Source organism: Ictidomys tridecemlineatus, chromosome 16, assembly GCF_052094955.1.
Source record: "Ictidomys tridecemlineatus isolate mIctTri1 chromosome 16, mIctTri1.hap1, whole genome shotgun sequence".
NCBI classification, from domain to species: domain Eukaryota; kingdom Metazoa; phylum Chordata; class Mammalia; order Rodentia; family Sciuridae; genus Ictidomys; species Ictidomys tridecemlineatus.
The window spans coordinates 16411384-16555562 of NC_135492.1; the positions used below are offsets into that span (position 1 = coordinate 16411384).

General features: G+C 38.0%; 1 protein-coding gene across 1 annotated transcript; it reads left to right on the forward strand.

Annotated features, from left to right (window-relative positions):
* The first annotated feature begins 34003 nt into the window (after positions 1-34003).
* LOC144371218 (uncharacterized) lies at positions 34004-107083 on the forward strand. Its single transcript, XM_078033639.1, has 3 exons — positions 34004-34866; positions 100711-100718; positions 106411-107083. Exons 1-3 carry the CDS (start codon positions 34004-34006, stop codon positions 106974-106976), a joined length of 1437 nt encoding a protein of 478 aa, XP_077889765.1. The 3' UTR covers positions 106977-107083.
* Positions 107084-144179: the final 37096 nt, after the last annotated feature.

Sequence of the window (144179 nt, forward strand, 5' to 3'; positions counted from 1 at the left end):
TCTCATTATTTTATGTTCTGTCTTTTTTCATTTCCTTTATCTTTGATGGCTCTATTGGCATTTCTGGAAGAGTTGTTTACTCACTGCAAACCTTTCCTTGTACAAATCTCCCCTTATCTTTTGAAGCACAGCTTTGCAAGATATAAAATTATTGATTGCTTATAAAAACAAGTTCCATCATGTCCTCCCACTGCCTTCCAGCTTCTTAGATTCTCTAGGGAAACCTACTAATGCTGTCTTGTACCTGAACAACTGTTTCTCTCTGACCACTCACGAGATTGCCTCTTGGTATTTGTTTTACAGAAATTAGATTATCATAGTTCCTCTTATCCATGGTTTCCCTTTCTGTAAGCTATAGACAATTCCAGAATGAGCAACTCATGAGTTTTAAATTGCAGAGTGTTCTGAGGAGCATGATGCAATCTCACCCCACCCCACCCAAGCCCTCCAGGGGCAGGAGCCTCTACCTTCTCCAGCAGTTTCCCAGTTGATATACTGTTTCTGGATACCTTCCTGTTAGTTTCTAGTTGCTATCTTTGTTGAGAGACTGACTGTCATGATAGTGGTCCACTTGTGTAGAAGAGAACATCTCTCCAATTACTCATGCACCACATTCTGTTTGTGCCTATGTTGTATGTTAGCACTTGGAGCCTAAGAATAGAAGACACACCTTGACCCTCTCCTAATGGAAAACATGATTTCCCATGAGACTCTGACCCAAGAAGTTGAGATGTGTTTAATAAGTTTAGAACGAACCCCTTTCACAAATAACCCCAAGTAAAAGTGCCAGTGACTAGGAAGTCAATTCTACTTCATTGTAATGCTAAAATGTCCACCAGGAAGGAAGTTGAACCTCGTTTCCATAGTATATGGTTGTATGCCAAAGTGTCCTTTAAGAATGGCTCATGTGTCAACAAGGAAGTCCGGTGCATACCTGACTCCCAGGATTGAACCTGATTTCATCTGAAAACGCAAGGTTACCCCCCCTTCACACACACACTGCCACCATGATCTGAGGGATGAGGTATCAGTCCCTGGGCATAATGAGGAGCCAGTGGAGGTCCTTGTTCTCTCAAAAGGAAAATGCTGTAGTCGTCATCCATAGAAGAATTTAAGCCTCATTCTCATACAATATAATGTATGCAGAAGCACATATTTTTCGTGATCCTGGGCTAACATTTTGCAACCTCTACTGAATACTAGGCTGTGGGAATTTGAAAGTTTCTTAGAAGGAATTTCAATGGTCACTTCTGCTCATTATTTATTTAATTATTTTTGGCACCAGGGATTGAACCCAGGGCTGCTTAACCACTGAGCCCCATTCCCAGCCCCCCCTTTTAAAAATATATACTTTATTTAGAGACAGGGTTTCCGTGAGTTGCTTAGTCCTTACTAAGTTCTGAGGCTGACTTTGAACTCATGATACTCCTGCCTCATCCTCCCAAGTTGCTTGGATCACGGGCATGGAATGTTCTGCCTGGCTCAGTTAATTTTCTTTAATGATAAAAATAATGATTGTTTCAATGATTAGGGTTGAAGTCAAGAAGTGAGAGAGAAGTTATTTTTGATTTGTTTTTTTTCCCCACCAGTTTAAGCAAGAGCCAGTAAGGGTCCATGCCAGTGCTGGATGAGAGAGAGTTGCAGAAAAACTTCCATGTGAATGATTGCAAGTAATAGAATAGATAGCTGTCCAAGGACAAGGAGTCAAAGTCACTTCAAAGTTCTTGGTGACAAAATGTGAGAACCCAGATTACAAAAAAAAGTTTGTGGGAGGAGAAAAGTGAAGACTGATTTCAGCAGTGGAGATGTCTTCAGTTTTCATTAATCATAGGTGGGTGACTGGTTCCAGGTCAGCAATCCCCAAAGCATTGCAAAGTGCATCAATTTATGTATACAGTTTGCAGACAGCCTGCTCACCTCCTTCTATAATTTAAATGATTTCTGGGTTACTAGTACAATTTGCTACAGGGCTGGGGCTGGGGATCAGTGGCAGAGTGCTCACCTAGCACTTGTGAGGCACTGGGTTTGATCCTCAGCAACAGCTGGAAATAAATAAATAAAAAAAAGTTATTCTGTCCATATACAACTAAAAATATTTTTTAAAAAAACTGGTACAAAGTAACCACTATGTAAGTAGCCATTATGCCATTGTCGTTACTTGGGAGAAAATCTGTACATTTACTTGGTACATGAGCAGTTCATTTTCAAATCCTTCCCATCCACCAGGGTTTGAGACCTTGGGTGCAGAATCCATGCATATGGCCACAGGTATGGATGGGCAGATTGTCTAAAAAAGGCTTAGAAATATGTTATAACAATTCCAATAACATCTGGACCAGAGAGAGAGGCAAGTAGAGGGTCAGAGATGACACCTGGGAAAGCAGGGGATGACAGGTGGAGCCATGGGTGGCGAGGTGGCAAAGAGGACAGGCAGAACCTCTGGGGACACAGGGGCATGGACAGATGTTGAGACCTGGAAACACTGAATGCTTGGGGAGGCAGACAGAGAAAAAAGATGTCACCGTTAATAAAATAAAAAATGGGGACAGAATAGATTTAGAAGCTCAGAAAGTTTTGACCTTCAAACTCCTCCTCCATTCTAGAAGATTGCATTCCCCTTTATGAGCAGAATGCCCAGTGGGGTTATTTGTTTTGTATTTGTTTTATGTTTGTTTTAGAAAACTGATAAAATTTTCTCTGGTTTTGAAAAATGATTGATGGCCCATGAATGAAAGTTTTCTTGAGTTTCTGGTCACACAATATTGGTCTCTACTTTTTTCCATTTTTGATGAATATCTAACACCTGGCCTACCAGTGGATACTAAATTTATATGCCCATGATTGTATTTTTAAAATGCAAAATTATTAGGGAATTCTATGGGGTGTTACATAATTGGTTCTCAAAGATGCAGCTCATCCCTGCCTTAGTTTATCTATCTATCTATCTATCTATCTATCTATCTATCTATCTATCTATCTATCTATCTATCTATCTATTTTCAGTGCTCGTGGTAGCTCTACCACTCAGCTGCATACTGATAGAGACAGGTAGCATGCAGACGTGATTGATGGGATCATGCAGATCAGGGAGTCATTTTATAAACCTGCCCTCTGTGCAGACCCCCACTTTTCTTTTAGAAATGTAATTTACCTAGAGCCCTGCCTGGGTCATATCGATGTGCTAGATTCCATTCCTCAGCCAACAACCTGTGATTTATGTGAGCAATACAGGTATCTCTACCAGTGAGAACACAAATTATGCTGGTGGGGACAAGTTCTGGGACACTTTCACAGACTAGATTCCAGAACTCAAGAAGTTAGGATGATTGCACCTAACCATCAAATATGTAAGAACCATTCCAGACCAGCGTGGGCCAAAGTGACCTAGAGTTGCCTTGGATCTTTGGCATGTCAACTTCCTGTTCCTGTCACTAGTGTGCATCTGCTAACTACTATTTCAGACACATCCCTCACTCTATCTGGTATTAGTTTATTTAAAGACACAGGGAAGGGAAAGAGGGACACTCTCAAGCTGGAGTGTCCTCTCTGATAGTATGTTGTGCCCTATTTTCGTACTGGTCCCAGAAAAGGTCAAATTAGAACTTGTCAGTGCAGAGCAAGGTGACTTGAGAGTTGCATTTATATATTTAGAATATCATCTTAAACTTTTCATAGTAAGTTTTTTCTATTGATTTTTAAAAACTAAACAACAGCAGCATGCATTACAATTTTTATTACACATATACAGCACAATTATTCATACCTCTGTTTGTATATAAAGTATCTTGACACCAATTCGTGTCTTCATACATGTACATAATGATGTCCATCACATTCCACCATCCTTGCTAATCCCCTGCCCCCTCCCTTTCCCTCCCACCCCTCTGCTCTATCTAGAATTCATCTATTCCTCCCATGTTCCCCTCCATACCTCACTATAGTCAGCCTCCTTATATCAGAGAAAACATTTGGAATTTGGATTTTTGGGATTGGCTAACTTCACTTAGTATTATCTTCTCCAATGCCATCCATTTACCTGCAAATGCCATGATTTTATTCTCTTTTGTTGCTGAGTAAAATTCCATTGTGTATATATAATGCATATTTTTTATCCATGCATCCACTAAAAGGCATCTAGGTTGGCTCCACAGTTTAGCTATTATGAATTGTGCTGCTATAAACATCGATGTGGCTGTGTCCCTGTAGTGTGCTGATTTTAAGTCCTTTGGGGTCAAATGGTGATTTTATTCTCAGATTTCCAAGGAATCTCCATACTGCTTTCCATATTGGCTGCACCAATTTGCAGTCCCACCAGAAATGTATGAGTGTACCTTTTCCCCACATCCTCGCCAACACTTATTGTGTTTGTCTTCGTAATAGTTGCCATAATAAAGTTTTATTAAAGTAAATTCACACACACACACACACACACACACACACACACACTGTTTCCTTTGGTGTCTCTGGACAAGACCATGTGGAGTAGGAACCTACAAATATGATGCAATCATACTGCCAGTTAAGAAGTAGGACTTGGTCCATGGGCAGGCCTCTGGTATCACCCACAGCATCTCCCATAACCTTGAGGAGCCAATCGGGTGTGAGGCCTAGAGATGTCAGAGAAGCCTCACTGTTTCCTCCCTCCCTCTTGCTAGTGATTTCTGGGCCAATAAACTTTTCTCTACTTTGATTATATTTTATGTATTATCTAAAATTATCTCTGGCTTTTTAAAAATTTTTATTTTAAAATCTGATCTTTATTTTTAAAAATAGTTTTTAGCTGGACAGTATACCTCTATTTTATATATTTCTTTCTAATGTGGTGCTGAGGATTGAAACCAGTGCCTCACAGGTGCTAGGCAGGTGCTCTGTCACTGAGCCAGAACCCCAGTTCCTTGTTTTTAATTTCAAAATTTGTGGGCATTCCTGCATTCTGGTGATTTATGAACCTTCTTCTTTGAGGTTCAGTGTAACTTTCTTCTTGGTATCCAGCATTTCTGCCCCAACCAGACATGTTCCTCGGTTCTTTATGACCTCAAGTGTTGCTAGAGGAATTATTAAAAGCAAATAGGGCAGTGTTTTCAGGAAGGAAGTCTTAAGAGAATGCTCGTTATTCGATTTCTATTTTTACTTATGTATTTAGCCATGGACTCATATGGTTTTTGTCGTTATCCTCAAATGTGGTCCACAAACCAGCAGATTTCAGAAACTTTTCATGTTGACAGCTATTTGCAAATGGTTTCATTCTGATTGAGGCACATTCGACTGAGGGTAAACATTAAGATGCTTTTAAAGTGCTTATGAATTTTCCTGGCTAGAATGTTGCAGAGGGTTTTGCCAGTTTTCTCGCCACTCTGCTTATCTCATTGGTGTTTAAAAACCTATCAGATGCAAGGAATGCACCCAGAGGACAGCTCCTGCAGTTGGCCACCCATTCAATTTCCATCCCCCTTTAATTGGGTGTCAGGTGCTGTTGGATTGTTAATTATTGGGTAAAACCCAGGGTTTTGTCCCCAAGAAGCCCAAGGTCTAGCTTGTTGGTTTTGTCTTTTTTTTCATAACAAGATAAAAACGGATGGATTGGTTATTCACTTTTCCTTGCCTCACAAGACAAATCTGAGCTCCATCCAGGGACCTATATCTATTGGCACTGGTAGCTTAGGAAAATTTCTAATTTTCTTTAAGAAAACTAACAGCAAGAATAATTTCCCTCATGGGGGACGGAAGGGTTCTTGCCTCAGGGTGTCCCTGGCTCTTTCCCTCTTCTCAGCCAAATAATCTTCTCCTCATCCTGGGCAAGACAACTGTGTACTGCTCATCCCTGGAATCCGGGCATGTGGCTTGACCTTCTCAGTCTTCCTTCTAGAGAAATGTTTCCGTTTCACAAATGCAGCAAAACTGGTCGCCCAAATACCTGGGCTGCTGTTACTGAGAAGCAAAAGAAAAAAATACTGAAGATAGGGATTGGGGCTGGGGCTCAGCTGTCGAGCACTCCCGTAGCACGTGCAAGGTCCTGGGTTTCATCCTCAGCACCACAGAAAAATAAATGGATAGAATAAAGGTATTGGGTCTGACTCCAACTAGAAAATATATTTAAAAAAATACTGAAAAGGGAATGGATCTAGCACGTTGGGAAATGCAAATTAAAACTGCATTGAGCTTCTCTTTCACTCCAGTCAGAATGGCAATTATCAAGAATACAGTAACAATAAATTGGTGAGGATGTGGGGGACAGGGAATGCTCACACCTTGTTGGAGAAACTGCACATTGGTGCAACCCTTCTGGAAAGCAGGATGGAGATTTTTCAAGAAACTAGGATTCGAAACACCTTCTGACTCAGTTATCCCACTCTTCAGCATAAAGAGGATAAAATCAGCATACTACAGGGACACAGCCACCTCAATATTTATGAGAGAACAACTCACAATAGCTAAGCTGTGGAGCCAGCCTAAATGCCCACCAACAGATGAATAGATAAAGAAATTGTGGTGTTTATACATGGTGGAATATTACTCAGCTTTAAAAAAAGGATGACTTCATAACTTTGGCCAGTAAGTGAATGGATCTGGAGATTATCATGCTAAAGTAAAATAAGGCAATCCCCCAAAACCAAAGGGCACATGTTTTCCATGATGTGCATTATCTATATCACAAGGAAGGTGGGGGGCAAGAAGAGAAGTTCTGTAGATGAGACAAAGGAGAGCAACGGGAAGGGAGGGGGAGTTAAGAACAGGAAAGACAGTAGCATAAAGTGACCATAATGTTCCTATTTAATTGTATGAAAATACCTAAGTGAATCTACCAATCAGGCCCACTCACAAGAAGGGGGTCCTAAAGAGAATAAGGTATATTTTATGTTTGGATAAGTTTACTACAATGGATTCTATGGTCATGTATAACTAAACAATAAAATAGAAAAAGATTTAAAAGTACTGAAAAGGACCATGGGACCAAATTGATAGCATCATAACCAGATATGGAAATGTCTTTAGGTACATTCCAGAATGTTCTAAACCGCTCCCCCATTGGATGCTGCCAAAGGTGTTGGAGCCTGTGGGAAGGTGGAGGTTCAGGGTGCTGCATGGAGTAGAAAGGACTCCCCTCCCCATTCATCTGCTGGTGCAGAGGTCCCAGTGGGCAGGTAACCTCGAGGCCTCCATGGTTAACTAAGGCAGACAGGAGCAGGGTGCATTGGACTCTATGGAGTTATTTACCAAATTAGGAATAGTTGGAATTGGCTTTCCTGGACTCCCGGTCAAACGCAAATTGTTTTTCCTTAAAGAGAGAGACCTTTGAGCCCCTCTTAATGAGAAGTGTTCTCTGTATTATGTGACTTTTTGCACCACTGAATTGGGGGCACAAGACCAGAGCTCTCTTTGGAAACACATCAGCTTTGTTTGCATCAAGACAAGCAGGAAGGGTCTGTCTTTTTTGTTCTTTTTTTTTTCTTGTCAAGTGCAGAGTATTCAGCTGATACTAAGGATGCACACCTGGGCAGGGGGTCTCTGGTTTTTGGAGGAGGCAGGATTCCATTGCCTGGGATCCAGGGGACTGGTGGGAACCAGGAAGAGCACCCAGGGTGGCCTTGATCTGTGCAAGGCTGTTATCCTGTGGCCACCGCAGGTATTTCTCTCAAAAAGAAAGAAAGAAAAAAAAAGTGTCACACGCCTGTCATTGCATTGGCTAGGGAGGCTTAGGCAGGAGGATGGGGAATTCAAAGCCAGCCTCAGCAAAAGCAAGGTGCTAAGCAACTCAGTGAGACCCTGTCTCTAAACTTCAAGCTAGGGCTGGGGAAGGGGCTCAGAGGTCGAGGCCTCTGAATTCAACTCCAAGTGGCCAGAGAGCGAGGGAGCCCTGGTGCAGCTGCGGTTTACCCAGGTCTGCGCTCTGGGGGTCTCTTCTGTGCTGATCTCCTTACTCTGCCTCAAGCTCAATGTGGGCTCCAGATACAGATTCAACTCAGCTGGAGGAACATCAGCTCTCAGGCTGCCAACCCGGTGGGAACGTCCTCCAAGGGGCCTGCCAGCCACCCCTCCCCCCATCCACCCCGCCTCCAGCCTCCCCCAGTGATGGCCGTGATGCACTGGACAATTCCTATGGGGCGAAAGGCCAGTTCTGCTTGGAGAATTTTGCACAGATGAAGGGAGGACAAGTCAGCCTCCCTAGGACGCTCTGGGTGGTCTTATTATAGGAGGAGGCCCAGGTGGTGAAACTATCAAAAAATGACTTCAATTTCCTAACATCAAAACCCAACAGAACTTAGAATTCTGGTCACCCTAACCCTAACCCAATGCCCAGACCCCAAAAGGAAAGGAAAAAAAGCTGCACCCAAACCCTGCCATTCTGGCCTCCTTCTTGCCACTATCACTCAAAAAGAAGGTTCGCTGGGCTCAGGCTGGGGAGCCCAGAGACTGACTGACGCCCTGTCCAATCAGAAGCCCCCGTGCTGAGCGCTGACCAATCCTGAGCGCAGCCAGCGAACAGGGGGCGGGCCTCTGCGCTCGGGAAGGTATTTATTTCTCCCGGGTCTATGCAGTTGGCCTCCAGGCTTAGCGGTGCCGAGGATCCTGTTTGGCCCTGCCATGCAGGGGCTGAAGCTCCCCAGGGCAGGCTTGTCTGCTGGGCACCAGGAAATGGTGAGTTTGCAGTGGCACCTGGTGCCTGGACAGGGAGGCTTGGGAGGGAGGCGGGGCAGGGAGGCCATCAGGTGGGACCCACTGTGGTGGAACCCGAGTTGGCCAACCCCGACTCCGGGGGCTTTCCGCATCCCCAGGCCTGAGCCCATTGTGGACAGGACCCCTCAGTCCCCAAAGCCAGCTGTGTGGAGAGCATGACAGTGGTGGAGACCCCTCCAGCCTCCCCATCCCATGGGACAACCTCAGCTCCTGCTTCAGTCCTAAGTGGCATGTGAGCTTGGCTGCCCAGCGTCTTCCTGGGCTCTGGTGATTTACAGGTGGAATCAGAGAATAATCAATTGCAAGCCAGGGGATGGCGCACACCTGTCATCCCAGTGGCTGCGGGTAGGGGGCTGATGCAGAAGGATTGCAAGGTCAAGGCCAGCCTAGGCAAGTGGGTGAGGCACTTAGAGACTCAGGGAGACGCTGCCTCTAAATAAAATTCAAAATATGGCTGGGGATTGGGCTCAGTGGTTGAGGGCTTCTGAGTTCAATGCCCAGTACCAAAAAAAAAAAAAAAAAAAAAAAAAGATCCAATCTCCAAACACCCTTTTCCTTCAGGAGGGGAGCTATGGTGAACAGGGACCTCACTTATTCCTGAGCTAGTTTTGTGGAGTTTGTTTTTTTGTTTTGTAGTTAACAGAAGGGTGCCTTACCACTCAGCCATGTCCCTGGTAGTTTTTAGTTTTTATTCTGCCCGCGGGTCTAGCTAAGTTGCTGAGGTTGGCCTTGTTAGGGTATGATTGATAATGACTTTTCCGTTACAATTAAGTATAGGATTTTCACATCCACGTGGGTTCATGGGTGGACTTTATTGATGTCGTGATTCCTAGATGATAATTGTAACAGTACAGCACCACAATGTACGTTAGGTAATAACTCTTTTTCTCTTATAATTCAAAAGTTTCTTGGTTAAGTTTACATATATTTAACTTTGTGGATGAATTTTTAGGACTGGATGCTTCCATTAAAAGTAAAGCATTCTGGATTGTTTATTAGTGCATCAGAGTTATACGTAATACCTCGTGAATATGGCACCCGTGTAAAACTTACCCATGGTATTTTATACTATTTTTAAGCTGAATGTACCATGACTAGTAATGTATTATCCTGGTCCTATGAACTGATTTGAGTAAGTGTTCTCCCGTGGGGGATCATCAAGAGTCTTTGATGGCAAAACAGTTTCCACAAATAGTTAAGAAGCACCTAAACTCTTTCAGTTTATTAGAATTATTTTGTTTCCTATCATCATTGATACTATTTAATTTTGTCTCTGATAGGATTTTATTTTACATTTCTTGGGTTTCTAAAGATGTTGAATTCTTTTATTCTCATTATTAAACACATGGGTATCTCCTGTACAAATTGGCATCTCAAGTCTTCTCCCTGAATTTCTTCTGTGGTGGATTTCAGAGTGTTGGGACCGTGAGAATCACCAGTTTTGGGGCCCTTTTCCTACCCAAGGGGGCTGGGATCTGAAGGGGTCTCAGGTTTTTCTCACCCCTGAGGTTTTCATTTTGGGGGGGGGGCATGGGGAGCATTGTGGATTGAATGCAGAGGTCCTTTCCCACAGAGCTACATCCCTCGTACTTTTTATCATTTATCTCCTGACAAATGCTGAGATGCTGAGTCTGGCCTTGAACTTATACCTCAGCTTCCTGAGTGGCTGGGATTACAGGTGTGGCCCTCCTGCCTGGGGCCCCCTGAATGTTCTAAATGTACGAGAAGAAAAATGTCAGATCCACAACCCCATCTCCCAGATGAAACCTGTACATATGTATCAATGAATTTCTCAAATTCAAGTCCCCTGTCCCCATTTCCGGTAAAAATGTGTGTGTGTGTGTGTGTGTGTGTGTGTGTGTGTGTGTGTGTGTGTGTATTTGTGCATGTGTACTCCCTCTTTCTCTCCCAGGCCAGATACCTTATCAGAATGTCTTTGGGCTGAGGGTCCCCCTTTTGGACTGCATTTCCTAAGGGTCTCATGCCCTCTGTGATATTTTCCTGGTCCTGGTTTGGCTCTGTGTGACATGAAGATCCCACACCTGGCTCATCTGAGGTCTCGGGAGCATCTGGTGCATATCAGCCACTTGTGGACCATGAGCAGGTGCATTGAGGGATGTAGTTACTCAGGGGAGCAGGGGATGGCCCTGTGGCTGGGAGGAGTCTCCTTATCCAGAAGCCACTTCAGAAGTTCCCTGTCCTGACTCCTGTGGATCCTGGAACAGTGATGGGCATGCAGCCATTTATGAACACACTGGTTCAAGTTTTTTTGCAAATGCGTCCAGAGTGGTTGTTAGCTTTTAAAGAACTCCATGCTATTTTTAAAAATGGCTGCACTAAACTGATATTCTAGCCCCATGTGAGCGGGTCTCTCTCTCCATACCCACGTCGTTGGAGGACTAGTTCCTTCGCCTATTTTATAGGAGCCATTCCCACAGCTGGACTCAGGCTGCAGAAACTCTCCTACTTGGCTGGTGACTGAATTCCTGTTGGTTAGAACCCAGGCTGCCTGTGCTAACTGCCGGAAGGTGGTGTGAGCCTATTCTAGAAAGAAACAGAGTTTTGACCCCTTTTGCTTCACTCCTGGTGTGGATTGTATCACAGTAAAATACTCAGACATCAATGAGACGCCCCTACTTTGTGATCCAGGGAGATATGCACATGCACAGTTGCCACTGCTCCCAGAGCTTGCTGGGTTAGGATGGAGTCCATGAGATGGGAAAAATGTTGGGACCCTGAGTTCCTGGAGATCTTTCTTCCAGAAAGAACTGGCTAGACCTGGACTTATTACTGAGGTAGATTGGAGAGGGCTCAGGCAGGGCTGCTGGGTGGACTGCATTTGTTTTTTCTACCCTTGGGGACTGTCTAGATAGGAGCTCAGCTGTTAGCAACCACAGTTTGCAGATCATGCTGCAAAACCCTTCTAGGGATAAACTGGGACCCTTGATCTCACTCCCCTTCTGCCATTGTCCAATGGATAAAGCTCATGACCCTCCACAGCCATCGAAAATCACCCCCTTTCTCTCATCCTGATTCTTGTGTATATCCAGCTCTTTCTTCTATGAGCACCAGACAAATTCTGTTTCCAGCTACAAGTCATTTCGTGTCCCATGTGCTCCATTTGTGAAGCCAATCAGTTTTCCTCTACTGTGGGTGCCACTGGATTGGGGTATTCTGTCCCAATTATGTGGCACATTGCTCAAGGCAGGACTAATGCCCACGTGTCCCCAACTTTGCCTGCCCTTTGGATGGTAGAGATTTTCTGAGTGGTCCAATGCATAGGTCTCTCAGTCCATTATAACTTTATTTAAGAGGGACTCAAAACAGAAGTAGGTGTTTATTTGGTGTATCCATGTGTGAAGGGAATCCAGGAGCCTCCTACTCTGGTATAATTTTGAAACATAATCCTACTCAATATGTGCTTCCTTGGGATGCTGAAGTATAATCCAGTACCACGCACATCCTGCACCCAAGCCCTCCAGTGCTCTGCACCTCCAGTTTTCACACCTCCCTTCACTTTGGGTTGCCTTGTTCATTCACATCAAATCCTCTGCTGGAGATGGTGGCATTTATCTAGGCCTTTTCAATGCACTTCATAATAAAAATGACATTTACATACATATGGAGTCATCTATGAAATTTCTGCTTTGTAATTTTTTTGGTCCTCAAATTACTGCAATATGATAATTTTATAACATGCATTAGTGCCTGGTAATGATAGCTCCTGCTTTTGCTTTTAGAGTTCAGAATTCTTGGCTAATTTCATATGGATTTAACCTTCCAGGAGAATTTTCAAACTGTTTGCTTTTGTCGTGTCTTCAATGAAAAGGAAATCATGGTGAAATTTTGATGGGTGTTGTCATAGATGAACCTGAGGGGAGCTGTCCTCTGTATAATGAGGAGTCCTATCATCTATACCCAGGGTGTGTAATTCAGTCTTTTACTTATCTGAATTTGTATTTTTTTCAAAGTCTGCAGATGTACTATTTAAGTATGCTTATATGTAAAATGTGACATTTATGTGACAGCTATATGAAACTGACATCGTGTTTCATAGTATTGGTCAAACTGTATGCAATATGGCAAACAAAATGTGGCTGATTGCCAGAAATGGTTATTTTCCATAGTTTATTATTTATCTATTACCAAATGGACATCCTCTGTCACCAGGCCCTCGGTCTCGGCTCTGGAGGAGCATGATGTGTCCCCATATGGACAGGTGCTGTAGTGTCCACATCTGTTTCTGTGGACCTTCATGATAACCCCACATGTTCTTCAACACTGTCTCAATTTGTGTTCATTGTGACTTTATGGTACAGTCCCTCCTTTCTAAAGACATTGATTGCTTTGTGATGAAGGGACATTTAGATACCTGCTATTTGAAGGAGCTGTTCACGGCTCTTGCCTGTGTTTCTCTCACAGTCTCTGTTCTCCTTTCTTAGAAGAGTTGGGTTAAAGGTGAGGCAATTTGTTTCTTTCATCTGTCCCTTCTCCTTGTTCTTTTTAATGGTGTCATTTGAGGAATACAATTTTTGTTTTCATATATACAATTTATAAATTTAAAAATATTTTTTCTGTCACTTTGAAATTGATCTTTTTTTCATTCTTTTTTTCCTTTTGTGAAACTGGGGATTGGAACCAGGGTGCCCTATTACTGAACACTATCCTCAGTCCTTTTAAAATTTTCATTTAAAAATTTTAATTTTTTCTTAATTTTTTAAAATTACTACTGCCTATTTATTTTTAAATTTAGGCAGGGTTTCACTTGGTTGCTAGTGTAAGCTTCACAATTGTGATCCCCCTGCCTCAGCCTCCAGATCACTGGATATATCAGGTGTGTAGCACCAAGTGCATTGTATCTCAGTTAGTTAGTTAGTTAGTTAGTTAGTTAGTTTTCTTTTTTTCTAGATGTTTTTTAGATCATGATTTTTTATGGTTTTTATTATTTTTTAAATACACGACAACAGTGGAATGCATTATAATCCTTATTTCACATAGAGCACAATTTTTCATATTTCTCTATATAATGTATGTTCACATCAATTTATTCCATTATACATGTACTTTTTAGCATTACAACTCTTAATACACATATATATCACAATTTTTCATCTCTCTTTGTATATAAGGTATATTGACACTCAATTCAAGTCTTCATACATGAACTTTGTATAAAGATGTCCATCACATTCCATCATCCTTGCTAATTCCCTGTGCCCTCCCTTTCCCCTCAGTCCTATTTAGAATTCATCTATTCCTCCCATGCTCCCCCTCCCTAACCCACTATGAGTCAGCCTCCTTATATCAGAGAAAATATTCGGCATTTTTTGTGGGGATGATTGGCTGACTTCACATAGATTTATCTTCTCCAACTCCATCCATTTACGTGCAAGTGCCATGATTTTGTTCTTTTTTTAATCATGAGTAATATTCCATTGTGTATATAAGCCACATTTTTTTAATCCAATATAGTGCTTTTGGTAGTATGGTCATTTTGATAATATTAATCTGCCTATTCAAGATCAAGTTAAATCTTTCCATCTTCTAAGGTCTTTGATTACTCTTTACTATTTCATAGTTTTCATTGTATAGATCCCTTACCTCTTGTTGATTCCCAAGTATTCTTTTTAATTGAGGATATTGTGAATGGGGTAGTTTTTCTCATTTATCTCTCAGAGGATTTGTCACTGATATACAGAAATGCCTTTGATTTATGGGTGTTGATTTTATATCCTGCTACTTTGCTGAATTCTAGTTCTAAAAATTTTCTAGTGGAGTTTTTTGAGTCTTCTAGGTACAGAATTTTTTGAGTCTTCTAGGTACCGAATCATATCATCAGCAAATAGTGCTAGGTTAGGTTCATCTTTTCCTATACTTATTAATTTTTTTCATCTGTCTATTTGCTCTGGCCAGTGTTTCAAGAACTATATTGAATAGAAGGGGTGAGAGAGGGCATCCCTGTCTTGTTTCCAATGTTAGAGGGAATGACTTCTGTTTTTCTCCATTTAGAATGATGTTGGACTAAGGCGTGGCATAAATGGCCTTTAAAATGTTGAGATAAGTTCCTGTTATCCCTAGTTTTTCTAGTGTTTTGAGCATGAAGGGGGTGCTGTATTTTGTCAAATGCTTTTTCTGCATTTGTTGAGATGATCATAAGGTTCTTATCTTTATTTTTTTTAAATTTTTTATTTTTTTATTGGTTGTTCACAACATTACAAAGCTCTTGACATATCATATTTCATACATTAGATTGAAGTGGGTTATGAACTCCCAATTTTACCCCAAATGCAGATTGCAGAATCACGTCGGTTATACATCCACAATTTTACATAATGCCCAATTAGTAATTGTTGTATTCTGCTACCTTTCCTATCCCCTACTATCTCTCCTCCCCTCCCCTCCCTTCTTTTCTCTCTACCCCATCAACTGTAATTCATTACTCTCCTTGTTTATTTTCCCATTCCCCTCACAACCTCTTATATGTAATTTTGTATAGCAATGAGGGTCTCCCTTCATTTCCATGCAATTTCCCTTTTCTCTCCCTTTCCCTCCCATCTCATGACTCTGTTAAATGTTAGTCTTTTCTTCCTGCTCTTCCTCCTTGCTCTGTTCATAGTTGCTCTCATTATATCAAAGAAGACATTTGGTATTTGTTTTTTAGGGATTGACTAGCTTCACTAAGCATAATCTGCTCTAGTGCCATCCATTTCCCTGCAAATTCTATGATTTTGTCATTTTTTATTGCTGCATAGTACTCCATTGTGTATAGATGCCACATTTTTTTTATCCATTCATCTATTGAAGGGCGTCTGGGTTGGTTCCACAATCTAGCTATTGTGAATTGTGCTGCTATGAACATCGATATGGCAGCATCCCTGTAGCATGCTCTTTTAAGGTCTTCAGGGAATAGTCCGAGAAGGGCAATAGCAGGGTCAAATGGTGGTTCCATTCCCAGCTTTCCCAGGAATCTCCAAACTGCTTTCCAAATTGGCCGCACCAATTTGCAGTCCCACCAGCAATGTACAAGTGTACCCTTTTCTCCACATTCTCGCCAGCACTTGTTGTTGTTTGACTTCATAGTGGCTGCCAATCTTACTGGAGTGAGATGGTATCTTAGGGTGGTTTTGATTTGCATTTCTCTGACTGCTAGAGATGGTGAGCATTTTTTCATGTACTTGTTGATTGATTGTATATCCTCCTCTGAGAAGTGTCTGTTCAGATCCTTGGCCCATTTGTTGATTGAGTTATTTGTTATCTTATTGTCTAATTTTTTGAGTTCTTTGTATACTCTGGATATTAGGGCTCTATCTGAAGTGTGAGGAGTAAAAATTTGTTCCCAGGATGTAGGCTCCCTATTTACCTCTCTTATTGTTTCTCTTGCTGAGAAAAAACTTTTTAGTTTAAGTAAGTCCCATTTGTTGATTCTTGTTATTAACTCTTGTGCTATGGGTGTCCTATTAAGGAATTTGGAGCCCGACCCCACAATATGTAGATCAGAGCCAACTTTTTCTTCTATCAGACGCAGAGTCTCTGATTTGATATCAAGCTCCTTGATCCATTTAGAGTTAACTTTTGTGCATGGCGAGAGGAAGGGATTCAGTTTCATTTTTTTGCATATGGATTTCCAGTTTTCCCAACACCATTTGTTGAAGATGCTATCCTTTCTCCATTGCATGCTTTTAGCCCCTTTATCAAATATAAGATAGTTGTAACTTTGTGGATTAGTCTCTGCGTCCTCTATTCTATACCATTGGTCCACTCGCCTGTTTTGGTACCAGTACCATGCTGTTTTTGTCACTATTGCTCTGTAATATAGTTTGAAATCTGGTATCGCTATACCGCCTGATTCACACTTCCTGCTTAAAATTGCTTTTGCTATTCTGGGTCTTTTATTTTTCCATATGAATTTCATGATTGCTTTATCTATTTCTACAAGAAATGCCATTGGGATTTTGATTGGCATTGCATTAAACCTATAGAGAACTTTTGGTAATATCGCCATTTTGATAATGTTAGTTCTGCCTATCCATGAACAGGCTATATTTTTCCATCTTCTAAGATCTTCTTCTACTTCTCTTTTTAGGGTTCTGTAGTTTTCATTGTATAAATCTTTCACCTCTTTTGTTAGGTTGATTCCCAAGTATTTTATTTTTTTGGAGGATATTGTGAATGGAGTGTTTTTCCTCATTTCCGTTTCAGAAGTTTTGTCGCTGATATACAGAAATGCCTTTGATTTATGCGTGTTGATTTTATATCCTGCCACTTTGCTGAATTCATTTATTAGTTCTAGTAGTTTCTTTGTAGACTCTTTTGGGTCTTCTAAGTATAGAATCATGTCATCTGCAAATAGTGATAATTTAAGTTCTTCTTTTCTTATTTTTATGCCTTTAATTTCTTTCGTCTGTCTAATTGCTCTGGCCAGTGTTTCGAGAACTATATTGAATAGAAGTGGTGAGAGAGGGCATCCCTGTCTTGTTCCAGATTTTAGAGGGAATGCCTTCAACTTTTGTCCATTCAGAATGATGCTAGCCTGAGGCTTAGCATAGATAGCTTTTACAATGTCAAGGTACGTTCCTGTTATCCCTAGTTTTTCAAGTGTTTTGAACATAAAGGGATGCTGTACTTTGTCGAATGCTTTCTCTGCGTCTATTGAGATGATCATATGGTTCTTATCTTTAAGTCTATTGATGTGGTGAATAACATTTATTGATTTCCGTATATTGAACCAGCCTTGCATACCAGGGATGAATCCTACTTGATCATGGTGCACAATTTTTTTGATGTGTTTTTGTATTCGATTCGCCAGAATTTTATTGAGGATTTTTGCATCTAGGTTCATTAGAGATATTGGTCTGTATTTTTCTTTCTTTGAGGAGTCTTTGTCTGGTTTCGGAATCAGGGTGATGTTGGCCTCATAGAATGAATTTGGAAGAGCTCCCTCTTTTTCTATTTCCTGAAATAACTTGAAAAGTATTGGTATTAATTCTTCTTTAAAGGTTTTGTAAAACTCTGCTGTATATCCATCCGGTCCTGGGCTTTTCTTGGTTAGTAGTCTTTTGATGGCTTCTTCAATTTCATCCATTGATATTGGTCTGTTCAAATTGTGTGTATCCTCCTGACTCAGTCTGGGCAAATCATATGACTTAAGAAATTTATCGATGTCTTCACTATCTTCTATTTTATTGGAATATAGGTTTTCAAAATAATTTCTAATTCTCTTCTGTATTTCTGTAGCATCTGTTGTGATATTGCCTTTTTCATCCCGTATGTTAGTAATTTGAGTTCTCTCTCTTCTTCTCTTTGTTAGCATGGCTAAAGGTCTGTCGATCTTGTTTATTTTTTCAAAGAACCAACTTTTAGTTTTGTTAATTTTTTCAATAGTTTTTTTTGTTTCAATTTCATTGATTTCTGCTCTGATTTTAATTATTTCTTGCCTTCTGCTACATTTGCTGTTGTTTTGCTCTTCCTTTTCTAGGGCTTTGAGATGAAGTGTGAGCTCATTTATTTGTTGGTTTTTTCTTTTTTTGAGGAATGACCACCAGGCGATGAATTTTCCTCTTAAAACTGCTTTCATTGTGTCCCATAGATTCCAATATGTTGTGTCTGTATTTTCATTTATCTCTAAGAATTTTTTGATTTCCTCCTTTATGTCTTCTGTAACCCATTGATCATTCAGTAACATATTGTTCATTTTCCATGTGATGTAGGATTTTTCCTTCCTTCTTTTATCATTGATTTCCAGTTTCATTCCATTATGATCAGATAAAATGCATGGTATTATCTCCACCCCTTTATATTTACTGAAGTTGCCTTGTGGCATAATATATGGTCTATTTTTGAGAAGGATCCATGTGCTGCTGAGAAAAAAGTATATCCATTTGATGATGGTTGATATATTCTATATATGTCAGTTAAGTCTAAGTTATTGATTGTGGTATTGAGTTCTATAGTTTCCTTATTCAACTTTTGTTTGGAGGATCTGTCCAATGGTGAGAGAGGTGTGTTGAAGTCACCCATAATTATTGTGTTGTGGTCTATTTGATTCTTGAACTTGAAGAGAATTTGTTTTATGAATGTCGCAGCGCCATTATTTGGTGCATAAATATTGATAATTGTTATGTCTTGTTGGTGAATGGTTCCTTTTAACAGTATATAATGTCCTTCTTTATCCCTTTTGATTAACTTAGTCTTGAAGTCGATTATTCGATATGAGGATGGCCACTCCTGCTTGCTTACGAGGACCGTGTGCATGGTATATTTTTTCCTATCCTTTCACCTTCAGCCTGTGTATGTCTTTTCCAATCAGATGTGTCTCCTGGATGCAGCATATTGTTGGATTTGTTTTTTTAATCCATGATATCAGCCTATGTCGCTTTATTGGAAAGTTTAAGCCATTAACATTCAGAGTTACTATTGATATATGGTTTGTACTGCCAGCCATGTTTGATTATTTATCCTTTTTTTTTAAAAAAAAAAATTTAATTTGTTTCTCCATGATTATTTTTCCCCTCGCCCTCTGTCTTTACCAAGGCACTTCCTTCTGATGGTTTTGGTTATTGTTTTTAATTTCTTCCTCGTGTAGTGGTTTGCTCAAAATGCTTTGCAATGCTGGTTTTCTGGCTGCAAATTCTTTTAACTTTTGTTTATCATGAAAGATTTTTATTTCGTTGTCATATATGAAGCTTAATTTTGCTGGATACAGAATTCTTGGTTGGCATCCATTGTCTTTCAGTGTTTGAAATACATTGTTCCATGACCTTCTTGCTTTCAGTGTCTGTGATGAAAAATCCGTTGTTAACCTTATTGGTTTACCCCTGAATGTAATCTGTCTCCTTTCTCTTGTTGCTTTTAATATTTTCTCTTTGTTCTGTATATTGGATATCTTCATAACAATGTGTCTTGACGTTGGTCTACTGTGATTTTGTGTGCTCGGTGTCCTGTATGCATCTTCAATTTGTATATCTGTTTCCTTTTTTATTTCTGGAAAGTTTTCTGTAATTATTTCATTCAGCAGGTTACTCATTCCCTTGGTTTGAATCTCTGTACCTTCCTCTATCCCGATGACTCGTAAGTTTGGTTTTTTTAAGTTATCCCATAACTCTTGGATGTTTTTCTCATGATTTTTTACCAGCCTTTCTGAGTTGGCTAGACTCTTTTCAAGATGAAATATTTTGTCTTCATTATCTGACGTTCTGGCTTCTACTTGCTCCACTCTGTTAGTGATACTCTCAATTGAGTTTTTAATTTGGTTTATAGTTTCCTTCATTTCTAAGATTGTGGTTTGATTCTTTTTTATAATCTCTATCTCCTGATAAAGGTGCTTAACTTCTTCTTTTATCTGTTTGTGTAATACATTCTCAATGTGTTCTTTCGCTGTTTGAATTTGCTGTCTCGTATCCTCTTTAAGGTTCCATTCCATCTGTCTAAGGTGTTCCTTGAGTTCTTTATATGACCATTACTCTGATGACTCTAGGTCCTCCTGAATATTTAGGCTGTCCTGCATTGTTTGTACTCCTTTTCTTCCTTGCTTTTTGAAGCTGCTCATGTTACTTCTTGTTCTGTTTGACTGCTGAGTTACTGTTTACTTCTATAAATTTATTTGATGCTTGGGAGGAAAGGTATTAGAAGGGAAGGGAAAAAGTCACTGTAGCCGCAGGTTTCAATGAAGTTATCTCCTCTGCCGCAGTCTGATGACGTCAGTTGTCTGCCATGGTGGTATCTCTTGCAAATGGCGACAGTTCGTTTCCCTTTGCCGGGTGACCAATGCAACGGGTGGGTCCTTACTGTCTCTCCCAAGCCCCGTTTCAAACCTGTGGCCACTACCTATGAAGGATCGGTTGGCATTTACCTCCGTAGGATCAGAAGGGCTGACCAGTTGTTTCAGCCGGATGGATTATTGCTGAGTCACAGCTGTTTGTCTGCGGGAAGCAGGCGAACGGGAGCTTGAATTCAGCCGATCCGGGTTCAGTGTGTGTTCTGAGAGGCCCAGACTGCTCATCCCAGATCCACGTCAGCTCAGCATTGCCTAGTGATCCTGACCAACCAGAATTAGGCTGTTTACAACTCCCTATGCCTGCACAGCTGAAGAGGTCAGAGACTTGATCTCTCCTCGCCCGCTGCCATGTTGGAATCTCCAGCTTCTTATCTTTAAATCTACTGATGTGATGAATTACATTTTTTGATATCTGTATGTTGAACCAACCTTGCATCCCTGGGATGTATCCCACTTCATCATGATGAACCATCTTTTTGATATGTTTTTGTATTTGATTTGCCACAATTTTATTCAGAATTTTTGCTTCTGCTTTTTAGAGGTATTGGTCTGAAGTACACTTTCTTTTCTGTGTTTGATTTTAGAATGAAGGAGGTATTGGCCTTACAGAGTGAGTTTGGAAGTGCTCCCTCTTTTTATATTTAATAGAATAATTTGAGGAGTGTTGGTGTTAGTTCTTCTTTGAAGGTCTTGTATACAAACTGGGTTTTTTTTTTTTTGGTTGTTAGGCTTTTGATGGTGTCTTCTATTTCATTGCTTGAAAATGATCTGTTTAACTTACTCAGTTTGGGTAAGTCACATGATTCTAGAAATTTGTTGATGACTTCAATATTTTCTGTTTTATTGCAGTACAAATTTTCAAAATAATTTCTAGTTATCTTCTGTATTTCTCTAATGTTCATGTGATATTTCCTTTTTCATCATGGATTTTAGTAATTGGAGTCTTTCTCTCTTTCTCTATAGTAGCATAGATAAGGTTTTATCAAATGTATTTGTTTTTCAAAGAGCCAACTTTTTATTTTAAAAATTTTTTAAAAATGAAAAATATATGGCAGCGGAATATATTACAATTCTTATTACCCATATACAGCACAATTTTCCATATCTCAGTATATAATGTATGTTGACAACAATTCATGTGTTTGTACGTGTACTTTGGATAATGATGTCTATTATATTCCACCATCCTGACTAATCCCTTTCCCCTCCCTTTTCCTCACCACTCTACCCAAAATAGAATTCATCTATTCCTCCCATGCTCCCCCTCCCTATCCCACTATGAGTCAACCTCCTTATATCAGAGAAAACATTTAGCATTTATTATTTTGGGTTTGGCTAACTTAGCATTATCTTCCCCAGTGCCATCCATTTACCTACAAATGCCATGATTTTATTTATTTAATTGCAGAATAATATTCCATTGTGTACAAATGCCATGTTTTCTTTATCCATTCATCCACTGAAGGACATCTATGTTGGCTCCACAGTTTAACTCTTGTGAACTGTGCTGCTAAAAACATTGTGACTGTGTCCCTGTAGTGTGCTGTTTTTAAGTCCTTTAGGTGTAGACTGGGGAGTGGGATAGCTGGGTCAAATGGTGGTACCATTACCAGTCACTTTGTCAATTTTTATTTGCTTCTTTTGTTCCAATTTCATTGATCTCAGCTCTGATTTTAATTCTTTTCTGTCCTTTACTGCTTTTGGTGTTGATTAATTGTTTTTCCTAGGGCTTTGAGATGTAATTTTAGGTCATTTATTTGACTTTTTCTTTTTTTAAGGAATGAACTCCATGCAATGAACTTTCCTCTTAGTAATGCCTTCACAGTGTCCCAGAGATTTTGATATGTTGTATCTGTGTCCTCATTCACGTCTAAGAATTTTTAAAACTCCTCTTTGATGTTTTCTGCAACCCATTTTTCATTCACTAACATATTATTTAGTCTCCAGGTATAGGAGTATCTTCTATTTTTATCATTGATTTCTAATTTTGTTCCATTATGATCTGATAGAATGCACGGTAGTATCTTTACTTTTCTGTATTTGCTTAGAGTTCTTTCTTGGCATGACATATGGTCTATTTTAGAGAAGGATACATTTGCTGCCGAGAATAAAGTGTCTTCTCATGTTGAAGGATGAAATAGTCTATGTATGTCAGTTAAATCTAAGTTGTTGATTGTATTATTGAGTTCTATAGTTTCTGTCTGGATATTGTTTGGAAGATTTTTCCAGTGGTAAAAGAGGTGTGTTAAAGTCACCCAGAATTATTGTCTTGTGGTCTACTTGGTCCTTAAACTTGAGAAGCGTCTGTTTGAACATAGATGCTCCATTGTTTTGGGGGTGTGTGTATTTATAATTTTTCTGTCTTGTTGGTGTATGGTTCCTTTAAGCAGTATGTAGTGTCCTTCTTTATCCCTTTTGATTAACTTTCAGTTGAAGTCCACATTATTTGATATAAGAATGGAAACCCCTGCTTGCCTCCACAGTCCATGTGAGTGGTAGTATGTGATTTAATATTTTTTTTTTTTGTATATGGACACAATACCTTTATCATTTAGTTTTATGTGGTGCTGAGGACCGAATACAGGGCCTCACATGTGCTAGGCCAGTGCTCTACCACTGAGCCCTAACCCTAGCCTGAGTGATATATTTTTTCCAACCTGTAACCTTCAGTGTGTAGGTGTCTTTTTCTATGATATGAGTCTCTTGGAGACAGCATATTGTTGGTGTTTTTTTAATCCTATCTGCCTGTCTTTTTATTGCTGAGTTGGAACTAAACTTTCAGGGTTACTATTGAGACAGCATTTGTATTCCAAGTTATTTTTGTTTATTTTTGGTATTTAACTAAGTCAGTTTCTCTTTGATAGGTTTTTCCTTTAGAGTGAAACTACCCTTTTCTGATTGTTTATTGTTGTTCATTTTCTCCTCGTGGAATATTTTGCCAAGGGTGTTCTATAGTGCAGGTTTCTGGTTGTAAATTCTTTTAATTTTGTGTATGATGGAAGGTTTTTATTTTCTCATAAAATAACATCTGAATCGAAATCTAATTGCTAATCAAAATTTAATTTTGCTGGGTATGATTCTTGGTTGGCATCCATTTTTTTCAGAGCTCTGTTTATATTGTTGCAGGATCTTGTAGATTTCAGGGTCTCAGTTCAGAAATCAGAGATCCTGATTGGTTTTCCCCATATGTAATTTGATTCCTTTCTCTTGTGGCTTTTGAAATGCTCTGCTTCTCCTGTATCCTAGGTGTTTTCATTATCATTTGCGTTTGTGTAGACCTGTAGTGATCTTGTTCATTTGGTGTCCTATATGATCTTTGTATTTGATTTCCCAATTCACTCTACATGTTTGGAAATTTTTCTGGTATTATTTCATTGAATAGATTGTCCATTTCTGTAGTTTAGACCTCTATGCCTTCATCTATCCCAATAGTTGTTAAATTTGGTCTTTTCATATTATCTCACAATTCTTGAATCTTGTGCTCATGATTTCTTACCATCTTCACTGAGGTCAACTTTATTTTTTCAAGATTATATATTTTGCCTTCAATGTCGTACGTTCTGTCTTCCAAGTGATCTATTCTGTTGGAGATGCTTCCTATTGAGTTCTTAATTTGGTTTACTCTTTCCTTCATTTCAAGGATCTCTGTTTTGTGGTGTTTTTTTTTTTTAAACCTCTATCTCTTTATTGAAGGAATCTTTTTCTTTCTGTATTTCCTTATGTAACTATTTATCAAAATGATCCTTTGCTGCCTGTATTTTCTCTCATATCATCCTTTAATTCACAGAAAATTATGTACCTTCTACCATTTATCCTGCTATTCTGACCATGGATTCTAATAATGTAGCATCTTTGTTTGAGGTACATTCTTTCTTAATTCTCATGTTGTTCATGCATCTTCCCTTCCAGCTCTGTGTTTTTAAGATATATAGCCAAGTAGGCTCATCGTTTCCCCAATGGGTTTCAATACCTTTCTTTTTAAAAAATTTATTTTTTTAAATACATGACAACAGTTGAATGCAGTACAATTCTTATTACACACATAGAGCTCAATTTTTTGTATCTCTGTACAGAATGTATATTCATGCTAATTTATGCCATTATATATGTACTCATTTCTTTCTGCAATACAATTCTTAACCCATATATATCACACTTTTTCATATCTCTGGTTTTATATAAGGTATGTTGGCACCAATTTGGGTCTTCATACATGTACTTTGGATAACGGTGTCATTACATTCCACAATCACTGCTATCCCTTGCCTCTTCCCCTCCCCTCCAACCCCTCTGCCCTATGTAGAACTCATTTTTCCTCCTATGCTCCCCCTCCCTACCCCAGTATAGTCCGCCTCCTTAAATCAGAGAAACCATTCAACATTTATTTTTTGGATTGCCTAACTTCACTTCTCCAATACCATCCATTTACTTGCAATTGCCATGATTTTATTATTGCTGAGTAAAATTGCATTGTGTATATATGCCCCATATTTTTATCCATTCATCCAGTGAAGGGCATCTGGATTGGCTCCACAGTTTGCTATTCTGAATTGTGCTGCTATAAACATTGACATGGATGTGACCCTGTAGTATGCTGTTTTCAAGACCTTTGAAAATAGTCCGCGAAGAGGAAGAGCTGGGTGAAATGGTGTTTTCATTCCCAGATTTCCAAGGAATCTCTATATAGTTTTCCATGTTGTTTGCACCAATTTGCAGTCCCACCAGCAGTGTATGAGTATGCCATTTTCCCCACATCCTTGCCAACACTTGTTGTTTGTCTTTATGATAGCTGCCATTCTGACTGGAGTGAGATGATATCTTAGAGTGGTTTTGATTTGCATTTCTCTACTTGCAAGAGATGATGAACATTTTTTAAAATATTTGTTGATTGATTCTACATCCTTTTCTGAGAAATGTGTGTTCAGATCCTTGGCCAATTTGTTGGTTGAATTATTGGGTTTTTTGGTGCTTAGCATTTTGAGTTCTTTATATATTAGATATTAGATATTAGTTCCCTATCTGGTGTGTGAGGGGTAAAAATCTACTCCCAGGATGTAGGCTCTCTGTTCACCTCAGATTTTTTTTCTGAGAAGAAACTTTTTAATTTGAATCCATCCCATTTGTTGATTCTTGGTTTTTATTATTGTGTTATAGGCATCTTATTAAGGATGTTGGGGCAGCCTACCCCATGTCATGAAGATTATGGCCTACTTTTTCATCTATTAGATGCAGAGTGTCTGGTTTAAATTGTAGGTCCTTGATACACTTTGAGTTGAGTTTTGTGCATGGTGAGAGATAGGGTTTTAATTTCATTTTTTTGAAAATGCATTCTCAGTTTTCGCAGCAACATTTGTTGAAGAGGCTATCTTTTCTCCAATGCATGTTCTTGGCACCTTTGTCTAATATAAAATAATTGTAATTTTGTGAGTTAGTCTATGTGTCCTCTATTCTGTACCATTGGTCTACTGGCCCTTTTTAGTGGCAATACCATGCTGTTCTTGTTACTATTGCTGTGTAGTATAGTTTAAGGTCTGGTATAGTCATACCGCCTGCTTTGCTCTTCCTGCTTATAATTGCTTTACATATTCTGGGCTTCTTATTTTTCCAGATGAATTTCATGATTGCTTTTTCTATTTCTATGAGAAATGTCATTGGGATTTTGTTCATAATTGTATTCAATCATTATAGTGCTTTTGGTTGTACGGTCGTTTTGATAATATTTATTCTGCCTATGCAGGAGTAAGGTAGATCTTTCCATCTTCTAAGGTCTACTTTGATTTCTTTCTTTAGGGTTCTGTAAGTTTCCTTGTATAGATCTTTCACCTCTTTCGTTAAGTTGTTTCCCAAGTATCTTATGTTTTCTTTTTTTGAAGTTACTGTAAATGGGGTAGGTTTTTTTATTTCGTTCTTGAGGCTTTGCCACTGATGTACAGAAATGCCTTTTTTAATGTGTGTTAATTTTATATCCTGCTGCTTTGCTGAATTCATTTTTAGTTCTAGAATTTTTCTGGTGGTGCTTTCGGGTTTTCTAGGTATAGAATAGTATTGTCAGCAAATAGTGCTAATTTAAGTTCTTTTCCTGTAGTTATTCCTTTAATTTCCTTCATCTGTCTAATTGCTCTGGCCAGTGTTTCAAGAAATATGTTGAATAGAAATATTGAGAGAGATCACCCCTGTCTTGTCCCAGTTTTTAGAGGGAATGCCTTTAGTTTTTCTTCCTTTAGAATGATGTTGGCCTTAGGCTTAATGTAGAGAGCTAGTATGATGTTGAGGTATTTTCCTGTTATCTCAAGTTTTTCTAATTTTTTGAATATGAAAGGGTGCTGTATTTTGTCAAATAATTTTTCTGTGTCTCTTGAGATGATCATATGATTCTTATTTTTAAGTCTATTTATGTGATGAATTACCTTTATTGATTTCTATATGTTGAACCAACCCTATATTCCTGAACCAACCCCACTTGATCTTGGTGCACGACCTTTTTAATATGTTTTTGTATTTAATTTGGCAGAATTTTATTCAGAATTTTTTCATCTATGTTTATTCGAGATATTGGCCTGAAATTTTTTTTCTTTTATTTGTCCCTGCCTGGGTTGTGGATCAGGGTGATATTGGCCTCATGGAATGAGTTTGGAAGTGCTGTTTCTTTCTGTATTTTCTGAAATAAATTGAAGAATATTGGTACTTTTGAATTTCTTCTTCAAAGGTATTGTTTAACTGGCAGTGTATCCATCTGGGCCTGGGCTTTCTTGGTTGGTAAGCTTCTGATGGCATCTTGTATTTCATCATTTAATATTGGTCTGTTTAAATTGTGTATGTCTTCCTGATTCAATCTGGGCATATCATATGTCTTAAGAAATGTGTTGATGCCTTCAGTGTCTTCTGTTTCATTCGGGTATACATTTTCAAGATAATTTTTAAATATCCTATCTATTTCTCTAGTGTCTGTTGGGATATTGCCTTTTTCATCATGTACGCTGGTAATTTGAATTTTCTCTCTGTCTTCATTAGCATAGGGTCTGTCAGACAACCAACTTTTTGTCAAGGTTTAATTGTTTCCTTTAATTCAATTTCAGTTCTAATTTCAATTATTTCTTGCCATCTAATGCTTTTGCTGTTGATTTGTTCTTCTAGGGCTTTGAGATGAAGTATGAGATCAATTATTGACTTTTTCTTCTTTTAAGGAATGAACTCCATGCAATGAAGTTTACTCTTAGTACTGGTTTCATAGTGTCCAAGACATTTTAATATGTTGTGTCTTTGTTCTTGTTTACCTCTAAGAATTTTTTAATCTCCTCTTTGAAGTCTTTTGTAACCCATTGTTCATTCTATTGTACCAAATTTATTAACTCGTTCAACTGCTTATAGAACTTGAAATAATTCAAGTTTGTCTTTTCACGAGGTAGAAGTGTCACTTTACTTGTCTTCAAATGTTGTTATTTTATGAATATTTTACACATTGGGAATGTGTCATGCATGATACCTGAAACTAATTGTATTGGGGAGTTCAATCTATCTCATGGATAGAAAGCAGAGAGAATAGGAACCAGACTGTTTTCAAAAGCTTTTTTACCAGTCTTTTTGTCTCCCTTGTGCACAATCACCTTATGAGGATATCTTTGACAGGTCTGATTTGCATCTGGAATTTCTGCCAAATTTCACATTCACTGATGGCAGAAAAGTTAGGAGTTGGGCTTTTTTTTAGTGCTTGGATTATGGTATAGATCCTTCACTTCACTCTGATATGGAATATATATACTGTTTTTAGACTTATGTATTTTCCTCTGAATTAGATAATGCACAGTATCTTATTCCATAATTAAATTCACTCTCCTACATGACAGTCAGTTCTACTAACTCTTAATTTATATTAAAAACTGAATAATGGTTTGGTCCATGTTCTATTGATCTAATATTTTTTATTTCAGAAGCCATTGACATTCAGGGATGTGGCTATTGATTTCTCTAAGGAGGAATGGGAATGCCTGGATCCTGCTCAGCAGAATTTATATAGAGAAGTGATGTTGGAGAACTACAGCAACCTAGTGTTTGTGGGTGAGCATAACTTTCCTTCAAAATTCCTAATTATCATTATTTAGTTTTCTTCCCTTGAAGTATATCTTTTGGCAACTTCTCCACAAGAATGTGTCGCAGATTTATGCTTTCAATAAAGAAGATGGGGTAGTTCTTTGTGCTGACAAGACAATGTTAATTATGTTTATTTTCATCCTTAATGTTTTCCTTTGGTGGCATGATATATATCTTTCACTTGACATATGGTGGACTTAGAGGAATGCAGTGATGTCAAATCCTGTGGCCCACATATAGCAGAGGACATAGTTGAGGTAGGGGAGGAAGCCTAAATTCAAAAATGTTCATTGAGACATTATCCAGCAGAAAATATTTTAGAGAAGCTTTTAATTCTTTCTCTTGTTATCATAGAAAATCCTGTCCTGTGTTTTGTGCTTTAAAATTATGTAGTATCCTGCTTTTCCTCCATACATTCAAATTAACAACAAAACACTCCCCTTGCCTTTTGAGTGTCAATATTATCTGACAGCTCTTCCATAATTTTAAAAATATTTATAGTTGTTAATAAATTTCCTATTTATCCATATATGGTGCTGAGAATTGAACCCAGGGCCTCACACATGCTAGGCAAGCTCTCTAACAATACTCTACATCTCCAGTCCTTCTTCCATATTTGCGGGAAAGTTTTGCACATTTGTGAAGACCTCTAGGTCCACCCATTGTAATACATTACTATCACAAGTCAGTGTCTCTAATGTTATTTGTACATTTTTTCACTAAATTTTCTTTATCAGTGGTTTTTTCTGATATGTGTAATGGATTTTCTGTGAAATTATCTGCCATGGAATGAATGTCAAGTTGGACAAAGACTGCTGTTTCGAGAGATGGTGTAAGTGTTATTTGAGTTAGAGGATTTGTAAAATAATACATTGGTAGATATTTACAATTTTATTGTTTTTTTCTTTTTTAATTGTATACAGTAGGTTCCCTTTTAAGGACTGGGTTTCCTAATATCAGTTAATTGCTTCACAAACTGAGATATGTATGATTCTTGTTTGTATTGCCAATAATATTATATGTGCTTTTGCTTTCATAAATATTAAACCTCTTTTGTCGATGACTTTTTAAAAATTTTATGTTGATTGGCTTTTCTTTTTGCCCATATACATAGAAATTGAAGTTTTCTATGTACAAGTGTAATGAAGATTGATGGAAGTGATACTCTCATGCTGAACTACACCCCAAGCTCCTTTTCACTCATATTTGGAGAGAGGTTCTCACTATGTTATTGAGGATGTCTTGAATTTGCAATTCGCCTGCCTCAGACTTTCTAGTAGCTGAGATTACTTGCATGCTCATCATTTGTATATTGATGAGCTTGTTCTTATTTCAAGGATAAAGACCACATTCTTTTAAATATAGCTTTGAGAAATCTTACAATTCTCTTTCTTTTAATTTTCATTGTAATCAAAACCACAAAATAAAACCTTCTGTCTCCAAAATTTTAAATATACAGTTCAGTAACAGTAATTCAAATTGTTATGCAATATATCTCTACAAAGTTTACATCTCAAAAAAAAATGCCTAGGAAGCAAGGGCTTATTTCTGTCTCCTTATCACAAAACTATTCTGTTTTTTCAGAAAGCTTCATTTTTAGTTTAGAGATGTTATGTTCATAGAATTCTGCAGTATTCTTTTTGTGACATTTCAGTTAAGCTAGTGTACATATATTTTGTAAAATATATAATTAGAATAAATTCTTTGACTTCAAAGTTCTATAATTTCTATATTCCAATATGGCTCATCTTTCTTTTCAAGGGATATTTGGTTTGTGTCCCCGATGATGGCTCTGTTGAATAACAATGTAACAACACTGGTGTGCAATGTTTTTAATTTGCTATTGATATGAGGGCTTATTGCCACACTCACCAAGAACTCCGTCTACCTGACTCCATGTTTGCATTTACAATTGAATGCTGTAACATTTAGTATATTTTTTAGCAGGGAAATCTTATTTGTATTTAGAAGATATTCATACAATTTAAAGGATAGATTTCTCTGCAAAATTTTTTTAATAATAGGAGGTTGATGAATACTACATTTAGCCTCTACTTAACTTTAAGTAGTATAAACATCTTTAAATTTAATCTTTCAATTTTGAACAACAGCATGCCCAAGAGTTTTCAATCAAGTGACACATATTTAGGGACTTTTGAAAATCCCTACCACTTTTGATTTCAAATATTTATTCCATGTTGGTTACAAAATAACTATCACTTAAATATTTATTAACCTATGTTTTAATATATAAAATTGATCTAACCAGCATAATATCCCACTTGTGATTAAGAACAGGGATTCTATAAGTCTATAGTAGTTTCAAAATATTTTCAAAGTCTTATGCTTTGCAATTACCATTTTGCTTCACTGTATTTCCCTTTTCAGTTAGTGGGGATTTATGTCTCTTAGTATGACAGTGATTCTTTGTTTTCATTCAACCCTCTCAGTGTTTTCTTTGTGTGTTTGCAAAGTATGAAGTACGTAGCAAATGTATTTACTCTTAATTCAGAACTTTGGGAAAGGGTCCTTTTCTCTCTTTGGCCTCTTTTTAAAGTTTCTTTTTGTAAATTTAAACTGTCTTCTATGTCCTATAACTGTCTTAAAGAATGATTTGTGTACTATAATTTAGACAGCCCAGGTTTTGTTCGATCACTTTTGTGTCATTATTATATCCTTTTGCTTTCAGTATGTGTGTGTTCTTAGATTTAGAGTATCGTATAGACTACCTACAGTTGCAATATTTAGAGTTAATTCAGATATCCAAGTTTTGTTTTGATCAGAATTTTGTAATCTTGTATTTGCCAACAAAATCTCTACAAATGAAGAATCTCCTTCTCATACTTTGTATGAGTATCAACTTGACTTCACTTTATTAAAAAACTGAATATATTTATGTGTCCTTTTAAAATTATATCATTGTTACAGGTATATATGCCTATTAACAGTATTGTTGTTATGCTTTTTTCTTTCAAATTCTATTGCAAAATTACATGTGTTATGACCCATCATTACAATAAAATGGAATGGTTTTTGCCAAGAAATGTTTACAATTTCATATAAATTATGATGCTGTGCACTTACATTTTATTATGAAAGATTACCTTTAGTACTTTTTAGAGAACAGATCCAGTGTTGTTGAATAGTGTGTGTATTTTTATATGTTTAAAGTCTTCATTTTCTTTCTCTTTTGAAAGGTAGTAGCTGTGAATATAATGTCTTGGTTGATAATTTTATACTTTCATCCCTTGAATATAGATAGACTCGAATTCCTTCCTGTGATGTGAAGATTCAACTAAGATTTTCACAATTATATGGTTACACATTTCTAGGTGACCCATCTTTTTCTCTTGGATGCTCTCAATATTCTGAGTTGTTAAACTTGGATTAAAACCTACTTTGAGTCTTTACAACTTGGAGAAAACTGAGCTGCTTGGATGTTTCATATTTTCTATTTTCTGAGATGTGTTTTTTAGTACTGGAAAGAGAAATAAAGGGCGATTTAACACTTTGCATTTTTTACTTTGGCCTTCACATTTTGATCCTCTAGCTTAACCTGCTATGTTGCTATGTACAACCACCCTTGACTCTTTCAGACCTTTTCTAGAGAAATTCTTTCAACATACATTTTCTGATTATTACTATTAACAATTCTTGACGAATTTTTATTCTGTTTTTTGTGTGTTGGTTTAGTTCAGTAAACTTCTTTTAAATGATAATTAACTATTCCCTTTGAGTGATTCATAACTTTGCTTACAGTCAATTTAGCCATGTTTTTTTTTTCTGTTGGTAGGCAGGAACCCCTTTTTGAACAGTCACCAAATATTCACATGTTTCATATTTTTATCTTTAATGAAACAGAAGAAAGTTGGTAGATTTTTAAAATATATTTTAAAGGAGGAAAATCTTTGTGTAACACAATGTATTTTTCTCTACTATATTACTCTCCATAATAATGTACTCATCTTGGATACTGTGAACACAAAGTTGATTAGGAAAATCTTCAAAATAATTTTCTGTGTGTATTTTTATTTGATTTATATATTTCTACAGTACTGATGGACTTGGATTTAATAATCCACTCCCCTGCTGATGGTATTTTTTGCTGTAATTTCTTAGGTTTGCAAAATATACTCAGCCCAGTATAGTAAGTAAACATGTTTGTTATTTTTCTTTATTACAGCCATGACTTCTCATCATCCTCAACAAATTTTACCAGAGCAGGGAGTAAAAAAGAGAGAGGGAAGATATGGAAAGTGTGACTTTGACTATATACAACCAAGAAAACAATGGGAAAATATAGGTGAGAGTAAAGTTCAAAAATTGTATTATAATAGACAAAATCAATCAGTAGTCCCTATTTATGATAAAAATTTTATGGTCAAAAGACACCAGAGAAAATTAATATCTGAAACAAAAATTCAATGTATTCCAATTATTTTGAGGAGATTTATATGTCTTTAAGAATAAATCCACAGTCATTTTTGAACTGAAAGGCAATGTGGAAAATTTGAAATCTAGTCCATTCATCAGTTTTCAACTTGGCCAATTATAAAAGTAGCACTGATTCAAAATTCCACTCAAACATTTGCACAGAAAAGTTGTTTCTAAAAGTGATCCTTTTGGGAGTTTCTTTATAAAATGTACATTTTTCTGAAACAAAAGTTGAATTTCTCCTTGTGCCCAAATGGATAATATTAAGAATTGTAGAAATGTTTCTACTTCCCCACTATTGCTCAATGACAATTCTGATACAGATTTGTGGAAAGTGCACTATATAGATAATGCTATAAGTAACACAAAAAGCCATGTCTCTACCCTGAGTAATGACCAATATATTTATATTGGTGATAAAAATTATGAATATAGAGAAATCCTAGTCCTTGTCTAAAGGAAATTTACCAAGATGAAAAATGTAGGAAAGTCTTGCTTTAGTGATCAAAAGCTATTATTCATTAAAATATTCATAGCCAAGACAAAACCTGCAAGTGTAAGATATGTGAAAGGGCTCTTAACCACAGTGCAGAGCTTGCTTAATACAAGAAAATTTATAGAGAAAATGAGCCCTATAAGTATAGAAGATATTGAGCAGGCAAATTTTTTGATATATTTTTTAAACACAGCAGATACTATGACAGTGATAAATTCTAAAAATTTAAAGAATGTGAAAAAACTTTTAGTGAAAATTTACAACTTGTTAAGTATCAGAGGATTTAGACTGAAGTAGAGACCTGTAAATGTAAAAAGTGTGGGAAAGCCTTAAAAAGTTTTTCAACCCTTATTCAAGAGCAAAAAATTTATTCTGCAGAGAAAACCTACCAATGTGAGGAATGCAATGCACTCAAGAACTTTACTCAACATCACAGTGTTCATACAGAAGATATGCCATGCAAATGCAAAGAATGTGACAAAACTTCTAATAAAAACTCAAATCTTATTTGTCACCAGTGGACAAACCCTGGAATGATGCCCCACATATGTAAATTATTTTGCCAAGGTTTCAGTGAAAACCCAAGCCTTAAAAATTACCAGAGAATTCATACCAGAGAGAAGCCCTACAAATGTAAAGTGTGTGGCATGAGCTTTAATAGAAACTCAAATCTTGATCGCCACAACAGGATTCATACTGGAGAGAAACCCTACAAATGTAACGTGTGTGGCAAGAGTTTTAGTGAAAAGTCATCACTTACTCAGCACCAGCGAATCCACACTGGAGAGAAGCCCTACAAATGTAAAGAGTGTGGCAAAGCTTTTAATAGGATCTCACAGCGTAATTGTCACAAAAGGATTCATACTGGAGAGAAGCCCTACAAATGTAAAGTGTGTGGCAAGAGTTTTAATACACACTCAAATCTTTATTGCCACAACAGGATTCATACTGGAGAGAAGCCCTACAAATGTAAAGAATGTGGCAAAAGTTTTAATCAAAAAATAGATCTTATTCGGCACCTGAGAATGCACACTGGAGAGAAGCCCTACATGTGTACAGTGTGTGGCAAAATTTTCCGTCACAAATCATCACTTAATCAGCACCAGAGAATCCACACTGGAGAAAAGCCCTACAAATGTAAAGAATGTGTAAAAGCTTTTAATAGCATCTCACATCTTAATCGTCACAAAAGGATTCATACTGGAGAGAAGCCCTACAAATGTAAATTGTGTGGCAAGAGTTTCAATCAAAAATCATCATTTACTCAGCACCAGCAAATCCACACTGGAGAGAAGCCCTACAAATGTAAAGAATGTGGCAAAGATTTTAATCAAAAATCATCACTTACTCGACACCAGAGAACCCATACTAGAGAGAAGTCCTATAAATGTGAAGAATGGCAAAGCTTTTAATATTGAAGATCACATCTTACTAAATGTTATAGATTTTATACTGGAGAGACGTTTTACAATGAAAACATTGCATCAGTGTCTTTAAGGATAAATCAACCCTATTTCACAGTAGTTCAACACTATTTAACACCAGAAATATGATAGCACAGAAATCATATAAATGTAAAATAGGTGGCAGAGTCTTTAATAGTTGTTCAAACCCTACTCAGCACCTCAGAATTTATACGAGAGAGAGGATGTACGCAAAAATTTTTGCAAAGCTTTTGGCCATTGATTCATCATTTTTAAAACACTGGAGGATTTATAGCATATAGAAACCCAAAGAATGTGTCCAAGACTGTAGTCAAATTTCCGACATTTTTTAATTACTGACCTCATATCTGTAGCAAATGTGGAGTAGCATCTGTTTAAAGTGTGTACCTTAGATAACAGCAAAATATTTACAAAAACACCTTGACAAATATAAAGATGGTAGTAAGTTTCATATCTATAACCCATCCCTTTAAGTATTTGGGATCTAGGAGGGAAAAAATCATTAAAATGTAGAAAATGGTTAATTGCTTTGGACATTTGCTGAAATTTTTCTTAACATCTTTAGCTGATATTATAGAAATAAGGAAATACAAGTATAGAATTGTGCATCCCTAAAAGGATATAATTTTAGTATAAATCAACAATTACTAAAGAGTCTCATTTTTCACAACTGGAGAAATAATAATACTCAGAGTTGATTATTTCAGAAGTCTCTTAAGATTTATATAAAATTTAAAATTTAAAATTTTCAGAGCCTCTTGAACTTAGAGACACTTAATCAGTAAACCACATCCTAATATTTTTTTCTTTTTTATTTAGAGATAGGGTTTCCTAAGTTGCATAGATCCTCACTAAGTTATGGAGCCTGACTTTGAACTTGCAAAGCTTCTCACATCCCTAGGGTCAAAGCATGGTCCACCATGCAAGTTTTACAGAGCGTTTTTACTTATATTTTATAACATATGTAATTTGTTGCTAAATAAAGTGTGAATTTTTTAATGTTAACCTTGTCATGCATTTAATGATGTTATTAGGTCACACATCTCCCACTATTCACTTTGCTAATGGATCGATGCAATAGTAAAACATTCTGTTGGGTAAATAATGCTATAACCTCTCCATTAATTATTTCATATGTTTAATCAAGTATTATTTGGATAATATTATTTATGTAAATTATATACTCTCTTGTTTGTAATTATGGGAAAATTAAGACACTTATAGAAAGGACCTAGGGATACTAAAATAATGCCCAGATATCCCTAGTTTGAATTATGAGTTTAACATTTCACCTTATAGAGTAGCAGTACTCGCTAAGGGATCTACAACTCCGGAGAGTTATACAAGCTCCCAATCAGGGAGAGGAGAAAGACCCAAGAGACTAGGAGCCAACATGCGTATTCAGGCAATAAAGCAGGGTTGATGAAGGGGGAAATAGTCTTAATGTTTCCTGGGGAATCCACATGGTCCATAGGCCCATTCTGACTCTTGGACTGAAGAAACCATGCAGTTCCTCATGAATTCTATGATGTTCACTACTGAGGTGACTATACTCACCTATAGTGTAGGAAAAATTTCAAAATTTGGGACCACTTCTTTAGTTTTGCATACCCAGTAAAAAAGTGTAGCTAGAAACATGTAACATGATTACTGTAAAAAGAAAAAGACATACTATAGGAGCATTTATGTCCCCACATTTTTTATTTCATATATTTTCATTTTGTAGTCCCTTTGGTTCTACTTAATAATTTAGAATATAATTTTTGTTATACTTATTGAATTATAGGAGAGATAGCATGTGTCATGGTCTCCCAGAACCCTCTGAAATCCAGTAATTATAAGTTACTATAAACTAACCATGTCCCTCCTCAGATCTTACAGTTCCAGGAGCCCATGACACCAAAGAGAGAGAAACACAATTTTGATTGAAATAAAACTCTCATCTACAAGTCATGTTCAAAAAGTAAAAACACAATATTCTCTTCATATGTGAGCCCTTTGGGTCAACAGAACACCACCCACCAACATTTCATTTAACTTTATTTGGGAAAATAAATATGATAATATAATGATAAGTTCTAGGAGAATAATATTCACACCATTTGTTATTCCAAAGGGTAAATCTCTAGGTTTCATGCTTATCTCCACATTATTTTATGCAGAAAAGTAGCTTCATTTTACATATGAGAGTTTAAACTATTTATAAGGCCAGGAGGGAAGATTCAGTTCTAGAGGTCTAAGGAAAATACTAAAGATCTTCCCTTTTCTTGATTGAATGATGTCTGCAATCTTGGATGAAACAGCTAAAGAATGCTGATTTCTCAATGCATCTGGCTCGGTGGCTCACTCATTGGAATCCCAATTTATTTAGTCATCTCAAGGCTATCACTGCCTCCTCTGGGATCTGACCTGTTCTTGGGAGGACGTGGTGTCCTTCAGGGGATCACCATGTCATGCAAGATGTTAGAATGAAGTTTTCTTTGTTCTAACTTGTATTTTTTCGGCCTCACTTTCAATACAAGTTAGAACAAGACTTCAGACTCTCACTTGTGGAGAGGATGCTCTGCCCAGCACTTCCCAGTCAGGACCCTGAAAAGCTCTTTGGGACCCCCCAGTACATAGGTTCAGTGGTTGGATTTTCCTAGTCTGGCAATACAATTATTGGAGGGAACATTTGGCCTTTGTGTTTGTGTGTATGGGGGGCTTATTTCATTTAGGATGATATTCTTAAACTCTATCTTTTTACCACCAAATGGCATTGTTTCATTCATCTTTAAAGCTAAGTAATATTCCATTGGTGGGGAAATTATATATATCACATTTTACTTATCCATTCATCTGTTGAAGGAAACATAGGTTGGTTCTATGGTTTAACTATTGTGAATTGTGCTGCTGTAAACATTGGTGCAGCTGTTTCCCCTCTAGTATGCTGCTTTTAAGTCCTTTGGGTATAGTCCAAAGAGAGGGATAGCTAAGTCAAATGATGTTTTCATTCTGGTTTTTCAAGGCATCTCCATACTGCTTTCCATGGTGGTTGCACCAATTTGGAGTCAATCTCATGAGCAATGTGTGAGTGTTCCTTTTTCCCCACAACCTCACCACCATTTATTGTTGCCTGTATTATTAATGATTGCCATTCTGCCTGAAGTGAGATAAAATCTTAAAGTTATTTTGATTTATATTTTCCTAATTGCTAGATAGGTGGGATGTTTTTTCATATATTTGCTAATGGCTTATATTTCTTCTGTCAAGTTGTCTGTTCAGTTACTGAGTCCATTTGTTAATTGGTTATTGTTGTTGTTGTTTGTGTTAATTTTGAGTTCTTTATATACCCTAGACATTAGTGCTTTTTCTGAATTACATGTGGTAAAGATTTGTATAAAATCTGTAGGTTCTTTCTTCACATTATTGTTTCTTTTGCTGAGAAGCAGCTTTTTAGTTTGAATCTATCACCTTTATTTATTCTTGATTTTTAATATTTGTGCTGTAGGGGTCTTGTTATGGAAGTCAGATTGTGGACCAACATTCACCTCAGATTTTTAAATGGAATCTCAAGTTCATGAATGTTTCAGTTTTATTTATTCTCTTACTATCTTGCCTTATAGATCTACATTTTCTAAAGAGACATGAAATGATCTAGCTTCACATGCATGATTTTCTGATGACTGTTATTTTTCAATATTTAGCTGCAGATGGTTTAAAATATAAATCTATTATTTCAGACTTTAAATAAAGCACATCCATGCCTTGTGTAGGAAATATTCCATCAATAGATCAACATCAAATCTATAATATATATAGATATATATAAAAGCCTGGATTCAAATGCATGCACATCCAACCCAGAGTGTGGCCAATAACACTTATTCTATACTAGTTCTATACTTTTGAACCTCCATGAAAGCTCTTATAAATTCAAAGCATGAGACTCACTCCGCAGACATTCTTCTTTTTTGGGAATGGTACGATGACAAAGGTTGAACTCAGGGGAACTCAACCCCTGAGCCACATCCCTATCCTTACTTTATGTAGAGACAAGATCTCACTGATCTTTTTAGTAAATTTTTTCACTGAGGCTGGCTCTGAACTCATGACCCTTTTTCCTCAGCCTTCCAAGCTGCTGAGATTACAGGCAAATACCACCATGCCCAGCTCCCCAGAGAGCCTTCTTGAACTAGTTGGAACCCACTTGTTCAGTATATTGTGTCCTAATCCTCACAATTAGAGATGAAATTATTTTCCTCTCTATGAAAAATCATGGCTACAAAGAGATTGGACTCTACAACACCTAATTATTCAGCATGTCCACATTACAACAAAGGTGTGGTCTGCAATTCTCCACCTCTCCAATGAGCTCTTCTTGGCTCCACAAAGTTGGGAGTACTGGCCAATCCTCTGCCATGGCTCATTCAGAAGCCTCCAAGGAGGTGAGTGTATATGAGGGACAGTATTCCAGGTGGCACGTTGGTGATTAATGGGCTATGCCAGGGAGTAAGGCAGAGCCCAATTCACCAAAGGCCCAAAACTTTCATGTGGCTGGTCCAGGATGAAGGCTGCATGAGGGAATTCTTTTCCTCTACCCTTGATGTGTCTTTCCTAAGTGTTCATATGCTGAAATACTTGTTCAACGACTTGTGCCCTTTTCCTGTTTTATGTTTCCCTCTTATGTGCCTTAGAAGGACTCATGCTTTGGCAATTATTGTGACTTTCTTAAGTTTCCCAACCTCCCTCATCCTATTCATGTGGAATTGCTGTCTGTGGATATAAGTTTTCATTTTATATATTTCCATTTAGTCCACGTTTCCAGCTGTCTCTAGAAAAAACAAATGTCTCATTCATTATCATGCTTGTACTAACCCTTCACATTTTGATAATGGCAGTGTTCAAGAACTATCTTCTGATTTCTACAACTGGAACATAATTGGGTCTGCTTGAAATGACTGTCCTTTGTTTTGACTCTAGATAATATAGCACTTTAGTGCTTTTATGTATATTTATATAAAGTACCCAGGAGACTGAGCCTGCTTTTTACATGGTATTCTCTCAGAGAAGGTGGAGTTGATCCTGTAGGTTTCTTAGAGTGGACTCAAGCTCTGACTCTGCCTCGACTCTGACTAGATTCCATCTGCCTGTGATTTCTACAACATGTGACCTATAGCTCTTCCTCTTATTTTCTTAATTTTAATATTTCACTTAGAGCTTGAGCCACAGGACTGTCACTTTGGAAAGGATGACTTACCAAACCATCACTACCCCCAAGAATGTGTGCTCCATGTGCAAACTAGGAAAGAGGAGCCCATCACACACTTCAGGGCTTCATGGAAATTATGGGGGTACCAGGAGTCCCTCACATCAAAGTAGAGGCATTATAGGTTGTGGGACAGGGTTTGGACTAATTTGATTTTAGGACCAGAATTAGAGTAATTTAAGTTTCCTTATCAACATGAGAAAATGATCTCAATCAAGATCCTTTTCCAGATGTGTCCAGGAAACTTTAAGAGTTTGAAGCCCAGATCTCTTGTATTGCTGTTATCCATCAGAGAAGACAACAAAATTAAGAGAGATGATATGTCCTACTGGGGAAGCCACAGTTCTTTGTTCTCCAGTGGGAACTTCTTGCCTTTCTACAGACATTAAAATTACAAATCTGCAGAGACAGAACTTAAACACATCTTTTCCATAAAACTTACAAGTGTTTGTGCTCTTCTCAGCTTATTCAGGTGACAAAGTACCTCTGTGTCCTCAGATGCAGAGTTAGTGTGGATTCTAAAAAGGGCATTGGAGGAGTAAATTCCGTCTACTAGTGAGGTTTCCCAGTAGCTTCTTTGCTTCTCAAAGAAGCAAACATCTTTAGAAGACAATATCCTCATTGCACCATACAGAACATGGTCCTCTGAGCTCATTAGGATGGTTGGAGCCCAGAGGACTATGTTCTGTAAGGTGTAATGAGGATATTGTCTTCTAAAGATATTTGCTTCTTTGAGATCCTGCTAAAATGAGTCAATTTTTTCTTACAGGAAATGTCAGTTTTACTTCTTCATTTTTCAATTTAATAACTTAATGGGACATAACATACATATGGTATGTCATGGAGAGATTTTAAACAATACTAATTTGTACACTTATTACCAGGGAATTAATAAGTTTTAATATTTTGATTGATAATCTTGCTTTGGTCATCTTCATAACTCATAAAACAATTAGGTTTGAGTAATTGTACATTTTAAAATCTTTAGAGGGAAATGAAGTTCTACATTCAAAACCTCATTTTATAGAATGGAATCTCACATGGTTAAGAATTTTCAGTTGGTAAGTGTCAAATAAGGGACCGTGATCAGAAGGAAGTACATTAAATATTTTAGAAAATCAAATAACTGTGCTGGTAAGTTCCAATTCATGGTGCCAAATTATAGACTTGTGAATATGATTAACAAGAATATGGAAGAATATTTTTATGTATTAGTCCATTCGGTTTTAATCACTAAAAGTCTTTTTTAATATCTAATAATGGAAGTGTGTAAATCAATTTTGCTTAGGGGAACATTCAGGACACTTGAAATCCATCCTACCCTGGTCACTTTCAGATTTTTTTCCAAAATTCAATTTTTCATGTCATTAGCATGCACAGATAAATGTGACCCTAAGACCCACAGAACAAGATAAAGCAGGAAAGATGAAAGCAGAACTTGACTCTTCCATCGCAATATCAGTCAGGGAAAATGGACCCTCCTGCAGGATCATGTGCGTTTCCCAGTAATGGGAGCTTGGGGTCTGCAGAGAAGTGCTTGGGCTCTCTCATCCCTGAGAAGGTCCACAGAACAGAGTAGAGGAGAGTGTGGCTGTGGAGTCTCTAATCAAGACCTCCAGAGACCAAGAAGGAAGCAGGCCTGATTTTATTGTGCAGTTACCATGTATATGTACTCAGAAAGTACCTATGCAGAATATAGACTGCCACCAATGCAATGTATGCTAACTGTCCTTGAAGTGAACAATTAAAGAGTGGGACTGCAACACATGGCCTCCTGCCCAGAGCTGTGCCGATGGGGTAAGCAGTTTGCCACTCACACGCCTAGCATGGGGAGTGGCCTGCCATACAGACACCCTTAACCTATGCCCTATATGCAGTACTCAATGCACTTGTCCCCACAGAGAAGCACCTCTGGGGCTGCTTCTTTCTTGACTTTAAAGAACAATTCCTCTTCTAGTGGCTTTTCTCAGGAGAAATTTAAAATGATAGTACTATAAATACTATAGATGTAAGTGTGAACCCTGAGCTGTATTTTCACACCCTGACAATTTACAAAAGCAACCCATGGTTCTCACCTCTACTTCTCACAAATAGCTGCCATTCATTCAGTCAAGTATTTCCCAGGGTTTGCTCATGGTGTTACTGGAGGGTGTGTTTTGCAGCAGAGGGGCTGGGTGATGGTGTCACCCTCTCTGAGGTGTCATTCATTTCTTCCTAGTGCTCTTCATAGATTCCCAGCACATAAAGAGCCACCAGTAAGAGGTTTCTGCCAAGGCTGACATCAGTCCACTTGCTTGAAGCAAGACCAGTCTCAATTCTCCATCTCCCTTTTGTCTGTTAGTGAATACCAAGGGGACATGGGAAGTGTTGGCAGTAGTGGTGAAGCTGAGCTGTGAGATGAGAAAAACCTCAAGCTGTAAGTGTGCACATGTGTTGTTAGGGGTGACAGATCGTATTTCCTCATCCCTTATGAACAGAATGGTGCTCACACTGCATATGGGAGAAGAGATGCTTCTTCCTCTCACTTTCACCCTGGAATGTGCCCACCCAGAGGGTCCAAATAACCCTGACTTGCAGTGGGGTGTCCTTCTCCTGTAATTCTTTCTACTTCTGTCCTGACCACCTGCTCATGTCCACTGCCTAAGCAGTCCTCACTAGATGGTTGCAACACAGATGATGGTGCATGTATCACACAGCCTCCCCTGACTTTAGTGACAGCACCATATGTAACATGACACCTTCCTGGATCCAGATACTAGAGAATGTCTTTACTATCAGCTCTAACAAATAAAACTTGTGATTTCTTTTTGAAAATTTCTTTTTCATGTGTGATCTGTTTTTTCTCATCTCCTCACTTGGCCTTTCCTTCTTCTTACCATATATGAATTTTTCAAATGTAACCTATTTCAGAAATCTGTGTTAGATTCCCTGTGATTTACATATCCTTCCACACAGATTGCCCACTCTAGGGGGCAGCTTGATTTCTCCAATGCATAAAGGACATGAGTGCCCAGTACAATAGGGTATCTGTGGACCAATCTGGAAGTATCACTCTGTAGACCCTTGTTTGAGGGGTGTTTCTCAGATTACCTCCTTGATGTCAGAGAGCTTGTGTTATGTCTCATGATCTCCTGGACTATGTTGTGCCAGGCATAATGTACACAGCTGGGAAGGTACATAGCTCAGGATTTCAGTCATCTTTGAATCATTCCCATTCCCCAGGATGCTTCCTAACAACAATGGTACCTTAGCATGGACATTACTATAGATATTTCTTCACAACACTACCATGGTACATTTACACAATTTTAATCATACTTGATGCACATCATTTAGTGGTGATTGTGGTTCAAAACTGGAGCTAGCAGAATGACCAGACTGTGCTTTCTCCTGGCCACTACCTGTATGAAGATTAGTTCTCCTCATTATTGCATGAAATTGTGTCCCTTTCTTTGAAGCATAGTATCAGGAAAGGGTCTAAGTTTTTCCCAATATTAGTATAGAAGTTGATCATCAGAACACAATTTTCCAACAGTTTCAAGGCAATAAACAAACCCATCCATGAGTTCTTGACTATTACTGCAAATTCATGGCACCTGCACACTCCATTTTGTATGACTGCAGATTCCTCAGCTACACAAATCTTAAACTCATCGAATGGCCTGGAGACACACGTGATTAAAACATGTCATTTATTGATATTTAGAAAACTTGGATGGTGTAGGATTCAAATGGTTAAAATGAATTAAAGCAGATTCTGTGTGTCTCAGAAAAGTGGTAGAATGCAGTTTTTGGTTTTAAATTTCACATTTGTTTTTGTTGCTGAGACAAGGCAATTTTAAAACCCTCCTCCTTTCCTTTGTACCCCAGATTGAACCCTGGGCAGTTAGTCATTAAACTATCTCACCAGCCATTTTTTTTTATATTGGGAGAAAATCTTGCTAAGTTACTGAGCTTTGGCCTTGTAATCCTCTGACTCCTGAGCCGATGAGATTGCAGGCATTCAGCCTCACCTAAAAGCATTTTTAAGTTATTTTTAAATGTTAATATAGATCAATTTGAGCTTATAATATAAAAATATTTAATATTTCACTTACATAAAATAAATTCATAAGAATTGGCATATGCCATTTATATATAGATCTCACCCCAAAATAATAAGGCCTAGTGATTAAACGTGAACCCTAATATATTTGGGGGGGTACCAGTGATTAAATTCATGGGCACTCAACCAGTGAGCCACATCTCAACTCCTATTTTGTATTTTATTTAGAGACAGCAAATCACTAAGTTGCTCAGGATCTTGCTGTTGCTGGATTTGAACTCACCATCCTCCTGTCTTAGCCTCCTAAGGCACTGGGATTATAGTCTACAATTTTTAAATTTATATTCTTTTTTTCTGGATTTACCATGGGAGACTGTCTTTATCTATTTATTTTTAATATTTCACAAATCCTGTATGTTTGCACTCATATTTTGAAGCTGAAAAAGTTGATCACAAAGAACCAAAAACTAGAAAAGCTTTTTATATCTGTTTTAAGAGACAGATGGCAAGGAGTGCCAAAAAGCCGTTAAGAGGGAAAAGTAACTCTTAGGGTTTATAGCCCATAGTTTGAATCGTACAAGTAATTATTAGACTGTGGACATTCTAAAAAGAGTTCACAGGTTTCAAACATCAAAATGATATTTTAGAAGGTAGAAATTGCACAGATTTGATCACTACACATGTTCAATTAAAATGCTGGATCGTATATGTAGATACCAATTAAAACTTAAACAATAAATAACACTTCAAGTCAAGTAGAAAAAAATAAACAAGGATGGCTGGAAATACAAACCATGTCTCAATAGTAACCTTAAATGTTACTGGCTTAAACACACCAATCAAAAGATATATCAAAAAATATAGGCTATTAGCCTGGATTTTAAAAAAATCCATCCATATTCTGCCTCCAGGAGACTCAGGAAAAGACATACTGAAGGTGAAAGATTGGGAAAAAACATACCCCTAACATGAACCTTGAAAGCAAGTAGAGGTCTCCATACTTATATTAAATAAAGTAGACTTCAAGCCAAAGTTAATCAAAATAGATAAAGAAGAACATCTCATACTGCTCAAGGGAACCATATGCCAACAAGACATAATAATCATAAATATATATGCCCCAAACAATGGGGCACCTATGTTCAAACAAACTCTTCTCAAGTTCAAGAGTCAAATTGACCACAACGTGATCTGGGGTGACTTTAACAAACCTCTCTCACCACTGGATAGATCTTCCAAACAAAAGTTGAATAAAGAAACTATAGAGCTCAATAATTCAATTAATAACTTAACTCATATATGTAGAATACATATCAGATTGGAGGAGGAAGCCTGGCCCCACCCCACGCGTTAATCTGGAGGAAGCCTATCAACCCTTATAACCCAAAATCAGACTTTTATTAATTGAATATTAACAGTTTTCCCATTTTGTTTCCATGATCTTTTTTGCATTTTACTTTCACCTTAATTTTTTACTTTGCAGTGAACAATTTTTTTGTTAATATTTTCATTTAGATTGTTTTCCCTATATTTGTGAATGGATTGTGCCTCGATTTTAACACTGCTCACTGCTACTGTATATAATTTAAATGATTTAATGTTGACCATTTAGCCCATGACATTATTCAAGTAATTCTTATGTTTCATTAGTTCATGGAAATTGCTTAGAAACATTATAGAAATAATAGTATCATCTGCATATGCTATTTGATTTTTGATGTATAAAATACAATTTAATATTCTCAAACAACACTTATAAGTTAGAAAAGCATACATTTTTTTTCTTTTCCTAAAAATAAATTGATAAACACTTCAGTTCACATCATTAAGTATGAAAACAATTCACAGCTGCCATTAAGTGGATTGAAAAAGAATTTTCCTCTGGTCATAATTGGCCGTAGGTTTTACAGTAATTTAGTAAGTGATTTGCCAGAGATTTGCTCTATCAAAATGATTTTTGGAAACTTCCCATATGACAATGTCCCTCTTGGTCATGAAGTCCAATCATTCTTTTTGTGGTTGTTCTCAGTTTTCTAGGGGTTTTGAATATCTGCATCAACATCTATAAAAAGATGGTCTGCAATTTCCATTCTTATGCTGTGTTAGCTGGTATTTCTGGCCTTACAGAAAGAATTAGTCAATTTTCTTCTTCTACATTTAGACGTGATTATGAATTATTGTTACTGATCCTAATTACACGTTTCATAGAAATCACATGTGAAGGCTCCTTTTTAAAAATGTGATTATGGTTTGGTTTTTTGGTGGGTCAATTTTTAGAGCTGGGTTTTTGCCAGGTTGGCCTCAAATTCCTTAGCCTAAATCCTCCTCCTGCTGTGGCCTCGAGGTAGTGAAGACTAGTGGCATGTGCTCCCATATCAGCATAACTGCAAGTATTATTATGAGCAGCTGTAAAGTTAAATGTTGATTTGTAGGTCTATTTTATATTTCTTCACATCTGGGTCTACTATTGTATTTATTGATTTCTGAAGTAATTTTCAAAGTTGATGATTATCTAGCAATTTATCTATATTTTGTTGTTTACCAGACTCGAGATTTTCTTGGCAATTAAGATGGAATAAGGAGGAAGCCTAATGTGGGAAAATGAGAACCTGGCATTTTGCTAATTGATCTCAAGATGCCCCGTGAAGGATGGAGAGTGTGCACTCATAATCATGTGAGACAAATAAAGCAGAAAAGCTAAATTATCAGTTTATGTAGACTAATATGTGATCTTCAGTACTTTCATATGTATTTACACACTTTTTTAATTTTTAGGGCAGAATCCAAGTAGTTTACCATATTTAAATTAGATTATGAGGGGTTTATATTAAATTTTGGTGAGTTGTGTAAGTTTTTTATATTTTGTATTTTGAGCTTTTTCAGACATGTGGCTAGAAATGGTTTTCTTCAACCAAGTCCACTTTTACATTTTATTGATTGATTCTTTGCTGTATAGAAGCATTTTTAGCTTTATATAGTCTCAGCTGTTTTTCCTTGCCCAGTCTCTGCATATTCTATCTAAAATCATTGACAATACCAATGGCAAAAAAATTTTCTCATTTTCTTCTGAAATTTTTATGCTTTCAGGTTATATCACAATGAGATATAACCACACGCTTGTGGACTCAATCCTCAAAATGTTGGTAGGTAACACATACTGCAGTGGATATGCAGAAAAGGAAACATTTGGACATCCTTGCCAGGAATATAAATTTGAATAGACATTAAAAAACTATAAGGGATTTTTCAAAAAATTATAATTAGAGATGCAATATGACCTAGAAGTTGAGAATATGCCTGTATATTTAGGATTCTTCAGAAAATAGAATACACACAAAATGTACATGTGTATACAGAAAGGAGCTTATTATATTTACTCACATAATCATGAGAGGAATATTCACCAAATGTTTGCCTACAGGATGGCAACACTGGGAAACTGGTAACAGCTCAATCCATGAAGCTGGAAGATTCACAATATGAGGAAGCAAATTAAGCAGCTGTGCTCCAGGATAGAGGACTTAAATTATCCTGGTAGATGAAAAAATGAATAACCTGGTCAACAAGTGGGCTAAGGACCTGAACAGATACTTTTCAGGAGAGGATGGAAATACAATCAATAAATATATGAAAAAATGCTCATCATCTCTAGGAATCAGATAAATGCAAATCAAAACTACTCTAAGATATCATCTCACTCCAGTCAGAATGGATTCTATTATGAAGACAAAAAACAATAAGTGTTGATGAGGATGTGGAGAAAAGATACACTTATACAGTGCTGGTGGGACTGCAAATTGGTGCAGCCAATTTGGAAAGTAGTATGGAGATTCCTTGGAAATATGGGAATGGAAACTCCATTTGACCCACCTATCCCTCTCCTCAGTCTAAGGACAAAGGTTTAAAAACATCATACTACAAGGACACAGCCACATAAAAGTTTGTGGCACCACAATTCACAATAGCTAAACTATGGAGCCAACATAGATGCCCTTCAGTTGATGAATGGATAAAAAAAATGTGGCATATATACACAATGGAATTTTATTCAGCAATACAAGAATAAAATCGTGGCATTTGCGTGTAAATGGATGGAGTTGGAGAAGATAATAACTGGAGTTAGCCAATGCCACCCCCCTTTAAAAACAAAAAAACAAATGCGGATTATTTCTGTGACATAAGGGGGCTGACTTACAGTAGAGTATGCAGGGGGAGCATAGGAGGAATAGATGAATTCTAGATAAGGCAGAAGGGTGGGAGGAAAAGGGAGGGGGACGAGGATTAGCAAGGATGGTGGAATGTGTCATACATCCAAAATACTTGTATGGAGAATGAATTGGGTGTCAACATATGTTACATAAAAAAGATACAAAAATTGTGGAATATATGTTTATTAAGAATTGTAATGGAAAATAAAAAAAGAATCGCATTAACTTACATTAGGTAGAGGAAAGTGAAAGGAGGGGAAGGCAGGGGATGTGGGGATAAGAAAGAATGAAACAGACATGATTGCTTTATGTATGTATGTCACTGTGTGACCCACGTCATTCTACGATATGTATACTAAGAAAAATGAGAAATTATATCCCATCCATGTATGATATATCAAAGTATATAAATGCATTCTACTGTCATGGATAACTAATTAAAACAAATAAAAAAATTTTAAAAGACCCAGGTAGAGCCAATGGTGCAAGTCCCCAAAGGGGACTTCAAGAAGCTTGGAGCATAAGTGAGTGACTGCTTCTCTTGCTTTTTTTAAATCAAACCTATTGAACACCAATACATATGTTCATTACAGGTATTCCCCATGCTTTCTGACTCAGCCTTCTGGAAGCACACTCAGAGACACCTGCAGAGATCGTCCACACCAATTCTCTGGGTATCTCAATCCACTCAAATGGACAGCTGACATTAACCACTTCAACAATTGAAGAAAATAAAATCCATCCTTAGGAATATCTACCTTCCCAAGTTAACTGCCATACTATCACAACCTAAATTTTCAAAGAGTATCTCAGGCAGAAGAACCTATGGTATATTACAGATAATAAAGAGAGATTTATCATTGTGTTTACACACAAATGTATCAACATACATATATAACCTTTTCAGTTTTTCTACCATTATTTTGAGACAAGGTGTCACCAAGATGCGAGGCTGGCTCCAAGATCATGATTCTCCTCCCTCAGCCTATCGAGTCCCTAGCATGACAAAAGAAATGTGCCTCCACACCTCACTTATTACTCAACTTTAAAATAAGGATGGTGTATATGGCAGTGTTGCCAAAATTTGAAGGCTAGCCTTAGTAGATTTGTAACATTCTGTCTTAAAACTGAAAAACAAAATGATGGTGGATCTCTGTCACAGGTAAGGCAACCCTGGGTTGAAACCCCAGAAACAAAAGAATATTCTCCAATAACACAGACAAGCTGGAGGACTTTAGGCTAAGTGAGATGATCCAGATGCAGAAATACATTGTATACTCTATGTTCAGAGCCTGGAAGAAAATAGAATGGATGTGTAGGGAGAGCCAGGTTGTTATCAGGGAGCATCACCAATAACATTGCATAATATACTGGAAATTCCAAAAGACAGCAGGATTCTGTTCTTAGTGCAAAATGGATAATTATGAGAGATGATGGGTTTTATCATCACATAGTAATTGCACATACTAATGGGATTCAGTGTGATGTTTATATATATGCATATACATGTATTCATAATATCCAAAACCCTCTTCTGCCCTTGATGCCCCCACACACACCTCAGCCATACTATTCACTATTGTACTTGCACATGATATTATATTAGTTAACATATGAGATGTGACACTATTGTATATGTCTTCACTTAGCATGACATCATCCAATTTCATCTATTTTTCTGACCATTAGAGGAGTTTGTATTGATGGCTGAGTAATACACCATGGTGAATACATAATCTACTTTCTGGTTGATATGTTCAATTGCTTACCTGCATCACTGGCTTTTCTCTATGTCTGTATTGTTAAACATACTGTTATTCACCTTGAATTTATGTAACAAAAGAAAGAAAGCAACGACTACAGAAGAATGAAAAAACTGGGAGTGGGGGCACATACCTGCAATCCCAATGGCTTTGGAGGCTGAGGCAGAAAATTCACGAGTTTAAAGACAGACTCAGCAAATTAATAGGGAGCTATACAACTCAGTGAGACCCTGTTTCTAAAAAAAATTAAACATGACTGGGGCAGTTGCTTTGTGGTTGAGTGATACTGGGACCGATCCCTAGTATACATCCCCCCCAAAAAAAAGAATAAAGAAACTAGAAAACTATGTCCTAGCCTGATTATATCATGAATAAAAGAAAAGGCATAAGAAAAATCATATTCTTCAAGTTTGTTAATATAAAGTTAATAAGCTTTCTCTTTGAATCTTTCACAAAGTGCAATATTTTGAGAGCATTCAGTAGGTTATATTATGCAAAAAACTGCTCTTCTGCATATAATGAAATAAAACCTTAGCCAGGTGTGGTGGTGCATGACTGTAATCCCATTGTCTCTGGAGGCTGATACAAAGCCAGCCTCAAAAACTTAGGGAGGGACTAAGCAAGTCAGTGAAACCCTGTCTCCAACTAAATTATAAAAAAGATCAGGAATGTTGCTGAGAGGTTGAGTGCTCCTGGGCTCAATCCACAGCATTAAAAAACAAAAACAAAGATAAAAAATAAATAAGACATTAGGCTGCTGAACATTTATATTTTCAGTGTTGCAAATATTTGGCCCAATACTCCCAATTTCACTTCATCCATCAATTTATAATTGAAATCTCTAGTTATTTGTTTGTGAGAAAAAGGAGACAGAGATGTTCCTGAACTCTGCCATTCCTTTGCTAGTTTCTGCCATAAGCTAGGCAAAGATGTGCCCATTGTGATCCCCAGGGTACTGTGGCTCAGTCCTTTCTCTTTATGCAAGGATGCACCTTGAGGAGTGGATGTTGACTTGACTGCTAAAGTGGGGAAGAGGTAAAAGGGAAGTAATGTGTGTGGGCATGTGGGTGGAGTGTGATAATGATGACTTCTGACCAAGTCCTACCCATGATCATCTTTTAAAAATGTACCCAGTAAATGGTTTATTTTCTTCTATATCTTCTGTGATCCTACAGTTAAATGTGAGGGACACTATTCTCCATACCCAGCTACCTTAGCATTGCATTTCTCAATCTGATGCCTCACAATTTGAAATACCTTGTCCCCCTTCCTCAGAGCCTTGACCTCATGTCTCTTTTGCTTATATTTTTAATATCTGGAAAATCCTCAAATACTAAGTTGCAAGTGAATCCACAGTTGATGTTCCTCTTCCAAGGATAAGGATAGACATTTTCTCATTGTGGCCTCTACCTTCTACTCACAAAATGGAGACATTATTCACGTTTGCAAACCTAGATATTATCCTGAGACAACCTTTAATATGAAAGTCAAGAATTTAATCCCTGGGGCTAGGGCTCTGGGTGAGAGCACCTGCCTAGCACATGTGAGGCACTGGGTTCAGTCCTCAGCACTACATAAAAATAAATATATAAAATAAATGTACTGTGTCCACTACAACTAAAGCAAACAAAAAAGGTGAATCCCTACCAGGGTTCTGATGGCACATGCATGTAACCCCAGCTGACATGGAAGCCAAGCCTTGAGGGTCACAACTTTGAGTCTAGCCTCACTAACTTGGCAAGACCATATCTCAAAGAAAAATAAGAATGGGATGATGATAGAGCTCACTGGTAGACCATACCTAAGTCCTGTCGTCAGGATCACAGGGGAAAGTTTTAATTCCTATCTTTTTTCTATGAGTTAAGGTCACAACAAAAAAGAAGGTGGCTTAGGGATAATGGTATATTTTCTAAAAACAAGCCATGTTAAATGTTCAAGTGTTCACATTTCTTGAAAAATTCCCAAGTATTTTGCTTTTGATATTATGGTCATTAGAACTGTCTTTAATTTTATGTTTGCTACTTATTTTCTTATGCACATAAATAACTGATGATACTAAATTTTATTACTGTTCTGAGCTCATCTGTTGCTTCTAATAGTAATTAGTGAACCCCTACATTAAAAATATCCACTTAAAATCCACTTCTACCTCATTCCTCATATTGGAAAACCACAAAAGTTAGATAGCAAGAAACACAAGTAAGTTGTGATAACCATTTGACAAAGGCAAAGATACTGGTGATAATCTCAGAAAAACTCTATTCCTAAAAGTCAGAAACCAAAAGTCAGAAACCAAGAGAACAAGAATATAATCTCCCACACACACATGATTTTATTCTTTTATTGCTGAATAAAATTCCATTGTGTATAAATAATGCATATTTTTTAATCCATTCATCCACTGAAGGGCATATAGGTTGGCTGTACAGGATAGCTGTGTAAATTGGTGGTTCCATTCTCAGATTTCTAAGGAATCTCCATACTGCTTTCCATATTGGCTGCACCAATTTCTAGTCACACCAGCAGTGTATGAGTGTACCATTTTCCCCACATCCTCGCCAACACTTGTTGTTGTTTGTCTTCATAATAGCTGCCATAATAAAATTTTTATTATAGTAAAATTCACAAAGACACACACACACACACACACTCACACACTTGGGTTCTGCTTTGGTGTCTCTAGACAAGACCATGTGGAGTAGGAACCTACAAACACAATGTCATCCTACTGCCAGTTAAGAGTAGGAATTGGTTTATGGGCAGACCTCTGGAATCACCCACAGCATCTCCCATAAACCAGAGGATCAAAGGGGTGTGAGGCCTAGAGATGTCAGAGAAGACTCACTGTTTTTCTCCCCCCTTCTTGATAGTGATTTCTGGGCCAATAAACTTTGCTCTACTTTGATTACAATTTTTGTATTATCTAAAATTCCCTTTTGCAAGAACACAAGATTCAAGAAACACAACATAACCTTTGTATCTCCGAGATCACAACCAGCAACAATGTCAGATCTTTGATTGTCTTACTTATTTTCTCACTTCATTTGATCTATTTATTAATACAGGTGGACACCAGCAACAGCTCTAGGTCCTGTTGGAAGGTAACAGTCACACACCTACACACAGCATCCTAAGGGTAGACTGTTGAAACAGGAACTCTGACCCTTCATTTTTCATGAAGACTCACCCAGTGTCAGAACTTTGAATATTTTATTTTGAGGCAGGGTCTTGCAGAGAGGCCAACTGTGGCCTCTGACTTGATATCCTCCTGACGCAGCCTTCAAAATTCCTGGCCTTAATGACATGTGCTACCAAACCTTGTCCTTTGCTTATTAAAAAAAACTGCATGGCTGCTAATTACCTCCCTCCAGTGATATATGTGATATCAGACCCCAAACAATAAAAAACCCCACACAATTATAAAGCTCAAGTCTGACTTTTGCTGGGTGAGGTTGTGTAATGGGAAAGGACTTCAGGGAGAGAGAGGGACATCAGCTCAGAAAAAGTAGGTTCCTTGGTTTTCAAATCAGAAAACAACTTCATCATTGTCAGGTGCATGAACAGACCTATTTAGAAAACAGATGCACATTCAGGAAAGAATGTCAGGGGCCAGGGATTCAGTGAGGTTGGTAGTGTGCTTGCCCTGCATGCACAAGGTCCTAGGTTCAATCCCCAGCACCACAAGAAGAAAGAAAGGAAAAATGTGAGAAAGCTCTAAAGGGAGACACAGGAAATACGTGGTCTGAGGTGTTGCTATTTGGAGAGGGACATTTATGTGGGGCTGGACTAGAGTTGGGGCCAGATCAGACTTCTGCAATTTCTCACCCATTTTTCTAAGCTTGCTCACATCATGCTAGTATTTGGGGGTCCAGGAAGCTGTTCTAGAAGAAATGCTGCATTGCAGGGAGTTGCTTTTTCATAAATCTAATCTTTATTTTTAAAAATAGTTTTTAGTTGGACAGGATACCTTTATTTTACATATTTCTATTTAATGTGGTGCTGAGTATCAAACCCAGTGCCTCACAGGTGCTTGGCAGGTGCTCTGTCACTGAGCCCCAACCCCAGTATTTTGTTTTTAATTTCAAATATTTTCTGGGCATTCCTGCATTCTGGTGATTTATGAATCTTTTCCTTTGAGGTTCAGAGTAACTTTTTTTTTGGTGTCTCAACATTTCTGCCCCAACCAGACGTGTTCCACAGTTCTTTATGGACCTCAAGTGTTGCTAGAGGAATGATTAAATGGTCATTTAGTTATCAAAGCACATAGGGCAGTGTTTTCAGGAGAGAAGTTTTAAGAAAATGCTCATTATTAGATTTCTATTTTTACTTATGTATTTAGCCATGGACTCATATGGATTTGCAGTGATCCACAACCAGCAGATTTTAGAAACTTTTCATGTTGACAACTCTTTTCAAATGGTTTCATTCGGATTGAGGCACATTTGACTGAGGGTAAACATTAAGATGCTTTTAAAGTGCTTATGAATTTTCCTGGCTAGAATATTGCAGAGGGTTTTGCTTGTGTTCTCACCACTTTGTTTATCTCATTGGTGTTGAAAAACCTCCCAGATGCAAGGAATGCACCCCGGAGGCAAGCTCCTGCAGCTGGCCACCTACAGACCCCCACACCCACTGATTCAATTCTCCATCCCCCATTAATTGGGTGTCGGGTGCTGTTGGATTGTTAATTATTGGGTAAAACCCAGTGTTTTGTCTCCAAGGAGCCCAAGGTCTAACTTGTTGGTTTTGGAACCACTGGGTTGGTTATTCACTTTTCCTTGCCTCTTGAGACAAATCTGAGCTCCATCCAGAGACCTAAATTTAGTGGAACTGGTAGTTTAGGGAAATTTTGCATTTTGTTGAAGAAAAGTAATAGCAAGAATAATTAACCATTTCCCTCATGGGGGAAGGAAGGGTTCTGGCCTCAGGGTGTCCCCAGCTCTTTCCCTCTTCTCAGCCACATAATCTTCTCCTCATCCTGGACAAGACAACCATGTACTGCTCATCCCTGTAATCCTGGGCATGTGGCTTGACCTTCTCAGTCTTCCTTCAAGACAAATGTTCCCATTTCACAAAAGCAGCAAAACTGGTCCCCCAAATACCTGGGCTGCTGTTACTGACAAGTAAAAGTAAAAAATACTGAAAATGAGGGCTGGGGCTGGGGCTCAGCTATAGAGTGCTCACGTAGCATTTGCAGGCACTGGGTTCCATCCTCAGCACCACAGAAAAATAAACGGGTAGAATAAATGTATTGTGTCCGACTCCAATAGAAAAGATTTTTTAAAAATACTGAAAAGGCATTATATTCTAGCAATTAGAGAAATGCAAATTAAAACTACACTGAGATTCTCTTTCACTCCAGTCAGAATGGCAATTATCAAGAATACAGTAACAATAAATTGGTGAGGATGTGGGGGACAGGGAATGCTCACACCTTGTTGGAGAAACTGCACATTGGGGCAACCCCTCTGGAAAGCAGGATGTAGAATCCTCAAGAAACTAGGACTGGAACCACCATTTGACTCAGTTATCCCACTCCTTGGAATATATCCAGAGGACTTAAAATCAGCATACTACAGGGACACAGCCACATCCATGTTCATGATAGCACTAGCTAAGCTATGGAGCCAGCCTAAATGCCCACCAACAGAGGAATAGATAGATAAATTGTGGTGTGTATACACAGTGGAATATTACTCAGCTTTAAAAAAGGATGACTTCATAACACTGGCCAGTAAATGAATGGATCTGGAGATTATCGTGCTAAAGTAAAATAAGGCAATCCCCCAAAACCAAAGGGCACATGTTTTCCCTGATATGTGTTATCTACCTCACAAGGAATGGGGGTCAAGAAGAGAAGTTCACTAGATGTGAGAAAGGGGGAGCAACAGGAAGGGAGGGGACATAAGAACAGGAAAGAGAGTAGCATGAAGTGACCATAATGTTTCTATTTAATTGTATGAAAATACCTAAGTGAATCCACTCATCATGCCACCCACACGAATGGGGTCCTAAGGAGAATAAGGTATATTTTTATGTTTGGATAAGTTTACCACAATGGACTCTATGGTCATGTATATCTAAGATGAACCCATAAAACAAAAGAAGATAAACAGTACTGAAAAGGACCATGGGACCAAATTGATAGCATCATAGCCGAATGAGGAAATGTCTTTAGGTACATTCCAGAATTTTCAAAACCGCTCCCCCATTGGATGCTGTCAAAGGTGTTGGAGCCTGTGGGAAGGTGGAGGTTCAGGGCACTGCAGGGATAAGAAAGGACCACCCCCCTCTTCATCTGCAGGTGTCCCAGGGGGCAGGTTACCTCGAGGCCTCCATTATTAATTAAGGCAGAGAGGAGCAGGTTGCATTGAGTCTATAGAGTTATTTTCCAAATTAGGAAAATCTGGAGTTGTCTTTACTGGACTCCCAGTCAAATGCAAATTGTTTTACGTTAAGAGAAAGACCCTTGCGCCCCTCTTAAGGAGAAGTCTTCTCTGTATTATGTGACTTTTTTTACCACTGAATTGGGGGGCAAGACCAGAGCTCTCTTTGGAAACACATTGTCTTTGTTTGCATCAAGAAAAGCAGGTAGGGTCTCTCTCTCTCTCTCTTTTTTTCTTGATAAGTGCAGCATATTCAGCTGATACTAAGGATGCACACCTGGACAGGGTGTCTCTGGTTTTTGGAAGAGGCAGGATCCCACTGTCTGGGGACCAGGGAGAGCACCCAGGATGACCTTGATCTGTGCAAGGCTGTTATCCTGTGGCCACTGAAGGTATTTCTCTCAAAGAGAAAGAAAAAAAGTGGCATACGCCTGTCATTGCAGCGGCTGGGGAGGCTGAGGCAGGAGGATGGGGAATACAAAGGCAGCCTCAGCAAAAGCAAGGTGCTAAGCAACTAAGTGAGACCCTGTCTCTCTAAACAATATTCAAACTAGGGCTGGGGCCGGGGCTCAGAGGTCAAGTCCTCTGAATTCAACGCCCAGTGTCCAGAGAGTGCGGGAGCCCGGGTGCAGCTGGGGTTTACCCAGGTCTGTGCTCTCAGGGTCTCTTCTGTGCTGATCTCCTTACTCTGCCTCCAGCCTCAACGTGGGCTCCAGATAGATTCAACTCAGCTGGAGGAACATCAGCGCTCATGCTGCCAACCTGGTCGGAGCCTCCTCCAGGGCGCCTGCCATGCCCAGTCGAGAGCCTCCACCACTGGGCAGTTCCCAAGGGGCGAAAGGCAAGTTCTGCTTGGAGAATTTTGCACAGATGAACAGAGGACAAGTCAGCACCTGAAGACGCTCTGGGTGGTCTTATTATAGGAGGAGGCCAAGGTGGTGAAACTTTCAAGAAATGACTTCAATTTCCTAACACCAAAACCCAACAGAACTTAGAATTCTGGTCACCCTGACCCTAACCCAATGCCCAGACCTCAAAAAGAAAAGAAAAAAGTTGCACCCAAACCCTGCCATTCTTGTTTCCTCCTTGCCTGGAGCAGATATCACCCCCCTGTCACTCAAAAAGAAGGCTCTCTGGGCTCAGGCTGTGGAGAGCGGAGACTGACTGATTCCCTGTCCAATCAGAAGCCCCCATGCTGAGCGCTGACCAATCCTGAGCGTAGCCAGCAGCAGGGGGCGGGCCTCCGTGCTCGGAATGGGGTTTATTTCTCTGCTGTCCGCGGTTCCACTCAGATTCCTGCAGTTGGACTCAGGCTTCTCTTGTGCCCAGGATCCCGGGTGGCCCTGCCATGCAGGAGCCGAAACTCCCCAGGGCAGGCTTGGGGGCTGGGAACCAGGGGATTGTGAGTGTGCAGTGGCACCTAGTGTCTGAACAGGGAGGCTCAGGAGGGAGGCGGGGCAGGGAGTCCATCTTTAGGGACCGGCTGTGTGGGGAACCGGAGTTGGCCAACCCTGATTCAGAGGGCTCTCTGCAACCTCAGGCCTGAGCCCATTGGGGACAGTGCCCCTCTGTCCCCCTGGCCAGCTGGGTGGAGAGCGTTGACATGGCGAATACTCCTGGCAGCCTCCTCATCCCCTGGGGCAGCCACAGCCGCTGCTCAAGTCCTATCTCTCTGGCAGGTGAGGGAGGCAGCCTGGCATCTTCCCGGGCTGTGGTGATTGACAGGTGGGATCATAAGAAGAATCCAATCTCCAAGCCAGGCAATGGTGCACATCTGTCATTCCCAGAGGCTGGGGGTGGGGGCTGATGCAGGAGGATTGTGAGGTCAAGGCCAGCCTCCACAAGTGGGTGAGGCACTTGGAGACTCAGGGAGACCCTGCCTCAAAATCAAATGCAAAATAGGGCTAGGGATGGGACTCAGTGGTGGAGTGTCCCTGAGTTCAATGTCCGGCACCCCCCTCCCCCCAAAAAAAAACAAATTTCCAAACACCATTTTCCTGCAGGAGGGAAGCTGCGGTGAACAGGGACCTTGCCTATTCCTAAGCTACTTTTGTGGAGTTTATTGGTTTTTTTTTTTTTTTTTTTTGGTGGCTGTTGTGTTTTGGTTGTTAACAGAAGGTTGCTTTACCACTGAGTTCTCTCCCTGGTAGTTTTTAGTTTTTATTCTGCCCGCTGGTCTAGCTAAGTTGCTGAGATTGGCCTGGTTAGGGTTTGATTTATAATGACTTTTCCGTTTCAATTAAGTGTATGATTTTTACAACCACGTGGTTTCCTGGGTGGACTCTGTTGATGTCGTGATTCCTTGATGACAATTGTAACAGTACAGCTTCACAATGCACGTGTTAGGTAATAACTTCTTCTTATATTTTTCTCTTATAATTTTTTGCTGTTATAATTCAAAAGTTTCTTAGTTAAGTTTACATATATTTAACTTTGTGGATGAATTTTAGGATTGGGTGCTTCTATTAAGAGTAAAGCATGCTGGATTGTTAATTAGTGCGTCATAGTTATACATAATACCACATGCATATGGCACCCTGTAAAACTGACCCATGGTATTTTATACTATTTTTAAGCTGAAGGTACCATGACTATTAATGTACCATCCTGGTCCTAAGAACTGATTGCAGCAAGTCCCTGCGGTGGGGGATTATCAAGTGTCTGTAATGGCAAAACAGTTTCCACAAATAGTTAAGAAGCACTTAAACTCTTTGAGTTTATTAGAATTCTTTTGTTTCCTATCTTCATTGATACTATTTTTTAATTTTCTCTCTGATAGGGCTTTAGTTTACATTTCTCGGGTTTCTAAAGATGTAGGATTCTTTTTGTTCTTATTTTTGAACAAATTGGCAGCTCAAGTCTCCTCCCGGAATTTCTTCTGTGGTGGATTTCAGAGTGTGATGACCATGAGTATCACCAGTCCGTGGTCCCTTTTTCTACCCAAGGGGGCTGGGATCTGCAGGGGTCTCAGGTTTTTCTTCCTCCTGAGCTTTAATTTTGGGGGGCAGGGTGGTCATAGTGGATTGAACGCAGAGGTCCTTTCCCACTGAGCTACATCCTTCGTACTTTTTATCATTTATCTTGACACAGAGGATGAGTCTGGCCTTGAACATGTGCCTCAGCCTCCTGAGTGGCTGGGATTACAGGTGTGGCCCTCCTGCCTGAGTCCTCCTGGATGTTCTAAATGTAAGGGAAGCAAAGTGTCAGATCCAGAACCACATCTCCCAGACGAAACCTGTACATATGTATCAATGAATTCCTCAAATTCAAGTCCCCTGTCCCCATTTCCAGTGAAAATTTTCCTCCCCAATGTAATAAAATAAGAAGCAAAAGTTTTGTTTTCTGTTTGAGCATTTCACATGAGAGAAAAGTACACTAAAAACCACTTGAAATTTGTAAAAATGCATGCGTGTGTGTATTTTCCCTTCCTCTCCCAGGCCAGACACCTTTTCAGAATGTCTTTGGGCTGAGTGTCCCCCCTGTGGACTGCATGTCCTAGGGGTCTCATGACATCTGTGATATTTTCCTGGTCCTGGTTTGGCTCTGCCTGACACGAGGATCCCACACCTGGCTCATCTGAGGTCTCCTCAGCATCTGGTAAATATCAGCCACCTGTTGACCTATGAGCAGGTGCATTTAGGGGAAGTAGTTTCTCATGGGAGTAGGAGATGTCCCTGTGACTGAAAGGAGTCTCCTTATCCAGAAGCCACTTCAGATGTTCCCTCGTCCTGGCTCCTGTGGATCCTAGAACAGCGATGGGCATGCAGCCATTTATTAACACACTGGTTCAAGTTCCTTTGGAAATGCATCCAGAGTGGTGGTTACTCTGTTAGCCTTTAAAGAACTCCATGCTATTTTTAAAAATTGTCTGCACTAAGCTTATATTCTAGCCCCATGTCATCAGCATGTCTCTTGCTCCATATCTATGTCATTGGAGGACTAGTTCCTTCACCTGTTTGATAGGAGCCTTCCCCACAGCTGGGCTCAGACTGAGAAGCTCTGCTACTTGGCTGGGAACTGAATTCCTGATGCAATTGGTTAGAACCCAGGCTGTCTGTGCTCACTGCAAGAAGGTGGTGTAAGCCTATATAAAGAAACAGGGAGCTGTGGTTTTCATTTTTTTCCTTCACTCTGGGGTGTGGGGGGGTGATAGTAGTCCCTGGAAGTGCTTGCACATCAATGTGAAGCCACTTGTTTTTGATCCAGGGAGATTTGCACATGCACAGGTGCCATTTCTCCCAAAGCTAGGTGGGTTAGGATGGAGTCCATGGAATAGAAAAAAAACTGTTGGGACCCTGAGTGCCTGGACATCCTTCTTCCAGAAAGAACTGCTCAGGCCTGGAGTTATTACTGAGGATGTGAGGAGAGGGCTCAGGCAGGGCTGCTGGGTGGACTGCATTTGTCCTGTCTACCCTTAGGGACTGGCTAGAGAGGAGCTCAACTGTTAGCAACCACAGTTTGCAGATCATGTGGGCAAATCCCTTCTAGGGATAAACTGGGACCCTTGATCTCCCTCCCCTTCTGCCCTTGTCCCATGGGTAAAGCTCATGACCCTCCACAGCCATAGAAAACCATCCCTTTTCCAGTCCTGATACTTGTGTATATTTAGTTTGTTCTTCTATGAGCACCAGACAAATTGTGTTTCCAGCGACAAGTCATTTAGTGTCCAATGTGCTCCATTTGTGACCACAAGAAGTCTTCATCTACTCTGGGTGACACTGGATTGGGGTATTTTATCCAAATTATGTAGCACATTGCTCAAGGCAGGACTAATGCCCAAGTGTCCCCCAACTTTGCCTGCACTTCAGATGGTAGATATTTTCTGAGTGGTCCAATGCATAGGTCTCTCAATCCATGTATAACTTTATTTAAGAGGGACTCAAAACAGAAGTAGGTGTTTATTTGGTGTATCCATGTGTGGAGAGAATTCAGGAGCCTCCTATTCTGGTGTAATTTTGAAACATAATCCTCCTAAATATGTGCTTCTTTCAGGTGCTGGAGTATAATCCAGTACCACGCATGTCCTGCACCAAAGCCCTACCAGTGCTCTGCGCCTCCAGTTCCCACACCTCCCTTCACGTTGGGTTGTCTTGTTCATTCACATCAAATCCTCTGCTGGAGATGGTGGCATTTATCTAGGCCTTTTCATTGCACTTATAATGACATTTACATACACATGGAGTCACCTATGAAATTTCTGCATTGTGATTTTTTTTTTTTTTGGTCCTCAAATTATTGCAATATGATAATTTTATAACATGCATTAGTGCCTGGTAATGATAGCTCCTGCTTTTTCTCTTAGAGTTCAGAATTCTTGACTAATTTTATATAAATTCAACCTTCCAGGAGAATTTTCAAACTGTTTGCTTTGGACCCTTCTTCAATGAAAAGAAAATCATGGTTAAATTTTGATGGGGTGTTCCCCCACATCCTCGCCAACACTTATTTTTGTTTGTCTTTATAATAGCTGCCATTCTGACTGGAGTGAGATGATATCTTAGTTTTTATTTGCATTTCTCTGATTGCTAGAGATGATGAGCATTTTTTCATATAATTGTTGATTGATTGTATATCCTCTTCTGAGAAGTGTCTGTTCGGGTCCTTGGCCCATTTATTGATTGGATTATTAGTATTTTTTTTTTGGTGTTAAGACATTTGAGTTCTTTATATACCCTAGATATTAGTGCTCTATCTGATGTATGAGGGGTAAAAAATTGCTCCCATAAAGTAGGCTCTCTATTCTATTGAGTTTTTTGATAAAAATTTTTAGTTTCAATTCATCCCATGTGTTGATACTTGGTTTCAATTGCTGTGCTATAGGAGTGTTATTAAGGAAGTTGTAGCCTAATCCCACATGATGGAGATAAGGCCTACTTTTTCTTCTATTTGGAGAGTCTCTGGTTAAATTTCTAGATCTTTGATCCATTTTGAGTTAACTTTTATGCATGGTGAGAGAGAGAGATTCAATTTTATTTTGCTGCATATGGATTTCCAGTTTTCCCAGCACCATGTGTTGAAGATGCTCTCTATTTTCCAGTGCATATTTTTAACACCTTTGTGTAATATAAGATAATTGTGGTATAGTGGGTTGGTCTCTGTGTCCTCTATTCTGGGCTACTGGTCTGCCAGCCTGTATTGATGCCAGAACCATACTGTTTGTGTTAATGTGGCTCTGTAGTATAGTTTAAGGTCTGGTATAGCAATGCCACCTGCCTCCCTTTTTCTGCTAAGGATTTCTTTAGCTGTTCTGGGTCTTTTGTTTTTCCATATAAATTTAATATTTGCTTTTCTATTTCTATGAGGAATGCCATTGAAATTTTGATCAGAATTGCATTAAATCTGTAGAGTGCTTTTGGTAGTAGGGCCATTTTGATAATATTAATGCTGCCTATTCAAGATCAAGTTAAATCTTTCCATCTTCTAAGGTCTTTGATTTCTCTTTAGTGTTTCATAGTTTTCATTGTATAGATTCTTCACCTCTTGTTGATTCCCAAGTATCTTTTTTATGGAGGATATTGTGAATGGGGTAGTTTTCCTCATTTCTCTCTCAGAGTATTTGTCACTGATATAAAGAAATGCCTTTGATTTACCGGTGTTGATTTTCTATCCTGCTACTTTGCTGAATTCTAGTTCTAGAAGTTTTCTAGTGGAGATTTTTGAGTCTTCTAGGTACAGAATAATATCATCAGCAAATACTGCTAGGTTAGGTTCATCTTTTCCTATACTTATTCTTTAATTTCTTTCATCTGTCTAATTGCTCTGTCCAGTGTTTCAAGAACTATATTGAATAGAAGGGGTGAGAGAGGGCATCCCTGTCTTGTTTAAATTTTAGAGAAAATGTCTTCAGTTTTTCTCCATTTAGAATGATGTTGGCCTGAGGCATGGCATAGATAGCCTTTCAAATGTTGAAATAAATTCCTGTTATCCCTAGATTTTCTAGTGTTTTGAACATGAAGAGATGCTGTGTTTTTTCAAATACATTTTCTGCATTTGTTGAGATGGTCATAAGTTTTCTATCTTTAAATCTGCTGATGTGATGGAATACATTTATTGATATCTCTACGTTGAACCAACCTTGCATCCCTGGGATGAATGGCACTTCATCATGATGAACCATACTTTTGATATGTTTTTGTATTTGATTTGCCAGAATTTTATTCAGAATTCTTGCTTCTGCTTTTTAGAGATATTGCTCTGAAGTACACTTTCTTTTCAGTGTTTGTCTGATTTTAGCATCAAGGAGATATTGGCCTTATAGAGTGAGTTTGGAAGGGCTCCCTCTTTTTATGTTTTATGGAATAATTTGAGGAATGTTGGTGTTAGTTCTTTTTTGAAGTCTTGTATCTATTGAGTCCTGGGCTTTATTTATTTATTTATTTATTTATTTATTTATTTATTTTTTGGTTGGTAGGCTTGTGATGGTATCTTCTGTTTCATTCCTTGAAAATGATCTGTTTAACTTACTCAGTTTGGGTAAGTCACATGATTCTAGACATTTATTGATGACTTCTATATATTCTGTTTTATTGCAGTACAAATTTTTAAAATAATTTCTAATTATCTTCTGTATTTCTCTAGTGTTCATTGTGATATTTCCTTTTTCATCATGGATTTTAGTAATGGGAGTATTTCTCTCTTTCTCTACAGTAGCATGGATGAAGTTTTATCAAATGTATTTGTTTTTCAAAGAGCCAACTTTTCATTTTGAAAATTTTAAAATATATGGCAGCGGAATATGTTACAATTCTTATTACACATATACAGTACAATTTTTTCATATCTCTGTATATAAAGTAGGTTGACATCAATTCGTGTGCTCATATGTGTATTTTGGAAAATGATGTCTATTATATTCCCCCATCCTTGCTAATCCCTTTCCCCTTTCTATTCCTCCCACCACACTGCCCTAAATAAAATTCATCTATTCCTCCCATGCTCCCCCTCCCTACCCCACTATGAGTCAGCCTCCTTATATCAGAAAAAACATTCAGCATTTGTTATTTCGGGCTTGGATAACTTCACTTAGCATTATCTTCTCCAATGCCATCCATTTACCTGCAAATGCCATGATTTTATTTTATTTTATTGCTGAGTAATATTCCATTGTTTACAAATGCCATGTTTTCTTTATCCATTCATCCACTGAAGGGCATCTATGTTGACTCCAAAGTTTAACTCTTGTGAATTGTGCTGCTAAAAACATTGTGACTGTGTCCCTGTAGTATGCTGTTTTTAAGTCCTTTAGGTATAGATCAGGGAGTGGGATAGCTGGATCAAATGTTGGTACCATTCCCAGTCACTTTGTCAATTTTTATTTGCTTCTTTTGTTCCAATTTCATTGATCTCAGCTCTGATTTTAATTCTTTTCTTTCATTTACTGTGTTTGGTGTTGATTAATTGTTTTTCTTAGGGGTTTGAGATGTAATTTTAGGTCATTTATTTGACTTTTTCTTTTTTTAAGGAATAAACTCCATGCAATGAACTTTCCTCTTAGTAATGCCTGCATAGTGTCCCAGATATTTGGATACGTTGTATCTGTGTCCTCATTCACATCTAAGAAGTTGTAAATCTCCTCTTTGATGTTTTCTGCATCCCATTGTTCATTAACTAGTATATTATTTAGTCTCCAGGTGTTGGAGTAGCTTCTTTTTATATCATTGATTTCTAATTTCATTCCATTATGATCTGATAGAATGCAGGGTAGTATCTTTACTTTTCTGTATTGCTTAGAGTTCCTTTTTGGCATGACATATGGTCTATTTTAGAGAAAGATCCATTTGCTGCTGAGAAGAAAGTGTCTTCGCCTGTTGAAGGAGTAAATAGTCTATGTATGTCAGTTAAATCTAAGTTATTGATTGTATTATTGAGTTCTATAATTTCTGTCTGAATATTGTTTGGACGATCAATCCAGTGGTAAAAGAGGTGTGTTAAAGTCACCCAGAATTTTTGTCTTGTGGTCTACTTGGCCCTTAAACTTGAGAAGAATCTGTTTGAACATAGATGCTCCATTTATTTGGGGATGTATATGTTTATAATTGTTCTGTCTTGTTGGTGTATGTTTTTTTTTTTAGCAGTATGTAGTGTCCTTCTTTATCCCTTTTGATTATCTTTCACTTGAAGTCCACATTATTTTATATAAGAATGGAAACTCCTGCTTGCCTCCACAGTATATGTGAGTGGCAGGTTTTTTAATATTTATTTTTTGTATATGGACACAATACCTTTATTATTTAGTTTTATGTGGTGCTGAGGATCAATACAGGGCCTCACATGTGCTAGGCTAGTGCTCTACCACTGAGCTCCAGCCCCAGCCTGAGCAATATATTTTTTTTCCAACCTGTCACGTTTAGTCTCTGGGTGTCTTTTCCCATGATATGAGTCTTTTGGAGGTAGCATATTGTTGGTCTTTTTAATCCAATCTGCCTGTCTTTTGATTGCTAAGTTGGAACTAAACTTTCAGGGTTATTATTGAGACAAGATTTGTATTCCCAGTTATTTTTGTTTATTTTTGGTATTTAACTAAGTAAGTTTCTCTTTGACAGGTTTTTCCTTTAGAGTGATACTACCCTTTTCTGATTTTTTATTGTTGTTCATTTCCTCCTGATGGAATATTTTGCCAAGGATGTTCTGTAGTGCAGGTTTCTGGTTGTAAATTCTTTTAAATTTGTGTATGATGGATTTTTTTATTTTGTCATAAAATAACATCTGAATTGAAATCCGATTGCTAATCAACATTTAATTTTGCTGGGTATGATTCTTGGTTGGCATCCATTTCTTTAAGAGCTTGGTTTATACTGTTGCAGGATCTTGTAGATTTCAGGGTCTCAGTTCAGAAATCAGAGATCTTGATTGGTTTTCCCCATATGTAATTTGATTCCTTTCTCTTGTGGCTTTTGAAATGCTCTGCTCCTCCTGTATGCTAGGTATTTCCATTATGATGTGCGTTGGTGTAGACCTGTAGTGATCTTGTTCATTTGGTGTTCTATATGATCCTTGTATTTGATTTCCCAATTCACTCTACATGTTTGGAAATTTTTCTGGTATTATTTCATTGAATAGATTGTCCATTTCTGTAGATTAGACCTTTATGCCTTCGTCTATCCCAATAGTTGTTAAATTTGGCTTTTTCATATTATTTCACAATTCTTGAATCTTCTGCTCATGGTTTCTTACCATCTTCACTGGGGTCCACTTTATTTTTTCAAGATTATATATTTCACCTTCAATGTCAGAGGTTCTGTCTTCTATGTGATGTATTCTGTTGGAGATGCTTCCTATTGAGTTCTTAATTTGCTTTACTGTTTCTTTCATTTCAAGGATCTTTGTTTTGTTGTTTTATTTTTTTCAAAATCTCTATCTTTTTATTGAAGGAATCTTTTTCTTTCTGTATTTACTTATGTAACTCTTTATCAAAATGATCCTTTGCTGCCTGTATTTGTTCTCATATCATCCTTTAATTCACAGAAAATTATGTACCTTCTCCCATTTATCCTGCTATTCTGACCATGGATTCTAATAATGTAGTATCTTTGTTTGAGGCACATTCTTTCTTGGTTTCTCAGGTTGTTCATGCATATTCCCTTCTATTTCTGTGTTTTAAAAATATATAGCCATGTAGGCTTATAGTGTCCCCAATGGGTTTCAATACCTTTCTTTTTAAAAATTTATTTATTAAATACACAACAATAGTGGAATGCATTACAATTCTTACTACATACATAGAGCACAATTTTTGTATCTCTGTATAGAAAGTATATTCATGAAAATTTATGCCATTATATACGTACTCATTTCTTTCTGCAATACAACTCTTAATACCCATATATATCACAATTTTTCATATCTCTGGTTCTATATCAGGTATGTTGGCACCAATTTGGGTCTTCATAAATGTACTTTAGATAATGGTGTCATCACATTCCACAATCACTGCTAATTTCCTGCCTCATCCTTTTCCCTGCAACCCCTCTGCACTATGTAGAATTCATCTATTCCTCCCATGCTCCCCCTCCCTACCCCACTATAGTCAGCCTCCTTATATCAGAGAAACCATTCAACATTTATTTTTTGGGTATGCCTCACTTCACTTCTCCAATACCATACATTTACCTGCAATTGCCATGATTTTATTATTGCTGAGTAAAATTGAATTGTGTATATATGCCCCATATTTTTATCCAATCATCCACTGAAGGGAATCTGGGTTTGCTCCACAATTTGCTATTCTGCATTGTGCTGCTATAAACATTGAATGGCTATGACCCTGTAGTATGCTGTTTTAAAGTCCTTTGAGAATAGTCTGAGAAGAGGAATAGTGGGGTCAAATGATGTTTTCAATCCCAAATTTCAAAGGAATCTCTATACAGTTTTCCATGTTGTTTGTACCAATTTCCCCCACATCCTTGCCAACACTTTTTGTTTGTCTTTATGACTGGAGTGAGATGATATCTTAGAGTGGTTTTGATTTGCATTTCTCTAATTGCAAGAGATGATGAACTTTTTAAAAAAATATTTGTTGATTGATTCTACATCCTTTTCTGAGAAGTGTCTGTTAAGGTCCTTGGCCAATTTGTTGATTGGATTATTCGGTTTTTTCTTGCTTAGCATTTTTAGTTCTTTATATACTAGATATTAGTTCTCTATCTGATGTGTGAGGGGTAGAAATCTACTCCCAGGATGTAGGCTCTCTGTTCACCTCAGATTTTATTTTCTGAGAAGAAAATTTTTAGTTTGAATCCATCCCATTTGTTGATTTTTGCTTTTAATTCTTGTGCTATAGGCATCTTATTAAGAAATTTGGGGTGGCCTAGTCCCATGTGATGAAGATTATGGCCTACTTTATCTTCTATTAGATGCAGAGTCTATGGTTTAAATCCTAGGTCCTTGATCCAATTTGAGTTGAGTTTTGTGCATGGTGAGAGATAGGGTTTTAATTTCATTTTTTTGAAAATGGATTTCAACTTTTCCCAGCACCATTTGTTGAAGAGGCAATCTTTCCTCCAATGCATGTTCTTGGCAACATTGTCTAATGTAAGATAATTGTAATTTTGTGAGTTAGTCTATGTGTCCTCTATTCTGTACCATTGGTCTAGCATCTTGTTTTAATGCCAATACTCTTTTTGTTACTCTTATTCTGTAGTATAGTTTAAGGTCTGGTATAGTGATACCACCTGCTTTGCTCTTCCTGCTTATAATTGCTTTAGCTATTCTGGGCTTCTTATTTTTCCAGATGAATTTCATGATTGCTTTTTCTATTTCTATGAGAAATGTCATTGGGATTTTGATCAGAATTTCATTAAATCTGTACAGTGCTTTTGGTTGTATGGTCGTTTTGATAATATTTATTCTGCCTATGCAAGAGTAATGTAGATCTTTCCATCTTCTAAGGTCTTCTTTGATTTCTTTTTTTAGGGTTCTGTAGGTTTCATTGTATAGATCTTTCACCTCTTTCATTAGTTGATTCCAAAGTATTTTATGTTTTCTTTTTTTGAAGTTACTGTAAATGGGATAGATTTTCTTATTTCCTTCTTGAGGCTTTGACACTGATATGCAGAAAGGCCTTTTTTAAAATATGTGTTAATTTTATATTTTGTTGCTTTGTGAATTTATTTTTAGTTCTATAAGTTTTCTGGTGGTGCTTTTAGGGTCTTCTAGTTATAGAATCATATTTTCAGCAAATAGTGCTAATTTAAGTTCTTTTCCTGTAGTTATTCTTTTAATTTCTTCCATCTGTCTAATTGCTCTGGCCAGTGTTTCAAAAAATATGTTGAATAGAAATTCGAGAGAGCACACCCCTGTCTTGTTCCAGTTTTTAAAGGGAATGCCTTTAGTTTTTCTCCCTTTAGAATCATGTTTCCCTTAGGCTTAATGTAGAGAGCCAGTATGATGTTGAGGTATGTTCCTGTTGTCTCAAGTTTTCTAATTTTTTTAACATGAAAGGGTGCTGTGTTTTGTCAAATGGTTTTTCTGTGTCTCTTGAGATGATCATATGATTTTTATTTTTAAGTCTATTGATGTGATGAATTACCTTTATTGATTTCTATATATTGAACCAACCCTATATTCCTGGACAAACCCCACTTGATCTTGGTGCACGACCTTTTTAATATGTTTTTGTGTTTAATTTGGCAGAATTTTATTTAGAATTTTTGCATCTATGTTCATTCGAGATATTGTCCAGAAGTTTCCTTTCTTTCATTTTTCCCTGCCTGGTTTGGGGACCAGGGTGATATTGGCCTCATTGAATGAGTTTGGAAGTGCTGCTTTTTTCTGTATTTTTTGAAATAAATTGAAGAATATTGGTATTTTGAATTTCTTCTTTAAAGGTCTTGTTTAACTCAGCAGTGTATCGATCTGGGCCTGGGCTTTTCTTGGTTGATAAGCTTCTGATGGCTCTCATATTTCATCATTTAATATTGGTCTGTTTAAATTTTGTATGTCTTCCTTATTTAATTTGGGCATATCATATGACTTAAGAAATTTGTAGATGCCTTGAATGTCTTCTATTTTATTGGGGTATTCATTTTCAACATAATGTCTAAATATGCTCTCTATTCTTGTAGTGTCTGTTGGGATATTGCCTTTTTCATTATGTATGCTGGTAATTTGAATTTTCTCTCTCTTTGACTTCATTAGCATAGGGTCTGTCAGAGAACCAACTTTTTGTCAAGGTTTAATTGTTTCTTTTAATTCAATTTCAGTTCGAATTTCGATTATTTCTTGCCTTCTACTGCTTTTGCTGTTGATTTCTTTTTCTAGGGCATTGAGATTAAGTATGAGATTAATTATTGACTTTTTCTTCTTTAAAGAATGAACTCCATGCAATGATGTTTCCTCCTAGTACTGCTTTCATAGTGTCCAAGAGATTTTGATATGTTGTGTCTATGTACATGTTTACCTCTAAGAATTTTTTAATCTCCTCTTTGAAGTCTTCTGTAACCCATTGTTCATTCTATTGTACCAAACTGATTCACTCGTTGAATTGCTTATAGAACTTGAAATATTACAAGTTTGTCTTTTCACGAGGTGGAAGTGTCACTTTACCTGTCTCCAAACATTAATATTTCATGAATATTTTACACATTGGGAATGTGTCATGGATGATACTTGAAACTAATTGTATTGGGGATCTCAATCTATCTCATGGATAGAAAGCAGAGAGAATAGAAACCACACTGTTTTTAAAAGCTTTTTTTACCAGTCTTTTTGTCTCCCTTTTGCACAATCACCTTATGAGAATATCTCTGAAAACTCTGATCTGCATCTGGAATTTCTGCCAAATTTCACATTCACTGATGGCAGAAAAGTAAGGAGCTGGGCTTTTATTCATTGCTTGGATTATGGTATATACCCTTCACTTCACTCTGGTATGGAATGTATATACTTTTTTTGGACTCATGTATTTTCCTCTGAATTAGATAATGCAAAGTATCTAATTACATAATTAAAGTCACTCTCCTACATGACAGTCAGTTCTACGAACTCTTAATTCATATTAAAAACTGAATAATGGTTTGGTCCATGTTCTATTGATCTAACAATTTTTATTTCAGGATCCATTGACATTTGGGGATGTCTCTATTGATTTCTCTGAGGAGGAATGGGAATGCCTGGATCCTGCTAAGCAGAATTTATATAGAGAAGTGATGTTGGAGAACTACAGCAACCTAGCCTTTGTGGGTGAGCATAACTTTCTTTTAAAATTACTAATTATCTTTATTTAGTTTTTTTCCCTTGAAGTATATCTTTTGGGAACTTCTCCACAAGAATGCGTTGCAGATTTATGCTTTCAATAAAGATGATGGGGTAGTTCTTGATGCTGACAAGAAAATGTTAATGATGTTTATTTTCACCATTAATGTTTTCCTTTGGTGGCAAGACATATATCTTTCACTTGAAATATGGTTGTCTTAGCGGAATGCAGTGATGTAAAATTGTGTGGCCCACATATAGCAGAGGACATATTTGAGGTAGGGGAGGAGCCTATATTCAAAAAGGTTCATTGAGACATTATCCAGAAGAAAATATTTTTGAAAAGCTTTAAATTCTATCTCTTGTTATCAGAAAAACTCTTCCTGTGTTTTGTGCTTTAAAATTATGTAGTATCCTGCTTTTTCTCCAGTAATGTCTCCATACATTCAAATTAACAACAAAACACTTCCCTTGCCTTGTGAGTGTCAATATTATCTGACAGTGCACTATATAGATAATGCTATAAGTAACACAATAAGACATGTCTCTACCCTGAGTAATGACCAGTATATTTTCCTTGGTGATAAAATTTATGAATATAGAGAAATCCTAATGCTTTTCTAATAAAAAATTTACCAAAATGACCATGTAGAAAAGCCTTGCTTCAGTGATCAAAAACTAGTATTCATTAAAGTATTCATAGTCAATACAAAACCTGCAAGTGTAAGATCCCTGGTTTTAATTATGAGTTTAACATTTCACCTTATAGAGTAGCAGTACTCCCTAAGGGATCTACAACTCCAGAGAGTTATACAAGCTCCCACTCAGGGAGAGGATAAAGACCCAAGAGACTAGGAGACAAGGTGCGTATTCAGGCAATAAAAGAGGGTTGCTGAAGGGGAAAGAGTCTTAATGTTTCCTGGGGAATCCACATTGTTCATAGTCCCATCCTGACTCTTGGACTGAAGAAACCATGCAGTTCCTCATGAATTCTAAGATGTTCATCACTGAGGTGACTATACTCACATCTAGTGTAGGAAAAACATCATAATTTGGGACCACTTATTTAGTTTTGCATACCCAGTAGAAAAGTGTAACTAGAAACATGTAAAATGATGACTGTATAAAGAAAAAGACATACTACAGGAGCATTTATGCCCCCACATTTTTTATTGCATTATATATTTTCATTTTGTAGACCCTTTGGTTCTACTAAATAATTTACAATATAATGTTTGTTATACTTATTAAATTATACAATAGATAGCATGTGTAATGGTCTCCCAGAACCCTCTGCAACCCAGTAATTATAAGATACTATAAAGTAACCCTGTCCCTCTTCAGATTTTATACCTCCAAGATCCCATGACACCACAGAGAGAGAAACCCAATTTTGATTGAAATAAACCTTAGACTCTCATCTACAAGTCCTGTTCAAAAAGTAAAAACACAATATTCTCTGCATATGTGAGCCTTTTGGGTCAACAAAACACCACTCACCAACATTTCATTTAACTTATTTGGGAAAATAAATATTGAAATATAATGATAAGTTCTAGGAGAATATTATTCACACCATTCTTTATTCCAAAGGGTAAATATCAAGGTTTCATGCTTATCTCCACATTATTTTATACAGAAAACTAGCTTCATTTTACATATGAGAGTTTAAACTATTTATAAGGCCAGGAGGGAAGATTCAGTCCTAGAGGTTTAAAGAAAATACTAAAGATTTTCCCTTTTCTTGATTGAATGATGTCAGCAATCCTTGATGAAACAGATAAAGAATGCTGATTTCTGAATGCATCTGGCTCGGTGGCTCAGTCATTGGAAACTCAATTTATTTAATCATCTCAAGGCTATCACTCCCTCCTCTAGGATTTGACCTGTTCTTGGGAGGACGTGGTGTTCTTCATGGGATCACTAGGTCATGCAAGATGTTAGAATGAAGTTTTATTTGTTCTAACTTGTATTTATTTGGCCTCACTTTCAATACAAGTTAGAACAAGACTTCAGAAACTCACTTGTGGAGAGGATGCTCTGCCCAGCACTTCCCAGTCAGGACCCTGAAAAGCTCTTTGGGACTCCCCAGTACATAGGTTCAGTGGTTGGGTTTTTCTAGTCTGGCAATACAGTTGCCTGTGTCTGTTACTTTTGCTTCTCTCTTGCTTTCATAGTATTACTCAAGGAAACACTGTCTTGTGTGAAGAGAGTGTCTTCCTTATCTATTGGATCTGACCTGTGAAGTTGAGCAGTTGCCCACATAATGAATGTCACAAACACATGTATGTGTTATCTAATCAGTAACTAGTGTGTCTTTCAACTGCATGATTTTTTATTTCATGGGGGAGGAAATTGAGAATGCTTTCTTTGAGTGCCCACAGCACTATTCATAGTATTCATAATACTGCTGTGTAATGTTTCCTCTCTTCTCAACTTGTAAGTATTGTTCTTGTGCTGCTTTGTAAACCAAAAAGAAAAAAGTTGTAAACCAAAAATTTTGTAATTATAGCTAGTTGCACAGACTGACTTGGGCAACTCTATTTACCATTGTTGTTTTGTATGGGCTCAAGGTACTCTTTTATACTTTTATTTAACCTTAATGGCATTACCATTCACTGAAGAGTTTTTAACTGACAAAACTTCTCGGTATACAAATTTTCCCTTGTCATTTTTTACAATTTATTACTCTTTTTAGGTATACATGATAGTATTTATTACAATTTATTACTCTTTTTAGGTATACATGATAGTAGAGCAAATTTTGACATATTATACATGGAGTAAAACTCATTTTATTTAGCATTCCATTCTTGAGGTGTACATGGTGTGGACCTTCCCTGGTGGTGTATTTATATATAAACATTGACAAGTTGTGTCTGATTCATTCTACTGTCATTTGTATTCCTATTTCCCTTTTCTTTTCTTCAATCCAACTTTGTCTAATCCACGGAATTTCTATTTTCTCCCCTGCCCTTGTTGAGTTCTTTAGCATCTATGTATATTATGTATTATATGTAATCTGTTTCATTCTATTATCATTTCTATCCCCATAATCCCTCCCCTCCCTGCAATCCTCTCTACTTAATCTAAATAACTACTCTTCCCCACCCCCATTGTGAATTAGCATACACTTAATGGAAAGAACATTTGGCCTTTGTGTTTCTGTGTGTAGGGGAATGGAGGTGGGGGTTATTTCACTTAGCATGATATTCTTCAACTCTATCCTTTTACCCCCAAATTGCATAGTTTCATTCATCTTTAAAGCTAAGTAAGATTCTATTGTTGGGGGAAATTATATGTATATATACATATATCACATTTTATTTATCCATTCGTCTGTTGAAGAAAACATAGGTTGGTTCTATGGTTTAACTATTGTGAATTGTGCTGCTATAAACATTGGTGCAGCTTTTTCCCTGTAGTATGCTGTTTTTACGTCTTGTGGGTATAGTCTAAAGAGAGGCATAGCTGGGTCAAATGATGTTTCCATTCTGGTTTTTCAAGGCGTCTCCATACTGCTTTCCATGGTGGTTGCACCAATTTGGAGTCAATCTCATGAGCAATGTGTGAGTGTTCTTTTATCCCCCACAACCTCACCAACATTTATTGTTGCCTGTATTATTAATGATTGCCATTCTGACTGAAGTGAGATAAAATCTTAAAGTAATTTTGATTTACATTTCCCTAATTGCTAGGTAGGTGGAATGTTTTTTTTTCATATATTTGTTAATGGTTATATTGAACTCAGGGGCACTCAACCACTGAGCCACATCCCTAATTTTATTTTATGTAGAGACAGGATCTCACTGATCTGCTTAGTAACATTTGTTCACTGAGGCTGGCTTTGAACTCATGACCCTTTTTCCTCAGCCTTCCAAGCTGCTGAGATTATAGGCAAATACCGCCATGTGAGCTTCCCAGAGATCCTTCTTTAACTGGTTGGAACCCACTTGTTCAATAGGTTTTGTCCTAATCCTCACAATTAGAGATGAAATTATTTTCCTTTCTATAAAAAATCATGGCTACAAAGAGATTGGACTCAACAACACCTAATTACACAGCATGTCCACATTATAACAAAGGTGTGGTATGCAATTCTTCACCTCTCCAAAGAGCTCTCCTTGGCTTCACAAAGTTGAGAGTACTGGCCAACCTTCTGCCATGGCGCATTCAGAAGCCTTCAAGGAAGTCATTGTGTATGAGGGACAGAATTCCAGGTGGCACATTGGTGATTAATAGGCTATGCCAAGGAGTAAGGCAGAGCCCAATCTACTGAAGGCACAAAACTTTCATGTGGCTGGTCCAGGATGGGGGCTGCATGAGGGGATACTTTTCCTCCACCCCTGATGTGTCTTTCCTAACTGTTCATATGCTGAAATACTTGTTCAATGACTTTCACTCTTTTCCTGTTTTATGTTTCCCTCTCATGTGGCTTTGGAGGTCTTCTGCTTTGGCAATTATTGTGACTTTCTTCTTCAGTTTTCCAACCTCCCTTATCCCAAATTTCTGTCTGTGGATATTAGTTTTAATTTTATATATTTCCATTTAGTCCAAATTTTCATTACCTCTAGAAAAAATAAATGTTTAATTCACTATCATGCTTGTACTTACCCTTCACATGTTGATAATGGCAGTGTTCAAGAACTATCTTCTGATTTCTACAACTGCAACATAAGTGGGTCTGCTTGAAATGACTGTCCTTTCTTTTGACTCTAGATAATGGGAATCCTCTTTAAATACAGTGCTTTAATGCTTTTATGTATATTTATACACAGTACCCAGGAGACTGAGCCTGCTTTTTACATGGTTTTCTCTCAGAGAAGGTGGAATTGATCATGTAGGTTTCTAAGAGTGGACTCCAGCTCTGACTCTGCCTCGGCTCTGACGAGATTCCATCTGCCTGTGATTTCTACAACATGTGACCCATAAGTCTTCCTCTTATTTTCTTAATTTTAGTATTTCACTTAGAGCTTGAGACACAGGACTGTCACTTTTAAAAGGATGACGTACCAAACCATCACTACCCCCCAAAATGTGTGCTCCATGTACAAACTAGGAAAAAGGGGCCCATCACACATTTCAGAGCTTCAGGGAAATTATGGGGGTGCCAAGAGTCCCTCACATCAAAGTAGAGGCATTATAGGTTGTGGGACAGGATTGGACTAATTTTATTTTAGGACCACAATTAGAGTAATTTAAGTTTCTTTATCAATATCAGAAAATAATCTCAATCAAGATCCTTTTCCAGATCTGTCCAGGAAACTTTAAGAGTTTGAAGACCAGATCTCTTGGATTACTGTTATCCATCAGACAAGACAAAAAAATTAAGAGAGATGACATGTCCCACTGGGGAAGCCACAGTTCTGTGTTCTCCAGTGGGAACTTCTTGCCTTTCTACAGACAGTAAAATCTGCAGAGACAGAACTTAAACATATCTTTTCCAAAAAACTTACAAGTGTTTGTGCTCTGCCCAGCTTATTCAGGTGACAAAGTACCTCTTTGTCCTCAGATGCAGAGTTAGTATGGATTCTATAAAGGGCATTGGAGGAGGGAATTCAATCTACTAGTGAGCTTTTCCAGTAGCTTCTTTGCTTCTCAAAGAAACAAACATCTTTAGAAGACAATATCCTCATTGCACCATACAGAACATGGTCCTCTGAGCTCATTAGGACTGTTGGTGCCCAGAGGACCATGTTCTGTATGGTGTAATTAGGATATTGTCTTCTAAAGATGTTTGCTTCTTTGAGATCCTGCTAAAATGAGTCAATTTTTCTTATAGGGAATGTCAGGTTTACTTCTTCATTTTTCAATTTAATAACTTCATTGAACATAAATTACATATGGTATGTCATGTAGAGATTTTAAACACTATAATTTGTATTCTTATTACCAGGGAATTAATAAGTTTTAATATTTTGATTGATAATCTTGCTTTGGTCATCTTCTTAACTCATAGAACAATTATGGTTTGAGTAATTGTACATTTTGAAATCTTTAGAGGGAAATGAGGTTCTATGTTCAAAACTTCATTTTATAAAATGGAATCTCACATGGTTAAGAACTTTCAGTTGGTAAATGTCAAACAAGGGACCATGAACAAAATGAATTACATTAAGTCTTTTAGAAAATTAAAAAAAAAAATGTGCTGGTAAGTTCCAATTCCTTCTCGCAAATTACAGGCTTTTGATAATTCACAAGAATTTTGAAGAATATTTTTATGTATTAGTCCATTCTGTTTTAATCACTAAAAACATTTTGCAATATCTAATAATAGAAATTTGTAAATTTAATTTTGCTTAGAGGAACATTCTGGACACTTGAAATCCATCCTGCCCTGGTCACTTTTAGATTTTTTTCCCAAATTTAAATTTTCATGTCATTAGCATGCACAGATAAATGTGACCCCAAGACACAGAGAACAAGATAAAGCAGGAAAACTGAAAGCAGAACTTGACTCTTCCATCGCAATATCAGTCTAGGAAAATGGACCCTCCTGCAGAATCCTGTGGATTTCCCAGTGATGAGAGCTTAAGGTCTGCAGAGAAGTGCTTGGGCTCTCTCATCCCTGAGAATGTCCACAGAACAGAGTAGAGGAGAGTGTGGCTGTAGAGTCTCTAATCAAGTCCTCCAGAGACCAATCAGGAAGCAGGCCTGATTTTATTGTGCAGTTACCATGTATATGTACTCAGGCAGTGCCTAAGTGAAATATAGACAGCCACCAATGTAATGTCTGCTAACTGTCCTTGCAGTGAACAATTAAAAAGTGGGACTGCAACACATGGCCTCGTGCCCAGAATTGTGCCGATGGGAAAGCAATTTGCCACTCTCACGCCTAGCATAGGGGGTGGCCTGCCACGCAGCCGCCCTTAACCTATGCCCTGTATGCAGTACTCCATTCACTTGTCCCCACAGAGAAGCCCCTCTGGGGCCTCTTCTTTCTTGACTTTAAATAACAATTTCGCTTCTAGTTACTTTTCTCAGGAGAAATTTTAAATAATAGTAATATAAATATAATAGGTGTAACTGTGAAACCTGAGTTGTATTTTCAAACCCTGAAAATTTACAAAAGCAACCCATGGTTCTCACCTCTACTTCTCACAAAGAGCTGCCATTCAGTCAAGTCTTGCCCAGGGTTTGCTCTTTGTGTTACTGGAGGGTGTGTTTTGCAGCAGAGGGGCTGGGTGATGGTGTCACCCTCCCTGAGGTGTCTGTCATTTCTCCCTAGTGCTCTTTGTAGATTCCCAGCACAAAAAAAGCCACAAGTAAGAGGTTTCTGCCTAGGCTGACATCAGTCCCAAGCCCACTTGCTTGAAGCAAGACCAGTCTCAATTCTCCATCTCCCTTTTGTCTGTTTTTACGTTAGTGAATACCAAGAGGACATGGGAGGTTTGGCTGTAGTGGTGAAGCTGAGCTGAGTAATGAGGACAACCCCAAGCTTTAAGTCTGTGTATATGTTATTAGGGGTGACAAATCCTAATTCCTCACTCATTGTGAACAGGATGGTGCTCAGATTGCATATGGGAAAAGAGATGTTTCTTCCTCACTTTCACTATGGAATGTGCCCACCCAGAGGGTCCAAGTAAACCTAACTTACAGTGGGTTGTTATTCTCCTGTAATTCTCTCTACTTCTGTCCTGACCACCAGTTCGTGTCCACTGTCTGAGCAGTCCTCACTAGATTGTTGCAACACAGATGATGGTGCATGTGTCATACAGCCTCCCTTGACTTTAGTGACAGCACCATATCTAACATGACTTCTTCCTGGATCCAGATACTAGAGGGAGTCTTTACTATCAGCTCTAATGAACAAAACTTGTGATTTTTTTTTTGAAAATTTCTTTTTCATGTGTGATATATTTTTTCTCATCTTTTCACTTGGCCTTTTCTTCTTCTTACCATGTGAATTATTCAAATGTAACCTATTTCAGAAATCTGTGTTAGATTCCCGGTGATTTACATATCATTCCACACAGAATGCCCACTCTAGGGGGCAGCTTGATTTCTCCAGTGCATAAAAGACATGAGTGCCCAGTACGATAGGGCATTCCTGGACCAAGCTGGAAGTATCACTCCGTAGACCCTTGTTTGAGGAATGTTTCTCAGATTACCTTCTTGATGTCAGAGAGCTTGTGTTATGTCTCATGATCTCCTGGACTATGTTGTGCCAGGCATAATGTGCACAGTTGGGAAGGTACATAGCTCAGGCTTTCAGTCATCTATGAATCATTTCCATTCTCCAGGATGCTTCTTAACAACAATGATAGCTTAACATGGACATTACTATAGATATTTCTTCACAACACTACCGTGGTAGATTTACCATCAGAAAACAATTTTCCAACTGTTTCAAGGCAATGAACAATCTAGCAGGCACTGCGCCAGGCCAGACCAGAGTAGGAAGCCTGGCCCAACCCCATGCGCTAATATAGAGGAAGCCTATGGACCCTTAAACCCACAAATCAAACTTTTAATCATTGAATATTAACAGTTTTCCCATTTCGTTTCCATGATCTTTTTTGCATTTTACTTTCACATTAATTTTTTTACGTTGCAGTGAACATTTCTTTTGTTAATACTTTCATTCAGATTATTTTTCCTATATTTGTCATTTTAACACTGCTCATTGCTACTGTATATAATTTAAATGATTTAATGTTGACCATTTAACCATTGACATTATTGAACTTATTCTTATGTTTCATTAGTTCATGGAAATTGCTTAGAAACGTTATAGAAATAATAGTATCATCTGCATATGCTATTTGATTTTTGAGGAAAATCCCATTTAATATTCTCAAACAATATTTAGAAGTCAGAAAAGCAAAAATTTTTTTTTCTAAAACTAGATTGTGAAACACTTCAGATAACACCTTTAAGTATGAAAACTGTTCATCGCTGCCCTTAAGTGGATTGAAAAAGTATTTTTCTCTGGTCATAATTGACCACAAGTTTTACATTAATTTGGTTAGTGATTTGCAAAAAGCGTCGCTCTATCAAAATGATTTTTGAAAACTTCCCATATGACAATGTCCCTCTTGGTCATGAAGTCCAATCATTCTTTTTGTGGTTGTTCTCAGTCTGCTAGGGGTTTTGAATATCTGCATCAACATCTATAAAAAAAATGGTCTGCAATTTCCATTCTTATGCTGTGTTAGCTGGTACTTCTGGCCTTACAGAAAGAATTAGTCAATTTTCTTCTTCTAAATTTAGACTTGATCATGAATTATTGTTATTGATCCTAATTACATGTTTCATAGAAATCACCCGTGAAGTCTCCTTTTTAAAAATATGATTACTGTTTGGTTTTTCTGTGGGTCAATTTTTAGAGCTGGGTTTTTGCCATTTTGACCTCAATTTCCTTAGCCTAAATCCTCCTCCTTCTGAGGCCTCAAGGTAGTCAAGACTAGTGGCATGTGCTCCCATATCAGCATAACTGCATGTATGTTTTTGAGTAGCTGTAAAGTTAAATGTTGATTTGTAGGTCTATTTTACATTTCTTCACATCTGGGTCTACTAATGTATTCTATTGATTTCTGAAGTAATTTTCAAAGTTGATGATTATCTAGCAATTTATCTATATTTTGTTGTTTTCCATGCTGCATATTTTCTTGGAAATTAACATGGAATAATGAGAAAGCATAATGTGGGAAAATGAGAACCTGGCATTTTGCTAATTGATCTCAAATGCCCTGTGAAGGATAGAGAGTGTACACCCATAATCCTGTGAGACAAATGAAGCAGAAAAGCTAAATTATCATTTTATGTAGCCTAATACGTGATCTTGAGTAACTTCATATGGATTTACACACTTGTTTAATTTGAGGGCAGAATCTAAGTATTTTACCATATTTAAATTGGGTTATGAGGGGTTTATATTATATTTGGTGAGTTGTTTAAGTTTCTTATATTTTGGATGTTGAGCTTTTTCAGACATGAGGCTAGAATCAGTTTTCTTTAACCTAGTCTACTTTACATTTCATTGATTGATTCTTTGCTGTATAGAAACATTTTTATCTTTATATAGTCTCAGCTGTTTTTCCTTGCCCAGTCTCTGCATATTCTATCTAAAACCATTGCCAACACAAATGGCAAAAAAAATTCTCATTGTTTTCTGGAATTTTTATGCTTTCAGGTTATATCACAATGAGATATAACCACACACATGCGTGTGGGCTCAATCCTCAAAATGTTGGTAGGTAACACATACTGCAGAGTATCTTCAGAAAAGGAAACATTTGGACATCTTTGCCAGGAATATAAATTTGAATAGGCATTAAAAATACTATAAGGGGTGTTTTCCCAAAATAAGAACTAGAGATGCCATATGACCCAGACATTGAGAATATGCCTGTATTTTTAGGATTCTTCAGAAAAGGAGAATACACAAAAAATGTACATGTGTATACAGAAGGGAGCTTATTATAGTTACTCACATTATCATGGGAGTAATAGTCACCAAATATTTGCCTACAGAATGGCAAAACTGGGAAACTGGTAACAGCTCAGTTCAAGAAGCTGGAAGCTTCACAATATGAGGAAGCAAATGAAGCAGCTGTGGTCCAAAACAGAGAACTTAAATGATCCTGGTAGATGAAAAAACAAATAACCTGATCAAAGTGGGCTAAAGACCTTAACAGATACTTGTCAGGAGAGGATGGATATACAATCAATAAATATATAAAAAAAATGCTCATCATCTCTAGGAATCAGAGAAATGCAAATCCAAACTACTCTAAGATATCATCTCACTCCAGTCAGAATGGCAGCAATTATGAAGACAAACAACAATAAGTGTTGGTGAGGATGTGGGGAAAAGATACACTTATACACTACTGGTGGGACTGCAAATTGATGCAGCCCATTTGGAAAGTAGTATGGAGATTCCTTGGAAATATGGGAATGGAACCTTCATTTGACCCACCTATCCCTCTCCTCAGTATAAGCATAAAAGTTTAAAAACATCATTCTACAGGGATACAGGCACATCAATGTTTATGACACCATAATTCACAATAGGTAAACTACGGAGCCAACATAGATGCCCTTCAGTGGACGAATAGATTAAAAAATTTGGCATATATACACAATGGAATTTTACTCAGCAATAAAAGAATAAAATCGTGGCATTTTCATGTAAATGGATGGAGTTGGAGAAAATAATAAGTGAAGTTAGCCAATGCCCTCCCTCTAAAAACTAAAAACAAATGTCGAATATTTCCCTGACATAAGGGGGTGACTCATAGAGGAGTACTCAGGGGGAGCGTAGGAGGAAGAGATGAATTCTAGATGGGGCAGAGGGGTGGGAGAAAAAGGGAGAAGGATGGGGATTAGCAAGGATGGTAGAATGTAATGGACAACATCATTCAAAGTACATGTATGAAGACTTGAATTGGGTGTCAACATATGTTACATAATAAGGATACGGAAACTGTGGTAAATATGTTTATTAAGAATTGTAATGCAAAAGAAAAAAAGATTAGTATTAACTTTCATTAGGTGGAGCAAAGTGAAAGGAGGGGAAGGCAGGGGATGTGGAAATAAGAAAAAGAATGAAACAGACATGATTGCTTTATGTATGTATGTGAATGTGTGACCCATGTGATTCTACAATATGTATACTCAGAAAAATGAGAAATTATATCCCATCTATGTATGATATATCAAAGTATATAAATGCATTCTATTGTCATGGATAACTAACTAAAACAAATAAAATTTTTTAAAAGACCCCGGTAGAGCCAATGGTGCAAGTCCCCAAAGGGGACTTCAAGAAGCTTGGAGCATAAGGATGTGACTGCTTCTCTAGCATTTTTCCAAATCAAACCTATTGAACACCAATATATATGTTCATTACAGGCATTCCCCATGCTTTCTAACTCAGCCTTCTGGAAGCACACTTACAGACACCTGGAGACATCTTCCACACCAATTCTCTGGGTATCTCAATCCACTCAAATGGACAGCTGACATTAACCAAGTCAACAATTGAAAAAAATAAAATCCATCCTTAGGAATATCTACCTTCCCAAGTTAACCACCATACAATCACAACCTAAATTTCCAAAGAGTAATTCAGGAAGAAGAACCTATTGTATATTACAGATAATAGTGAAAAAGAGATTTATCATTGTGTTTACACAAAAATGTATCAACATACATATATAACCTCTTCAATTTTTTAAAAATTATTTTGAGAAAAGGTCTTTTAAGGTGCAGTGGGTGTCACCAAGATGTGAAGCTGGCTCCAAGATTATGATTCTCCTCCCTCAGCCTATTGAGTCCCTAGCATGACAAAAGAAATGTGCCTCCACACCTCACTTATTACTCAACTTTAAACTAAGGATGGTGTATATGGCAGTGTTGCCAAAATTTGAAGGCTAGCCTTAGTAGTTTGGTAACATTCTGTCTTAAAACTGAAAAAGAAAATGATGGTGGATCTCTGTCACAGGTAAGGCAACCCTGGGTCCAAACCCCAGAAACAAAAGAATATTCTCAAATAACACAGACAAGCTGGAGGACTTTAGAATAAGTGAGAAGATCCAGATGCAGAAATACATTGTATACTCTATGTTCAGAGCCTGGAAGAAAATAGAATGGATGTGTAGAGAGAGCCTGGTTGTTATCAGGGAGCTTCATCATTAATATCACATCATATAATGGAAATTCCAAAAGACAGCAGGATTGTGTTCTTAGTGCAGAATTTGATAATTATGAGAGATGATGGTTTTTATTATCACATAGCAATTGCAAATATTTATGGGATTCAGTGCAATGTTTATATATATGCATATACATGTATTCATAATATCCAAACATCCTCTTCTGCCCTTGATGCCCCCCACACACTCCTCAGCCATACTAATCATTATTGTACTTGCACATGATATTATATTAACATATAAGATGTGACACTATTGTGCATTTCTTCACTTAGCATGGCATCATCCAATTCCATCTATTTAGCTGACCGTTAGAGGAGTTTGTATTGATGGCTGAGTAATACACCATGGTGAGTATATAATGTACTTTCTGGTGGATATGTTCAATTGCTTACCTACACCACTGGCTTTTCTCTATATGTGTATTGTTAAACATACTGTTATTCAACTTGAATTTATGTAACAAAAGAAAGCAACAACTGCAAAAGAATGAAAAAACTGGGAGTGGGGGCACATCCCTGCAATCCCAATTGCTTGGGAGCTGAGGCAGGAAATTCACGAGTTCAAAGACAGACTCGGTAAATTAATAAGGAACTATACAACTCAGTGAGACCCTGTTTCTAAAAAAAAAAAAATTGAACATGACTGGGGAAATGGCTTTGTAGTTGAGTGATACTGGGACAGATCCCTATTATACACACTCCCCCCCAAAAAAAAATAAAGAAACTAGAAAACTATGTCCTAACGTGATTTTATCAAGTGAAGAGAAGCCAAGGCATAAGAAAAACATATTCTTTAAGTTTGTTAATATAAAGGTAATATGTTATCTCTTTGAATTTTTCACAAAGTGCAATATTTTGAGAACATTCAGTAGGTTATATTACATGAAAAACTGCTCTTGTGCAAATAATGAAATAAAACATTAGCAAGGTGTGGTGGTGCATGACTGTTATTCCAGTGTCTCTGGAGGCTGATACAACGCCAGCCTCAACAACTTATGAAATGACTAAGCAATTAAGTGAAACCCTGTCTCTAACTAAGTTACAAAAAAAAGATCAGGAATGTTGCTGAGAGGTTGAGTGCCCCTGGGTTCAATCCACAGCATTAAAAACAAACAAAAAAAAAAGATAAAAAAGAAATAAGACATTAAGGCTGCTGAACATTTATATTTTCAGTGTTCCAAATATTTGACCCAATACTCTCAATATCACTTCATCCATCAATTTATAATTGAAATCTCTAGTTATTTGTTTGTGAGAGAAATGAGACAGAGATGTTCCTGAACTCTGCCATTCCTTTTCTAGTTTCTGCCATTTGCTAGTTTCTGCCATAAGCTAGGCAAAGATGTGCCCATTGAGGTCCCCAGGGTACTGTGGCTCAGTCCTTTCTCTTCATGCAAGGATGCACCTTGAGGAGTGGATGTTGACTTGACTGCTAAAGTAGGGAAGAGGTAAAAGGGATGTAATGTGTGTGGGTGTGTGGGTGGGGTGTGAAAATGATGACTTCTGACCAAGTCCTACCCATGATCATCTTGTTAAAATGTACCCAGTAAATGGTTTATTTTCTTCTATATCTTCTGGGACCCTGATCCTACAGTTAAATCTGAGGGAAACTGTTCTCCATACCCAGCTAGCTTAGCTTTGTTTTTCTGTCTGGTGCTTCACAATTTGAAATTCCTCAGAGCCTTGATCTCATGTCTCTTTTGCTTATATTTTTAATATCTGGGAAATCCTCAAATACTAAGTTGCAGGTAAATCCACAGTTGATGTTCCTCTTCCAAGGATAAGGATAGACATTTTCTCTCATTGTGGCCTCTACCTTCTACTCACAAAATGGAAACATTATTCACGTTTGCAAACCTAGATATTATCCTGAGCCAGCCTGTAATATTAAAGTCAATAATTTAATCTCTGGGTCTGGGGTCAGGGTTAGAGCACCTGCCTAGAACATGTGAGGCACTGAGTTCAATCCTCAGCACCACATAAAAATAAATATATAAAAAGAGATACTCTGTTCACTACAACTAAAAAAAACATAAAAGACTAATACTTACCAGGGTTGTGATGGCACATGCATGTAACCCCAGCTACCCTGGAAGTTGAGCCTTGAGGGTCACAACTTTGAGTCTAGCCTCACTAACATGGCAAGACCATATCTCAAAGAAAAATAAAAATGAGATGATTATAGAGCTCACTGGTAGACCATACCTAAGTCCTGTCCTCAGGATCACAGGGGAAAGTTTTAATTCCTATCTTTTTTCTATGAGTTAAGGTCACAACAAAAAATAAGGTGGCTTAGGGATAATGGTATATTTTCTAAAAACAAGCCATGTTAAATGTTCAAGTATTCACATTTCTTGAAAAAATTCCCAAGTATTTTGCTTTTGATATTATGGTCATTAGAACTGTCTTTAATTTTATGTTTGCTACTTACTTTCTTATGCACATAAATAACTGATGATACTAAATTTTATTACTGTTCTGAGCTCATCTGATGCTTCTAATAGTAATTAGTGAACTCCTACATTAAAAATATCCACTTAAAATCCACTTCTACCTCATACCTAATATTGGAAAACCACAAAAGTTAGAAAGCAAGAAACAGAAGTAAGTTGCAATAACCATTTGACAAAGACAAAGATACTGGTGAGAATCTCAGAAAAACTCTATTCCTTAAAGTCAGAAACCAAAAGTCAGAAACCAAAAGAACAAGAATATAATCTCCCACACACACATGATTTTATTCTTTTATTGCTGAATAAAATTTCATTGTGTATAAATAATGCATATTTTTAATCCATTCATCCACTAAAGGGCATATAGGTTGGCTGTACAGGATAGCTGTGTAAATTGGTGGCTCCATTCTCAGATTTCCATTGAATCTCCATACTGCTTTCCATATTGGCTGCACCAATTTCTAGTCACACCAGCAGTGTATGAGTGTACCATTTTCCTCACATCCTCGCCAACACTTGTTGTTGTTTTTCTTCATAATAGCTGCCATAGTAAAATTTTTATTATAGTAAAATTCAGAAAGACACACACACGCACACACACACTCGGGTTTTGCTTTGGTGTCTCTGAACATGACCATGTAGACTAGGAACCTACAAACACGATGTTATCCTACTGCCAGTTAAGAGTAGGAATTGGTCCATGGGAAGCCTCTGGAGTCACCCACAGTATCTCCCATAAACCAGAGGATCAAAGGGGTGTGAGGCCTAGAGATGTCAGAGAAGACTCACTGTTTTTCTCCCTACTTCTTGATAGTGATTTCTGGGCCAATAAACTTTGCTCTACTTTGATTACATTTTATGTATTATCTAAAATTTACTCTTGCAAGAACACAAGATCCAAAAAACACAACATAACCTTTGTATCTCTGGGATCACAACTAGCAAAAATGTCAGATTTTTTTTATTGCTTTACTTATTTTCTCACTTCATTTGATCTATTTATTAATACAGGGGGGCACCAGCAACAGCTCTAGGTCCTGTTGGAAGGTAACAGTCACACACCTACACACAGCATCCTAAAGGGAGACTGTTGAAACAGGAATTCTGACCCTTCATTGTTCATGAAGACTCACCCAATGTCAGAACTTTGAATATTTTATTTTGAGGCAGGGTCTTGCTAAGAAGCCAACTGTGGCCTCTGACTTGATATACTCCTGAAGCAGCCTTCCAAATCCCTGGCCTTAATGACATGTGCTGCCAAACCTTGTCCTTTGCTTATTAAAAATGTGCATGGCTTCTAGTTACCTCCCTCCAGTGATATATGTGATATCAGACCCCAAACAATAAAACACCCCACACAGTTACAAAGCTCAAGTCTGAATTTTGCTGTGTGAGGTTGTGTAATGGGAAGGGATTTCAGGGAGAGAGAGGCACATCAGCTCAGAAAATGTAGGTTCCTTGGTTTTCAAAGCAGAAAACAACATCATCATTATCAGGTACGTGAACAGACCTATTTAGAAAACAGACGCACATTCAGGAAAGAACGTAAGGGGCCAGGGATTCATTGAGGTTGGTAGTGTGCTTGGCCTGCATGCACAAGGTCCTAGGTTCAGTCCCCAGCACCACAAGAAGAAAGAAAGAAAAAAGGTGAGAAAGATCTAAAGGGAGAGACAGCAAATACGTGGTCTCAGGTGTTGCTATTTGGAGACGGACATTTAAGTGGGGCTGGACTAGAGATGGGGCCAGAGCAGAGTTCTGTAATTTCTCACCCATTTTTCTAAGCTTGCTCACATCATGCTAGTATATGGGGGTCCAGGAAGCTGGTTTAAGAGAAATGCTCCATTATAAGGAGTTGCTTTTCTTTTTTATTTTAAATCTGATCTTTATTTTTTAAAATAGTTTTTATTTGAACAGGATACTTTTATTTTATATACTTCTTTATTATGTGGTGCCAAAGATGGAACTCAGTGCCTCACAGGTGCTAGGCAGGTGCTCTGTCACTGAGCCAAAACTCCATTCCCTTGTTTTTAATTTCAAGTCTTGTGGGCATTCCTGCATTCTGGTGATTTATGAACCTTCTCCTTTGAGGTTCAGTAAAACTTTCTTGTTGGTGTCCCAACATTTCTGTCCCAACCAGAAATGTTCCGCAGTTCTTTATGGACCTCAAGTATTGCTAGAGGAATGATGAAATGATCATTTAGTTATCAAAGAAAATAGGGCAGTGTTTTTAGGATGAAAGCCTTAAAAATTTCTCATTAATAGGTTACTATTTTTACTTATATATTTAGCCATGGACTCATATGCATTTGCAGTGATCCACAAATCAGCAGATTTCAGAAACTTTTCATGTTGACAACTCTTTTCAAATGCTTTCATTTCGATTGAGGCACATTTGACTGAGGGCAAACATCAAGATGCTTTTAAAGTGCTCATGAATTTTCCTGGCTAGAATATTGCAGAGGGTTTTGCCAGTGTTCTCACCACTTTGTATATCTCATTGGTGTTGAAAAGCCTCCCAGATGCAAGGAATGCACCCCAGAGGCAAGTTCCTGCAGCTGGCCACCCACAGACCCCCACACCCACTGATCCAATTCTTTGTCCCCTATTAATTGGGTGTCGGGTGCTGTTGGATTGTTAATTATTGGGTAAACCCCAGTGTTTTGCCCCCAAGGAGCCCACGGTCTAGCTTGTTGGTATTGGAACCACTGGGTTGGTTATTCACTTTTCCTTGCCTCCTAAGACAAATCTGAGCTTTATCCAGGGAATTATATCTAGTGGCACTGGTAGCTTAGGAAAATCTCTCATTTTGGTTAAGAAAACTAACAGCAAGAATAATTTCCCTCATGGGCGAAGGAGAGTTTCTGGCCCAAAAGTGTCCCCAGCTCTTTCCCTCTTCTCACCCACATAATCTTCTCCTCATCCTGGGAAAGACAACAGTGTACTGCTCATCCCTGGAATCCTGGGCATGTGCCTTGACCTTCTCAGTCTTTCTTCAAAAGAAATGTTCCCAAATCACAAATGCAGTAAAACTGGTTCCTCAAAGACCTAGTCTGTTGTTACTGAGAAACAAAAGTAAAAAATACTGAAAATGGGGGCTGGGCCTGGGGCTCAGCCATAGAGTGCTCACCTAGCACACGCAAGGTACTGGGTTCCATCCTCAGCACCACAGAAAAATAAATAGATTAAAGGTATTGGGTCCAACTCCAACTAGAAAATATATTTTAAAAAATAAATACTGAAAAGGCAATTTATCTAGCAATTATGGAAATGCAAATTAAAACTGCACTGAAATTCCCTTTCACTCAAGTCAAAATGGCATTTATCCAGAATACAATAACAATCATGCTCACCCACATGAATGGGGTCCTAAGGAGAATAAGGTATATTTTATGCTTGGATAATTTTACCAAAATGGACTCTCTTGTCATGTATAACTAAGAAGAACCAACAAAATAGAAAAACATAAAACATACTAAACAGGACCTTAGGACCAAATTGATAGCATCACACTCGGATGAAGAAACGTCTTTATGTACATTACAGAATTTTCTAAATCGCTCCCCCAAAGATGTTGGAGTGTGAAGAGAAGGTGGAGGTTCAGGGTGCTGCATGGAGAACAAAGCACCCCCCACCCATCTTTTTTATCTGCAGGAGCTGGGGTCCCAGAGGGCAGGTAACCTCCAGGCTTCCATGATTAATTATGGCAGAGAGGAGCAGGGTGCTTTGGAATCAATGGAGTTATTTACCAAATTAGAAAAACCTGGAATTGGCTTTCCTGGACTCCCATTCAAACCCAAACTGTTTTTCATTAATAGACAGACCCTGGAGCCCCCCTTAATGAGAAGTCTTCTCTGTATTATGTGACTTTTTGCACCATTGAATTGGGGGGACAAGACCAGAGCTCTCTTTGGAAACACATTGGCTTTCTTTGCATCAAGACAAGCAGGAAGGGTCTGTCTTTTTCCTTTCTTTTATTTCCTTTTTGTCAAGTGCAGAATATTCAGCTGATATAAGGATGCACACCTGGACAGGGGGTCTCTGGTTTTTTGAGGAGTCAGGATTCCATTGTCTGGGATCCAGGGGATTGGTGGGAACCAGGGAGATCACCCAGGGTGGCCTTGATCTGCACAAGGCTGTTATCCTGTGGCCACCGCAGGTATTTCTCTCAAAAAGAAAGAAAGAAAAAAAAGTGTCACACGCCTGTCATTGCAGTGTCTTGGGCAGCTGAGGCAGGAGAATGGCGAATTGAAAGCCAGCTTCAGCAAAAGCAAGGTGCTAAGCAACTCAGTGTGACCCTGTCTCTAAACTTCAAGCTAGGGCTGGGGAAGGGGCTCAGAGGTCGAGGCCTCTGAATTCAAGCCCCAGTGGCCAGAGGGAGAGTGAGCCCGGTACAGCTGGGGTATACCCAGGTCTGCGCTCTTGGGGTCTCTTCTGTCCTGATCTCCTTACTCTGCCTCCAGCTCAATGTGGGCTCCAGATACAGATTCAACTCAGCTGGAGGAACATCAGCTCTCAGGCTGCCAACTCGGTGGGAACCTCCTCCAAAGGGCCTGCCAGCACCCCCCCGTCCCCCCCCCCCCGTGAGACTCCACCAGTGATGGCCGTGATGCACTGGACAGTTCCTATGGGGTGAAAGGCCAGTTCTGCTTGGAGAATTTTGCAAAAATGAAGGGAGGACTTGTCAGCATCCCTAGGACACTCTGGGTGGTCTTATTATAGGAGGAGGCACAGGTGGTAAAACTTTCAAGAAATGATTTCAATTTCCTAACATCAGAACCCAACAGAACTTAGAATTCTGGTCACCTTAACCCTAACCCAATGCCCAGACGCCAAAAGGAAAGGAAAAAAAGCTGCACCCAAACCCTGCCATTCTGGCCTCCTTCTTGCCACTGTCACTCAAAAAGAAGGTTTGCTGGGGTCAGGCTGGGGAGAGCAGAGACTGACTGACGCCCTGTCCATTCAGAAGCCCCCGTGCTGAGCGCTGACCAATCCTGTGCGCAGCCAGCGAACAGGGGGCGGGCCTCTGTCCTCAGGATGGTATTTATTTCTCCCGGGTCTATGCAGTTGGCCTCCAGGCTTCTCGGTTCCCAGGATCCTGGTTGGCCCTGCCATGCATGGGCTGAAGCTCACCAGGGCAGGCTTGGCTGCTGGGCTTCAGGAAATGGTGAGTGTGCAGTGGCACCTGGTGCCTGGACAGGGAGGCTTGGGAGGGAGGCGGGGCAGGGAGGCCATCAGGTGGGACCCACTGTGGCAGAACCTGAGTTGGCTGACCCCGACTCCGGGGGCTTTCCGCGTCCACAGGCCTGAGCCCATTGGGGACAGCGCCCCTCAGTCCCCAAAGCCAGCTGTGTGGAGAGCATGACAGTGGTGGAGACCCCTCCAGCCTCCCCATCCCATGGGACAACCTCAGCCCCTGCTTCAGTCCTAAGTGGCATGTGAGCTTGGCTGCCCAGCGTCTTCCTGGGCTGTGGTGATTGACAGGTGGAATCAGAGAATAATCAATTGCAAGCCAGGGGATGGCGCACACCTGTCATCCCAGTGGCTGCGGGTAGGGGGCTGATTCAGAAGGATTGCAAGGTCAAGGCCAGCCTAGGCAAGTGGGTGAGGCACTTAGAGACTCAGGGAGACACTGCCTCTAAATAAAATTCAAAATATGGCTGGGGATTGGGCTCAGTGGTTGAGGGCTTCTGAGTTCAATGCCCAGTACCAAAAAAAAAAAAAAAAAAAAAAAAAAGATCCAATCTCCAAACACCCTTTTCCTTCAGGAGGGGAGCTATGGTGAACAGGGACCTCACTTATTCCTGAGCTAGTTTTGTGGAGTTTGTTTTTTTGTTTTGTAGTTAACAGAAGGGTGCCTTACCACTCAGCCATGTCCCTGGTAGTTTTTAGTTTTTATTCTGCCCGCGGGTCTAGCTAAGTTGCTGAGGTTGGCCTTGTTAGGGTATGATTGATAATGACTTTTCCGTTACAATTAAGTATAGGATTTTCACATCCACGTGGGTTCATGGGTGAACTTTATTGATGTCGTGATTCCTAGATAATTGTAACAGTACAGCACCACAATGTACGTTAGGTAATAACTCTTTTTCTCTTATAATTCAAGTTTCTTGGTTAAGTTTACATATATTTAACTTTGTGGATGAATTTTTAGGACTGGATGCTTCCATTAAAAGTAAAGCATTCTGGATTGTTTATTAGTGCATCAGAGTTATACGTAATACCTCGTGAATATGGCACCCGTGTAAAACTTACCCATGGTATTTTATACTATTTTTAAGCTGAATGTACCATGACTAGTAATGTATTATTCTGGTCCTATGAACTGATTTGAGTAAGTGTACTCCCATGGGGGATTATCAAGAGTCTTTGATGGCAAAACAGTTTCCACAAATAGTTAAGAAGCACCTAAACTCTTTCAGTTTATTAGAATTATTTTGTTTCCTATCATCATTGATACTATTTAATTTTGTCTCTGATAGGATTTTATTTTACATTTCTTAGGTTTCTAAAGATGTTGAATTCTTTTATTCTCATTATTAAACACATGGGTATCTCCTGTACAAATTGGCATCTCAAGTCTTCTCCCTGAATTTCTTCTGTGGTGGATTTCAGAGTGTTGGGACCGTGAGAATCACCAGTTTTGGGGCCCTTTTCCTACCCAAGGGGGCTGGGATCTGAAGGGGTCTCAGGTTTTTCTCACCCCTGAGGTTTTCATTTGGGGGGGGCATGGGGAGCATTGTGGATTGAATGCAGAGGTCCTTTCCCACAGAGCTACATCCCTCGTACTTTTTATCATTTATCTCCTGACAGATGCTGAGATGCTGAGTCTGGCCTTGAACTTATACCTCAGCTTCCTGAGTGGCTGGGATTACAGGTGTGGCCCTCCTGCCTGGGGCCCCCTGAATGTTCTAAATGTACGAGAAGAAAAATGTCAGATCCACAACCCCATCTCCCAGATGAAACCTGTACATATGTATCAATGAATTTCTCAAATTCAAGTCCCCTGTCCCCATTTCCAGTAAAAATGTGTGTGTGTGTGTGTGTGTGTGTGTGTGTGTGTATTTGTGCATGTGTACTCCCTCTTTCTCTCCCAGGCCAGATACCTTGTCAGAATGTCTTTGTGCTGAGGGTCCCCCTTTTGGACTGCATTTCCTAAGGGTCTCATGCCCTCTGTGATATTTTCCTGGTCCTGGTTTGGCTCTGTGTGACATGAAGATCCCACACCTGGCTCATCTGATGTCTCCTGAGCATCTGGTAAATATCAGCTACATGTGGACCTATGAGCAGGTGCATTTAGGGGGTGTAGTTTCTCAGAGGAGTAGGTGATGGCCCTGTGGCTGGGAGGAGTCTCCTTATCCAGAAGCCACTTCAGATGCTTCCTTGTCCTGGTTCCTGTGGATACTTGAACATCATTGGGCATGCAGCCATGTATAAACACACTGGTTCAAGTTCCTTTGGAAATGCATCCAAAGTGGTTGTTAGCTTTTAAAGAACTCCATGCTATTTTTACAAATGGCTGCACTAAACTGATATTCTAGTCCCATGTGAGCGGGTCTCTTTCTCCACACCCACGTTGTTGGAGGACTAGTTCCTTCGCCTATTTTATAGGAGCCATTCCCACAGCTGGACTCAGGCTGCAGAAACTCTCCTACTTGGCTGGTGACTGAATTCCTGTTGGTTAGAACCCAGGCTGCCTGTGCTAACTGCCGGAAGGTGGTGTGAGCCTATTCTAGAAAGAAACAGGGTTTTGACCATTTTTGCTTCACTCCTGGTGTGGATTGTAGCACAGGGAAATACTCAGACATCAATGAGATGCCCCTCTTTTGTGATCCAGGGAGATATGCACATGCACAGTTGCCACTGCTCCCAGAGCTTGCTGGGTTAGGATGGAGTCCATGGAATTGGAAAAATGTTGGGACCCTGAGTGCCTGGACATACTCCTTCCAGAAAGAACTGGCTAGACCTGGACTTATTACTGAGGTAGATTGGAGAGGGCTCAGGCAGGGCTGCTGGGTGGACTGCATTTGTCCTTTCTACCCTTGGGGACTGGGTAGGGAGGAGCTCAATTGTTAGCAACCACAGTTTGAAGATCATGCTGCAAATCCCTTCTAGGGATAAACTGGGACCCTTGATCTCACTCCCCTTCTGCCATTGTCCAATGGATAAAGCTCATGACCCTCCACAGCCATTAAAAATCACCCCCTTTCTCTCATCCTGATACTTGTGTATATCCAGCTCTTTCTTCTATGAGCACCAGACAAATTCTGTTTCCAGCTACAAGTCATTTCGTGTCCCATGTGCTCCATTTGTGATGCCAATAAGATTTCCTCTACTCCGGGTGACACTGGATTTTGGTATTCTCTCCCAATTATGTGGCACATTGCTCAAGGCAGGACTAATGCCCACGTGTCCCCCAACTTTGCCTGCCCTTTTGATGGTAGAGATTTTCTGAGTGGTCCAATGCATAGGTCTCTCAGTCCATTATAACTTTATTTAAAAGGGACTCAAAATAGAAGTAGGTGTTTATTTGGTGTATCCATGTGTGAAGGGAATCCAGAAACCTCCTATTCTGGTATAATTTTGAAACATAATCCTACTCAATATGTGCTTCTTTGGGGTGCTGGAGTGTAATCCAGTATCACGCATGTCCTGCACCCAAGCCCTACTAGTGCTCTTGGCCTCCAGTTCCCACACCTCCCTTCACGTTGGGTTGCCTTGTTCATTCACATCAAATCCTCTGGTGGAGATGGTTGCATTTAGCTAGGCCTTTTCATTGCACTTCATAATAAAAATTGCATTTACATACATATGGTGTCATCTATGAAATTTCTGCATTGTGATTTTTTTGGGTCCTCAAATTACTGCAATATGATAATTTTATAACATGCATTAGTGCCTGGTAATGATAGCTCCAGCTTTTGCTCTCAGAGTTCAGAATTCTTGGCTAATTTTATACTAATTCAACCTTCCAGGAGAATTGTCAAGCTGTTTGCTTTGGTCCCTTCTTTAATGGAAAGGAAACCATGGTGAAATTTTGATGGGGTGTTATCATAGATGAACCTGAGAGAATCTGTCCTCTTTATAATGAGGAGTCCTATCATCTATACCCAGGGTGTGTAATTCAGTCTGTTATGTGCTGATCTGTATTTGTATTTTTCAAATTCTGCAGATGTACTATTTAAGTATGCTTATATTTGAAATGTGAATTTTATGTCACAGCTATATAAAACTGACATGGTGTTTCATAGTATTTGTCAAACTGTATGCAATATGGCAAACAAAATGTGGCTGATTGCCAGAAATGGTTATTTTCCATAGTTCATTATTTATCTATTACCAAATGGACATTCTCTGTCACCAGGCCCTGGGTCTCAACTCTGGAGGAGTGTGCTCTGTCCCCATATGAACAGGTGCTATAGAGTCCACATCTGTTTCTGTGGACCTTCATGATAACCCCACATGTTCTTCAACACTGTATCAATTTGTGTTCATTGTGACTTTATGGTATAGTCCCTCCTTTCTAAAGACGTTGATTGCTTTGTGATGAAGGGACATTTAGATACCTGCTATTTAAAGGGGCTGTTCAAGGCTATTGCCTGCGTTTCTCTTGTAGTGTCTGTTCTCCTTTCTTAGAAGAGTTTGGTTAAAGGTGAAGCAATTGGTTTCTTTCATCTGTCATTTCTCCTTGTTCTCTTTAATGGAGTCATTTTGAGGAATAGAATTTTTGTTTTCATATATACAATTTATAAATTTAAAATTTTTTTCCTGTAGCTTTGAAAAGGACTTTTTTTGTTCTTTTTTTTTTCTTTTGTGAAATTGGGGATTGGAACCAGGGTGTCCTATTACTGAACACTATCCTCAGTCCTTTTAAAATTTTTATTTAAAAAACTTAGTTTTTTCTTAATTTTTAAAATTACTACTGCCTATTTATTTTTAAATTTAGGCAGTTTTTCACTCAGTTGCTAGGGTAAGCTTCACAATTATGATCGCCCTGCCTCAGCCTCCAGACCACTGGATATATCAGATATGTAGCACCAAATGCATCCTATCTCAGTTAGTTTGTTTGTTTCTTTCTTATTTTCTAGATGTTTTTTAGATCCTGATTTTAATGGTTTTTATTATTTTTTTAAATACACCACAACAGTGGAATGCATTATAATCCTTATTTCACATAGAGCACAATTTTTCATATTTCTGTATATAATGTATGTTAACATCAATTTATGCTATTATACATGTACTTTTTTGCATTACAACTCTTAATACACATATATATCACAATTTTTCATCTCTCTTTGTATATAAGGTATGTTGACACCCAATTCAAGTCTTCCATATTTGAACTTTGTATAAAGATGTCCATCGCATTCCATCATCCTTGCTAATCCCCTGTGCCCTCCCTTTCCCCTCAGCCCTATTTAGAATTCATCTATTCCTTCCATGCTCCCCCTCCCTAACCCACTATGAGTCAGGCTCCTTATATCACAGAAAACATTCGGCTTTTTTTTTGCGGGGGGGGGGGAATTGGCTGACTTCACCTAGATTTATCTTCTCCAACTCCATCCATTTACATGCAAGTACCATGATTTTGTTGTTTTTTAATGATGAGTAATATTCCATTGTGTATATAAGCCACATTTTTTTTATCCAGTCATCCACTGAAGGGCATGTAGGTTGACTCCACAATTTAGCTATTGTGAATTGTGCTGCTATAAACAATGACCTGGCTGTGTCCCTGTATTATGCTGTTTTTGGTATAGTCCCAGAAAAGAAATAGTTGAGTCAAATGGTGGTTTCATTCCCAGATATCCAAGGAATCTCCATACTGGCTGAACCAATTTGCAGTCCAAGCATCAGTATATGAGTGTACCTTTTCCCCACATCCTCTGCAACACTTATTGTTTTTTGTCTTCATAATAGCTGCTCTAATGACTAGAGTGAGATGGAATCTTAGAGTGGTTTTAATTTGCATTTCTCTGACTGCTAGAGATGATGAGCATTTTTTCATATAATTGTTGATTGATTGTGTATCCTCTTCTGAGAAGTGTCTGTTCGGGTTTATTGATTGGATTATTTGTTTTTTTTTTTTTGGTGTTAAGATGTTTGAGTTCTTTATATACCTAGAGATTAGTGCTCTAACTGATGTGTGAGGGGGTAAAGATTTGCTCCCAGAAAGTAGGCTCTCTATTCTATTGTTTTTTTTAATAAAATATTTAGTTTAAATTGATCCCATGTGTTGATTCATGGTTTTAATTCCTGTGCTATAGAAGTGTTATTAAGGAAGTTGTTGCCTAATCCCACATGATGGAGATTAGGGCCTATTTTTTCTACTATTTGGGGAGTCTCTGGTTTAATTCCTAGATCCTTGATTTATTGTGAGTTAACTTTTATGCATGGTGAGAGAGAGGGATTCAATTTTGTTTTGCTGCCTATCGATTTCCAGTTTTCCCATCACCATTTGTTGAAGATGCTATCTTTTTTTACAGTGCATATTTTTAGCGCCTTTGTCTAGTATAAAATAATTGTAGTTTTACGGGTTGGTCTCTGTGTCCTCTATTCTGGGCTATTGGTCTACCAGCCTGTTTTGATGCCAGAACCATGTTGTTTTTGTTACTATGTCTCTGAAGTATAGTTTAAGGTCTGATATAGCAATACCACCTGCCTCCCTTTTCCAGCTAAGAATTGCTTTATCTATTCTGGCTCTCTTATTTTTCCAGATGTATTTCATGATTGTTTTTTCTATTTCTATGAGGAATGCCATTGGGATTTTTATAAGAATTGCATTAAATCTGTAGAGTGCTTTTGGTAGTAGGGCCATTTTGATAATATTAATTCTGCCTATTCAAGATCAAGTTAAATCTTTCCATCTTCTAAGGTCTTTGATTTCTCTTTAGTGTTTCATAGTTTTCATTGTATAGATCCTTCACCTCTTGTTGATTCCCAAGTATCTTTTTTATTGAGGATATTGTGAATGGGGTAGTTTCTCTCATTTGTCTCTTAGAGGATTTGTCACTGATATACAGAAATGCCTTTGATTTACGGGAGTTTATTTTATATCCTGCTACATTGCTGAATTCTAGTTCTAGAAGTTTTCTAGTGGAGCTTTTGGAGTCTTCTAGGTACAGAATCATATCATCAGCAAATAGTGCTAGTTTAAGTTCTTCTTTTCCTATACTTATTTATTTAATTTCTTTCATCTGTCTAATTGCTCTGGCCAGTGTTTCAAGAACTATATTGAATAGAAGTGTGAGAGAGGGCATTCCTGTCTTGTTTCCAATTATAGAGGAAATGCCTTCAGTTTTTCTCAATTTAGAATGATATTGACCTGAGACTTGGCATGAAGAGCCTTAAAATGTTGAGGGAAATTCCTGTTACCCCTATTTTTTCTAGTGTTTTGAACATGAACGGGTGCTGTATTTTGTAATGCTTTTTCTGCATTTGTTGAGATGATCATAAGGTTCTTATCTTTACATCCACTGATGTGATGAATTACATTTATTGATATCTGTATGTTGAACCAACCTTGCATCTCTGGGATGAATTGCACTTCATCACAATGAGCCATCTTTTGGATATGTTTTTGTATTTGATTTGCCAGAATTTTACTCAGAATATTTGCTTCTGCTTTTTAGAGGTATTGGTCTGAAGTACACTTTCTTTTCTGTGTTTGTCTGATATTAGTATGAAGGAGATATTGGCCTTATAGAGTGAGTTTGAAAGTGCTCCCTCTTTTTATATTTCATGGAATAATTTGAGGAGTATTGGCATTAGTTCTTCTTTTAAGTCTTGTATCCATTGAGTCCTGGGATTTATTTATTTATTTATTTTTGCTTGGTAGGCTTTAATGGTGTCTTTTCATTGCTTGAAAATGATCTGTTTAACTTACTCAGTTTGTGTAAGTCACATGATTCTAGACATTTGTTGATGACTTCAATATTTTCTGTTTTATTGCAGTACAAATTTTCAAAATAATTTCTAATTATCTTCTGTATTTCTCTAGTGTTCATAGTGATATTTCCTTTTTTATCATGGATTTTAGTAATTGGAGTATTTCTCTCCTTCTCTCCAGTAGCATGGTTAAAGTTTTATCAAATGTATTTGTTTTTCAAAGAGCCAACTTTTCATTTTGAAATTTTTTTTTTAAAAATTTAAAATATATGGCAGCACAATATATTACAATTCTTATTACACATATACAGCACAATTTTTCGTATCTCTGTATATAAAGTAGGTTGACATCAATTTGTGTGTTTATATGTGTACTTTGGATAATGATGTCTATTATATTCCACCATCCTTACTAATCCCTTTCCCCTTTCTATTTTTCCCACCACACTGCCCTAAATAGAATTCATCTATCCCTCCCATGCACCCCCTCCCTACCCCACTATGAGTCAGCCTCCTTATATCAGAGAAAACATTCAGCACTTGTTATTTTGGGTTTGGCTAACTTAGCATTATCTTCCCCAATGCCATCCATTTACCTGCAAATGCCACGATTTTATTTTCTTTTATTGCTGAGTATTATTCCATTGTGTACATATGCCATGTTTTCTTTATCCATTCATCCACTGAAAAACATCTATGTTTGATTCACAGTTTAACTCTTGTGAATTGTGCTGCTAAAAACATTGTGACTGTGTCCCTGTAGTATGCTGTTTTTAAGTCCTTTAGGTATAGACCAGGGAGTGGGATAGCTGGGTCAAATGGTGGTACCATTACCAGTCACTTTGTCAATTTTTATTTGCTTCTTTTGTTTCAATTTCATTGATCTCAGCTCTGATTTTAATTCTTTTCTGTCCTTTACTGCTTTTGGTGTTGATTAATTGTTTTTCCTAGGGTTTTGAGATATAATCTTAGGTCATTTATTTGACTTTCCCTTTTTTTAAGGAATGAACTCCATGCAATGAACTTTCCTCTTACTAATGCCTTTATAGTGTCTCAGAGATTTTGATATGTTGTATCTGTGTCCTCATTCACCTCTAAAAATTTTTAAATCTCCTCTTTGATGTTTTCTGCAACCCATTGTTAATTCACTAGCATATTATTTAGTCTCCAGGTATAGGAGTAGCTTCTATTTTTATCATTGATTTCTAATTTTATAACATTATGATCTGATAGAATTCAGGGTAGCATCTTTACTTTTCTGTATTGCTTAGAGTTTCTTTTTTGCATGGAATATGGTCTATTTTATAGAAAGATCCATTTGCTGGTGAGAAGAATGTGTCTTTGGTTGTTGAAGGATGATACATTCTATGTATGTCAGTTAAATCTAAATTGTTTATTGTATTATTTAGTTCCATAGTTTCTGTCTTGATATTGTTTGCAAGATCAATCCAGTGGTAAAAGTGGTGTGTTAAAGTCACCCAGAATTATTTTCTTGTGGTCTACTTGGCCCTTAAACTTGAGAAGCGTCTGTTTGAACATAGATGCTCCATTGTTTTGGGGGTGTGTATATTTATAATTGTTCTGTCTTGTTGGTGTATGGTTCCTTTAAGCAGTATGTAGTGTCCTTCTTTATCCCTTTTGATTAACTTTCACTTGAAGTTCACATTATTTGATATAAGAATGGAAACCCCTACTTGCCTCCACATTCCATGTGAGTGGTATGTGTTTTAATATTTATTGTTTTTGTATATGAACACAATACCTTTATTATTTAGTTTAATGTGGTGCTAAGGATCAAATACAGGGCCTCACATGTGCTAGGCTAGTGCTCTACCATTGAGCTCTAGTCCCAGCCCCAGCCTGAGTGATACATTTTTTTTCCAAACTCTCACATTTAGTCTGTAGGTGTCTTTTTCTATGAGATGAGTCTCTTAGAGGCAGCATATTGTTGGTCTTTTAATCCAATCTGCCTGTCTTTTGATTGCTGAGTTGGAACTAAACTTTCAGGGTCATTATTGAGACAAGATTTGTATTCCCAGTTATTTTTTGTGTATTTTTGGTATTTAACTAAATCAGTTTCTGTTTGATAGATTTTTTTTTAGAGTGATTATACACTTTTCTGATTTTTTATTGTTGTTTATTTCCTCCTCATGGAATATTTTGCCAAGGATGTTCTGTAGTGCAGTTTTCTCATTGTAAATTATTTTAATTTTGTGTATGACAGAAGGTTTTTATTTTGTCATAAAATAACATCTTAATCAAAATCTAATTGCTAATCAAAATTTAATTTTGCTGGGTATGCTTCTTGGTTGGCATCCATTTCTTTCAGAGCTTGGTTTGTATTGTTGCAGGATCTTGTAGATTTCAGGGTCTCAGTTCAGAAATCTGAGATCCTGATTGGTTTTCCCCATATGTAATTTGATTCATTTCTCTTGTGGCTTTTGAAATGCTCTGCTCCTCCTGTATGCTAGGTGTTTTCATTGTGATGTGCGTTGGTGTAGACCTGAGTGATCTTGTTCATTTGGTATCCTATATGATCCTTGTATTTGATTTCCCAATTCACTCTACATGTTTGGAAATTTTTTTGGTATTATTTCATTGAACAGATTTTTCATTACTTTAGTTTAGACCTACTGTAGCTTAGATCTCTATGCCTTCATCTATCTCAATAGTTGTTAAATTTTGTATTTTCATATTATCTCACAATTCTTGAATCTTATGCTCATGGTTTCTTACCATGTACACTGGGGTCAACTTTATTTTTTGAAGATTATATATTTTGCCTTCAATGTCAGAGGTTCTGTCTTCCAAGTGATCTATTCTGTTGGAGATACTTCCTATTGAGTTCTTAATTTGGTTTACTGTTTCCTTCATTTCAAGGATCTCTGTTTTTTTTTTCAAAATCTCTATGTCCTTATTGAAGGAATCTTTTGCTTTCTGTATTTGCTTATGTAACTCTTTATCAAAATAATCCTTTGCTGCCTGTATTTGCTTTCATATCATCCTTTAATTCACAGAAAATTATGTACCTTCTCCCATTTATCCTGCTATTCTGACCATGGATTCTAATAATGTAGCATCTTTGTTTGGGGCACATTCTCTCTTGGTTTCTCATGTTGTTCATGCATCTTCCCTTCCAGCTCTAGTTTTTAAGATATATAGGCATATAGGCTTATAGTGTTCCCAATGGGTTTCAACACATTTCTTTTTTAAAAAAAATATTTATTTTTTTAAAGACATGACAACAGTGGAATGCATTACAATTCTTATTACACATATAGAGCACAATTTTTCGTATCTTTGTATAGAAAGTATATTCATGCTAATTTATGCCATTATATATGTACCCATTTCTTTATGCAATAAAACTCTTAATACACATATATATCACAATTTTTCATATCTCTGGTTGTATATAAGGTATGTTGGCACCAATTTGTGTCTTCATACATGTACTTTGAATAATGGTGTCTTCACATTCCACAATCACTGCTAATCCCCTGCCTCCTCCCCTCCCCTCCAACCCCTCTGCCCTATTTAGAATTCATCTATTCCTCCCATGCTCCCCCGCTCTACCCCACTATAGTTAGCCCCCTTATATCAGAGAAACCATTTAACATTTATTTTTTGGGTTTGCCTAACTTCACTTCTCCAATAACATCCATTTATGTGCAATTGCCATGATTTTATTATTGCTGAGTAAAATTGAATTGTGTATACCCCATATTTTTTTCCATTCATCCACTGAAGGCCTCTGGGTTGGCTCCACAGTTTGCTATTCTGCATTGTGCTGCAATTAACATTGACATAGCTGTGACCCTGTAGTATGCTGTTTTCAAGTCCTTTGAGAATAGTCTGAGAAGAGGAATAGTGGCGTCAAATGATGTTTTCATTCCCAAATTTTGAAGGAATCTCTATACAGTTTTCCATGTTATTTGCACCAATTTTCAGTCCCACCAGCAATGTATGAGTGTGTCTTTTTTCTCACATCTTTGCCAACAGTTGTTGTTTGTCTTTATTATAGCTGCCATTCTGACTGGAGTGAGATGATATCTTAGAGTGGTTTTGATTTGCATTTCTCTTATTGCAAGAGATGATGAAATTTAAAAAAAAAATTGTTCATTGATTCTACATCCTTCTCCGAAAAGTGTGTGTTCAGGTCCTTGGCCAATTTGTTGATTGGATGATTGGGGGTTTTTTGTGCTTAGCATTTTGAATTCTTTATATACTAGATATTAGTTCTCTATCTGATGTGTGAGGGATAAAAATCTACTCCCAGGATGTAGGCTCTCTGTTCACCTCAGATTTTTTTTTCTGAGAAGAAACTTTTTAGTTTTAATCCACCCCATTTTTGATTCTTTGTTTTAATTCTTGTGCTATAGCCATCTTATTAAGAAAGTTGGGGCGGCCTGATGAAGATTATGGCCTACTTTGTCTTCTATCAGATGCAGAGCCTCTGATTTAAATCCTAGGTCCTTGATCCACTTTGAGTTGAGTTTTGTGCATGGTGAGAGATAGGGTTTTAATTTCAGTTTTTTGAAAGTGGATTTCTAGTTTTCAAAGCAACCTTTGTTGAAGAGGCTATCTTTTCTCCAATCCATGTTCTTGGCACCTTTGTCTAATGTAAGATAATTGTAATTTTGTGATTGAGTCTGTGTGTCCTCTATTCTGTACCATTGGTCTACTGGCCTGTTTTAGTGCCAATACCATGCTGTTTTTGTTACTGTTGCTCTGTAGTATAGTTTAAGGTCTGGTATAGTCATAGCACCTGCTTTGCTCTTCCTGCTTATAATTGCTTTAGCTATTCTGGGATTCTTATTTTTCCAGATGAATTTCATGATTGCTTTTTCTATTTCTATGAGAAATATCATTGAAATTTTTATCAGAATTGCATTAAATCAGTGTAGGGCTTTTGGTTGTATGATCGTTTTGATAATATTAATTCTGCCTATGAAAGACTAAGGTAGATCTTTCCATTTTCTAAGGTCTTCTTTGATTTCTTTCTTTAGGGTTCTGTAGGTTTCATTGTATAGATCTTTCACCTCTTTTGTTAAGTTGATTCCCAAATATCTTATATTTTCTTTTTTTTTGAAGTTATTGAAAATGGGGTTGTTTTTCTTATTTTCTACTTGAGACTTTGTCACTGATATACAGAAATGCCTTTTGTTAATGTGTGTTAATTTTATATCCTGCTGCTTTGCTGAATTCATTTTTTAGTTCTAGAAGTTTTCTGGTGGTGCTTTTGGGGTTTTCTAGGTATAGAATCGTATTCTCAGCAAATAGTGGTAATTCAAGTTTTTTTCCTGTGGTTATTTTTTTTTAAATTTCTTTCATCTGTCTAATTGCTCTGGCCAGTGTTTCAAGAAATATGTTGAATAAAAATGGTGAGAGAGAGCACTCCTGTCTTGTTCCAGTTTTTAGAGGGAATGCCTCTAGTTTTTCACCCTTTAGAATGATGTTGGCTTTAACCTTAATGTAGAGAGCCAGTATGATGTTGAGGTATGTTCCTGTTATCTCAAGTTTTTCTATTTTTTTAAACATGAAAGGGTGCTGTATTTGTCAAATGGTTTTTATGTGTCTCTTGAGATGATCATATGATTCTTATTTTTAAGTCTATTGATGTGATGAATTGACTTTATTGATTTCTATATGTTGAAACTACCCGGTATCCCTGGACAAACCCCACTTGATCTTGGTGCACGACCTTTTTAATATGTTTTTGTATTTAATTTGCCAGAATTTTATTCAGAATTTTTGCATCTATGTTCATTAGAGATATTGGCCTGAAGTTTTCTTTCTTTCATTTGTCCCTGCCTGGTTTTGGGATCAGGGTGATATTGGCCTCATAGAATGAGTTTGGAAGTGCTGCTTCTTTCTGTATTTTCTGAAATAAATTGAAGAATATTGGTATTTTTGAATTTCTTCTTTAAAGATCTCATTTAACTTGGCAGTGTATCAATCTGGGCCTGGGCTTTTCTTGGTTGGTAAGCTTCTGATGGAATCTTGTATTTCATCATTTAATATTTGTTTGTTTAAATTGTGTGTCTTCCTGATTAAATCTGGGCATATCATATGACTTAAGTAATTTGTTGATGCTTTCAATGTCTTCTATTTTATTAGGGTATACATTTTCAAGATAATTTCTAAATATCTTTTCTATTTCTGTAGTGTCTGGTGGGATATTGCCATTTTCATCATGTATGCTGGTAATTTGAATTTTCTCTTTTCTTCTTTTCATTAGCATAGCTAGGGGTCTGTCAGAGAACCAAATTTTGTCAAGGTTTAATTGTTTCTTTTAATTCAACTTCAGTTCTAATTTTAATTATTTCTTGCCTTCTACAGATTTGCTGTTGATTTGTTCTTCTAAGGCTTTGAGATGAAGTATGAGATTAATGATTGACTTTTTCTTCTTTTAAGGAATGAACTCCATGCAATGAATTTTCTTCCTAATACTGCTTTCATAGTGTCCAAGAGATTTTGATATGTTGTGTCTATGTTCTTGTTTACCTCAATGAATATTCTAATCTCCTCCTTGAAGTCTTCTGTAACCCATTGTCCATTCTATTGTACCAAATTGATTCACTCGTTTATCTGCTTATAGAACTTGAAATATTTCAAGTTTGTCTTTTCACGAGGTGGAAGTGTCACTTTACCTGTCTCCAAACATTAATATTTTATGAATATTTTACACATTGGGAATGTGTCATGGATGATACTTGAAACTAAATGAATTGGGGTCTCAATCTGTCTCATGGATAGAAAGCAGAGAGAATAGGAACCACACTGTTTTCAAAAGCTTTTTACCAGTATTTTTGTCTCCCTTGTGCACAATCACCTTATAAGAATATCTTTGACAAGTCTGATTTGCATCTGGAATGTCCGGCAAATTTCACATTCACTGATTGCAGAAAACTTAGGTGTTGGGCTTTAATTCAGTGCTTGGATTATGGTATATATCCTTCTCTTCATTCTGATATGGAATATATATACTGTTTTTAGACTTATGTATTTTTATCTGAATTAGATAATGGAAAGTATCTTATTACATAATTAAATTTATTCTCCTACATGACAGTCAGTTAACTAACTCTTAATTCAAATTAAAAACTGAATAATGGTTTGGTCCCTATGAATGTGAACAACGTGGGAAAGCCTTTACTCAGTCCTCTCACCTTCACTCACATGAACGAACTCATACTGGAGAGAAGCCCTATGAATGTAAGCGGTGTGGGAAAGCCTTTGCTAGATCCAGTGAACTTCAAATACATGGAAGAGTGCATACTGGAGAGAAGCCCTATAAATGTAAGCAGTGTGGCAAAGCCTTTGCCAGATCTGGTGACCTTCACATACATAAAAGAACTCATACTGGAGAGAAGCCCTATGAATGTAAGCAGTGTGTCAAAGCCTTTGCTACATCCTCTCAGCTTCATAAACATGGAAGAACACATACTGGAGAGATGCCCTATGAATGCAAACAATGTGGAAAAGCCTTTGCTACATCCTATCAGCTTAACAGACATGGAAGAACACACACTGGAGAAAAGCCCTATGAATGTCAACAATGTGGAAAAGCCTACACTACTGCCATTTACCTTCGGATGCATAAACACACTCATACTGGAGAGAAGCCCTATGAAGGTAAGCAGTGTGGCAAAGCCTTCACTCAGTCCTCTTTCCTTCACTCACATGAACAAACTCATACTGGAGAGAAGCCCTAAGAATGTAAGCAGTGTGGCAAAGCCTTTGCTAGATCCAGTGACCTTCACAGACATGGAAGAATGTATACTGGAGAGAAGCCCAATGAATGTCAACAACGTGGAGAAGCCTTTGCCACATCTTGTCGGCTTCACACATGTGAAAGAACACATACTGCATAGAAATTGATTGCATGAAAACAATTGGTAAACTCTTCTGTTATTACTGTTTCACTCATATACATGTAGGAAGTTTACTGGAGAAAAATCCTTTGAATGTGAAATATGGTAAATCAATATTTCATGTCATCCTCAAAGACAAGAGAGGCTCACACTGCTGAAAATGTGTGTGTGTGTGTATGTGTGTATGTGTGTATGTGTGTATGTGTGAGATAGAGAGAGATCAATCAATCAATCGATCCACTGGGGATTTAGTCTGGTGGTGCTCTACCACTGAGCTACATTCCAGTTCCTTTTTACTTTTTATTTTGAGACAGGGACTTGCTGAGTTTCTTAGGGTCTTGCTAAGGTGCTGAGGCTAGCCTCCAACATTGATTCTTCAGAATCAGCCTCTGGAGTCTCAAGAATTAAAGGCATACACCACCACATCCAACTGAATAACTCTTTAAATGCATGCTTGGCAGGCATTCTAGCACTGAACGCTCCGTAGCTCAGGTGGTGAGTTTGCTGCAGCTGTGAGTATGGACCCCACGGATAACCACATCAACAGATGTAGCTCTGCAGGTGTTTCCCCCACAATTGCAGCTGATCTCTTCCTTTTTAAAGGTATTTTATACCAGTGAATTTTTTTAAAAGAACTACATCCAGTTTAGGTTTTCTCCCCATGAATAGTACTTAGGTGGAATATGCCAGAAAACCCAGGCTTGATTTCTCTGTTTTAGAGTACCTCAGTAGCCCTGGAAAAAATTTTGTGATGGTTTTCTTAACAGACACTACATGACCAAAGGCTTGGTAAGGAGCATCCCATTCTGATGTCCTAATATAGCGGCTCTCCCTTCTCCACCAAATAATCTTAAATAAACTTCTCAAGAGACCTTCACCATAATTTTCTTTCAACAGAATGTCAGGAAAAGATTTTGCAAAGATCTCAATGTGGGTTGTAACACAGACTTCTGCTTTTGTGGCAAAGCTTGGAAGACCTCTGACCAATCTTACAATTGGTACACAAAGCATTTTCTGTGAACTAATCAAAACAACAACAACAACAACAAAACCTTTATGTATACCGCTACAAAAAATATAAACCTCCATCCCTGTCCCACTGGATGTAAATAAAGATCAATGAAATTTCAAGCAGTGAACCAAAAAATATTAAGTGATACCCCTCAGAACCTAATTAATGTGCTCCTGGAACATTCCTTGGGTGTCTAGCCTCATGTGCCGTACATCACTAATAAAGCTACAGCCTCCAATCAGGTGATATTGTGCAGTACTTGCTGTGAAGTGGGCTGTTTCTGCTCAGGCTAAAGGATTCCGTTACTTGTCCCAAGGATTCAAAGCCTCCTGAGCAAAACCTCACCCACAACCTATTCAGGTGTCATGGATCATGTGTGATTATTGGTAAGAGTTCCTTACATACTTGTGTCCAAATGTTGAGGTTTGCCAACATGCCAAAGATGGGTTGATTGTCACTGCTATCTCTGTTCCAGCCTTTTGCTGTGTCTCAGTGCTCTTTTGTAAAGGAAGGCCAAAAGAGTGTGCTGTGGTCCTTCTGTTTTTGATAAATACAGCCTAAACCATCCTGTAAAACTTCTTCTTTAAAAGCTAGTTTTGAACGCTTCCCAGGATTTCCAAAAACTTTCTTTGCAGTAATGAGTCAGTGTGGCAATTTCCTACTTTTACATTTTTGATTTAGTAGAAATATTGCATAGAGGTGTGTGAGCACTTGACACAGTCTGGACTTCTTTGTAATAAATCCATTTGCCAAAGGCAGTAGTTGCAGACTTGCTCCTGGGCAGTGTGAGGGACTGGAGTGAATGAAACTGTCCTGGGGTGTGGGCATTGTTTGTAGGAGTTCAGTCTTGGTGAGTACATCAGTGTAGGAATCAGACTCCTAGGAGGGCTACAGAATCTCCTGACAGGACCTGCCTGTCCCTTTTGGACAGTAGTGTTGTCATGTGAGCTGGCAGGTGGATGGCTACCTTCTGATGGATTTGGGTTTGTAGCTGAGCAAATAGTGAGAATGTACAATGATTAAATGAGAATTAAAATATTCTTTGTCATACCAAAGACATAATTTGGGGGTCAAACATAATAACAAGTAACCTCTTGGACCTTGAATCACATATTTTCCTTCATGTATGCATTTTCTTACAAACTTGTAGTGTGATGCTTATGTTGAACAAACTGCGATAAACATGGAGAGGTTTATTTAATGGTACAGTGTACTAGAAGTTTTAAAGACTTGCAGCAGGCTTAGATTCCAGTATAGTTGATATTTTATGAAGGACTCTGAAATTCTCAAAATTCTTGAGAATCCCCAGGTGCTGTGGCATACACCTGAAATGCCAGTGGCTCAAGATTCTGAGGCAGGAGGATTGTGATTTTTTTTTCACTTTTTTTAAAGAGAGAAAGATTTTTTTAATATTTATTTCTTAGTTTTCAGTGGACACAACATCTTTATTTTATTTTTATGTGGTGCTGAGGATTGAACCCAGCACCCCACATATGCCAGGTGAGCACGCTAACATTTGAGCCACATTCCCAGCCCATCTTTTCATTTTTCTTAAAAATTTATGTATATATAAATTTTTTTCCTAAGAATCAAACCCAGTGCCTCCCACATGGTAGGCACATTGTCAACCACTGAGCCACAACCTTAGCCCAAGGGTTGTGATTTGAAAGGTTGCCTCCCTGGATAACAAGGAGTAAAGAACTCAGTGAGACCCTGTCTCTCAGAAGTAACTCAAATAATAAATAAAAAAGAAGGCTGGGAGGTGGCTGAGTGGTTGAGTGCCACTGAGTTTGATTCCCAGTATCCCCAAGAAAATGCATTAGGAACCGAGTTTTAATAAACCGTATGATGGGTGGATGGGCTTTTCCATTATATTGTTTTCTTCTTTGGATTATCATGCATGGTTTATTAATTCAGGAACTCTATAAAATTCACCAATTCAATAAAAATCAAGTGTATGGTTTTAAAAAATAATAATATAGCAAGGTTTATGAGGAGCAGCTTCCTGCTCTGGGAACCTCAGTAATTGGTAGTCATCACAAGTGGCCATAATGTCCTTATCATACAGAGTTTGTGAAAGCTTCTATTGTGCAGGAGTCTCTGAAGGTGCTAAAAGTGCCTGTCTTTTCAGAGCCTTTTGGTGGAGGAATTCCACATGGAGGTCTCTGATTTATAGATGATGTCATTGGGGAGCTCAAGTGAAACTGATAAGTGAAGAACACATTGCCACATGGTCAGGGGCAGACTAAAAGTTGTCAGATTTTCTTGTCTTCAAGGAGTGTATCAAGCAACCTTGGAGGACGATGTCAGCAATTTACGATGTGCTCCTGCAAAAACGTCTCTGCTCAGGTCATTTGTGAAAAGCTAATGAGTAGTCTGAAAATTTATTTGGTCCTGTTAGTGCTAAGGACAATTTGCGTTAGAATGCTATTGAAATAGAGAAAACAGAAAATATTAGCCAATTCTGAGGCCAAAATATATACCAGTTGTGATGAAATAGAATCAGTAATTTTCATTATATTTGATATTGGGTATGGATACTTAGAGACGGGACCAGATCATCAAAGTAGCAGTAAACTACCCAAGGCAAATGTTGAGATAGAGAATGTCTGTGTTTCTGTGGTTGGTATTTTATTTTTTCCTCTGTGATTATCAGTGACTGTGTTTAAACATTTCAGGATGCCCAGAGAGAACTCTAATTTTTCCATATTTAATGAATTAGAAAATGTTAGACCATTAAATATTCTTAGAAGCACATCAGATTTTATAGGAATTTTTAGTTTCCATATACCTTGTTTTAACATATCAAAAAATATATGAAGTGATTTAATTAGACATTGATGGTGTTTATTGATTCATTTTTGTTACTGGGGATGCAGCGCCAAGTGTGACCAAACTAGCAGGTTCTGGCAAGGTTTGATGGGACATTAGAAGAAATAAAGAGTCACACACGCAGAAGATACAACATCTGGGATCGGGTGGAGCACTGCTTTATGATGGAGAAGCAGGTCTAAAGAATTATGCCAGGGGGGCTGGGGATGTGGCTCAAGTGGTAGCACGCTCACCTGGCATGCGTGGGGCACTACGTTTGATCCTCAGCACCACATATAAATAAAATACAAGATGTTGTGTCCACCAAAAACTAAAAATATAAATGAACAAATATTAAAAATTATCTGTCTTTAAAAAAAAGAATTACACCAGCAATCTTTATTGTATATCTTTCATTGATCATATTAAAGATTATGCAAGCATTATTCTTTGTATTTATGAAAGTTACACAGTTAGCAACAGTATGCAGCTATTTCCTCCGTTACATTCTATAGTTGGAATGTGCAATGTTAAGAGATCTGTGCAGCTCTCAAGAAAGTCCATCCTTTAAAGTTACTTTAAAGCATCCTTTAAAGCAGCGGAACTGGTAAAACATTGTGGTTGACTTAGCAAGGAACTTTGTGCCTGAGAATAAGGTCAAAGCTGAAAATTCTCCCACAACAGAGTCTCCCCCATGGAGAGCATTGCCATAGCAACCAGGCATCCTATACTTTTGCATAGAAACTTTTCCAGTCACCAAGCATACCACTGCCATTACGCCATTAGAGACCTTCATCTCAAACACTTGTCTCCCAATCACTGTCCTTGTCTCCACAGGGATTGAACCCAAGGCTGCTTTACCACTGAGCTACACCCTCACCAAGGCTCCCCCTCTTTTTTTCTTTCTTGAGATAGTGGTGGACTCTGTTGCTCAGGCTGACCTCACACTCATCTAAAACTAGAGCAATGTGGTCTCTGAACCTTTACCCCAATGGCAGTCACATTTGCTGGGAACTCAGCTGAAGTGGTTCAATTAAAGTAATGACTTTGGAATTCTACAGGATGTGACTACTGTTTACAACCCATTCTACCAGCTACTGTTTCCAACCCATTCTACCAGGCATGGTAGAAATTTGCAAGTCCATTTTTATGTTTCCAGATCATAAGAAAAATTATTTTTTTTTCAAATTTTCACAGATGTACCAATATCACACAGACCCTAAGTACTTGGTTTTTAGGGCAGGGATTATGGGAAGTTCGTTGGAATTGTGTGGATCCATCCTGCCTTCTGATATGTCTTCCCTGTTTTCTCTCTCACTCATTATAGTACAAGGGGTTCTTAATCACTAAGCCACATCCCCAGACTCTCTTTCATCCCCATGACAGTAGAATGCATATATACATATATAAACACCCTTTGGTATATCATACTTGGATGGGATATCATTTCTCATTTTTCTGAGTGTACATGTTGCAGAATCATATTAGTCATGTAGTCAAATATACACATAGAGTGGTGATGTCTGTTACAATCTACTTCTATCTTTCTTATTCCCACATCCCTCTCCCCTCCCTCCCATCACTTCCCGAAACCTAATGTAAGGTAAAGGGATTCTGCCCCAGTGCTTTCTCCCACCTGAATTAGAATCAGCATAATAGAGAAAACATCTTTGGTTTTGCCAGACTGGCTTATTTCATTTAACATGATATTCTCCAACTCCAACCATGTACTAGAAAGTGCCACAATTTTAGCCTACTTTCAAACTGACCAATATTCCATTGATTATATATACCACATTTTCTTTATCCATTCATCTTTTGAGAACCACCTAGGTTGGTCCATAGTCTAGCTATTGCAAGTTGAGCTGCTATAAACATTCATGTGGCTGCTGAGGAGTCATACATGTGAAAATATTTTTTAAAACAACAAGTTGCTGAGCAGGAGAGAATATTTTATATTACATATTTAATTATTTCATAGTATTCAGAATATAAAAGGAACTCTTGTGACTCCATAAAAAATGATCAACAAATTTAAAAATGAATTCTGAATTGTGAACCCCTCAGATATTTCTGCTACTCTTTATGGTGTTTTCTAAGAATGATGTTCAAAATGCTAATTGTTACTTTTTGCTCCCAGTCATCTGGAAGTTTCTAGAGAAAGGGCGCCCCTTTCCTGCACTAGGCCTAAATTCCAGTGATTTTGCTAACTTCTGTTGCTGCAAGAATTGCTTCTCTCTCAACTCAATTATAGGTATCAAAGGGGAAAATTAAACAAACTACCGATAGACTCAAGAATATTTGAGAACTTTCTGAGCCCTGACCTACCCTTGTTCACCCCAGTAATAATTCCAGGCCTTCCAGTTGTTTTCAGAAGTAGTTTTTCCATGTACTGAGCATCTAAAATTAGTGGCTTCTGTTCCAGGGGGTATATCCTAAACGTGCAATTTCTACAAGCAACAGAGACAGAGCATGTGCAAATATTCATACATTACAAATAGTTGGATTTGCATTGTTTGTAACTACTTTCTAAAACTAAAATTTGCAGCAGAAGGGTTAAAAATGTGTTAGCAATCACAAATTCCTGTTTCACCACAGAAAATACAGTACACTCTTCTTCTAGCTACTTGACAGCCTGGAATATAACACACTTGCCTCAGAAATTTAATGCATCAGTCAAATGAAAACTTTCCTTCACCCTATGCAGTCTGGATATAAAGATTCACTTGTAAAAATGCTGGTGAGAATATAAATTGAATAAATATATTTTTGAAAATGGTATTAAGGTTCTTCAATAAGTTAAAATAAAAATGTCATATGATTCAGTAGTAGTAATTCTGGGTATGTATCTAAAAAAATTGGAGTCATTAGATCATAGAAAAGACTACATTTATATTTTCATATTGGTAATTTTCACAGAACCTGGTAAAAGAGCTGAAGTACTTTTAAAGTAAATGGTAGGTTGGGCATAGTGCCACATACCTGTATTCCCAGCAGCTTGGGAGAGTGAGAGGAGAATCATGAATTAAGAGCCAGTCTCAGCAACGTATCAGCCAGGCACTAAGCAAATCAATGAGATCTTGTCTGTAAATAAAATAGGAGCTGGTGATATAGCTCAGTGGTTGACTAGCTCTGATTTCAACACACAAAACAATAAATAAATAAATAGGCTCAACACATTGACCCTATGCTTTATCTTGCAAAAAGCAATTTTCTTGCACCCTTTCTGGATTAACTGGACAGGATGTGTTACATTCTTTAACAAACTATTACCTGCAGGAGAAATGCAGTTTCAAAATAATGTTTGTAAGAGGAACGCAAGTTACACTAAAGGAGAGACTTTTGTGATCTTGTTAAAGACCAGATTCTGGAACTCAGGAAAATAAAGATAATTCCTACTAACCATAAAATCTTCAAGAGTTTATGATTAAGAATTCAATTATAAATCATGAACATGAGGCTAATTAACCTAAAGTTTTCATGGCACTAGATACTTGAGAGTTTGATATTATCCTGCTGTTAGTCCAAAGTCAAAAAGTGTACCTGGGCAGGATTCTTTAGAATATTTTTTTAGATCTCTAATAAAAATTGAGAGAAAGAGAGCTATGCTCTTATCTTTACAGAGAGGACACATTCTCTCTCTTTAAAGTGTCACCTTTTTCTTCCTTCACATCACTTCTAATAATCTCATTGTGTCTGCTTTTTTCTCATGTGAAATGCTCACAAAGAGAAAGCAAAATCTATAAACTGTCATCTAGTTCTTGGAAGAAAAATTAGAAATACTGCATCCTTTTGAAATATAGCATAAAAAATAGTTGATAAGGTAAAGAGGGAATGCTGGCATTAAAATTGTGAACAGAGCTTAGTGCAGTGGTGCACTTCTGTAATCCCAGGGTCCTGGAAGGCTGAAGCCGAAGGATCATGAGTTCCATGCCAGCTTCAGCAAGGGAAAAGTGCTAAGCACTTCTTTAAACAAAATACAAAATACTGCTTGGGATTTGGCTCAGGGGTCGAGTGAGCCAATAATTTCTAGAATTACTTGTTATCCAGTGACAATTAATTGACCCACCATAGGCTGGAACTCAAGATTCAATCACAAGTTCTACAGAAGTCATATGGAAAATAGCTGGTGTCTTATAGATAATGTGGTTAAGTTGTTCCTGCACCCTCTGTCTGATAGGGTAACAGCATGGGAGATGCTGTGGCAGAGCTACACCATTTGGAAACTGAAACCACGTGGAGGGTTAAATGTATTGTTTATGATACTCATAATATGGAAAATGGAGTATACATCAATCAATAATAAAAGTACATGTTGACTGAAATGGCAGAAAAATTCCCAAAATGAGACTAAAGATACAATTAAGACATACCTGGAGATGTGTTTTGATATCTCTCAGGATTCAAACAATAGTGTTATTCTTCAAAAATTTTTGAAGAAAATCTTACAGATCTCAAGGTTCTTGAGAAAAACTTATCAATCTGCACTAAGCCCCACATTCTTAGTCTATAATCTGTGCAACATACATTTCCCTTCAGTAACAGGCCCTTCTTTGCCTTACACAGGAATTTATTTTCAAAATGGGAAACACATTGTTAATATTAATGGTAAATGGGTTGTGCTGAAGAGCCTGCTCTTTTGTTAAAGATTAAAAAAAACATAAGAATAGTTGTATTTTGGAAAAGTATCAAAGAAACTCTTAAAGCAATTAAATAGGTAATATGAAAAAGAAAATTACCTTTGGAATTAAAAATAGAATAATATAAAATTAATATACATTTCAGAAGCACTTCAGAAAAGTGCTTTTAAGTAATAGGCTTTAACTACTTTAAGTGTTTTATTGGGACTTTAGAAGTAAGAAATCTTACCAATAATCATAGGTATGCTTTAAAGTTAACGGTTAATGATATAATTATATGTGTGCTTTAAAGTTAAAAGTTAATAATAGGTCAAGATACATGTAGTCAAGTTGTGTAGTCTAGCGCTTATTGATTGAGGTGAAAATGTAAAAGCTTAATCGTGAATGGCAAAGGTTACAGGAAAATATTTTAAACAATGCACTCAATATCTTAGGTAATTAATATATATCTGAAAATATTGTAACTCTTAAAATTATGTAAATCAAAGAAATTTTGAGCTTTGAAGCTATCCATTAACTACATGAAAAAACACTTGTAAAAAATGTTTAAAAATAAAGGCCCCTCTAGGGACAGCAGGTACTTCTGAAGGCTGCTCATAACTTGCAACTATAGTCTAGTCTCCTCTTCTTTCACCTAAGCCACTCATCCTTCAGGATCCCTGGATCTCTGGTAGCTATGCCTTGACCTAAACAATGGAGATTTAATTTTTTTCTTATAAATTTAATGTTGAGTTTGTTAATGGGCTGTATTGAAATATATATAAAATCTGTGATTTGTGTTCATATTCTCATAGTACCCCTCATAATCCTACCACTATGCTCAAGGCAAAATTGCAAATAAGTCTGTTTTTCATTGCTTATATTCCAGAGTCTAGAGATCTGGCACCCTCCATCTCTTTTTCATTTTTATCATTAATACTAGAAACTTTAAATTTTATTTGTACTTTTCAAGTACAGCATAAGGTGTGTAGAAATGGTGGTTATATATTTGGACTGGTATCCTAAAATTGACAAAAGGCAGTTATGCAAGGGTAATGCCATAAATCCTGGAAGATTTGTTAGTAGCATCCTTACCTTTAGGGAAGGTGGCATTCAGAAAGATGTTTGGCACTTAATTGCTGCCTCAGAATTCTTACATTTTACTGACAAAGCTTTACCAGACTTTGTAGGCAAGAAGTGTAACAGGAAGGTTTTTGCTACAGCTTATGGGCCTGTGTTCAATCTCCTTATGTTTTAATTATAGGAAATGTAAAAGTTAAAAGGGAAGATGATAGATATCTTGTAACATATAGTAAATGTAATTTAACTAATTGTATCACCAGAAATAATAGAGAAAAAGGAACGATGATGCTCCATTAACCCTCCTTTGTCTTATTACCAGGAAATATTTCAGAGCCATGGTAGGCTAATTCTACTTTTCAAGCCTTACAACAAATACACGCCCAGCTAGTGAGACCTAAGTGTGCTCTTGGACTCATAATAGTGAGAGTTGTTCCCTTGGTTTCTTTTATTGCTTCCATGGTAACAGTTTTGGTGGCCATATCTCAAATATTCAACATGCAAATTTTCTTAATTATTTGGCTCAGAATACTTCCAAGGCTATTCACAATCAAATAAATGTTGATAAAAAAATGAGATCAAGAGATCAGGCCCAGTGGCTTGTTGCAGGCTGGAGCCGGCCCCACCTCCAGTGCCTGCAAGGTAGGAGAACCGGCGACCCAAAGGCAGGTCAGGCCCAGCAATCTGCGGAGAGACAGAGCTGACACATGCGCCTGCAGGGAACGCGGTCCTGCGACCCACCAGCGGCCTTCTGTGGGGCAGACCCGTCCCCTCCCCCAGTGCCTGCAAGGTAGGCGGGAATGTGACCACCAGCAGATCAGGCCTAGCGGCCTGCTGAGGGGCAGGACCGTCACCTCCCCCAGTGCCTGCAAGGTAGGCGAAACTGTGACCACCGGCAGATCAGGCCCAGCGGCTTGTTGCGGGCCGGAGCCGGCCCCACCCCCAGTGCCTGCAAGGTAGGCGTACCGGGGACCCATCGGGAGGTTAGGCCCAGCAACCTGCGGAGAGACAGAGGTGCCCCTCGCGCCTGCTGGGTAGGCGGACCTTCGACCGGCCAGCAGAGCAGACCTAGGGCCCGCCAGCGTGGTAGACGGATTGCACCAATTGGTGGAGGATCACAGCCACCACCTGTCCTGCAAGGGAGACTTTTCAACTATACAAGAGCAATATAAATAAATAGAGGGAAAATTTCAAAAACACAACAGTTTCACCAAGCAGAAAGAAACGCCAGCAGTATGAAAAGACAAGGAAAGAAAGGACCACAGGCAATGCAGGTCAACTCAACTCTAGAAGAGGTAATAGCTGCAACAGATGGAATGTCAGACAGAGAGGTCAGGATATACATGCTTCAGATAATCTGGAGTCTCAAGGAAGACATGAGACAGCAAAATCAGACAATAAAAGATCACATTGACAAGAAACTACATAAACAAATCCAGGAAGTAAAAGATCAATTTCACAGGGAGATAGAGGAAATAAAAAACAAACAAATAGAAATCCTAGAAATGCAGGAAGCAATAAACCAACTTAAAAACTCAATTGAGAATACTACCAGCAGAGTGGATCACTTAGAAGATAGAACATCAGACAATGAAGACAGAGTATTTCAACTTGAAAAGAACATAGACAGCTCAGCAAGTCTGCTAAGAAACCATGAGCAGAACATCCAAGAAATATGGGATAATATCAAAAGACCAAACTTAAGAGTCATTGGGATACAGGAAGGCACAGAGCTCCAAACCAAAGGAATAGACAATTTATTCAGTGAAATAATACGAGAAAACTTCCCAGACTTGAAGAATGAAACAGAACCCCAAATCCTAGAAGCCTACAGGACGCCAAATGTGCAAAATCATAAGAGATCCACACCTAGACACATTATAATGAAGATGTCCAACATACAGAATAAGGAGAGAATTTTAAAAGCTACAAGAGAAAGGAAGCAGATTACATTTAGGGGTAAACCAATCAGGATAACAGCTGATCTTACAACACAGACTCTAAAAGCTAGAAGATCCTGGAATAACATATTTCAAACGCTAAAAAAAAAAATGGGTTCCAACCAAGAATCGTGTATCCGGCAAAATTAAGCTTCAGGATGGAAGATGAAATTAAAACATTCCATGATAAACAAAAGTTAAAAGAATTTGCAGCTAGAAAACCATCTCTTCAAAAAATCCTTGGCAAAACACTACAGGAAGAGGAAATGGAAAACAACAATGAAAACCAACAGTGGGAGGTAGGACAGTAAAGGGGGGAAAATAATCAAAGAGGAAAACAAATCAGGTTTAGCAGCATTAATAAACAAATATGGCTGGAAGAACAAACTATATCTCAATAATAACCCTAAATGTAAATGGCTTAAACTCACCAATTAAGAGACACAGGCTAGTTGAATGGATCACAAAACAAGACCCAACAATATGCTGCCTACAGGAGATGCATTTGATAGGAAAGGATACACATAGACTGAAGGTGAAAGGTTGGGAAATATCATATCACTCATATGGACTGCGGAAACAAGCAGGAGTTTCCATACTCATATCAAATAAAATAGATTTCAAACCAAAGTTAATCAAAAGGGATAAAGAAGGACACTACATACTGCTCAAGGGAACCATACACCAACAAGACATAACAATCATAAATATATATGCCCCAAACAACGGTGCTGCTGTGTTCATCAAGCAAACTCTTCTCAAGTTCAAGAGTCTAATAGACCACCATACAATAATCATGGGAGACTTCAACACACCTCTCTCACCACTGGACAGACCTTCCAAACAAAAGTTGAATAAGGAAACTATAGAACTCAATAACACAATTAACAACCTAGACTTAATTGACATATATAGAATATACCACCCAAGATCAAGCAGCTACACTTTTTTCTCAGCAGCACATGGATCCTTCTAAAAAATAGATCATATATTATGTCACAGGGCAACTCTTAGACAATATAAAGGAGCAGAGATAATACCATGCATCTTATCTGATCATAATGGAATGAAACTAAAAATCAACGATAAAAGAAGCAAGGAAAAATCATGCATCACTTGGAGAATGAACAATAGGTTACTGAATGATCAATGGGTTTTAGAAGACATCAAGGAGGAAATTAAAATATTCTTAGAGTTTAATGAAAACACAGACACAACATATCGGAATCTATGGGACACATTGAAAGCAGTTCTAAGAGGAAAATTCATTGCTTGGAGTTCATTCATTAAAAAAAGAAAAAACCAACAAATAAATGATCTCATACTTCATCTCAAAATTCTAGAAAAAGAAGAGCAAAACAACAGCAAAATAAGTAGAAGGCAAGAAATAATTAAAATCAGAGCTGAAATTAATGAAATCAAAACAAAAGAAACAATTGAAAAAATTGACAAAATGAAAATTTGGTTCTTTGAAAAGATAAATAAAATTGACAGACCCTTAGCCATGCTAGCAAAGAGAAAAAGAGAGAGAACTCAAATTACTAGCATAAGAGATGAAAAAGGCAAGATCACGACAGACACTTCTGAAATACAGAAGATAATCAGAAATTATTTTGAATCCTTATACTCCAATATAATAGAAGATAGTGAAGGCATTGATAAATTTCTTAAGTCATATAATCTGCCCAGATTGAGTCAGGAGGATATAGACAACCTTAACAGACCAATATCAATTGAGGAAATAGAAGAAACCATCAAAAGATTACCATCTAAGAAAAGCCCAGGACCGGATGGGTATACAGCAGAGTTTTACAAAACCTTTAAAGAGGAACTAATACCAATACTTTTCAAGCTATTTCAGGAAATAGAAAAAGAGCGAGAACTTCCAAGTTCATTCTACGAGGCCAACATCACCCTGATTCCAAAACCAGAAAAAGACACTTCAAAGAAAGAAAACTACAGACCAATATCTCTAGTGAACCTAGACGCAAAAATCCTCAATAAAATTCTGGCAAATCGGATACAAAAACATATCAAAAAAATTGTGCACCATGATCAAGTAGGATTCATCCCTGGTATGAAAGGCTGGTTCAATATACGGAAATCAATAAATGTTATTCACCACATCAATAGACTTAAAAATAAGGACCATATGATCATCTCGATAGATGCGGAAAAAGTATTCGACAAAGTACAGCATCCGTTTATGTTCAAAACTCTTGAAAAACTAAGGATAACAGGAACATACTTCAACATTGTAAAAGCAATTTATACTAAGCCTCAGGCTAGCATCATTCTGAATGGAGAAAAATTGAAGGCATTCCCTCTAAAATCTGGAACAAGACAAGGATGCCCTCTCTCACCACTTCTGTTCAACATAGTTCTCGAAACACTGGCCAGAGCAATTAGACAGACGAAAGAAATTAAAGGTATAAAACTAGGAAAAGAAGAACTGAAATTATCACTATTTGCAGATGACATGGTTCTATACCTAGCAGACCCAATAGGGTCTAAAAAGAAACTGTTAGAGCTAATAAATGAATTCAGCAAAGTGGCAGGTTATAAAATCAACACGCATAAATCAAAGGCATTCCTGTATATCAGTGACAAATCCTCTGAAATGAACACGAGGACAACCACTCTGTTCACAATATCCTCAAAAAGAATAAAATACTTGGGAATCAACCTAACAAAAGAGGTGAAAGATTTATACAATGAAAACTACAGAACCCTAAAGAGAGAAATTGAAGAAGACCTTAGAAGATGGAAAAATATACCCTGTTCATGGATAGGCAGAACTAACATCAGCAAAATGGCGATATTACCAAAAGTTCTCTATAGGTTTAATGCAATGCCAATCAAAATCCCAACGGCATTTTTTGTAAAAATAGAAAAAGCAATCATGAAATTCATATGGAATAATAAAAGACCCAGAATAACAAAAACAATACTAAGCAGGAAGTGTGAATCAGGTGGTATAGCGATTCCAGATTTCAAACTATACTACAGAGCTATAGTAACAAAAACAGCATGGTACTGGTACCAAAACAGGCGGGTGGACCAATGGTACAGAATAGAGGACACAGAAACCAACCCACAAAACTACAACTTTCTTATATTTGATAAAGGGGCTAAAAGCATGCAATGGAGGAAGGATAGCATCTTCAACAAATGGTGCTGGGAAAATTGGAAATCCATATGCAACCTAAAGAAATTGAATCCCTTTCTCTCGCCATGCACAAAAGTTAACTCAAAATGGATCAAGGAGCTTGATATCAAATCAGAGACACGGCATCTGATAGAAGAGAAAGTTGGCTACGACCTACATGCTGTGGGGTCGGGCTCCAAATTCCTCAATAGGACACCCATAGCACAAGAGTTAACATCTAGAATCAACAAATGGGACTTACTCAAACTAAAAAGTTTTTTCTCAGCAAAAGAAATAATAAGAGAGGTAAATAGGGAGCCTACATCATGGGAACAAATCTTTACTCTTCACACTTTAGATAGAGCCCTAATATCCAGAGTATATAAAGAACTCAGAAAATTAGACAATAAGATAACAAATAATCCCATTAACAAATGGGCCAAGGACTTGAACAGACACTTTTCAGAGGAGGACATACAATCAATCAAGAAGTACATGAAAAAATGCTCACCATCTCTAGCAGTCAGAGAAATGCAAATCAAAACCACCCTAAGATACCATCTCACTCCAGTAAGATTGGCAGCCATTACGAAGTCAAACAACAATAAGGGTTGGCGAGGATGTGGGGAAAAAGGTACACTTGTACATTGCTGGTGGGACTGAAAATTGGTGCAGCCAATTTGGAAAGCAGTATGGAGATTTTTTGGAAAGCTGGGAATGGAACCACCATTTGACCCAGCTATCCCCCTTCTCGGTCTATTCCCTAAAGACCTAAAAAGAGCATGCTACAGGGACACTGCTACATCGATGTTCATAGCAGCACAATTCACAATAGCAAGACTGTGGAACCAACCTAGATGCCCTTCAATAGACGAATGGATAAAAAAAATGTGGCATTTATACACAGTGGAGTATTACTCTGCATTAAGAAATGACAAAATCATAGAATTTGGAGGGAAATGGATGGCATTAGAGCAGATTATGCTAAGCGAAGCTAGCCAAGCCCTAAAAAACAAATGCCATATGTCTTCTTTGATATAAGGAGAGTAATTAAGAACAGACTAAGGAAGAAAAGCACGAGAAGAAGACCATCATTAAACAGGGTTGAGAGGTGGGAGAGAAAGGGAGAGAGAAGGGAAATTGCATGGAAATGGAACGAGACCCTCAGGGTTATACAAAATTACATACAAGAGGAAGTGAGGGGAAAGGGAAAAATAATACAAGGGGGAGGAATGAATTACAGTAGGGGGGGTAGAGAGAGAAGAGGGGAGGGGAGGGGAGGGGAGGGGGGATAGTAGAGGATAGGAAAGTCAGCAGAATACAACAGACACTAGGATGGCAATATGTAAAGCAATGGAAGTGAAACTGATGTGATTCTGCAAGCTGTATAAGGGGTAAAATGGGAGTGCATAACCCACTTGAATCAAAATGTGAAATATGATATATCAAGAACTATGTAATGGAGGGGTAAGACAAGATAATACAATGGAAGAAATGATTTACAGTAGAAGGGGTAGAGAGAGAAAAGGGGAGAGGAGGGGAGGGGAGGGGGGATAGTAGAGAATAGGACTGACAGCAGAATACATCAGACACTAGAAAGGCAATATGTCAATCAATGGAAGGGTAACTGATGTGATACAGCAATCTGTATATGGGGTAAAGTTGGGAGTTCATAACCCGCTTGAATCTAACTGTGAAATATGATGTATTAAGAAGTGTGTAAGGTTTTGAACGACCAACAATAAAATAAATAAATAAATAAATAAATAAATAAATAAATAAAAAGTAAATAAATAAAATAAAGGTATTGTGTCCAACTACAGCTAAAAAAATAAAATTAAAAAAAAATGAGATCAAACTAAATGCCTTAGAGACTGCTGTCATGAATATAGATAATGAACTTTCCACTTTTAAATTCAAGGAAAGTCCTAAATGTCATCCTAGCTATAAGTATGTGTGTGTTACTGCTGCCAAAGGCAATGCTTCTTAATGGTAGTGGAAGAAGCTTCAAAACCATTTGTTGGATATTTGGCAGAATAATGCTTGGATCTTTTGAGGCTGCATCATCAAATTCAAGATACAAAAATGTAAGATTCATTTTTACAGATTCTACTTCTTTAACTGATCAAATACTTAAACTGCTTTAACCCTGGAAACATTCTTAAACACTCTGCATGGTATATCCTCGTATTGTTCTCATTGCTACTTATTCTCTCTTGTGTTGTAATTGTAGGATGTTGTGCCCCTAGAAGAAGAATTCAGGAACTCAAAATAGTGACGCATCACCTGCTTTTTCAGAGAAAGAAGGACGGATATGTGAAAAGTCCTTCAGAATGACCCATGCCTTCCAGTCCTGAAGCAGGAGGCTCTGACCAGTCACTACAGTCACTTTGTGGTGACTTCAGCATTGTCCCAGCTCAGATAGAGAGGCAGGTCTTCAGATGTAGGCGTTACCCACAAGGGTTGACTTACCCTCATGTGTCCCTTGTAACCCTGCCCCCTCTGGCCTTTTTTGAATAGAACTTTCTAAGAACAAGAGTCCTCCAATAAGAGCTCTCTTCTGAATGTGGTCACTTTCTCACCAGCCTCTCGTGATTTTCTCTTGCCCTCCCTTTTGGGGAGCCTGAGGCCAAGAGCAGAGAAGAAGTCCTGAAGCTTGTGTAAAGGTAAAGTGTGTCTATGTTTTATTTGGTGTCCCTGGAAATTCACAGGAATGCTCTTAGGTTAAGCTGACTTTGCATGTTGGGGGTGGCAATTTGTAACTGTGTGGGCAGCAATTTCCTGACCTGCATGGGCAGCAATTTGTAACTGGTGTTCAGAGGGATTACACACACACACACACACACACACACACACACACACACACACACACACTGCTTATAGTTTTTCAAGAGTGAAAGGTAAAGCAAAAATGCCCCTGAGATGAGTAGATATCCACAAGAAGAAAAAATGTATTTGGATACATACCTCACATCATGTACAAAAATAAAATTAAAAAAAGGATCAAAGTTTTTTGTGTAATAGCTAGAAGCATAAAAGTCATAAAAACAGTTGAGGAAATTTTCATTATTTTGGATGTGGTTATGGCTATATAATATTTGTATTTATTTTAATCACGCCACTCAGATAGAATAATCCCCATTTAAAAGTGATATGATTTATGTCAAAATAAACCTTAATGTTACGTGTAACTGAAATTCACTAATTAAAAAAAAATTAAAAATGAGCAAATTCACTGGAGATGTAGCTCAGGGGTAAAGCTCCCCAGAGTTCAATTTTCTGTACCAACAAATAATTATTAAAGGAACAAAGACATTTCTGAATGTAATAGGCTTAATCTTGACTCTGTTGATATTTCTGTGGTTTCAGTGAAAATGAGAACCATTTTCATGATAATTCATAACTTGCTAAAATATGCCCACAAAATTATAAGATTTCTCTTTTTTGTGACTCAACAATGCATTCATGACTACATGAAGAAGTGACAAGTATACAGATGTTATTTTTGGTCAGAAGTTAATTAGTTAATAATGTTTCTTTTAAAGTCATTCAGCTAATATGATTCCACACAATGCTATGGATCATTTGGTTCCAGAGAAATAATCTTTACACTTGAGAAATTTCAATTTTATTTAAGTCTATTGATTAAGAAAAATGGATGTTTAGGTTTGACTTATACAAGGTAAATGTGGTTGGAGTTTTTCAGATAGAAGTCCCCACTGGGGACAGTGAAATTTCAAATAGTATATATGGAAGTCTACATGAAGTCTATAGTTTAAAAAAACATATTGGCTAAATTATAAATAGATTTTTCTTTACCCTTCACAAAATTTATTATGCCACATCATAAACCTCATATCTAAAATCCTGTAGATACTTTTTAAATATGTGGCATTATAAGCAGTGTCTTTTGGCACATGCCTATAATCCTAGTAGTTTGGGAGGCTGAGGCAGGAGGATCACATGTTCAAAGCCAGACTTAGCAATTGGTCTCTAAGTAAAATTTTTAAAAGGGCTGGGAATGTTGCTCAGTAGTTAAGCTCCCCTGTATTCAATCCCTGGTACCAAAAAGAAACAAAGAAAATTTGTCTTTTCTAAGAATCTGTTGTTCAATGCAGGGTTATGAGATTTTTACATGTTTTCTGCCAAGAATCTTGTAGTCCCAATTTTCATATTTACACTTTTTTCCATTTAAAATTAATTGTGTAAAGTAGTGTGAGATAGTGTTTGAGATCATGTTCCAAGTTTTATATGGGTAGTTGTTCCAGATGATTTGAAAGCATTTTTCCTATAATGTCTTGGAATTCTCCTTGTAAAATAATCTACCATAAATATAAGGATCTATTTCTAAATTATATTCCATTTACTTATTTCTTTTTGCAGTAATGAATTTGAATCTAGAAACACTCTACCACTGAGATTTATCCCCAGTTCATTATTTCTTTGGTTTTGAGACAATATCTTGCTATATTCCCAAGGGTGACCTCAAATTGTCAATTCTCCTTCCTCAGTCCCCTGAGTTGCTGGTACTATAGGCATCCACAACCATGCCTGGAATATTATTCCATTTAATCATTTTGTAAGTGTGACTCACTACTGATTACAGTAACATTTTCAAAATAGCTTTGATGAAAATGTACTATATATACACAATAAAGGGTATATACACATCCACTGATGAAATCCCTTTCTCATTTCCCACCTTCACTCTTTAACCTTTTAAAATCACCAACCTAAATTCAGGTTTAGCCTCCCCCACATGAGGGAAAGCATGCAGTGTTTGTATTTATGTATCTTGTTTTATTTCATTTTACCACTCTACCCTGCAATTTCACCCAATTGGTTGCAGGTGGCAGGATTTGATTTATATGGATGTATGCATACATATATGCCACATTTTCTTTATCCATCTGCCCCAGAATTCCTAGGTGATTCTATATCTTTTCAATTGGGATGTGCCTAAAAAAACATGGGCATCCAGATATCAGATGAAGGTTTCATTCTTGTTCATTACATACTCCCAAGTGCGATACCTGAATCACAAGGTAATTCTATTTTAGTATTATTTAGTTGAGATACAAAAGACTTAACCAAAGCCTTATGTGCTTGGCAAACATTTGACAATTAGACTACATCACAGTGCCTTATTTATTATTATTATTATTATTATTATTATTATTATTATTATTATTATTATTAATTTTGAGGGAGCATTACATTGTTTCCTATAGTAGCAAATTCAGGATCCTTCTCCTGTTGCCTCCCAAGTTGCCTAATTTACAGGCATTTATCACCATTCCTGGCCTCCAGCATATTTCTTTTTTATTGGAGACAGGGTTTTGCACTGTTTGAACTTGAACTTGCACAAGCTGGCCTTAAACTTGTAATCTTCCTTCTTTAGCTTCTTAAATATATGGGATTAGTCATGTGCCATGATCCAAGCTATTGTTAGTTTTTTGAGTAATATGCACAGTTTTTCATATAAGCTACCCAATTTACTTGCACACACCCGTGCCTAAGTGTTGATTTTTTTCTACATCCACATCGTGTTTGTCACTTTTCTAATTTATCCATTCTTACTGGAATGTGATGATACCTCATGTATTTTTTTTTTCTTGTGGTGCTGGGGACTGAACCCAGGGCCTTGGACATGCAAGGCAAGCCCTCTACCTACTGAGTTATTTCCCCAGTCTTCCTCATTGTATTTTTTATTTTCATTTTCCTGAAGGCTACTTATATTGAACATTTTTCGTCATGTTTCCTGGAACTTTTTGTTTCTTTTGAAAAACTGTTTACTTCATTTGCCCACTTGAATGGCAATATTTAGTTTTTGATTGTTTGTTTGGTATTATGATTTTTTTTGTTCTTTACATATTCTAAATATGAAGATTGTATCAAACACATACTGGGCAAAGATTTTCTCCCATTTTATAAGGATTCCCTCCCCCCTTTTTTTCTTTGCTTTTCGTCAATTTTTAGTTTAATGGAATTTTTAATTTTTACTTTTTTGTGATTTCAAAATTCTGTCCAAAACATTTGTTGTCCTTACAAGAATTTTAAATTGCTTTACCTTGTTTATTTTGTAGTTTCACAGTCAGGTCTTTTACCACTTTTGAATTGATTTTGAACAGGGTGAGGAATAGGGATCCAGTTTCTTTGAGTACTGAAAATTTATAATGAGCTTTAAAATTGGGATGTATGAGTCTCCCAATTTTGTTATTTATATTTTTATTGAAAACAAACAAACAAACAAACAAACTGTATTTGGTATTTGAGGTTGACTCAACTTCTATATTAACTTTAGGCTTATTATTACATCTTTTTCAAAAATGGCATGTGGGAATTTTGGTAAGGTTTACATTGATATGTAAATGTATTTGCATTTTACCATTTCAGCAACATTAATCTTATCAATAAATAGTCGATGCCTATTTATTCTTTTAAACATTTTCTATAGTATTTTCTGCTTACAAGACATATTTGTTATTTTTTGCTATGTATTTAATATTTGATACTACCATAAATGGATTTTTTAAAAGTAATTTTGCTTTTAATATTTATTGTTCAGCTACAAAAATTGTATTAATTGGTGCTATATCCTGCACAAATTCTGAACTTTTTTATTTAAATCATTCTTTTGTAGAGACCTTAGGATTTAATTCACACAAAGCTATCTATCTGTTTTTAGAGTTAGATATAGTTTGATAGTTTCACTTCACATTTCTAATATGGAATTTTTTTGTTGTTGGGTACCAGGGATTGAAATCCAGGGCCCTTGACTCCCAAGCCACATCCCCAGCCCTATTTTGTATTTTGTTTTGAGACAGGGTCTCACTGAGTTGCTCAGCATCTTGCTTTTGCTGAGGCTGGCTTTTAACTCATGATCTTCCTGCCTCAGCCTTTCAAGTCACTGGGATACAGGTGTACACCAACCATGCTCAGCTCTGATATGGATGTTACTATTGTGTTTTTTTACTGATTTAATCTCTTATTAAGTCTTTTGAGATTTTCTATGTCTAAGTCAGTTTTGATGGATGTTATGTAAAAATTTGTTCACATTCAGTTGTTCATAATATGCCCTTAAATTTTTCTAATTTTTTTGTAGAGTCTGTTTTTGTGGTCTCACTTTTTCTGATATTTATTAACTTGAGTACTCTCTCTTTCTTTTTGCTTGGTTCATTGAACAATCAATTTTGTAAATCTTTTGAACAATCAAGTTTGTTTTCTTAATTCTTTTGTCTATCTGTTTTATGCTTGCTCTATTCTTTATTAAAAATTATCCTCTGTGAAATTATGTTACAGCTTGCTTATCTTTGTCTAGTACTGTGTAAATTTATGTTTTTGTTTGGGCAGTTTTTCTTTTATAATGTAGGCCTTTGTGGTTATGAATTTTCTTCTGAGGGCTACTTTAGCTGCACCTCATCAGTTTTGGCATGGTTGCTTTCATTTTCATGTTTGATTTTCATTTTTATCCATTTAAATTTGTTTCTATTTTTTTCTTCTTCCTAAAGAGTTCACTGTCTAATTGCTACATGTTTGTAAATTTTTAAATTTTCTGTTTTATTAACTTTAGTTCATTGTAGTTACAAAAGAAACTTGTCCTAATTTCAGAGCTTTAAAATTCATTGACATTTTTATGGCTTTAAAATGGCAAGTTCTGCATAATGTTTCCTACACACTGGAGTAAAATGTGTATTCTACTCTTCGGGGCAGAATATTCTATATAGTCCTCTAGATCTAGTATAGTTATACTGTTGTTCAAGTCATTTTGTTTTGTTTTACATGGACTTTCTGCTAGACATTTCATTCATTCTTGAAAATGGGATATCACAAATTATCCACCCCTTTTTGGAGAAATTTTTCTTCCTTTAGTCCTGATAGTTTTTACTTCACATATTTTGGAGCATTGTTTTTTTGACATGTATACATTTATAACTTAGTTTGTGAGATTGCCCCCTTTATTGATATGTATTATATATTTTAATTTTTATCATAAATATGCATATGTATTTAATATATAATTTAATATATGTAATTACGAGTATATATCATTTTCTTGCCTCTATCTAACAATTTCTGTCCCAGCTGATTTTGTCTGACATGTGCATAGCCCTCCAGGTGTTTTCTTTGTTGATTTTTATTTGTTTTTACTTGTACTGGGGGATTTACCTAGGAGCACTTTACCTCTGGGACCTATCCCCAGCCATTTTTATGTTGTATTTTGAGGTAGGGCCTCAGTGACTTTCAAGGAGCCACCTGTGAATTATTTGGGGGTCGTCTGTTTATCCACCTAAACTATTTTCTTATTCTTCTTCCTAAGAATACACTGTCTAATTGCTACATGTTAGCAAATTTTTAAATTTTATGTTTTTTAACTTAATTTCATTGTAATTATAAAAGATACTTGTCCTAATTTCAGTGCTTTTAAATTTATTGACATTTTCATAGATTTTAAATGGGAAGTCCTTCACAATGTTTTCTACACACTGGAGTAAAATGTGTACTCTACTCTTTTGGGCAGAATATTCTATGTAGTCCTGGAGATTTAGATTTAAACTTGGGAAGTATTGCAGCTCCCCAAGGTACATTAAATTGCCCAAGGCACATGACCTCTAAAAGTTACTAGGTGATATTCATTGGCTATGACCTAGTTTAAAACTAGCCACTGCAGATTTGTGTTCTTTGTTTCAGATTGCACATGGAGATCCTTCTCTACCTTCTCATCAACTTTGGCAGAAGAAAGGATTGCCATAACAAAAGTTGAATCTGCAAGGATTACTGCACAGCTTACTAGAATTAATCCACAAGAGCCTATATATTGATTAACATTTCCCATTGTTCATACCCCTACAGGAGCAATGTGACGATAATTGGGAATTATTGAGTGGCCTTGCCTACCTTATTCTCCTAAAATGTCATCGACTTCATGCCATGGCTTTATTGCTCAGTTAGTTACTAAAGGAAGAACACGAGTTTTGCAGAGAGTTGGGTCATAGCCTAATATCAATGTTGTCCCTTTTTCTACTCAAGAGTATGATTGGCTTTGGCAATCTTCTAATAATTGGCAGATAGCTTTTGCTAATTTCCCTCGTCAAATGGAAAGCCATTACCTTCATGAGAAAATTATTCAGTTTACTCTTGTGACTACATTCATTTTTCCCAAAATTGTATGTGCTTAACCAATAGTTGGAGCACTAACAGTATTTGCTGATGGATCGAGTTCAGGAAAAGCAGGTTTCTATAACCATGTTTATACAGAGATAATGTAGACAGCATATACTTCTGCAGAATGAGCAGAAACTTAAGCTCTCATTTGGGCTTTAATTCATTTTGCAAATTAGTCAATCCATATTTATTTTGATAGTTGATATTGCAGTTGGAGTCACAAAAAATATTGAAACATCAACTACTGGGAACACACCATTGCAAGAGTGTTTCAGACCTTATAAAAGACAATTCAAATGTGTCACCATCATGTTTCATTAGCCATATAAGGGCACATTCTAATATTCCAGGTCCTTTAGAATCAGGTAATAATAAGATTGATAAACTTATTGCCATTTGTGAATAAATGTCTTTACATGATTGTGCAAAAGCCTCACATTCTTTACATCATCAGAATGCTTCTAGTTTACATAAAAAATTAATATTCCTGGGGAAAAACTTGTCAAATTCTACATCAAATCTCACAATATTTTATACATATTTTATCTTCACCAACAAGGGTTAATCCCATGGTTTATGACCAAATCAGTTATGGCAAATGAATGTAACTCACATCCCTCAATTTGGTAAACAGTGTTAAGTTCATGTTATTGTTGATACTTACTCTAGATTTATTTTTGCCACTGCCTGTTTAAGAGAAAATACTCAGCATGTTATTTTTCACTGTCTAGCTACTTTTGCAGCATTAGGATGTCCTTTTACAGATTGAAATTGATAATACACTAGCTTATACTAATTTTTCTTTTCAGCAGTTTTGCCGTCAATTTTGTATTGATCATAAAACAGGTATTCCATAGAAGCCTCAAGGTCAAGCCATTGTAGAATGAGCTCATTTATCTATTAAGCTACAATTACAAGGCCCCACAAAATAACTTTAATCATGCTTTGTTTTAACTTTTTTTAATTGTGACTCTAAAAGTCACACTGCAGCCAAAGGACTCATTTCTTCTACTGCAGCTGGTCCCTTGAGCCAAGGTGTGTGGAAAGATTTACAAACATAATAACAGAAAATATCAGATCCAGTGATAATGTGGGGTAGAGGTCATGCTTGTGTTTTCCCAGAAGGTGCCTCTCATCCTATTGGGGTACCTGAATGTGCTATCAAACATGGAGGACCTAGAACCGAGGTTCAGATACTGAAGATTGATCCAGAGATGTCAGACCTGACCCCAGGCAGGAAGTGAAAGATACAAAGAAGGAAGAGGATGAAGAAGGCCCTGAGAGGGGGCTGGGGATGTGGCTCAAGTGGTAGCGTACTCGCCTAGCGTGCATGCGGCCCGGGTTCGATCCTCAGCACCACATACAAACGAAGATGTTGTGTCTGCCGAGAACTAAGAAAAAAAATATTAAAATTCTCTCTCTCTCTGTCCCCCTCTCTCTCTCACTCTCTCTTAAAAAAAAAAGGCTAACCTACATGTTCTCAAAAATGTTCATTTAAAAAAAAAAAAAGAAGAAGGCCCTGAGAGACTGAATGTTGAAACTACTATTATGGAGGCAACTGTAGAATCTAACGCTATAGCCTCAACAGATACTTTGACACAAGGAGGAATAAACTCTGCAGCCACAATGTTTGTGGCCATGTGATCTCTGTTGAGCTGCCCAGTAAATGGGGTCCAGGGAGAAACCAATTGGACATATTTCCAGACCCACCTTTGGTACACCCAGTGATGTGGACCGGAGAATCTATCCCAGTATTTACCAATGATACTCATGTAATGTGTGGTTTTACAGATAACTACGATTACACCCATCCCTGTGACTGGATTTAGTTATACTGGTTACAGTGGACAACTACGTATATATTGGTCCCATGGTAAGCAGCTGGCTATCTAGGGGTATCTTCTGAAGAAAATACAGCATATCTGGGGTCTAGACAAGCCAATAGTACTGGACCCTGGGACTGTAAGCATTATGTCCAAACAGTTATTAAAATGGGACTTTCTCATAAAAAGCTAGTCATTGTCACAGAACGTCTGCCAATACCTTACTCTCCTAATCATTCTGCAATAGAATTTGGCACCTTTCCTAAATGGATAGACTGTGCAGATGTCTTTTGAGTGTGGAAGCTTCATCGCTAAGACCAGCTAGCCCACCCCATCCCCGCTTTTAAAATTACTTTTTGTATCCTGTGGGTTATTCCCCCTGCTTTACCTTTCTTAGCTTTTATTTTGCAGTCAGACCATTCCATCTAGAGGAACTCTATCTATACCACCTGCAGTTTTGAATTCATGATCCTTTTGCCTCAGCTTCCCAAGTCACTGAACTACTGTGGTGGGCTCTTGATTGCTATTTTTATATTTATTTTTATTCTCATCCTGTCTTTGTCTTGGAATCTAAAGTGAATCTGACATAGACAGCAGAATAATTTTATTTGGTTCCAGGTCTTATGCCCAAAGGTGTAACACTGGGCTACATTCCAAGCCAATTTTTAATATTATTATATTTTATTTTCAGACACTGTTAAACTAAGTTGCTGAAGCCAGCATCTAACTTGTGATACCCTAGCCTCATTCTCACAAGTACGTTAGCGACAGCATTGCAACACTGTGCCCACATGATGATGAGTTAGACAGGCTCTCCATAAGTCATCAAATTTGCCCTCAAACTTGCAATCCTCTTACCTCAGCCTCCTGAGTTTCTAGAGTCACAGATTTGTGCTGCATGCCCAACTTGATCAATATGTTTTCTAAAATTGGAACAAATTGGATATTTATGAAGTAATAGTAATGAAAAAAGTAATAGTAATGAACCAAATGCTTCTTCTATGTTGCCACTTGTTTTCTACCTATATGTTTTTGGTTCATCAATTTTTCCATTATTGCCTATTAATGATTCATTTTTCTTCTGTACCATTTTTATTTTATTTTATTTTTTTTGGCACATGGTTTAGTTTTTCCTTAGTGATTGCACTGGGAACTCTAACATCTTAAATTTATGACAATCAGTTTTTATGCATGACAAATTAGTTTCAATAGTATAGGAAATTTTTGCTGGTCTTACAGATTTGTCGCTCAGAATTGGTTTCTATCTTTGTCATAGACTATAACTTCATGCATCATGTGTCTTCTACGGCTTGGATATCATTTGTCCACAAACCAGCTTAGGTTTTGGATATTTGGTCCTCCTTATGGTAGCAGTGAGGCAGGGGAACCTTACAAATGTGCTGTCTACTGGGTGTTAATTCAGTCATTGGGGACACCACCCTCAGGAGGAATGGACACTAGTCTCTTGGAATTAGTTTTTGAGAAAATTAGTTGTTATGAAAACTCAAGACTACCCCCCTCTGCTCTGTAGTTTGTATTGGTCCATATGATTTTTTCTCTTTCACTTGTCCCCACTCTGATGACAGCCACCATGCTGGAATAGAGCAAAGTGGGTACTCCCCAGAAGCCAAGTGGATGGCATGCCTTTATCTTGGACTCTAAAATTCTGACCTAAATGACTTTTTATTCACAAACTACACATCCTTAAGTATTTCCTGATAGCAATGAAAAATGGAGTCTTGTAATCATTCAACATCAATGTTTGTTTGATTCTAAGTGTTATTTTTATGTTATAAGTGTTATTTTTGTGTTCTAAGTGTTACTTTTGCACTCATTTATTCTTAATTGTTTTTAATTTTATTTTTTAAAATACATGACAGTGGAATGCATTGCAATTCTTATTACACATATAGAGTACAATTTTTTGCACTTATAATTTTAAAACACATAGAAAGAAGTTAGAAACTAAATACTCCATGAAACTGGCTATATTTAGCTACCATATTGAGCTACTGAGCTATATCTACCACTATTTCTCATTATTTTATGTTGGCTCAAGGTTCTGTCTTTTTTCATTTCCTTTATCCTTGATGGCTCTATTGGCATTTCTGCAAGAGTTGTTTACTCACCGCAAACCTTTCCTTGTACAAATCTCCCCTTATCTTTTGAAGAACAATTTCGCAAGATATAAAATTATTGATTGTTTATAAAAACAAATTCCATCATGTCCTCCCCCTGCCTTCCAGCTTCTTAGACTCTCTAGGGAAACCCACTAATGCTTTCTTGTACCTGAACAACTGTTTCTCTCTGACCACTCATGAGATTGCCTCTTGGTATTTGTTTTACAGAAATTGGATTATCATAGTTCCTCTTATCCATGGTTTCCCTTTCTGTAAGCTATAGACAATTCCAGAATGAGCAACTCATGAGTTTTAAATTGCAAAGTGTTCTGAGGAGCATGATGCAATCTCACCCCACCCCACCCCAGCCCTCCAGGGGCAGGACACTGCCTTCTCCAGCAGTTACCCAGTTGATATACTTTTTTTGGATACCTTCCTGTTAGTTTCTAGTTGCCATCTTTGTTGAGAGACTGACTGTCATGATAGTGCTCCACTTGTGTAGAAGAGAACATCTCTCCAATTACTCATGCACCACATTCTGTTTGTTGCCATGTTGTATGTTAGCACTTGGAGCCTAAGAATAGAAGACACACCTTGACCCTCTCCTAATGGAAAACATGATTTCCCATGAGACTTTGACCCAAGAAGTTGAGATGTATTTAATAAGTTTAGAACGAACCCCTTTCACAAATAACACCAAGAAAAAGTGCCAGTGACTAGGAAGTCAATTCTACTTCGTTTTAATGCTAAAATGTCCACCAGGAAGGAAGTTGAACCTTGTTTCCATAGTATATGGTTGTATGCCAAAGTGTCCTTTAAGAATGGCTCATGTGTCAACAAGGCAGTCTGGTGTATGCTTAACGCCCAGGATTGAACCTAATTTCATCTGACAACACAAGGTAACCCCTCCCCCCAGTGCCACTATGATCTGAGGGATGAGGTATCAGTCCCTGGACATAACGAGGAGCCAGTGGAGGTCCTTGTTCTCTCCAAAAGGAAAATGCTGTAGTCGTCATCCATAGAAGAATTTAAGCCTAATTCTCATACAATATAATGTATGCAGAAGCACATATTTTTCGTGATCCTGGGCTAACATTTTGCAACCTCCACTGAATACCAGGCTGTGAGAGTTTGAAAGTTTCTTAGAAGGAATTTCAGTGGTCACTTCTGCTCATTATTTATTTAATTATTTTTGGCACCAGGGATTGAACCCAGGGCTGCTTAACCACTGAGCTCCATCCCCAGCCCCTGCTTTTAAAATATATATACTTTATTTAGAGACAGGGAATCCCTGGGTTGCTTAGTCCTGATTAAGTTCTGAGGCTGACTTTGAACTCACGATCCTCCTTCCTCAGCCTCCCAAGTTGCTGGGATCATGGGCATGCAATGTTCTGCCTGGCTCAGTTAATTTTCTTTAATGATAAAAATAATGATTGTTTCAATGATTAGGGTTGAAGTCAAGAAGTCAGAGAGAAGTTGTTTTTGATTTGTTTTTTTTTTCCCCACCAGTTTAAGCAAGAGCCAGTAAGGGTTCGTGCCAGTGCTGGATGAGAGGGAGTTGCAGAAACACTTCCATGTGAATGATTGCAAGTAATAGAATAGATAGCTGACCAAGGACAAGGAGTCAAAGCCACTTCAAAGTTCTTGGTGACAAAATGTGAGAACCCAGATTAAAAAAAAAGTTTGTGGGAGGAGAAAAGTGAAGACTGATTTCAGCAGTAAAGATGTCTTGCAGTTTGCATTAATCATAGGTGGGTGACTTGTTCCAGGCCAGCAATCCCCAAAGCATTGCAAAGTGCATCAATTTATGTATACAGTTTGCAGACAGCCTGCTCACCTCCTCCTATAATTTAAATGATTTCTGGGTCACTTGTACAATTTGCTACAGGGCTGGGGCTGGGGATAAGTGGCAGAGTGCTCACCTAGCACTTGTGAGGCACTGGGTTTGATCCTCAGCAACACCTGGAAATAAATAAATAGAAAAAAGTTATTCTGTCCATATACAACTAAAAATATTTTTTTAAAAAACTGGTACAAAGTAACCACTATGTAAGTAGCCATTATGCCATTGTCGTTACTTGGGAGAAAATCTGTACATTTACTTGGTACATGAGCAATTCATTTTCAAATCCTTCCCATCCACCAGGGTTTGAGACCTTGGGTGCAGAATCCATGCATATGGCCACAGGTATTTCCAATCCCTGGAAAACACCCAGGGCAGGTTATCTGGAAAAGGCTTAGAAATATGTTGTAGGAATTCCAATAACATCTGGACCAGAGAGAGAGGCAAGTAGAGGGTCAAAGATGACACCTGGGAAAGCAGGGGGTGACAGGTGGAGCCATGGGTGGCGAGGTGGCAAAGAGGATAGGCAGAACCTCTGGGGACACAGGGGCATGGACAGATGTTGAGACCTGGAAACACTGAATGCTTGGGGAGGCAGACAGAGAAAAAAGATGTCACCGTTAATAAAATAAAAAGTGGAGACAGAATAGATTTAGAAGCTCAGAAAGTTTTGACCTTCAAACTCCACCTCCATTCCAGAAGATTTCATTCCCCTTTCTGAGCAGAATGCCCAGTGGGGTTATTTGTTTTGTTTTTGTTTTGTGTTTGTTTTAGAAAACTGATAAAATGTTCTCTGGTTTTGAAAGATGATTTATGGCCCATGAATAAAAGTTTTCTTGAGTTTCTGGTCACACAATATTGGTCTCTACTTTTTTTCCATTTTTGATGAATATCTAACACCTGGCCTACCAGTGGATACTAAATTTTATAAGCCAATGATTGTATTTTTAAAATGCAAAATTATTAGGAAACTCTATGGGGTGATACATAATTGGTTCTCAAAGATCCAGCTCATCCCTGCCTTGATCTATCTATCTATCTATCTATCTATCTATCTATCTATCTATCTATCTATCTATCTATCTTCAGTGCTCCTGGTAGCTCTACCACTCAGCTGCATACTGATAGAGACAGGTAGCATGCAGACGTGGTTGATGGGATCATGCAGATCAGGGAGTCATTTTATAAACCTGCCCTCTGTGCAGACCCCCACTTTTCTTTTAGAAATGTAATTTACCTAGAGCCCTGCCTTGGTCAGGTCCATGTGCTAGATTCCATTTTTCAGCCAACAACCTGTGATTTATGTGAGCAATACAGGTATCTCTACCAGTGAGAACACAAATTACCCTGGTGGGGACAAGTTCTGGGACACTTTCACAGACTGGATTCTAGAACTCAAGGAGATAGGATGATTGCACCTAACCATCAAATATGTAAGAACCATTCCAGACCAGTGTGGGCCAAAGTGACCTAGAGTTGTCCTAGATCTTTGGCATGTCAACTCCTGTTCTTGTCACTAGTGTGCACCTGATAACTACTATTTCAGACACATCCCTCACTCTATCTGGTATTAGTGTATTTAAAGACACAGGGAAGGGAAAGAGGGACACTCTCAAGCTGGAGTGTCCTCTCTGATAGTATGTTGTGCCCTATTTTCGTACTGGTCCCAGAAAAGGTCAAATTAGGACTGGTCAGTGCAGAGCAAGGTGACTTGAGAGTTGCATTTATATATTTAGAATATCATCTTAAACTTTTCATAATAAGTTTTTTCTATTGATTTTTAAAAACTAAACAACAGCAGCATGCATTACAATTTTTATTACACACATACAGCACAATTATTCATACCTCTGTTTGTATATAAAGTATGTTGACACCAATTTGTGTCTTCATACGTGTACTTTGGATAATGATGTCCATCACATTCCACCATGCTTGCTAATCCCCTGCCCCCTCCCTTTCCCTCCCACCCCTCTGCTTTATCTAGAATTCATCTATTCCTCCCATGGTTCCCCTCCATACCTCACTATAGTCAGCCTCCTTATATCAGAGAAAGTATTTGGAATTTGTTGTTTTGGGATTGTCTAACTTCACTTAGTATTATCTTCTCCAATGCCATCCATTTACCTGCAAATGCCATGATTTTATTCTCTTTTGTTGCTGAGTAAAATTCCACTGTGTATATATAATGTATATTTTTTATCCATGCATCCACTAAAAAGCATCTAGGTTGGCTCCACAGTTTAGCTATTATGAATTCTGCTGCTATAAACATCGATGTGGCTGTGTCCCTGTAGTGTGCTGATTTTAAGTCCTTTGGGGTCAAATGGTGGTTCCATTCCCAGATTTCCAAGGAATCTCCATACTGCTTTCCATATTGGCTGCACCAATTTGCAGTCCCACCAGAAATGTATTAGTGTATCTTTTCCCCACATCCTCACCAACACTTATTGTGTTTGTCTTATAGTAGTTGCCATAATAAAGTTTTATTACAGTAAATTCACACACACACACACAAACACACACACACACACACACACACACACTGTTTCATTTGGTGTCTCTGGACAAGACCATGTGGAGTAGGAACCTACAAATATGATGCAATCCTACTGCCAGTTAAGAAGTAGGACTTGGTCCATGGGCAGGCCTCTGGTATCACCCACAGCATCTCCCATAACCTTGAGGAGCAAATCGGGTGTGAGGCCTAGAGATGTCAGAGAAGCCTCACTGTTTCCTCCTTCCGTCTTGCTAGTGATTTCTGGGCCAATAAACTTTGCTCTACTTTGATTATATTTTATGTATTATCTGAAATCATCTCTGGCTTTTTTTTTAATTTTTATTTTTAAATCTGATCTTTATTTTTAAAAATAGTTTTTAGTTGGACAGTATACCTTTATTTTATATATTTCTCTTTAATGTGGTGCTGAGGATTGAACCCAGTGCCTCACAGGTGCTAGGCACGTGCTCTGTCACTGAGCCAGAACCCCAGTCCCTTGTTTTTAATTTCAAAATTTGTGGGCTTTCCTGCATTCTGGTGATTTATGAACCTTCTCCTTTGAGGTTCAGTGTAACTTTCTTCTTGGTATCCAGCATTTCTGCCCCAACCAGACATGTTCCTCGGTTCTTTATGACCTCAAGTGTTGCTAGAGGAATTATTAAAAGCAAATAGGGCAGTGTTTTCAGGAAGGAAGTCTTAAGAGAATGCTCGTTATTCGATTTCTATTTTTACTTATGTATTTAGCCATGGACTCATATGGTTTTTGTTGTTATCCTCAAATGTGGTCCACAAACCAGCAGATTTCAGAAACTTTTCATGTTGACAGCTATTTTCAAATGGTGGCATTCTGATTGAGGCACATTCGACTGAGGGTAAACATTAAGATGCTTCTAAAGTGCTTATGAATTTTCCTGGCTAGAATATTGCAGAAGGTTTTGCCAGTTTTCTCGCCACTCTGCTTATCTCATTGGTGTTGAAAAACCTCTCAGATGCAAGAAATGCACCCCAGAGGACAGCTCCTGCAGTTAACCACCAACAGACCCCCACACCCACTGATCCAATTCTCCGTGCCCCATTAATTGGGTGTTGGGTGCTGTTGGATTGTTAATTATTGGGTAAAACCCAGTGTTTTATCCCCAAGAAGCCCAAGGTCTAGCTTGTTGGTTTTGTCTTTTTGTCATAACAAGACAAAAATCACTGGGTTGGTTATTCACTTTTCCTTGCCTCTCAAGACAAATCTGAGCTCCATCCAGGGACCTATATCTAATGGCACTGGTAGCTTAGAAAAATTTCTAATTTTCTTTAAGAAAACTAACAGCAAGAATAATTTTCCTCATGAGGGAAGAAAGGGTTCTGGTCCCAAGGTGTCCCTGGCTTTTTCCTTCTTCTCACCCACATAATCTTCTCATTATGGGACAGACAACTGGGTACTGCTCATCCCTGGAATCCTGGGCATGACCTCCTCAGTCTTCCATCTAGAGAAATGTTTCCATTTCACAAATGCAGCAAAACTTGTCCCCCAAATACCTGGGCTGCTGTTACTGAGAAGCAAAAAAAAAAATACTGAAGGTAGGGATTGGGGCTGGGGCTCAGCTGTTGAGCACTCCCGTAGCACGTGCGAGGTCCTGGGTTCCATCCTCAGCACTATAGAAAAATAAATGGATAGAATAAAGGTATTGGGTCTGACTCCAACTAGAAAAAAATATTTTTTAAAAATACTGAAAAGGCAATGGATCTAGCACGTTGGGAAATGCAAATTAAAACTGCATTGAGCTTCTCTTTCACTCCAGTAAGAATGGCAATTATCAAGAATACAGTAACAATAAATTGGTGAGGATGTCGGGGACAGGGAATGCTCACACATTGTTGGAGAATCTGCACATTGATGCAACCCTTCTGGAAAGCAGGATGGAGATTCCTCAAGAAACTAGGATTGGAAACACATTTTGACTCAGTTATCCCACTCTTCAGCATAAAGAGGATAAAATCAGCATACTACAGGGACACAGCCACCTCAATATTTATGAGAGAACAACTCACAATAGCTAAGCTATGGAGCCAGCCTAAATGCCCACCAACAGATGAATAGATAAAGAAATTGTGGTGTGTATACATGGTGGAATATTACTCAGCTTTAAAAAAGAATGACTTCATAACTTTGGCCAGTAAATGAATGAATCTGGAGATTATCATGCTAAAGTAAAATAAGGCAATCCCCCAAAACCAAAGGTCACATATTTTCTCTGACATGCATTATCTATATTACAAGGAAGGTGGGGGGCAAGAAGAGAAGTTCTGTAGATGAGGCAAAGGGGAGCAATGGAAAGGGAGGGGAACAGGAAAGACAGTAGCATGAAGTGACCATAATGTTTCTATTTAATTGTATGAAAATACCTAAGTGAATCTACCCATCATGCTCACTCACAAGAATGGGGTCCTAAGGAGAATAAGGTATATTTTATGTTTGGATAAGTTTACCACAATGGATTCTATGGCCATGCATAACTAAGGAGAAACAATAGAATAGAAAAAGATTTAAAAGTACTGAAAAGGACCATGGGTCCAAATTGATAGCATCCTAGCCGGATGAGAAAATGTCTTTAGGTACATTCAAGAATGTTCTAAACCGCTCCTCCATTGGATGCTGCCAAAGGTGTTGGAGCCTGTGGGAAGGCGGAGGTTCAGGGCGCTGCATGGAGAAGAAAGGACCCCCCACCCGCATTCATCTGCAGGTGCAGGGGTCCCAGGGGGCAGGTAACCTCGAGGCCTCCACGGTTAACTAAGGCAGAGAGGAGCAGGGTGCATTGGAGTCTATGCAGTTATTTACCAAATTAGGAAAACCTGGAATTGGCTTTCCTGGACTCCCAATCAAATGCAAATTGTTCTTCCTTAAAGAGAGAGACCCTTGAGGCCCTCTTAAGGATAAGTCTTCTCTGTATTATGTGACCTTTTGCACCACTGAACTGGTGGGAAAAGACCAGAGCTCTCTTTGGAAACACATCAGCTTTGTTTGCATCAAAACAAGCAGGTAGGGTCTGTCTTTTTTGTTCTTTTTTCTTGTCAAGTGTAGAGTATTCAGCTGATACTAAGGATGCACACCTGGGCAGGGGGGTCTCTGGTTTTTGGAGGAGGCAGGATCCCATTGCCTGGGATTCAGGGAACTGGTGGGAACCAGGGAGAGCACTCAGGGTGACCTTGATCTGTGCAAGGCTGTTATCCTGTGGCCACCGCAGGTATTTCTCTCAAAAAGAAAGAAAGAAAAAAAAGTGGCATATGCCTGTCATTGCAGTGGCTGGGGAGGCTGAGGCAAGAGAATGGGAAATTCAAAGGCAGTCTCAGCAAAAGCAAGGTGCTAAGAAACTCAGTGAGACCCTGTCTCTAAACTTCAAGCTAGGGCTGGGGAAGGAGCTCAGAGGTCAAGTCCTCTGAATTCAACCCCCAGTGGCCAGAGAGTGAGGGAGCCTGGGTGCAGCTGGGGTTTACTTAGGTCTGTGCTCTCTGGATCTCTTCTGTGCTGATCTCCTTTCTCTGCCTCCAGCTCAATGTAGACTCCATATACAGAGTCAGCTCAGGTGCAGGAAAATCCGCTCTCATGCTTCCAAGCGGGTGGGAGCCTCCTCTAAGGAGCCTTCCAGGCCCCTCGGGAGCCTCCACCAGCGCAAGCCATGACTCACTGGGCAGTTCCCAAGGGGTGAAAGGGGACTTCTGCTTGTACAATTTGGCACAGATAAACAGAGGACAAGTCAGCCTCCCTAGGACGCTCTGGGTGGTCTTATAATAGGAGGAGGCCCAAGTGGTGAAACTTTCAAGAAATGACTTCAATTTCCTAACATCAAAACCCAACAGAACTTAGAATTATGGTCACCCTAACACTAACCCAATGCCCACACCTCAAAATGAAAAGAAAAAAGAAAAAAATCTCTACCCAACCATGCCATTCTGGCCTCCTTCTTGCCTGGAGCATATATCACCCCACTGTCACTCAATAAGAAGGCACCCTGTGCTCAGGTTGGGGGGGGGGGAAGAAGAGACTGACTGACGCCCTGTCCAATCAGAAGCCCCCGTGCTTAGCTCTGTCCAATTCTGAGAGCAGCCAGCGAGCAGGGGGCGGGCCTCCGCGCTTGGGATGGGATTTATTTCTCCGAGGTCCGGCTTCTAGGATTCCTGCAGTTGGAATCCAGGCTTCGCTCTGTGCCCGGGATCCCGCGTGGGCCTGCCATGCACGGGCTGAAGTTCTCCAGGGCAGTTTTGGCAGCTGGGCACCAGGAAATGGTGAATGTGCAGTGGCACCTGGTGCCTGGACAGGGAGGCTCAGGAGGGAGGCGGGGCAGGGAGGCCGTCTGGCAGGACTGGCTGTGGGGGGAACCCGAGTTGGCTGACCCTGACTTCGGGGCCTCTTTGTATCCACAGGCCTGAGCCCATTTGGGACAGCGCCCCTCAGTGTCCATGGCCAGCCAGGTGGAAAGCGTGACAGTGGTGGGGACCCCTCACAGCCTCCCCATCCCCCAGGGCAGCTTCAGCCCCTGCTTAAGTCCTAAGTGGTAGGTGAGCGAGGTTGCCTGGATTCTTACTGGGCTGTGGTGATTGACAGGTGGGACCACTAGAAGAATCCAATCTCCTAGCCCAGCGATGACACCCACCTATCATCCCAGAGGTTGGGGAGTGGGGAAGAGGCTGATGCTGTAAGATTGCGAGGTCAAGGCCAGCCTTGGCAACTTGGGGAGGCTCTTAGAGACCAGCTCGATGAGACCCTGCCTCTAAATAAAATGCAAAATCCTTCAAACACTTTTTTTTCCTGTAGGAGGGGAGCTGCTGTGTACAGGGACCCTGCTTATTCCTGAGCTAGTTTTGTGGAGTTTAGTTGTTTTGTGTTTTGGTAATTAACAGAAGGGTGCTTTACCACTCATTTCTGACCCCTGAAGTTTTTAGTTTTTATTCTGACCGCGGGTCTAGCTACATTGCTGAGGGTGGCCTGGATAGGGT

Coding starts and splice junctions, on each gene's coding strand:
- LOC144371218 (XM_078033639.1), top strand. CDS start 34,004: ATGCCCCACATATGTAAATTATTTTGCCAAGGTTTCAGTGAAAACCCA.